The sequence below is a fragment of the Mus musculus genome, chromosome 9 (assembly GCF_000001635.26).
Source record: "Mus musculus strain C57BL/6J chromosome 9, GRCm38.p6 C57BL/6J".
NCBI classification, from domain to species: Eukaryota; Metazoa; Chordata; class Mammalia; order Rodentia; family Muridae; genus Mus; species Mus musculus.
In genome coordinates this window covers 77,911,032-78,055,210 of record NC_000075.6, presented here as the reverse complement: position 1 = coordinate 78,055,210, position 144,179 = coordinate 77,911,032, and the positions used below count along the sequence as shown (strand labels likewise).

Genomic DNA, 144,179 nt, shown 5'->3' with positions numbered 1-144,179 from the left:
TATCTCCAGCTCACATTCTGGGGGCGGGGAGGGGGGAGGATACAAGCATGAAATTAAAAATAGGAAGAAATACAGACCACTGAGCCAACAGCAATTAAAATTTACTCTCAAGTTTTCCTAAGACAGCTGCAGCAATGGTGGCACAAGTCAACGGCAACTTCCAAAACAAGCCCTGAAAATGGATGTTTGCCCAGCATGGTGGCGGTTTATTTGCCCTCTTGATGAATGGGCATATTTTTCTGTCTTCCAGCTTTCTCACACCCACCAAAGGAGAACTCAAGGAGAAATTGAAGGAAACCAATGAGAAACAGAAGAGAGGGTCCATTACTGTGAGAACCCAGAAAGGTGGTGAGCTGAGACTGGAGTCCCCAACCCCTCTGCCCTGCCCAGGACAGACTGGAGGATCAATTGTTTCAGTATTTGGTATTAGTGGACTCCAGGCTTACTAGTCACAGCCACATGCCCAGTAAAACCATCTTTAGACACCAGGAAGAGAGGACAAGATAGGAGTGATAGACACAGAAACTTGGTCTTAATTAATGCTTTCCATTGAATTAGAGTTCAAAGGTTATTTGCTAGTTGGGCTTGTGATTGGGAGACAGAAGCAAAAGGATTGTGAGTTCAAGACAAGCTTGCGCTCCTTTGGGGATTTAAGACCAGCTTGGGCTGTTGAGTAAGACCTTGTCTCCCTCCTCCCCCCAGTTCTTTCATATGCACACACAGCACAGCTATTTGCATAGAGGAGGCCACAGACCGTGTGACAAGCAAAGCAAGCGCTCTTGGGTAGAGTGGGGACCAGCCAATGAACCCATGGATGGTAGTTCCTTAAGTCCCTCAAGAGCAGGCTGTGACCCCAAGGGCACCACTGTTCAGATAGTCCAGGGTCAGGGTTAACTGTTAAAAGTGTCACAGTAAAGAAGTCGCTATGGAGTTGTATGCCTTAAGAGGAGTCACTCTGCTTGCAAGTACTGAGTGTGTAAACTGAGTGAGCCAGCTTCGAAAGGGAGGAAGCAGTGCTTTCTTTGGCTCTGTCTGTTCTTGTGGGTTTCAAATCCTAGGCCTTACTTCTCCCCTTGCAATCCCTCAGTTTAGCTGTACGGTTGAAGCTCTAAAGGCGTTCACCTGGCTAGGATCTGACAGATTCCCTTCTAGAGCCTAGGGGGGGAGTTGAGCATCAGGCCTCACCGCCACATGCTGGGCCAGTCCTCCAAGCGCATACCTGAGGCAGTTTCACATCGTTAATGTCCCAGCTCAGTATCTCTTTGTCTTCAGGATCAAAGTCGTCCAGTTCCATGATAAGGTCTGCTCAACACAGGCTCTTCTCTACTCCAGTTGTCAGAGCTATTTGGAGTCTCAGAACTCGGGCCACAAGAGCAGCTGAAGGGCTTGTTTTTCAAAGCTAAGTAAATAAATGATAATAACACAGATGATTTAAGAGATTAGAAACTACAAAGCCAGATGTGGTGGCTCAGACCCTAGAGACCGAGGCAGGAAGATTGCCGATTGCCGTGAGTTCAGGACCAGCCTGGGTTACAATATGAGACTGTCTCAAAAGAGGGTGGTGGGGGGCTTAGGAGATAAATGGGTTTGCTACTAAGCCTGAAGATCTGAATTCAGTTCCTGGAACCCAAATGGTAGGAGAAACCCCACAAGCTGTCTTCTGACCTCTGACCTCTGTGTGTGTGTGAATGTGTGTGTATGCATTCACACATGTTAATAATTTTTCTGGTGATCATTAGCTCAGTCCCATGTGCACATTAAAGCTTAAGACTTGGAAACAAGGGGCTGCTGGGGAGATAGATGGCTCAGCAGTTAAGAACACTGACTGTTCTTCCAGAGGTCCAGAGTTCAATTCCCAGCAACCACATGGTGGCTCACAACCATCTGTAATGGGATCTGATGCCCTCTTCTGGTGTGCCTGAAGATAGCAACAATGTACATATATATACATAAAATAAATAAATCTTTTTTTTTTCTAAAGAAGCAACAAAGTAATACAATACAGAAAGAATCCATCTATTACCTGTCTGCTGGAAATAGCAATTTCATTGACATTTTTGCAAGTACCAACTGCCAATAAAAAAATCTGCAGAAGCCACTAGCACTTGCTACAGTAGACTTTAGGGTTTCAATACTCTGGTCCCTACTTTTATCCTCAGGTATATTTCCATCCTCATTGCTAGATCTGGGTTATAAGAGCCTTAGGAGCCATTATTACCTGGAACCACCTAGTTCTACCAAAAATATGTAAATTTGCATAAAAAGACACAGCTAGCTTAGGACTATGCCCATAGCACTTTAGATTAACTAATATTTTTATAGATAAATCCCATGAACTGTTCATCACCTTTGTAAGATCAGCCCCCTTCCCCCAAACCACGAAGTCCAGTCCCCTCCGCAAACACTGCCATTCAAGACTAAATGTGCGAGAGGCTCTTCTCAGTCTGTCTTAGCTTTGTTTCTGGGCTGAGGTGTTTGTGGCGCTGAGGATGGACGCCGGGGCTTGCACTGAACCACCGAGGTGCTACCACCGGCCCCTCATCGGTAACTTCTAAGTAAATCTCTATGTTTAGGAAACAATTATTGAGCTGCTTGGAAAAAGATGGTTGCCACCTCAGTTCAGAGACCGCTCACATGACAAGTAGAGAAGTAGTGAATAGTAAAAGTCATCGTCTGTCACAGCCCTAACTCTGCTAGCCCAAACTTGTAATTAGAATGGTTATGACCCACAGCGCACTTCACACAAAACAGAACAGATTAAAAAAAAAAAAAGTTGGAAAACAAGATTTATACTGTCTAAACCTAAAAATGCTGTTCTTAGACAAGGCTAGATACTTGATTTTAAATTAAGAGCAGAGGAATAAAGATTTTACTCCCCAAAAGTACAATAATTTTAAAAACTTTAAAGAGACTTTTCTCCAACACATACTTTTATGAAGTGAGGATTAATTTAGTATTTCCCTAAAAACTAAGAACAAGACATTGGGGAAAACCTGCTTTATCCCGTCAGTAAGTAAACTCAATCTTTCCCCAGGATTAAAATAAAGGTCTAAATTTTTCAAGACTTCCTTTTATTTCAGAGTTGTGACCAAGGCGTGTTCAGCTTCCATCATTTTTACAGACCATGACCTAGAACAAATAAAGCCTGTGGCCATGGCTACACAACTCACCCTGTCCGCCTTCAGTGCTCCCGAGTCTGTCCTTCTTGTCAGCTTCTTGTCCAGGTGTCATACAAGTGTCAGCTCTGGCTCAGGTCCTGCAAGTTCTGTTCATTTCTAAGTGGTCGCTGTTCCCTAACCCAGGTCAGGGTACACTATGCTAATGACTCTGGCAACTGTCCAATCAAAATCAAGATGCTTTCAGCCAGGGACAGGTAGGAGCAGCCCAGCTCTTCTCAGGGTGCTAGCCATGTGATGAATATTCTATGGTGTGCCTCTGAACTTTCCCCTCCTTAATGCTAAGAGGACATCTAACTTAAAAGGATATTGAGGGAAAAACAAAACAAAACAAAACTCTGAAAAGAAATACAGATTTTTTTTTCCTGATAGTTTTATAGATTGAATCCAAGAGCGACTGTTTTACAGTAGATGCGTTTTATCCTCTGTGTGTGTGAGCGAGAAGGCAGACAGGGAGACTCATGGCAGTGCAAACACCGAGGGGGGGGGGGGATGGAAATTACTGAGATAGTTTTTAGACAGCTAGCAGCCCTAAACCAGAAACACTGAAAGCCATCTCTAATTCTAAGTGTATCAAACCTGACAACGAATGCAATTCTTCAAGCCCAGCTCCTCTGCGGAATCCCAGGTAGTCTGCTGGGCTTCGGAGATATAACGGAGAATCAAAGACATCAAGAAGTTCTGTGTAGTTCAGGGTGGCAGGGCAGAGCTCTAACTCCAGGGAGTGTCTCTGCAAATTCAAGGCTAGCCTGAGCTAAACAGCAAACCCCCCCCCACCTCCCCCAAGGTCTTTTTTCATTTCCATATCTAAATCTGACCCATCTTTTAGGAATTCTAACAGACCCATCCAATATCTTCCAATACTGTTCTGAAACACGTGACTTCTCTTTTCGATGATATTTCAGAACCCTTAACCGTATCACTAACAGTAACTGTTTTTCTAATCACAAAATAAAATCAAAATCTGTTGTCTTGTTTATCATTGTGGCTAATCCATAGTGCAATCTTTCAGTAGATATCTAAGACTGTATTTTGGTCACATAGCTTCAAACTCTTGCTTTTTTTTTTTTCTGCATGTACCAAATGTAGATATTTTTTGCTTAATTTGTGGGATTGCCTCCTCTCGTTGATGTGGATCTGACCTGGCTTGCCAGCTGCTCTGAGTCGAAGGGTTTTTTTTTTCCCCCTCCTTTCCTTCACAGGAAACTCCTGCTGGGTTCCAGCTGCAGCACCAGGGCTATGCCTGTCCCAAGGACAGGTTCTACCCAGTGAGCTCCATGCCCTAAGGCTGAGGTCTCAACTTGCCAAATCCTCACTTCTGCTACTGGCTCTGTGAATTCTTTGCTTTTGTTTATTGATTGGTTTCTTAGTTTTTTGAGATGGGAGTGACCTCCTATAGACCAGGCTGACCTCAGAATTACTATGTAGCAGAAGGTCACTTGAAATTCCTGGTCTTCCTTCCTCTTTCTCCCAACTGTTATCAACTTCCTTTGACTGAATTCTTACAATGAATCAGAGGCCACGCTGGGCATTTCCCTAAATTACGCTTGATGCGCATAGTCTTTCTGTCACTCCTACTCCTTCTCCCCAGGCATGCCCACCACACTCAGCTAGGAACGATTCTAACATGAGAAATAAAACTGTACAGTCAAGCATCACAGACAACCGATGCTGGATTGGGTCTGTGGTCTTTGTCTCCGCCTCCGTGCAAGTAGAAGTCTCTGTGTCCTTTTTCCATTTGTTGCTTCCTCCCTGGACAAGGACCCTGCCTAGGAAATGTGGATAGAACCACCTGTGGAGTAGCTGACCTTACCTGCTAATGCTTCTCTTACCCACCCCCGAATTCCCTTCAGTCTGCCACCAGTCTGTTGGGATCTTTCTGGCTGATTTCATGAGTATAATAGTAATGCTTTAGGCATTGGAGGTGAGATAACTTTTATTGGTGTGGGACCGTCTCATGTACTGACTCCCTAGATATTACATTCTGGCAACATCCCCTCTCTGTGGCATTCATAACCCAGGCATCGGTCATGTTTGAAACTGTCAAAGAAAGCAAACAGGAGAGTCATATTATACTGCCCTTTTCTGGTCCAGGACCTCTCTGTCATCTCGGTACGGAGGGTTCGGCCTAGCTATGACCTCTGATTCCTACCTAACGGGTGGACTTCTTCCACGCATAAAACTTTCCTTCCAGAATCTATTTCAACTAGTGTTCCAGAGTCCAATCCCCCAGTTCTGCCATGCCTCATCTCTTAATCAAGAAGTCTTTCTAACTTTCATTGTGTGTTAGACACCATATCAATCATTTAATCCTCACCACTGCCTCAGGAAATGGGCATTATTAAATTATATTAGTTGAAATTATAAAGAAGGTATTTAAAGTAAGGCCCAACACTGGTCCAAGGATGAATATCCACTGGAGAAGGATGATGTTAGAAATCACTTTTTGGGCTATGGAGCTAAGCTGCCCCTCATTCTGGTTCCTTCTGGAGTCAGCTTTACCCCTGCCTCCTTCCTCCATCATCTTTGAGAAAGCCACCTTTCCCCCCAAAGGCTATCGCTTAGAACTTTCTGTCCCATCTGGCATGGGACCCAGCCTGACCCAGCTTTTCTCTGGAATTTTCCAAATTAGAGGTGGAGAAAATGAGTCTTTCATCTCAGATGCCGAATGGAAGGTTGACCTGAGACCTGCAGATGTACATCTTTGTCACACGGCAGCATCTAAAAGGCAGGAGAAAAGAATGGCCTAGCAGGGGAGCAGAAAGCCTGGACGCCAGCCTGAGGCCAGCTCCAGCCCTCAGGCATGCTATGGGTGACACAATAGATGTTTTGCATGCCTTCAACCCTTAGAACTGGGTTTTTCAACATACACCAGAGAGGGGAGTCTATGAACACACCCTCAGCTCCTAGTCCAAGAGTCTGAAGCTCACCCACCCTTCTAAACAAACCACTCTCCTTGGTCACTGTGAGTCTAAAGGTGAGACTGGAAGGGCTTATACAGCATCCTTTAATATTAGGAAAGGTTTTGGGAAGTCTCACCCAACTCAGAGTGAAGAACACAGAGATGGATCACATTGCCAGACTCCTAGGCACCCAGCTCCTGCTCAGTCCAGAGAGAATCAAGGGATGGCCCAGAGGTCCATTCTCTGACCTGTGAAAAGCTGAACTTGAGGGCTTTCCTCTAGGGTTTCTAAATATTAAGCTTGTAGCTTTAGGTGGTTTCTTCATGTACTACAAAAGCCCCACAGTTTCCAAAGCCAAGCCTGGGCATCTTAGCTCCAGTCTGCGCCCATCTCTGTTCTAAGGAGAGTCTCTAGCAGATGACAAATCTGGCTGCCTATTGAGATTCCAAGCTTTCTAAGGGAAGTCCTTGGGTGTCATGATGTTCTGTGTTGTAACACCTTAAATACTATCAGGTTGGACTGTTTTGCCAGTAGAAACTATAATTAAGACACGTATATCTTCCGCGTGGTCTAAACAGAACCATGAACCCAACTTCTCGCCCATAAAATTGTAAACTGAAAGTTAAACAAAACAAGAACAAAAATCCCAGCCTGGGTATAGTGGCGACCACCCGCACTCCGGGAGACAGAAGCAGGGGGAATCACCTTTGACCTCATGTCAAGTTAGAGGTTAGCCTGGACTATGTGAGATGCTGCCTCCAAAAAGCCAAAAAAAACAAAACAAAACAAAACAAAATGTTAAGGCCCATTCTCATGCTATAGATGAATAAACATTTCAAAGTAATTAGTTATAACTTAAGACCCTACCTACAAAGTGACTGTTTGGAGACAATAGACTGACTTTTTTTTTTTTTATTTTTATTTTTAGTCAACCACTTTGAAATTTCCTTAAATTATATTCTAATATAACAGAAAAGCTAGGCTGTCTTGTGTATCGAACTGCTTCTATCTGAAAAGTTATCACAAGCCCTTGGGGGCTTTTATCTTGTTGGAGAATCCTTAGCAGTAAGATTCTCTCAAGGAACCAGTTGTTTCTCAAACGTCAGCCTTCAAAGGTTGATGACATGTAGTTTTCTTTGGTCAGACCTATTCAGCTGGGTAGTGGTGCCAGGTCAGGATTTTCAGGTAATAGTGCCACATTGGACACCAGCTGTCTTCATACAACATAACTAGCCAAAACCCATGTAATGACACAGAGTATATATAGCCTTTGCGTCTACATTTTACCCGAGGGATTCTTCACTACCCTATAATCCACTCTACCAAAGCTGAAGAGAAATCCGTACAGATTCATTTGTCTTAAAAAGGGAAAGGCAGAACCTATGAGAATGTTTGGTGACTAAAGGTGCTTGCTGTTGACCTTAATGACCTAAATTTAACCCCACCCCCACCCCGAACATGGTACATGAAAAGAACTGACTCTTCCCGTTTTTCCTCTGCCCCAACCTCCCCACACCCCACACCCCAATAGAAGCATTTTTTTTTTAAAGAAAGGCTGATATTTTCAGGTTAAAAAATCGTTAAATCTACAGAAGATAAAGCCCTTCGTTTGCCTTGTTAGGTTGTTAGGTTGTCATTTGTGGCTATTTCTGGGGTTGTTGACTAGAAGTAGCCAGCTACAAATCATTCGTTGGTTGGTTGTTTTTTGAGCCTGGGGCTTGAGTAGTGTAGCCCTGGAACTCACAGAGATCCACGTTCCTCGTCTCCCAAGAGCTAAGATTAAAGGTGTGGCAAGCTAGTCAGTTTAAGCCTTCAGATTCATATACTTCCTAAATTAAAACCAAACCAAACCAGAAAACAGTAGTGTCCGTGAATTGACTTTCAGGCAAAGGAGAAACTGCCCTGAGTATTGTTTGTAAAAGGCGGTCTATCCTAGCCATTTCTTTGGAACCAAAGGGAGGGGCAGCTGCCGTGTACCGTGAGCCGCGTGCGTGGCTTCATTTGAGATGGTCTCGTTTCATTTGATGTGGCAATCTTGACATAATTTTAGGAATATCAAATACAACTGGGAGCGAAGGCCTAGGCTCCCAGCATCTTCAAAGCAGAGGCGGGTATGAGACCTGAGGCCATGCTCTGTCGCAAAACTAAAACGAAACAAAGTGAACAAGCAAGCGGCAGATTTGCTGATACGGGGTTTGAACTGCTGATAGAGGGCGCTGCCGTAGTAAACAAAAGAACTTTGATGCTCTCAGGAATCTCTAGGAGTAAAAACTGGTGAGGAATCCAAAGCATTTGCAAACGGTGGCTGTGCAGGACAGCGCGGTTCGCGGTTCAGGGGCGAAGTGGCCGGCTGTGGCTGCTACCCCTCTCCAGGGCTCTGCCCCAGCCCCTTCCCCACTGCTCGCATTCGCCGTTCTATAGGAACTCAACCTTCCTGATGCTGCAACCTTTAATATAGTTCCTCATGATGTAGTGACCCCCGACCACAAAGTTTATTTTGTCGCTACTTCATGACTGTAATTTTGCTACTGTTCTGAATGGTAAATATCATGGTGTTTTCCGATGGTCTTAGGTGACCCCTGTGAATGGGCGGATTCAATCCCCTCTGGGGTCGTGACCCACAGGTTGAGAACTGCTGTGTTACCATCATGTGGTCAAGGCTCCTTCGTGTAGCGCGTCAGAATTCCTTCCTTTCTGAGGCTGGCAAAACATCAAATTGCGTGCGCGAGCCACACAGTCTTTATCCAAACGTAAATTGTTCAGTTGTGGTTAAGTACAGAGCTCTGGTCAGAAGAGGGAGGACCGTTATGGAGGACCTTCACGACTCAGGCGGTGCTCACCTTCAAGTGCCCTCAGTTCTCGCCACAGGACTGGGTTCCAAGGAGAAGAGGGAGGAAAGGAGAGAGGCACTTCCACTGGGCCTGGTAGGCCATGCCTATAATATCAGTCTCCTGGAGGAGACTGGAAGACGGTCAATCCGCATTTGCACCCAGCCTGGACTGCAAAGTGCCCAGGCCAACTACTGGCCAAGGCCCTGTCTTAATCCAGCAGGCAGGATAGCTAAGCAGGTCAAATGCTTGCAGCACAAACTGGACCATTGAATTGGATTCCCAGAACCCATACATGATGGGAGGAAAAAAATGCCTCCATAACACTGTCCTATGACATCCACACACGTGCTATATGTGTTAGAGCGCAGGAACACTTGTCACACACACACACACACACATATACACACACATATAGCCATATATATTACATATAATGTTATATAATATATATGATATAGCACACATATTTTATATATTTAATGTCTATTTATATTATATATGACATATTTTTATATAATGATAAATAACTATATGTCTTTAAATCCATACAAAATCTATGTAGGCCATCAAGGCTACATAGAAAGACTATGGGTAGGGTGGTGGTGGAGCAGGGTGTGGTGGGAACTTTATTATTTTCAGGATTTGGGCAAGGCCTTGCCTACAGCAGGACTTTGGGGCATCTAAGACTGACTCCCCCCACCACTTCAGTCATCCAACAGCCCTTCCTCTTCCTCGGTGCACATTCCAGCAAGGCCTGGGAGAGACAGTACGGTGGGCAACAGGCCACCGAATTGTTTATTTCTTTGTGTCTTGCTTTACTTTTAAGATAGTTTCTACTTAGGTAGCCCTGGATGGCCTGAAGCTAGTTGTGCTCGCTTCAGAGTTACTGGGCTCCTCCGGCCTCTGCCTCTGGCTCTCCTCTTGTGTTGGAATTTCTGGTATGCAACAGTATGGAGCCAATAGTAACAAAGAAAGCTAGAGCAGAAGAAAGTGGCTTGTGCTGTTATGAATCAGAACACTCGCTGATGAGCAAGCACACTTAGAATACTGGCTAAAGAAAATACAGCCAGGAAGAAGCTGGAGGAGAGCTGAGGTCTCACAGTGGGTCCAAAGGCCAGAAACCACAGCCTCATGTCCTCATGCCTCCTAAAGGTAGAACCCCAGCGGCAGCGGCTCCCTGCATACAGCATTGCTGTTATTCTCTTCTTCTTCTTTTTTTTTTTAATTAGGTATTTTCCTCGTTTACATTTCCAATGCTATCCCAAAAGTCCCCCATACCCACCCTCCCCAATCCCCTACCCACCCACTCCCCCTTTTTGGCCCTGGCGTTCCCCTGTACTGGGGCATATAAAGTTTGCAAGTCCAAAGGGCCTCTCTTTCCAGTGATGGCCGACTAGGCCATCTTTTGATACATATGCAGCTAGAGACAAGAGCTCCGGGGTACTGGTTAGTTCATATTGTTGTTCCACATATAGGGTTGCAGTTCCCTTTAGCTCCTTGGGTACTTTCTCTAGCTCCTCCATTGGGGGCCTGCTATTCTCTTCTATGTGTTCCTTCAAGAGCTGAGTTTTTAAAGAGCTGTGTGTCCTTTGTAACTGTGGAATAGTTTCCTTTTGAGCCAGTGGTTCTCAACCTGTGGGTTATGACACCTTTAGGGGCTCAAATGACCCTTTCATGAAGTCACACATCAGCTATCCCTCATACCAGACACTTACATTATGATTCATAACAGTAGCAAAATTACAGTTATAAAGTAGCAACAACAATAATTCTGGCTGGGGCTCATCACAACACGAGGAACTGTTTTAAAGGGTCACAACATTCCGATGGTTGAGAGCTACTATTTTAAGTGACTATAAAGTCATTACCTAATTTTTTTTTCCTGGTTTTTCAAGACAGGGTTTCTCTGTATAGCCCTGGCTGTCCTGGAACTCACTTTGTAGACCAGGCTGGCCTCGAACTCAGAAATCCGCCTGCCTCTGCCTCCCCAGTGCTGAGATTAAAGGTGTGCGACACCACACCCGGCTCTACCTAACTTTTTATAACTACTTTATTTCTGTGTTTTTCAAACTTTTTGGCCACAGAACCAGTTTATTATCTAAACTTCCTATAACTCCCCAAGAGCTTTGCCTTATGGTTATATATGATAATATTTACCATTTCAGCAGATGGAAGTGAACTCTTTTTTTTTTTGTATAGCCCTGGTTGGCTTAGAATTTCCTATGTAGACCAGGCTAGACTCAAACTCAGGACATAGATCTCCTCTGCCCCCCAAGAGCTAAAATTAAAGGTGTGAACATGACTATGTTCACCCAAAGTGAACATTTTTTTAAAAAAAAATTGTAATCTAAATTAACACTGCAACTCAACTACATTTGACAAAAATTCTCATGAGGTGTGTGAGGGAGACACAACCATATCCTTTCACTTTATTTCCTGTTTTCGTACCCCCTCCTCCCAATCCCACCCTTACACATCCTTTCTCCCATGACCCACTACCCTTCTCCTCAAAGAACGGGAGGCCCCACTTGGGTACCCCAACCCTGGAACATTCAGTCGCAGTAGGTCTAAGGGCATCATCCTCTCGCACTGAGGCTCAACCAGGCAGTCCAGGTAGGGATAGGGGATCCAGCGGTAGGCAACTGAGTCAGAGACAGCCCTGCTCCAATTGTTAGGGGACCCACATGAAGACCAAGCTGCACATCAGCTACAATGTGGGGGGCGGGGGGAGCCTAGGTCCATCCCGAAGAGTAATATTTTTGAACATCTTCACAAATGACTTCAATAACTGACCCATCAGAAGGCGATCTGATGTCTCACATGGGTCTTTGCTTCCAGCATGCTACGATTTTCATGTCTCATAGTCTCTGGAGGCTCCCCTGCCCTCACAAGACTTGCAGTGAAAAAAAGGTAAACAACATCTTGTTGTATCATGAAAACAGCTCCGATCTTAAAACATCTCCTCCTACAAGGGCAAAAGAACCGTTCGCTAAAGAAAACCGGGGCAGCGTCGCCACTTTGTGCTATAGAAACGTCCGTCGTACCACTCACAGGCAAGTCCCCACTTGAACCCTCACAAAAACCCTTGGAGGTCGGCACGTTTCTGACAGAAGGACCGGAGCCCCTAAGGGGCCAGCCTGAAAGATCACACACTCAGATGCCTGTTTAGACCATGCAGATAACCGCACAGCCGCCGCAGAACCTTTCATCATGTGCCTTTATCCAGGTAAACAGCTGCCTAGAACGCTCAAAGGAGTTTCTAGCCAGTGATTACGATAGCTAACCTTCTGCCTCTAGAATGTGGTAGAAAGATGGAGACCCAGAGAAATCCATGGAACGACGCATGATGTAAAGCGCAGCCCTCGGAGGCAGGGCACATCCCACTTACTGACAAAAGCTTTTCATTCTAGGGCTTGGGGCGCCAGGATGGCCTCATCTGCAGCAAATGGATGAGACGATGGATGCTATTTGAACTACCTGAGGCACGAAGTGAGCCCAATGATTGCCCAAGATGTTGGCTAGTGGGATGCTTTCATCTAACAAACCCCCTGGCATCCAAAAGGCCAGGCACGTGACTGAACCCAGAAGGCTCTTCTCCTGACTCTGTTTTGTTTTTATGTTGGGGACGCCGCGGACCGGGACCTGGAGCCTGTTAGGACAAGGCTCTTTCCAGCTGCATCCTCACCTGGACTTTCCTTTTAAGAACACGAGCCTAGTTTTTATTGAAAGCTATTGTAGCCATCTGTCTTCTAACCGCTTCGGTTTTGTCAGAACACATGGATCCAGGGAAATCCACAAGGGTATTGACCACTTACTGACATAAAACCTATATGGAAAACTCTGTGAAAGCAAGAACTTTCTGAGCAAACTGCTTGTTTACTTATTTACTTATTTACTTCATGTGTGTGTATTTTAGTTTTTTTGGGTTGTTTTGTTGTTGTTGGTTTTGTTTTGAGAGAGAGAGAGGTCTCCTGTAGCTGGAGTTGACCTCAAACTCTTCTCCTGATTTTTCTTCTGCTACTGTTTCTCAAGTGCTGGGATCTCAGGTCTGCACTACAGCTGGCTTAGTTACCCCCTACCCCTTTCTCATACACACACACAGTGGGAAAATACATACAATATAGCAGATATGGTGGCAAGAGGGTTGTCAAGAGTTTCAGGCCAGTCTAGGTTACAGAGTGAGACCTTGTCTCAAAAATAAAATAAAATAAAAGTGTTGGGTTTTTTTGTTTGTTTGTTTTTTGTTTTTTGTTTTTTTTTATGTAGGGGCTTCTGACATGCTTCACAGTCAAAAGTGCTTGCAGCTAAAGCATGAGGACCAGAGTTCTGATCCCGGCACCCACATAACAAGCTGGGCATCTTGCATATGTCTGTAACTCCAACTTGGAGGGATCTGATGCTCTCTTTCTGGCCTCCATGTGTGAAGGAGCATATAACTGCTCTCTGTCTCTGTCTGTCTGTCTGTCCACACAGACACAGAGGATTTTGAAAATCTTTTAGAAATATATACCTATTCACAAAATATCTCCTTAGAGCCACCTTAAATGTACTGCTCAGCATCAATCAGCATTGTCACTGATGTATGACTGTCACCACCACTATCCCACCCCCAGACCCTTGTAAAGCTACAGCATCCCACAGCTCCATCAACCACCGTTTTGGTTCCTGATTCACAGATTTGACTCTTCTGGGTGTTTGGTGTAATAGAATTGAACAACACGTGTCCCTCTGTGGCTTGTTGATATCCCTGGTCATAATGCTGTCCAGTCTCACCCATAGTGTAGGACTTCCTGTCTTAGAGGATGTCCACTGTACACACAGGCCTCATCTGGCTGATCCACCGGTCCATTGATGGAGATAGGAGTTGTCTCCCCTGCATCCTTCATATGCAGATTTGCTCTTCAAGGGGAGGTGGTGCCAAGAGTGGACCCAGGGAGTTTCCATATTAAACATTTGTTTGACCACCAAGCTACATTCCCAGATACATGACCAACCCTTGAATACTGCTGTCTTTGCAAGCTAGTATACGACCTACAAAGCAGAGGGGGCAGTACACAGGGGTCAAAGAAATGATGAGCTGAGTGCTGTCAAATGTGAGAAAATTCCTGTTGCAGAAGAGGGGCACATTTTTGTCTTTGTGCTCTTTTCTTTCCAGAGGTGTTACTAAACTGTTCGTTTCATAATATCAGGGACGTCACTCCTTTTAACGTCACATTCCATTTAATACCAGTCCAGCCCACCCCACCCTACATTGCAAGGCAAGCCCGCTTCTCAGGGCAGAGTAGGCTGCATGAGATTCTGTACGAGAGAGAGAGAGAGAGAGAGAGAGAGAGAGAGAGAGAGAGAGAGAGAGAGAGAGAGAGAGAGATGGGGGTGGCATTTAGAATAATGTACAATTCAAAAATGTTTTATCTGATCCACAACAGTCTTAAAAGAAAGAAAATGCAAATATTTATTTACTTATATACTTTGGGGACTGAAATCAGGCCCTTTGGCTACCACTAAGCTAAATCCCCAGCCTCCTGTGCAGTTGCACAGACACAGCTGTGTAGGACCTCAGGCAATGTGGGACATCAGGCCTTTGACGGCCTCTCCATCTCTGTCCCCGACATCTCGGGAGCTGTGATTAAGCAGCGAAGTCACCTCACTACAATGATGCTGGGTCCTCTAGAAGAGCAGCCATTACTTGGAACTCTGCCCCATCTTTCCAGTTCCCACCAGCCAGATGTTTTAAATCGCTTCCTTTTTCCTCTCTTTTCTATTTCTCCCTGCCCCCGTCTTTCAACACTGAATCTCACATAGCCCATACTGCCACTGAACCCCCTATGTAGTCAAAGCTAGCCTTGCCTTGAACTCCTGACTTTGCTGCTCTTCTAGAGGACCCAGGTTTTGTCCCCAGCCCCCACATAGCAGCTCACATCTTTCCGTAATTCCAGTCCTAGGAGATCTAATGCTCACTTCTGGCCTCCTCAGGCACCACACACACACACACACACACACACACACACACACACACACACAGAGAGAGAGAGAGAGAGAGAGAGAGAGAGAGAGAGAGAGAGAGAGAATACATATACATGCATGTAGACAAAACACTCATACAGATAAAATAATAAACACATTTAAGAACCTGTGGATGGTCTGTCTGTGCAGACTCGCTTCCCTACCCCAAACACTGCTAGGCAACCTCAGAGGCGTTAAAAGCAGTGCTAGGTGTGGCAGGAGGGTGCGGAGGAGACCTGGATAGAAGAAATTCGAGTGCAGAAAGACAAAGCAGACATCCAAGAAACAACTTGGCTAAGGAGATTGTTACAGCCTGGACCGAAGCAGACATGGAAGGAAGGGAAGCCTGCTGGCTCAGACTTGGTGGTGGGCATACTGAATGCCAGGAAGGTCAGCTTTGGATGAGACAAAGACACCATGGAAGGCTAAGCGACTGGGTTTTACTCCTGTGTTTGCGGATCAAGTAAAGATCCCGTCCCCAGCCCACGTTTTCTCTTTGGGAAATAAACAAGCTTTAGATGTGAAAATGTTTGGAATTTGAGGCCATAGGAAAGACTGGGATGGAAACACACTGAAATTAACGAATTAACTGTGTCTAGTTAATGAGACTTGGGGACCTCAGCCATTTCTATCATCCTATCCTTGGGATGGCTGTGTCTGTGTCTTGGTACTTCCAGCTTTCTGAATATACTGTGGCCCTAGAAAGAAGCAAGGGTGGCCAAGCGATTATTTGACAAATGTTTTTATTTCCTTGGCTCTTGAGGGTTTTTGATACTGAGCTGTCTGCTATAGTGATACCTTCTCTTGAGAGGGTCACCCCCAGCAGGGAAGGAGAGTGGAAGGTGTGAAAAGGGAGAGTTACTGGAGAGAAGGGTGGGGGGGGATGGGACAGGGACAGAGAAAGGAAGACTTGGCCTGATCCGGGTTTCTACTAGTTGCGACCCAGGGTCTTAAAAACCCAGTCATGGGTATGAGAAGTCGTCGTCTGCTGCTGCAGTCACTGACCACACGGTGGCGCCCGCGTTTTGTGTGGTGCCTAATCTGCAATTCCTCCTGTGGCCATCGGGGACGTGGAAGAGCAGGCTGGGTTTTCTCTGGTGCAGCAGTTCCTTAGCAACTCTGCCTACAAATAGTTCCTCTGGAATGAGAAAAGGCAGGAAGCAAGTGTTTGAGCCAAGCATTAGCATTAAGATCTCTCTCTCTCTCTCTCTCTCTCTCTCTCTCTCTCTCTCTCTCTCTCTCTCTCTCTCTCTCTCCTCTCTCGGGGAGTAGGGGTGGAGCCTGTCACAGAGCATGATGAAGACAGAGGATAACTTGTCCGCGTTAGTTCTCCCCTACTATATAGCAAGGATGGAGTCCAGGTTTGACTGCAAGGGTCTTCAAACGGTGCTGAGCCATCTCAGTGGGTCAAGACAGCCTCACTCACTGAACCCAGAGCTAACCAGCTAGCTAGGCTGGGGGGCAGCGAACTGTAGGACTCGCCGTGTCCACTCAACTCTACCGGAGCTGCATCTCCAAGGAGATGAACTCAGGTCCTCATGCTTGCACAGAGGACAGGTTACCAGTTGATATTAGCCTCAGGACATGCACCACAGCCTTGGGCCATCGCCTTAAAACCATGTCCACAAGGACCAGCCCAGCTTCCTAGCCCAGTCATTCTGATACTACTAGTTAAATAACACACATCTCCAATACATCTCCAAACCATCACCCTGTGGGCAGTCTTAACGTCCTACCTCATTGAATAAAAGAAGCCACCAGGCAATACACTTCCTCCAATACACTGTCACATCACACCTACATGGCCAGCCTTCCTGTCCCTTGTAGTACGTAAACAGTCATGGATCCAGAGGGCACTCCTTTGTAAGCCTTGGATTTAAAAAAAAAATCCCCTCATCACCATGGGAACATAACTCCTCTAATTTCTATCTTTTCCCCATGTGGATGGTCTCATCTCTGCTGGGTTATCCCCACTAGTACACAAACCTACCTACAATTTCTCCTTCTTTCTTCTTCTTCTTCTTCTTCTTCTTCTTCTTCTTCTTCTTCTTCTTCTTCTTCTTCTTCTTCTTCTTCTTCTTCTTCTCCTTCTCCCTCTCCCTCTCCCTCTCCCTCTCTTTCTCTTTCTCCTCCTCCTCTTCCTCCTCTTCCTCCTCCTCCTCCTTCTTCTATTATTATTATTAGTGGGCCCCAACTTTTCTGTTGGTTCCATCCCTTTCTTCCTCTTTTGCCATTCCTGGGAATTTTCATATTCTCTGCTGATGGCAAAGTTTTTGTCATTCTCTTGGTTTCATCCCTACAGTTGAGTTTTTGCTCAGACCATTTCAAAGAGCCTGCTTGGGATTGCCACATCCATGAAGCCTGCTGTCAGCATGGTCCAGCATTGTCCTGGCCTTACGTATAGAGGGCTCAGACTTCCCTTGTGGACTCCCAGGGACCATCATCTGCCTCCTCCTCCTCTGATTGGCTCTATGATTCCCCCTTTCTCCCCATTTATGAACGCCACTAAAGACTCAGTCCTCGCACTTCTTTCTGAATGTAAGCCCCGTCCTCTGATGAGTTCCTTTGTCTCTTGAATACCAGTTGGTGCCACAATTCCCAGATTCATTTCTTGAGCTCAAACTTCTTTCTTCTTCTCCGAACTTTGTGACTTGACATGTCACCACTCACATCTCCACGTCCTTGCTTAGCTGATGCTAGAACCGACACCTCCTAACCCACTGCTTTGCCCACCGTCATGCTGCAGTCAGGGGCAGCCTGGTCACACCTAATCCCAGGAGAAATCTTGTCAGCTCCACCTGCAGAACAGCCCCTGCACCTGTGCACCTGGAGGACTTCACCCGGATCCTACAATCCAGCATCCAGCGTGATCTTACAAAAGCCAGAGCAGTCGTGTTTGCTCAGGACGCACTCTATCCTACACTTCCACCAGAAAAGAAGCCTAATTTCTCAGAAAACCATTCAAGATCGTTTCAGGGTCATCCAATAAAAAGATAACGTGACCTCCCCTCCCCTCCCCTGTTGCCATATCTTACATTTCTTAGAAGCTGTGATTACAAAGTCAGAAGAAATAGGTGAAATCTGGCTTTAGTGATGGAGGAAGAGGTCTCCAGAACCACTGTGCTAGGAACTAACCATCAAGTTACCCCGTGAAGAGAAACCAGAGACCACGGTGGATCATTGATACATAGACACTTACACATGGAGATCAAGTAACACGTGGGTTTCAAAAGAAAAGAGAAGTAAGTGAAGTGAGTTTTAGTAGTATGACTTTAAGGTCTTAAAGTTTTTGTTTTTATTTATTTATTTGTTTGTTTATTTATTTATTGTACATGGACTAGCATGGCCTCTCTTCACTGGGTGGTCTGGAATACTCAATTCAAGAGTGCACTTAGTCCAACATAGTGACACCTGTGTCCTTTGCACACTGATGGGAACATGGGCCCCACATGTTCAACTTGTATTTCTGGATCAGGTAGTGTGACAGTTTGAGTAGATGCATCAGGGGTGAGAACTCTGGCATGACTTTCCTGGGTGACTCCGGTCCAGCTGCTGGTGACCCATCTTACCTTCAGATGGCCGACGAGGGAAAAGGCAAGAATATGCTTTAACCCCATACCTCACAAACATTCTTGTCGCCACATGAAACCCATACAAATAAAAACGCATTCTCTGTTTGCATTTATTTAGCCTTTTCAAATGCCGTCAGTCTGGACCAGCCACACTTCCAGGTAGTTGGAGTCACATCTGGCTAGAGGTCTCCACGTTGTGTGGCGGGTCTGGAACCCACAGTCTTCTGTCCATCTCTCAGGCTGCACCTCCCACTGCCCCCAACCTTGCTCACTGCTCTAACCTCGGGCTTCAGCTGAGGAATAACACAGCCTGGTCCCTTGCTCTGCATGGCCCTCTCATGGATGCCCACACAACTAGTAGTCACCTTCCCCTCTCTCCTGCCTGTTCACGTGACTGACTACCATTTAGATGGCAGCCATGGCATTTCCCACCTGACCCTGAAGGTTCTCTCTGTCATTCACCTCCTCCCCTCCCTCCACTCTTATCCCCTCTGCTGATCTGATCTTCTGTCGCTCATCCTCTGCTCTGGTAGTGAGATGGTCCTAAAACCTACAACACTCTCCGGTACACAGCAGACCCCGTTCCCCTCCCCGCTCCCCCCTGAACACTTCAAGAGCGAATGGATTCATGAGGAAGCCAGTCCATCTTCCCAGAGGGTTTTCAGGTCAGGGCTTGGAGCCAGGGCAGCAGCAGTGACCTTGAAGTGGTGACATAGGAGCTACTCAGTCTGCTGTCAATCACTGAGGAAGGGGCCAGCTAGAGTCAAGGCAGAAGGCGTTGGCTAAGTGTCTAGTGTATCCAGAGGGCTGCGTAGACAGAGCTATCACGAGGACATAGCTGCTTAAAGGTTGGGGGTTTGTCAAGAAGGACACTGAGGAGGATTATAGGGGAAAGAGGGTCAACAGCATGAGAAAGGCCCAGCTCAGGGGCCAGGTGTCATGGTGGAGTCTCTGAAGGGAGTATATAGGGCCCAATGACAGAAGTGGGTCCCTTCATATACTCGTGAGCATGGGGCTCATTCCACAGCTGTGGGAAAAGATTACATTTTATGATGTGAAACTGTCGTTTACAATTTTTATTTATTTGTATGTGTTTGTGTGTTTGTGCGTGTACACATGTGAACATATATACATGTGTGAGTACAGATACACATGGAGGCCAGAGGACAACTCTTGGGATGTGGCTCTCTCCTGCCACCTTGTGGGATCCAGAGATTTAAAAAAGGGACCCACTGTGTCACATACCACCTGTTCAAGGATCCGGTAAGATCAAGAATGGCCACTGGGCTGAGGAATGATGTCAGTCACTGCTAACTTGGACCCGAGCAGAAGAGGTAGAGAAGTGGGAGTGGCTTCAGAGATTTAAAGGAGAAGAACCCATAGCTGCAGGTCTCCCTTTGTAACCCAGGTCGGCTTAGAACCCACTCCTACTAACTCAGCCTCACCAAATCTGGGATCACAGGCATGCACTGACATGTCCAGCAAGATGGTGGACTTCACTGGAGAGGAGAGTACTGTCTGGTGGTGGTGACGGTCGAGGAGGAAGGTTTCGGGTTTTCCTCTTCTTCTTTTCTCTTCCTGCTCCCAGCCCCAGCTGCGGCTGCTCCCTTCTTCACCATCACCCCTATCGTTCCCCTAAAAATCAGATAAATCAGAGTAGTCTGATGCGCGAGTGGGAGCAACTTTATAGGACAAAAGGTGATGATGCAGGACAAGGTAAAAGATAAGATGATATCCTTGAATAGGGGTGCTGGAGGCTTGGAGTATGGAGAAACTGTGGCAGAGGGCAGCAGGACTTCCCTAAAGGGTCACAGAGTGGAGAGATTTGGAATATGTGGGTCATAGGCTTCTGTACCACCACGTGACATAAATCTAAAGCAGTCATAGACAGTGCGTGCAAGACTGAGTGCTAATAAAGGATTATGAGGGACCAGCAAGATGGCATAGTGGTTAGAGGTGCTCACACACAGACCTCACAACCTGCCTTAAATTATTTTGCTGACACTCTACACCTTAACTTTCCTTAGATCCCACTCTCTCTGGGTTTTTCTCCTGCCTGCTAAATGCTTCCTCTTAGTCGCCTTTCCTTGCTCCCTTTCCCATCTCTGAGAGCTGGAGAACACTCCAGGACCTTTTCTCTTGGCTGACTCTTGCCCTCTCCTCTGCTGGGTCCTTCTTCCGAACAGCCTTTGAACCCAGCTCTCTCGGTGATGAGTCCCGGTCTATACCTCTGTCTCCGTCAGTGTTACTATTGCTGTGGTGAAGCACCATGACCAAAAGCAACTTGAGGAGGAGAGGGTTTATTTGGTTTACCTATCCTGAATCCATCGAGGGAAGCCAAGGCAGGAACTCCATCTGAGCAGGAACCTGCAGGCAGGAGCGGATGCAGAGGTTGTGGAGGGATGCTACTTACTGGCTTGTTCCTCATGGCTTGCTCAGACTTCTTTCTTATAGAACCCAGGACCACCAGCCCATGTGGTTCCCACTCAAAATGGGAAGGGCCCTTCAACATTAGTCATTAATTAAGAAAATGCCTATAGGCTGCCTTACAGCCTGTCTAACGGAGGCATTTTCTCAACTGAGGATCCTCTTCCCAGACAATTATAGAACTGTCCAGAACAACTTCTATCTCTGTCCCTCTACAGAGGTTCCCAATTCACTGTCCAGCTGCTCTTCAGGCCTCTCCGCATCTAGTAATCAACACAAACCCAACATTCCAGGAGAGCCACGCCCAGAATTTGATTACTACACTGCCTGCCCTCTTGGACAACCTCTTCTCTGTCTGCTAAAAGAATCATGTCCCTCCCTGGACGAGTATATTTTAACAGGAGACCCTTCACTAGATCCCCTAGGGTGGCGAGAGTCTGAAGGTCTGTTTGGAAGGGTGAGAAGTTATGGATTAGAAGACAGGTTGGAGAAGTGACTTGGGAGTGAAGGGCCCTGGCTGCTCTTACGGAGGACCCAAATTTGGTTTCTAGTACCCAAGTTGTTTTAAAGATGGAGAGAGTTCTTAGAATTAGAAAATGTGCAGGACCCGGTCATCCTAGAATGGGTCCACACTAGAGGATGTTTGTGGAGGGGAAAGAACCAGGTAGGAAGGTTGAGTAGAACAAAGACAGAAGCACAAAGGGCAGACGAGGGAAGCCTGGGGGAACTGCTCTCTAAAGAAAGAACTCTATTGTCAAAGTGTAGAAGGTCTGGATATGTTATCTATATTATCTATGTTGTTATCTATCTATCTATCTATCTGTCTGTCTGTCTGTCTGTCTGTCTGTCTATCTATCTATCTATCTATCTATCTATCTATCTATCTATCTATCTATCTATCTATCTACCTACCTACCTACCTACCTATCTACCTACCTATCTATCTGGTGCTGAACATGAATGGAACCTCACCCACTCTCAGCATGTCTTCTACAGGGTGCATCTCTGACTCCCATTGAAACTTCTTACCTACTTTCTTGGGGCAAGAAAACCATATGCAGCTCATAAATGAAGAGTGTGACCTGATTCAACAAAAAATTCTTTGTGGGCACTTAAACTTGAATGCCACATATTTTCTGTGTGTCCTGAAATAGTCTTACTTTGAGTTTGGCAGCGGTTTGAAAAATGTAAATATTATCCTAACACAAGAGCTGGCAACAGATTTTCTTTGTCACTGTGGGAACTTTCTATAGACAGTTCTGGATCACCTGTCCCTTCCTGGGCTCTGTACCACACACAGTTACCACAGTTCACGCTTCAGACCGCTTTCCTTTCTGTCTATTTGCACAAGCGGCTAGAGCCTTGGTACGATTTGACAAATGGACCCTCATTGTGGATGCTGCAGGGTGGAAAATATTGGTCAGCTGTGGGCTTGGGATCAGGCTGACCAGTAGGCACCCCCGTCTGGTCCAGGGTCAGGCAGGAACAGAATGGGGTCTCTCCTGACTGACCCAGTTCCTGTGGGAGGAACTGGAGCATGGTGCATCTTTGCTGGCGGTGGCTAGCACACTTGACTCAGGAGAGGTCAATATGGAAGTTCCACTGAGTTCAAGTGGGGGACCTGTGAGCACCCAGTCTCTGTCAGCAGTGCCCAAGGCTTCTGGATCCAGACCCTGGTTGGTGGGGTGGTTACACGGAGGACGTTGTCTCTCTTGGGAAGGCCATACACCTAAAATGAAGGTTGTGGCACAGAGGTGGAGGGCTCAGGTCTGACCTTACGTCCTGGTGATGGGATGTGAAATTCTCATCGATCAAACTTTTAAATGGTCTCCTAGGGTTATTTCTGTACCTAAACTGTCTTGTGGCACGGGGTGGAGCATGCCTGCAACCTTGGGACTCAAGAGATAGATGATTGTTGCAAGTTCCAGGCCACATTAGTCTACATGATGAGTCCCAGGCCAGTCAGGGCTACAGAAAGAGGGTCTGTCTCAAATAAAACAAAATAAAAGATAATCGAATAGAAATCCTAAGTATACCTTTAAAATATAGTAAAAGCAGAGATCCAAGCACCTCTGCTCCCCATCGGGACTCTAGTGGAAAACACTCATTCCATATTGACAATCCTAGTTCCCCTCTTCCACCTCAGCTTCCAGAGACCAGAGCCTCTTTCAGGCTCCCTGTAGGCAGGCGCCTTTCTTCCCAGGTCTCTTTCCTGTCAGGTCTCTTCTCTGAACAATTTCTCCAGCAGGCATCCACTTCTTACCCACCTCACCCCATCAAGCTGCAGACATTACTGCATAAATTCTCTCTTACAGCTTCCCCCTGGCTGGCTAGTCATCTCTCAAACAGCAGCTATAAAAACCCCTTTAAATGGAAACCAGGTTAAAGGCCTCCATCTCCTTCACTTGGAGCAAAGTTTCACTAAAGCAGTGGGGTCTAAACCTCCTTACGCCGCCACCCTTTAGTACAGCTCCTCATGTAGCGGTGGCCCCCCCCCCCCAAGCCATAAAATTATTTTCATTGCTACTTTGTAACTGATTTTTGCAACGGTTGGGAATCATAGTGTAAATATCTAAGATTGGACCTTTGGGAGGTTCGAGACCCACAGATTGAGAACCATTTGCTCTAATGGCTTCGGCAGCTCTACTTGATCCTGCCAATGCCCTCTACACTTGTCATCTTCGACCCTATCTCTGGCCGTGCTCTATCTCAGTAGCGCTCACTGGCTTGCACTCTGCCTCGAGACTCAAACAGGCCTGCCATGTCCCGAGCCTTTGGGCTGGTTGTTCCCTTCACCTAGAACGCTTTTCCTTAGACAGCTGATAGCTAGGTGGTTCACCTTTAGACTGCTATCCTGTCTCCCTTCCATGACCTTCCTTAGTCTCCTGATTCCTCGACCTTGTGTGATTGGCATTGCTCTGCCAGTGCCTGACAAACTGAATCCAGTTTGCTGATCAATCAGTGTAATACGAAGGTGACTTTGATAAGCCAATGTTTATGCCTGTCTGTTCATCTTCACCTCTGAGTTTCCACCTCATTCCCAGTAGCTGACCATCTGTTCGCTCCATGTTGCCTATCGGTCATCAACCCTTAGAAAGCCAGACTCACACGCATCATATTATTAATAAGTTGAAAACTGAAACCGGGGCTCTAGGTATACATGGGAAGATAAGACGATTTGTTATTTGCTAATCAATTAGTTTTAGCAGATGCACTTTGATCCGCAAAGGACAACTCAACAAGGGGACTGTGCTCCAGGGTGAAATAAACAGGCCACGGTTAGGTAACTGCCCTAAATTTGATGGGTGACCTGGAGAGTTCAGGGTCCCAGCCTCTTGGGGGAGGATGACACAATTTGCTAAAATGGAAATCTGAAGAGAATTCTCACAAGCTAGGGTGCTAGCAGGGAAGGGCTTAGTTGCCCATTAACCCACGCAGTGTGTTTCCCCATCAATCTTACCAGATTGCAAGCAAGTCTTACCACTTGCTGTTCCTCTCCTTTGGTAAAATCGGATGCTATATCAAAACTCAAAGAGCTCTAGCCTGCTTTGTCCTAGAACAGACCGTCCTGGTTAAACCAGTATTGCGATTCCAGAATGAAGGCTGTCTTTCCAAGGGCAGATGATACAAAAGGGCAGGGAGGACCCAGCTCAGGAACACTACTGCAGCAGGGGTGCACAACAGAGCCACACCAAGGAAAGAGGACAACTGAGCTTCAGGGTCACAGGCTTTCCCGCATGCGCTGAAGGGTCCCCCACCCCCCACCCAAACTGTAATCCTTCCTTAGCTCTGGGCTTCCTTCTAGTTGTAAAATGTCAAGGTGATTTCATTTTGGGTCTTTGATGTTGTTTTGCCTTTTTGTTTGTTTGTTTGTTTGTTTGTTTGTTTGTTTTTTGAGACAAGGTTGTACCTTGTCATCCAGGTTGGCCTTTGAACTCATGGCAATTCTCCTGCCTTAGCCACCCCAGCTCTGAGATGAGAGAGAGAGGTGGGAGTCATCACCATCAGTTGCAAAGTCAGACTTATTAAGATATAATTCATTGGGCTGAAGAGATGGCTTAGTGAGTCACAGGGCTTGCTCTGCAGGCACGAGGACCCGAGGGCCCAATACCCATGCACAAAGCAGTACCTTCTGACCACCCAGGTGCTTTGAGGGTCAGAGACGAGAGGATCACTGGGGTTTCCTGGTCCTCAGCCTAGATCCAGGTTCAGTGAGATACTCTCTCTCTAAAGAATAAGGCAGAAAAAGATAGAGCAGAACAGCCTGTATTCTCCTTGGCTCCCGTGAGCATGCATGCACGCACACACATGTTTATAAACTACATATACAAAAATATGATTCACATAGTGAAAGCCAAGTCATCTCTCTAGCCCTCTTGTTTTTTGAGACAAGGTCTTACTATGTATTCCAGGTTAACCTTAGATTTACTATGAAGCCCAGGTTGACCTCAGATTTACTATGAAGCCCAGGTTGGTTTCAAACTCAAGGCATTCCTCCTGCTTCAGCTTCCTGGGTGCTAAGACTATATAGGTCTGTGCCACTAGGTCTGGCAATACTCTACATTTTGGAAAATATGTGTGATTGTGTGCATATGTGTGTGTGTGTGTGTGTGTGTGTGTGTGTGTGTGTGTGTGTGTGTGTGTGTAGGCTGCACCTTTACCAATGGCTTCCCATGGCTTCTAACAGTGCCAAGCCTCAGATGCTCTTCATGAGGCCTTCATGCCTTCAAAACCAATACCACCTGGGTGACTCTTACACATTACCAAGTACAGTTGCAGCACAAGTTACAACCTTGGCTATCTCTGGAACACAGCTTCTTTGTGCTCTCAGAAAACTTTCCAGATTTCACCACAGTGATGCTGGTCTCTTCTCAATCACCACTAAGTTCTTCGCTCCAGCTAACCAGCATCAATTGTCCCACTAGTCCCTTCTATTTTTCACTCTACAGCCAGAGCCACATGGCTGAAGCTACTGTGTTCTGCTGCTTTCTGGGGCTGGAACATGATCCTCCTTATTATCTTACCAGCTTTCTGTTTTCTGACTCCCTCTCGGCCTAAGCTTGGCTTTCCTTGGATCTTGCTCTGTAGATTGACCTTGATCTCAGAGATCTGCATGGCTCTGTCTCCTGTAATGCTAGGATTAAAGGTGTTACCATCATGCCTAGATTTAAGCTTTTTTCTTCATCTTGAACCTGCTTTGTCCCAGGCTGGCTTTGAACTCAGAGATCTGTTTGGCTTTGTCTCCTGGGATTAAAGGTGTGTACCACAATGCCTGGATGTAAATTTAGCTGGGTACGATCTTGCCCCAAAGTGCCTTAATCTGTTCTCTCTTAGAACATAGGATTCAGTTCCATTTCCCTTCCTGGGGCCCCTTTGGTACTTGAACCATATGTTTTATATTTTTCCTTTCTAAGCTTGCTACACTTGTTCAAAACACTCTTCATGAGACTTAATCAGAGAACAAAGTCTGTGATGGGCTCTTTTGAGACTTCCTTTGTTAATGCAACTAATAGAAATCTCTTTACCTTGGTCTCAGGTAGATTCTCTTCAGACAAGGGTGAAAAGCAGTCACATTCTTCACCAAAATACCACAAAAACAGTCTCTAGACCACATTCTGAAATTCTTCTCCACTGAAACCTGTTGGGCCAGGTCAGCACAATTCAAATCACTTACAGCCACGAAGTCTTCCATATTCCGTCTAGGATAGCCCATTAAGCCCCACTTAAAGCATTCCATTGCTCTCAAATCCAAAGTCCCAAACAAAAGCATGGTCAGGCCCATCACAGCCACACCCCAGTCCCTGGTACCGGCTTCTGTCTTAGTTAGGGTTTTACTGATGTGAACAGACACCATGACCAAGGCAACTCTTATAAGGACAACATTTAATTGGGGCTGGCTTACAGGTTCAGAGGTTCAGTCCATTATCATCAAGGCAAGAACATGGCAGCATCCAGGAAGGCATGGTGCAGGAGGAGCTGAGAGTTCTCCATCTTCATCTCAAGGCTGATAGCAGAATACTGGCTTCCAGGCAGCTTGGATGAGGGTGTTTGTTTGTTTGTTTTTGAAAGGTTCTAATTTTTATTACTGGAAAAACACCCCAATTTAGACACGAGCAAGCCTCCAGGTTAAAAATGTTGAAATCTATCTGGTATACTGATCAATGAGCATGGTTCAGTATAAACCTTCAGTCTTGCCATTGTGTGAATCTTTACAGACTCAGCTTCGTTCTCCTCCAGTGTCTTCTCCTAGAGCTGTACCTGATTTCGTTACCAGTTCTCATCCAGATCCATTGAGGAATAGGACGATTTTGCTTTTAGGAATCACTTGATTCTGAAAATCTTGTGAGAAAACATGGCGAGAAGCCGAATCAGGCATAGTGCTCATTCATGATGGTGGAGGAAAGGAGAAGAGTAGGATGAGTCTTATAGTCCACAGTGACACACCTACTCCAACAGGGCCACACTTACTAATAGTGCAACTCCCTGGGTCAACCATATATCACAATCATGATCATGATCACCATCATCATGATCACCATCATCATCTTATGCTCCCAGGCAACAGGTAGGGAAAAATCTTAGACACAGCAGACAATCAACTGGTTAAAAAAAAAAAGACTTTATTAGGGGTGAGGAAGCACACATACACATACATGAGAGAGACAGACAGGGCGACAGAGACAGACAGACAGACAGACAGACAGACACACACACACACACACACACACACACACACACACACACACACACAGATCCCCTGTAAAGCAAGAGAAGGAAACTCAGGAACCCCAAGTATAGTTTCATCTTAAGGGCTTTCAGGGAATCTTCTTCCCCTAATTTAGTGTTAGCTACTTTGAACACAGCATATCCTGGTCTAACCTTGACCATGGTACGCTGGTCCTCCTCGAGGGACAGGGAAGAAGGCCAGTAGCTGCAGAATAAGTGACCAGACTTTGTCCTAAGTTGCCAAGGCCTTGTTTCAGGTCAGGAGGGTAAAGAAGCTGGAAGTGTGCCACCACGTAATTTTCCATCCTTGTCATCTAGCTGGCCTCTCCTATCTGCCTACCAGACATCCTGGTCCCTCATTAAGGAAGCCAGACACATGGTGGACAAGCAGCCTTATGGGAAATAGGGGAACTTTAGAGAAAGAATGAAGCCCAGAGTGTTAGGGACCAGAGACCAGAGAGAGACCCAACAGAAGCCCATGGAGGTTCTAAAACAACTGCACCAAAGTGGAGACTCTGGGAAGGAAGCAAATGTACATTGTCGTAATTATTCCCCCATCTTCTTAGCATGGCTTAAATGTGAACCCACCTTCTTGAGGGGTAGTCCCTTGGTCATGTGACTGATGGCACAGCTGGATTAACTCTTAAGGGAGGAGACAACAGCCCGTTTCTATCCAAACAAGGATTCCATTCCCCTTCTTTATTGTAACACAGGTACTAGATACATGTGATAGTCACGGGGCAGCCTCAGATGGCAGTCCTCAGGTACCTTAGAATTTTTTTTGTTTGTTTGAGACAATGTCTCTCATTGTCTTACAACTTTGACATGTAGTTCAAGCTAGCTGACCGGTGAGCTTTCAGGGATGTGTCTGTCTCCAGGTTCCATCCTACCTTTGATGGGATTACAGGTGAGCATCATCTAACCTTGCTCTTGATGTAGCTTCTGGAGATTTGAACTCAGGTACCTGAGCTTGCCAGGCAAGTGCTTTACTAATTGAGTCATCTCCCAGTCTGGAATATATATCTGGAATATATATATATATATATCTGGAATATATATATATATCTGGAATATATATATATATATGTATATATATATACACATATATATATACACACACACTATTTTATATATAATGTATATGTAATATATGTTGCATATATGTATGTATACACACATGTATGTATGTATATATGTATAGATATTCATTTGTTAATATTTTAGGTGTATGGGTATTTTGCCTGCATGTACGGCTGTGTACCACCATGCATGCCTGGTACCCACAGAGACCAGAAGAGGGGTTTAGATGCCCTGGAACTGGAGTTGAAGTTGTGAGCCTCCATGTAGTTGCTAGGAGTCAAACTTATTAGCAAGTGCTCTTAACTGTTGAGCCATCTCTCCAGACCTTTCAATATATTTTTATTAGTTCTTTGGAAATTTCAGTCAGTGTATTTTGATCTCATGTTCACTCCCCCTAACTCCTCTCAGATCCACCACCATCATTTTCCTGCATTTTAAAAGTGAATTTAGCCCGAGAAGTATAGCTTAATGGTGACGCCTAGGCTGTAATTCAGTCATTACTATAGGACAGAGGCAGAGCCCTACTCTATCCCGCACAGTAGCTTGAAGGTCCCCTTTTGCCTCAGGGGTCTCCATTTATGTAACACTCAGATTCTGTGGCCTCTACAAAGAAAGACTTTCATGCTGAACTCATATAAATCAGAGGAGGAGATTTAGTCTAGGGCATTTTCACACGTTACAAAAGGTCGCCTTGGGAAAGAAAGAGACATGGCCAAACAGGTTTCAGCTTCTCCGGTAGAAGTGCCAGGCAGGTTTCCTTATGATGGACTTCTGCTGGCATTCAAGTTATGTCTAAGGAATCTAAAAACCACCACCCTTTAACACCGTTCAGAATGTCGCCTCCAATGAGGTTTGAGAGTAAGGATTCCCTCTGTGAGCCAAGTTGAATGGTGGATGTAAGGGGTACCGTTTAGATTCAGGAATAAGGGAATTGGTAGAAACTCAAGATTACCTCATTTGGGCCCTAAGTAAGCACAATGTTAGTTGCTGTCCTTAATCTCTTTTGGAAAATTTGTATTGACTCTGTGAGCAATTTGGGCTTCATCAGTGGAACCTGAAGCTTACTGCCTTTCGCAGAAAAACAAGCAAACAAGCAAACAAACAAACGAAACTAAGAAACAACTAAAACAAAACAACTCACCACTACCACCAACAAAAACCAGATCAGATTAGCGGCTCTTCCCTCATCCAGGCCACTGTAATTCCCATCTGTCCTGCCTTAGTACTTCAGAACTACCACCAACCTTGACGTACACACACACACGTGCACACACACACACCTTTTCATCTTCTCTTCTAATTTCTCTTCTTTAGCTAAGTTATGGCCTCTGTATGACTTCATTAAAGAGCAAATGGACTAGAGAGCTGAGACTTATTGTACTAAAGTAACAGTGGTCCAGACTGCATCTTCAGCCACCCTGATGCAGTCCAGGAGACTAACAGTTGCCTGCTGTACACCGGACCCTCCAGCAGACGGCAGTATTAAACCAGGATTAAAAGATGATGATAAGGTATGCCTGAGGGGCAGAGCCCTCACCTGCCACTGACTAGGTCAGAAGGCTCCTCCTCACCCACATAAAAAGAAACAAAGAGATGAAACTAAATGCCGTTTTACTTGTGGCAAATAGTTTTCCATTCTCTGAGGTCATATAAGTTCCTTTTCCAGGGGAGAAGAGAATGGTGAGTTTCACATGCTTTCTCTCATATGCTGAATCTAGATTTATACACACATACACACGCAAGCACATACACACACACATGCACAAACACACGACATGTTCACTCTCACACATACTTCCACACACATGACACATTCATTCATGTAAACATTCACACTTTCCCTTACACAAACACACATACAAAATGGACACACACACACACACACACACACACACACACGGCAATTTTGGAGAAAGAAGGAAGCTGAAGGGGTGCAGATAGTAAGTCAACTAAGAGCAAAGTAAGGACATATGTGCATAATGATGTCATGGTGTGCATAATGATGTCATCAGGAAACCCATACATTTTTGCTTTGCTTTTTTAAAAAAGATGTCCCTAAAGCCAGGCACAGTGTCACATGACTGTAATCTCAGCACTGGGGAGGCAGAAGAATTGTGGTTTCGATGCCAGCCTGGACTACATAGCAAAACTCTATCTAAAAACCAAAAACCAAAAACAAACCCTCACTAATACAAGAGAAATGAGATGGATTTTTGTTTTGGTTTTTGGTTTTTGGTTTTTTGAGACAGGGTTTCTCTGTATAGCCCTGGCTGTCCTGGAACTCACTCTGTAGACCAGGCTGGCCTTGAACTCAGATATCCGCCTGCCTCTGCCTCCCAAGTGCTGGGATTAAAGACGTGTGCCACCACGCCCGGCTGAGATGGATTTTTAATATCATAAGCTCAAGTCAAGCTTTCTGAGTAGTGTAATCGCTAACACAATGCTTTTGCCTGCAGGCCTTGTCACCATGTTTGAAACTCCTGCCTCCTGAGAGTGCAGAGGAGGGAGTGAGTGAGTGGGCTGAAGGACAAGGAAGAAAAAGGAGGCAGGGGTCTGGGTAACACAGCTTGTGCACCCACAGAAGCTGCGGGAGCAGAGGTGAGGGGGCCGGAGGCTGAGGCACAGGTCCGAGTCTTAAATTAGTTAGTGAGTTGCGTCACTGGCTCTGAACCTGACCACCATCTTATCATAGAAAGCACCCCAAGAGGCCACCTTGCTCACAACCAAAACAGTCCCCGTTAGCCTCTACCCCAGACCTATGGTGGCCTTACCGCTTCTGATCTCCCTTGTAGTCAAATAAATTATCTCATTTGCTGTCTTTTCTGAAGAATTTTCAAAAAAAAAAAAAACCCACTAACAATGCATTCATTAGTTGTCTGAACCACATTTCAATTATCTCCCAATCATGTGCAGCTAATGTCTATGGCCTTGGTAAATGGAAACATGTTAACACAGAGAACTTGTGAATGAAAAACAGCCTGTCGCGGTGGGAAACATGGTGAGATGGCTTGCTGACAGCGGTGCTTGCTACCAAGGCTGCCACTCTGAGTTTGATTCCCCGAGTCCTACACGTGGAAGGAAGGAGTCAACTAGTGCAAATTGTCTTTTGACCTTTATATGTATACCTACACATGAATAAAAGTTTTTAATGTTAATGGGATTTTTAAAAAAATGTTTTGATAACAGTGAGTGGTGCTCTGGATGGTCTAAACACCCGTGACAGTCCTCAAGGGGTAAGGTGGACATCGGCTCCTAACGTGCACATACGTTCCAGGGTGTGTAACCGCAACCTAGAATGAGGAGGGGAAGTTGAAAAGAACAGAAAACCCTTACTGAGCAGGTAATCTGGACGTGATTTATCGTGGGAGGGAACAACATTGGCGAGTGATGGTTTGGGCAATTAGGAGAAGCTGTAATAGAAAGATTAGCTAAGGGCTGGAGAGATGGCTCAGTGGGTAAGAGTACCCGATTGGTCTTCCGAAGGTCCAGAGTTCAAATCCCAGCAACCACATGGTGGCTCACAACCATCCGTAACAAGATCTGACTCCCTCTTCTGGTGTGTCTGAAGACAGCTACAGTGTATTTACATATAATAATAAATAAATCTTAAAAAAAAAAGAAAGATTACCTAAGGTCCAAGTTAATAAGTCAACTATCCTTTGAATGTCATAGCCATGGCTGGCTGGCGTAAACTCCTGAAAGGGTCACTTTCATTTCCAGATGCCCTGACCTGGACCATCTCTGATCTGGCACACTGGGGACTCATCAGGATATCCAGTGATGTGGTGGGGGTAGAGGGGGCAAGGAGCTGTCAGAAGTTTTCAGAACAGCCCTAGGGCAGAAAAGCTAATCACACCAGGTCGAACATAAAGTTGTAAAGAGAAATAAAAGCATTCTTGATCCTACAGACTGGACTTTGTCTCCCACCCCACCCCATTAGCCAAATGTAAACCTTATTACATCAGAGCGGTCCTCAACCTTATCTGTGGTTTCAGTTCCCTGCTTAAATATGCTCTGAAATTGTTCAGTGGAAAGTTCTGAGCATAACCGATGCCTGTGCTGGAAACTACATTTTATTCTGAGCAGTATGATGAAATCTGTGTCCTGCCCTGCCCTGCATGGGGTATGAATCACTCCTGCTTCCTGTACACCCGGCTGTGTACACTCTGTGCCCATCAGTCAGCTGGCAGCACCGCCACAGCATCACGGTGCCTCTGTCTGGGTCTGGTGTCCACCTCAGCTTCAAGCATCCACTGAGGCCTTAGAGCCTACCCCTGGAGGAGAGTGGTCGGCAGACAGGAGCCCCAGACCTTTAGACAGCAAAATAACTTAGAGTCAGCCTGCAAGTCGATTCAGTGAGCTGTCACAGGTCCTCCGGACACTGTAACAGATGATATCTCTGGATCTTAATGGGCCAGCCAGGAGGGTCGAGGAGGCAGAAGCACAAAGCCAAAGAGTTTGAGAGACAGAAAGAGGCCACTGCAGCTGGAACATGGGAGATTGGCTCTTAATTTTCCCTTCATGCTTGAGTCTCAGCCAAATATCAGCGGGAGAAGACTCCCCCACCACAGAAGCCAAGCACCCCCACCTCCAGCAAGCCACTTTCCTTCACGGTCTGTCTTCACAGCTCACAATACCTAAGGAGGTTCTAGTGTGTGTGTTCATGGAAAGCGCATCCATCCGCCACCGATGGTCTAGGCCAGGAAGGTAGAGTCCAGAGCTTGCTAAAGGTTTGGATGTTACCTAAGATCCATGGAGGCTGCTGACAGGGAAGTGACTGGTTATTCTCGTTAGGATAGAATACAAGAAACTCTGGAGTTTATGGGCCAAGAGGCTTATTTAACACATAGTTCGGGAGGGTGGAAATCCCAGGCTGGTCAGCCACACGTGGCAAGAGCCTCATGTTCTGTTTTAATAGGTGGAAAAACAAGACCCGTGATATAGAGGACAAAGAACGAGGGTCAGCCTGACCTTACAACAACCTGCTGTCATGGTAACTGACTGGCCCAACAGAGGCATTCATTCCCGCATGGGGAGTGGGATGCCAGAGGAGGCTTTTCTTCCTTCGGACTGTTTGCCTGAGCTGTGGGGTGGTCGGGTTGGGGTGTGGAGAGCAGGAGAGAAGGCAGAGCCTGCAGCTGGGAGCAATTGCACTGAGGCGGAACGAAATTCCCTGTATAAGGAAGAAACCACAAGCTTATCTCTTTGGCAAGAAAAGCCTGAGAGATTTCTGCCACACTCGAGGATCAGACTGCTCCTCTCTGAAAATGTGAGGTCACTGGCTTAGACCTGGAGACCAAAGAAGCCCCCAGACAAGGCTGTGGATTTCAGCAGCTGAGCAGCTATGGGGAGAGAGATAGGCCTGAAGGACTTGTGGAAAAGGTGACCCAGCCTGCAGAAGAGTCTACGCAGACCTAAGTTGCTGACAAATGACCTCATCTTGCCAGAGTAGAAGAGTTTGTTTATTTTAATTTTATTTGTAAAATAAATAATAAAGAGTTTTTGCCTGCATGTATGTCTGTGTACCACTTATATGTCCGAGGAGTCACTGAATTCTCTGGAACTGAAGTTTTAAACAGTTGTGAGCCACCATGTGACTTCTGGGAATCAAATCTGGGTCTTCTTGCAAGAGCAGTCAGTGCTTTTAAATGCTGAACTATCTCTCCAACCTGGCATAGAACACTTTAAATAAGGTTTCTTTCCTGTGGCTGGAACAGCAGAGGAGCTATGAGCTCCCAGAGAAGGAAACATTAAGACACAGAAGTATTTTAAGCTTGTTTTTCAAGCCTGCACAAGAGCTACGTTTGGGGAGGAGACTGAGACACCATTGAGGGAATCTAGCTGTTGAAGCTGAAGTGTCCTTTCTCTGGGCCTGTCAGAGAGAAGGCCTGGCCTGCAGGAGCTGCCACTGTCAACCTACCCAAAAGATTAAATATTTAGGGCACTTTGGAGAGAGAAGTTGCCTATGCTTTGAAAAGATAAGTCTAAATCTAGCACCTTAGACCACCCCTACATGCTACCTTCCATGAGAGCCCACATTGATGCCCATGACCTGTGCTGCCACCAAAGGCCATGATCAAGTTCAGAGAACTATGTGGATGCCCGTGGTCTGTGTTCCTGTAGGAGGCCATCTTGATGTCTGTAGTCCATGTTATCATCAAAAGTCAAGTGGATGCCCTTGGTCTGTTCAACCGCCAGGGGCCATGTTGGTGTCCATGGCCTGTGCCCACATCATGATGGTGTTTGTGGTCCGGGCTGTGGCCAAGGAGATGTTGATGTCCTTGTTCTGTGCTATCACCGAAGAGCATGCTGAGGTCCTTGGTCTGTGTTGACACTAGAGGCCATGTGGATGTTCACGATTCGTGCTGTCACCCGATTCCACACAGAAGTCCATGGTCCATGTGCTGCTGCTGATAAAGGACAAAGAGGCTTCTCTTACAGGACTATTGATGTCTGCAGACTCACATTTGAGGAGGAGAGGCATAGACAGCTTCTGAGACAGCCTATCCCACCCCCACTAGCACTCCCATCCTCAGAAAAGAAAGAGTCTAGACAGGAAGCCATTAAAAGCAACTCTTAAAAAATGCTGAAGTGTAGCTCTTCATAGCTGATAGCTTATGATGGGGGTGGGGTGGGGAGGGACTCAGTTTAGTGGAAATTTGACCACGTTCCAGTGAGTATATGGGCAACACAAATGGACTTGGTATTATTTTCTCTCTTCTTTTTTCTTCTGGGAGGAGGTTACAAGGATGGGAGGGTTGTCCTAGGAGGACTGGGAAGTGAGTAGGATTGGGATGCACTAGGTAAAATTCCTAAATAATCAATAAAAATATTTGTCGGGGAGCAAAAGAACCATACAAGATCCTCCCCACTAGATATTTTGGAGGCATATACCCGATGCCTACATGAGTTAACCTATTATGCTGTAGAGTATTAAAAGTTATCCTTCCAAAAATAAGAACAAAGAAAAAAGATTAGTCAGGCTGGAGAGATGGCTCAGCAGTTATGAGCACTGACTGCTCTTCTAGAGGTCCTGAGCTCAATTCCCAGCAACCACATGGTGGCTCACAACCATCTGTAATGGAATCTGATGCCCTCTTCTGGTGTGTCTGAAGATAGCTATAGTGGTACTCATATCCAAAAATAAATAAATAATTCTTTAAAAAGAAAAATAAACAACAAGAATACTAAAGGCGAGGAAGTAGTAATTATTACTGATCCCAAAGCAGGTTATTAAGGCTGGAATATAATCACTTCTGAGGATTTCCCATTGCTAATTCAGATATCCCGTTATTATCAGACACCCGATGTTCCAGTCCCTTGATGCAGTGTGCCCCTCCTTCTGCTGTAGAACACAAACCACAGAGAGAGAAACAGGACAAATGGTCCGTTCTGGTTTCAGCCATGTGAATATTCCCTGCAAATGGAGGAAGACTAGAAAGGAATGTAGACAAATAAAAACCATTTGCGTTGAGACTGTAGGTTTCTATGCATTTTTAAAAGTCTAAATGAATCTTTTTATTTAAATGGAAGGTCAGAAAGGTTGTGTTGTTTTGAAACAGGGAATCACGTAGGCCAGGCAAAGTGTTCAGGAGGGCTGTGAAAACTGACCAGTGGGGTTAGGTCATATGAGAAGAGTTCTTTATGCTGCTTCTACAATTCAGGGGATGCTGTCACAGCATGCTCTCTCAGACCCTCAGGAACTCAGCAGGGAAAGGCCACAAGGACAGCTAAGTGGCCTTTGAGCCAGAGAGAAAGCCATTCACAGAAGGCATGGCTGCAGGTCCTGTGAAAATAGAAGAAACAAACAGTACAGAACCAAAGAACAAAGGGGAGTTCCAATTCAACACATATGTGTGTGTGTGCGCGCATGGGTGTGTGCGTGTGTGTGTGTGTGTGTGTGTGTGTGTGCGCATGGGCGTGTGTGCGTGGGTGTGTGCTCGTGTGCATGTGTGCCCATGTGTGGTGGTGTGTGTGTGTGTGTGTGTGCGTGTGGGTGTGTGTGGTGTGTGGTGTGTGTGTGTGCGTGGGTGTGTGCTCGTGTGCATGTGTGTGCATGTGTGGTGGTGTGTGTGTGTGCGTGTGGGTGTGTGTGTATGCATACAGGCACACAGGTGCACATGCACCCCCCCATACAATGTCCTAAGACCAAACCTCTTAATTCATGAGCTAACGTATGAGTAAATGACTTGAAAGCAAAGACGGTCAGTGTTGAGACCACACCCCAAGTTGTGTCTTTTTAACTTCATTTTTATTTTTGTCTTTTGAGAAAGGAGCTAAGGCAGACCAGGCTGACTCGTGATCCCCACCCCTACTCCCATCTCCCAAATGATGGGATTGTATGTGTGCCCTGCTGTATTCCCCTCTCTCATTTTAAATAAGGTCTTTTGTTTTCATGTGGTTGGTTTCAATATTTTTGAGATCGGGTGTCCTTAAGCCTAGCTAACCCTTGAACTTAGTAGATGAGGCCTATGAACTCCTAATCCTTGGTCTCTGCCTCCCATCACATCTAGGTTCAAGATGTGCTTGAAACAGATATTCCTCACAGTCTGGAAGAACAAAAGCCTTGTAACCCAGAGGAAATATAGAGATTGAACTAATGAATAAAAGCAATAAGTTACTCTGAAGATGGATCTAAGGGGCCACCCATGTGAATAGCGACTGCTTGATGTAAGACTCAGTCAACATACTGTCATAACATCCTCAGCCGACTGTGAAAAACACCTATGGAAGCCAGGCATTTGAGCTTCAACCCCAAATCCTGATCAAGCTGGGGACAGGTGTTTCCAGACAGTCAAGAGTCATAGGCTGTCACTCACAGGTAGCTTGGAGACCTCCCATCTAGTCACAAAGAAACGGGAACAGAAGTTTAAAGTAAAGGTTTATTTCACAATGGCATGAGGTCAGAAGGGTAATGATGCAGTCCTGGGAAGGCATAATTTAAAACTGAAAGAGGTATATTCAGATAGAAATGAGGGAGCCAGGTCGTAGGAAAGCCCATAATGGCCAAGAGCAGGAAGCGGGTAACCAGCTTTTAAACCCTCGTGTTGAGTCATGTTGGAGGGAGCAAGTGGGCAAATTTTGCTTTCACACAGTGGGAGATAGTAGCAACAAAAGGGTTCTGAATATATCATTTTAGTGGGAGAAATAAACATTTATCTAAGAAAAACTGCTATTTTATATTCACAGAGTACTAAAGAAATAAAAATTGTAAAGAAAGTAGAAAGTAACCAATTGTGTAATAAGAATTGCAGAAAATGATCAATGGGGGGCTGAGCCCAGCTCTCAGTGGGACTTACTGCCTCCCCTGAGTGCCCTCCTGTGTGGAGCTGAGCATGGAGACCTTAGAATCAAGGCCGAGTGTGCTGCCTGCGGAGCCCCTACAGCTTTCTCAAGAACTTCAGAGCCTGGTTTCTGTCTCTTTCTGACAGAGACTAGTTAGTATCCCATTCAGGATCCTAAAGTGCTGAGGACAGGAAGACAGGCAAGGAAGAGAAGAAAGGAGGGAAAAAGGAAAGAAAGGCTCCACCGTGTGACCTGCGACGCTGGGTTGGCAATGTAGGTAGCAAGCTTTTGAAAGAGATGAATCTGAGTCGGGCACTCTTCTGAACAAAGGGCACAGAAAACCGAAGGGAAGCGCACAAGCTACCGGACTACGGGCTTTTTCTAGTCTCCTCCATCCTCTCAAAGCCCGTGACATTACAAATGACAATGGCTCAGAAAAGGAAGGCTGTCAACAAAGACTACATCTCTTCTACATCTTTGCCATCGGCAGTCAGAGCTGCCCGTGAAGCCCTGTGGAGCTGCCCGTGAAGCCCCGTGGAGCTGCCACTTCCCTTTGTGGCCCCAAACTTGTCTGACGCGTGTCCTTCGGCATCCTCGATTCTTTTTCCCTTTACCGAGCTAGCCCCGGTTTAGGATTGTTCCGGGCTTTGGATGACAATGTCAGCTGCAGAGGGCAAAGGAGTCAAGCTAACGAGCGCTCCAATCCTGCTTCTTGCAGACGGCTTCAGTTTTGGAGAAGGCATTATTTTTAGAATTCCTACTGGCTTTCACCCCGTGCCCGGAATGATTAACTCTTAGCTGTCTCCTTCAAGTTTAACTCTCTGCTCCTCCAGTTGCTCCCGAGGAAGCAAGGCCCCTTTTCCACCCAAAGACTGAAATAAAAAATAAATTCCAACCCCCTACCTTCCACCCACCCCTCTCAAATTAATCATCTCCGTGATCCTCCAGGTTATTAGAGGCACCATGACAAATAGTTTGTCTAGAAGTTGAACTAGACTCAAACCTTAAATACGGTTTAAAGCCCACTTTAACTCTTTTGTGTGTTTAAAATGGGTGACTTTGGTTGACTCTCCAGATGATGGAAGTCATTAAATACTGAGGCTGTGGTGGGATGCGGCTCTGTAGAGCAGAGATCAGGGGGTGAGGTGTATTAGGGTCAACAGTTGCAGGCTAGCTCCGAGGTTCAGTGATCAGGGATCAGAGTCCATGGTAAATTAACCTCGACTGACTTCATTTCAGGGACGTACGTGTGTGTGTGTGTGTGTGTGTGTGTGTGTGTGTGTGTGTGTTGTATGAGCACGCATGTGCAAGTTAGGCATGCATAGAGGCCAGAGGAGGATGCTTGGTGTCCAGCTTTGTCACCATCCTTGAGACAGGGGCCCAGAGTGAACCTGAGATAGGGTTTCTTGTTATTTTGTTGCGGATTCCCACACTGGGCTGGTTGTCCAGTTAGTTCCCAGAGTCTCTTGTTGTCACCTCCCATCTCCCCTCTGTAACACCGGGATGACATCATGCCCAACTTTACATGGGTTCTGGGGTTTCAAACCCTGGTCCTCATGCTTGCGCAGCAGCACATCACCCATCCCTGGGCCTACCTTAAAAAAAAAAAAAGTATTTATTTGTATTGTGTGTGTGTGTGTGTGTGCACTCGTGCCATGGCCTATGGAAGCTAGATGTCTCCTTCCACTGACCCTCATCTTAGCTTTTGAGACAAGAGTGCTCGCTAATCGTGGAGCTCACTGATTGGCTACACGGCCTATCAGTAAGCTACGGGGCTGAGTTGAACCTGAAATCCTCCTGCCCCTGCTTCTTGACTACTGGGATCACAGGCAGTGCCACACCTAACTGGACTCCGGAAGCACCACTCAGGGGTACTACAGTTCTCCCTCCACCCCAGACTCATCTCTTACTTCTTTACTCTCCTGCCATCCACCAAAGCCACCTTACCAGATTTTGCCACATTTCCAAAGGTCTAACAGATATTTGAAGGGAAAGCTGCTGTCGGACAGAGCTCCACCAAATCAGCATCTTTTCATTTTTGTTTTTTTTTGTTTTTGGCTTTGCACAGCAGTCCAGTCTGGTCTCGAGCTTTTGACAATCCTCCTGCCTCAGCCTTCTGACCGTGGGATTTATAGGCATAGGCTACCATACTCAGCTTCAGTTGATAGCTGAGATTGACTTTTGATACCTTCAAATGGACAAACAAACAAACAACAACAAAATATTTAAGCTGAGCATGATGGAGCACACCTTTAATCCCAGCATTCAAGAGGCAGAGCCAGCTGGACCTCTGTGAGTTCAAGGTCAGCCGATCAGCCAGAGCTACACCCTATTGAAAAAGGGGGTCGGGGAGGGAAATAGCCTGCTGAGGTTGCTCAAACCACCACCTCCTACCACCCTTCATCTCACCCCTGCATAGCTAGCTTGTCATGCAGACCTGAATCTGACAGAGTTAGGTCTGCAAGTCAGCTGGGAGAGAGAAAGAGCTATTTTAGAAAGATCCTCTCAGGAAATTTAAGCAAGCTCCCTTTAAAGTAATGGGTCCACTGAACTCTTGAACTGGAGAGCAGACATCCTGATTTCTGCTGTCATTTGGAAAGGACTGTCTGTCTTGACAGTGTTTGTGTAACTCACTTGGGAGTGACAAGCGAGGTGAAGATATTGTTAGCTGCAATCTGGATCTGTCCTGGTAAAGAGCAGGTGAATGTCTGCTTTGATCCTCATGTAATTCCCATGTAATAAGTGGACACACATCTCACAGTGTGAGATTTCAGCAGACAAAAGCAGAGAGCAGAGGTCAGACAGGATAGCCGGCGAGTCCACCACCTCAATTTTCAAAAATCGTTTTTTGTGTGTTGGGAATTTTCAGAACTCTTTCTTCCCTGAGTGTGGCAGCCCAGACCTTTAAATTCCAGAACTTAGGAGGCAGAGACAGGAGGATCATGAGTTTGAGGCCAGCATAGGTAGACCCTGTCTCAAAATAGAACAAAACCCTTCTTTTTTCTACTGGTTTTGGAATATATAGTAAGTTATTGCTAACTATACACAGACAGAAAGTGTTGCACCATCCCAGAATATCAAGTTTGATGCCAATAAAAACAAATGTTTCTCTGTCCCTAGAGGTGTTCCAGGTGTGCTGCTATGTCACATGTGTGTCAGTAGGTGGCAGAGAGGAGAGATGCTACGTCTACACTCAGTGTTCTGACCTGTGAACATCTGATTAGTAGCCTGACTCTCTCTGGAAAAGGTGAACCTGAGATGACCTCCCAGTCCAGTGCCATGGTACAGGCCTGGGGCAAGGGCAGACTATGTTCCAGATGATCTCTGCCCAGTTGATAATGCAGAATTTGGGCATAGCCCTCCTGAGATGACCCCAGATACTCAGAGACCCAAGCAATCAGCGGTGGAGAAATGGAAGAGAAAGAGAAACAGAAGGATGTGAGTATAAGGGAGAGAGGCAGATGTAGAGACTTGAGGGTAGTGAGGAACAGCTTGATGTGAGTGGCCACATCTGTGATGTGATGCCACTAGGATCATGGTGGGGTCCTGGCCTATGCTCCATTGAGGGTCATGTCTGGGTCAGTGGCTCTGGAGTAGCAGGGGTCTGTTACCACCAAAAGCCAGGCAGAGGTCCCTGATCTGTGCTGCTGCCTGGGGACATGTTGATGTCTGAAGGTTGTGCAGAACTGCCCCACCACTCACCTGGGCATCATGGGAGAACTGGTCCTGGGGGTATGAGAGCAAAAGAGCTGACCCCCATGCTAGCCAGCTGCAGCACTCAGGAGAGTAGCCTGCACATTGTAGGAGTTGCAGCTGAGGATGATACGAAAGTGTGAGAGCTGGTCCTACCACCAGTTTCCTTGTAGTGGCATGGGTGAGGGAGAGATACCCTCTTCCCTGTTCACTCCCACTGCCTATGGCAGTCAGGAGACCTGGTGCTGGGGTCATGAGAGTGGGAGAGCTGCTCTTGCCCCTCACCTGCTGCAGCATTTGGGGGATCAGGCCCTGTACCTCATCTGGGCAGCAGGATAGAGCTGGATCTGGTCTGGGGGCATTGCTAGTGAGCCATCCCTGAGGGTGTGATAGCAGGGGATCGGGTGGGGTGACCAGCTCAGATACCTCTCAGGCAGAGATCAGGGCTTTAAACTGGTACACCCCAACATCTACCCCGTGGATGAACTGCTGGAGTGCATGAAGGAGCCACTCTTATAGATCCAAAACCACGGGATCTCCATGACACAAGGCAACATCAGGACATCCATGAAGAGTCCCAGTTTGGTTATAGTACTGATAGAGTAGCAGAAGCCAGAGGCCTCGTACCAGACCAACGACTCATTGCAATGAACTTTTGCAAGCAAAGAAGTATATACCACAAAAGGGCGTACTGTGGAACACACTACAGCTTCCATAACTGTGACACACTACAGCTTCCACAGTGAGATTTTTTTTTTTCTGTTGGGGAGAGGCTGCAGGGATGGAGGGTAGGAATGAGGGGGAGATGTAAGGGATTGAAGTACATGATGTGAAATTCACAAAGAATCAAAAAAGAAAAAACCAAAAATGGCTCTGTTGTATCAAGCATAATTGGTATTTACAATTGAACACAAAGAATTAGAACATGTTACCTAAAGGCATCAATTCTGTTTCAGACAACCAAGGCTGCAGATCTTGTGTAGTATTCGGTAGAGATTTTTCCGAAACTGTGTAGTGGATCACGTGTTGTGAACCAGTGGTAGTTCAGTTGGCCCTTGTCGCCTTGGCCAAGTTACTTCACTGTGAACTTGGCTTTCCATGTCTACAAAGATCCATCTATTGCTCCAAATTAATCCATATCCAGATAAAGGAGACATGTTTTTTTTTTTTTGGTCACACTAAATGCCATTTAAATAGGCTTCCCATTGGGCTGGCGAGATGACTCAATGTGAAGAAGGTGTTGGCTGCCAAGCCTAGAGGCATGACCTCGAGCCCACAGAACCCACGTGGTGAGAGGAGAGAAAAGAATGATGGAAGTTGTCCTCAAATCTACACACACACACACACACACACACACACACACACACACACACACACACAAACAAACACCACCCATGAAACTCAAACACACACACCACATCCATAAAACCTATACAAAATATATTTAAATTAAAAAAAAAATGGGCCTTTAGCATCCCACCCTAGAAAGTGCAGAATTCCAATTAGCAGCCTCCAGCTGGCAGACCTGTCTGCAGCCTGAATACCCCCACTACTTGGAGGCCCGTGGAAGCATCAGGGCTGGACCACTTTGACCATACTGAAGCACAATAGTGAGTGGTCAGATGTGCCAGCCTTCACCTAGCCCATTCGCAGGAAGGAGGATGGGCTGAGAGCGTCAGTCTAAGGAAAGACTCCTGCAGGTTCTTAGCTCTTCACAGCGAGCCCAACCCTTGCCCTGGCTCTCCCATTCTCTGGTAACTTTTACGTGAGTACTGACTTCCCTCCTTACTAACACAGCCAGCTTCTTGGTGGTTCCTGTAGAAGATGATATACCTTAAGTCATTCACCACCCCAAACCTTCTTCATCTTCTTTTTTTTTTTTAAATTATTTATACAGGTACACTGTAGCCATCTTCAGACACTCCAGAAGAGGGCATCAGATCTCATTACAGATGGTTGTCAGCCACCATGTGGTTGCCAGGATTTGAACTCAGGACCTTTGGAAGAGCAGTCAGTGCACTTAATCAGCCTATCCCTGGGCAGAGGAGATAGGAAGGCTGGACTTCTGATTCCAGCAGGGGTCCCAGGGGAGAGAGAGGAAGTTGAGAAGGACGGTGAGGGAGGAAGAGGTGGAGGAGTGGTGACAAGCAGGTCACCAAGGGATTCACTATGAGGACACACGTGGGTCAGAGTAAGCCGGGATGAGGCTCAAACTGCAAGCCACATTGGGGCCTGTAGCTGGGAAATAGCATAGAGGGTTAGAATAGATACTATCTGTCCAGTCATAGTGCTTAGAGCTGATTAATAAATGTAATGGGTCTCTGTGTCAATTATTTGAGAGCTAGAATGGGAACAGATAAGGCTACCATTCTTAGATTGCAGCCTATAGCCGAGCAGGGGCAGGAGGAGACTGCTGAAGGCAAAGGACTAAAGGCTTCCTGCAAAATCATCGGTCTGTGGCTCCTGGGTACCCAACATGAGCCACAGTGAACCTCACTCTCCAAGTGACTAAGGCTTTGTTTGTGCTGTTATTGCTTTTACTTTTATCTGGTTTGAACAGCCAAGATGTGGCAGCCCCTTTCTTACCGGAAAGCGGGGAGCTTTGTTGGCTGTGAGCAGGGTGCATGGGTTAAATTGAGCTGTTTCGTTCTGTCGCACCTCTGTGGGTTCTGCACGCCCGAGGCTGACATGTGACTTGGGCTCATGGTTCTGCAACTGTAGTATGCTCGAGGCTCCGAACTACGGTGTTTGGATTTGCAATCTTTTGACTTTTTTTTCTGATGTGAGCATAGTACCTGATCTGGAAAAGCACACTTTGAAATTTTTTTTAATTTTGAATTTTTTTCCAGTTATGGTTCCATCTTGCCACATAAGGCCCCTACTTGGACTAGTAATCCCCAAACAAGGTAATTTGCTTACTTGCTGTCTTGCTAACATCTGGTATTTTGTGTGTTAAGGGCATTAAATGAATTTGCAACTCACCTGCTTTCTAGATATTTATAGCAAGATGTAGTGGTGCATGTATATAATTCTAGCATTTTGGAGGCAGAGGCAAAAAGACCAAGAATTTAAGCTCGACAAATTTCGACACCAGCCTGGGCTACAGGAAACCTGTCAAAAACAAAAGGAAAACCACAAATCAGTACATGGTGGGTTTATTGCAGGAAGCCCTGCTGTAAATCAAACACCATCTATCTGTATGTGACGATCATCAAGTGGCCTCGCAAAAACACACACATAGCTTGGACCCCTTCAGAATCTGGGTGCAGAGGGTGTGGGGCGGGGCAGGGCCTGGCAGATGCTCATCCTTCTAATTGGTCCCTCTGTACTGCTGAAAGCTGTTGGTCTATCCTCACTTAGAGACCACTGACTCAGGTAACTCCCTGTATTCTGCTTCCGGGCTGTCCTGCAAAGTTCTCCTGACTCAGGAATGACTTCCCATGAAGAAAGCTGGTCAAGTGCGGAGGTGTGTGCCTGCCATCCCAACACGCAGGAGGCTAAAGCAGGATAGCCTAGGCTACATAGGAAGACACTATCTCAATGTCCTCCCTCCAAAGACCATGATTACAGAGTAAAATTTTATGATAGTCACATAAACATTAAAATTGTATTGTGGTTAAAAGGATATTTGGCTACACAAAACAAATTTAGATATGATAGTTTAACCAGACAATTGTTTTTTCCACAATCTCAAGGTGACCAAAAGCTGTCTAAGTTTGTGAGATGACATCACCTGAGCTCAGACTTTTCCTATGCTTACACTCAACACCCTTGAAAAAGGACTAATACCCTCCGAGTTACAAGATGGCCGCTGCCCCTCCACAGGTAACCTCTGCCCCAGGCAGGAAGATGCAAGACGCAGAAGAGGTGCATGTGTGGCCTTTCCAGGAAGCTGCTCTACAGACTAGTATTCTCAAGTTGGACAACATAGGCATGTGCCAGCTTCAAGAGTGCTTGAGAGATGGGGACACTTCCGTTTCGCAACTCAAATGAAATGAGATTCCATAACGAGGCGTGGTGGCCCCTGCTTATAATTCCAGCACTTGGAAGGAGGGAAAGGAAGATCAGGAATTTAAGGTCCAACTTAGCTACAGCAATAGCTACCACCTGGTCTCAAAGGAGGGCATGGACAGGCTTCATTCTCTTCTGGCGGCTGCAGAGGACCAGCCCTTGCCCTGTGCAGCTCTTCAAGGATGCTGTGTTCCTTTAGCTCCTCGGGTGGGATGGAGTTTCTCCTCTGGGTTGAATGTTGGAGCCTTGGTCTCCAGGGCAGTGCACTGGCAAATAGTGGGATCCAAACACTGGAGGCCAATAGGATGCTCTTGAATCTTTGGAGGGATGTCCTCAAAAGGACACTAAGGTATCCTCTCATGGCCCCCTTGTTTTCACAGAGTTTATTTAAGCCAGCCCGGCCCACTGGTCTCTCCCTGCCCCTCATTGCTTCCTGTATGCGCCTTGCCATCTACCACAGCCCCTCATCAACGGGAGTCAAGCCACCTGGATTTTCAGCCTCCACAGGTATAACTTAGTCAGACCTCTTATTTATAAGCTAGGCTCCTTTGTTACAGACATGACAAGTTGACCGGTCAAGCATGGTGGGACATGTCACTAATCCTAGCACTCAAGAGGCTAGAGCAAGAGAAGCAGGACTTCAAGGGCCATCTTCAACTGTATAGGGAGCTGGAGGCCAGCCTGGGCTACATGAAATCTTGTCTTTTAAAAAAGCTGCCTAATGCAGTTCCTTCCGCCATTGCAAAGCCAGCAGCACAATTAGAATCCTTCCAGCTTCAAGTCTTTCTCTGCTGTAGTGGGATACACTCTCCCCTTTAAGCCATGTAAGGGGCTGGAGAGATGCCTCAGTGACTAAGAGCACATTTTGCTCTCAAGAGGGACCTGGGTCTAATTCCTAGCACCTACAGGATGGTTTGCAACCACCCATAACTCCAGTCCCAAGGGATCCATTGTCCACTTCTGATCTCCTTGGGGGCCAGGTACTCACATGGTGCACATTCATACATGCAGGCAAACAAAACAAAACAAAACAAAACAAAACAAAACAAACCCTCGTACCTGAGATGAAATGAATGATGATAACTCCCACAAACCCACATTCCTGCTGGACTAGGTCCACCGGAATTAACATCCCCATCTCAGGACAGCTTCCCAGTCGCCTTTCCATGGACGACACCGTATCTACATCTTGTGGGTATAGGACAGAGGTGAGGCACGTTATTCAGCCTACTGCATGGACGAGCTCAAAATTTCAAAGAACAATTCAGGTGTTGGGAATGGATGTCACAAATATTGAAATTAGGATTATGTAAAGCACACAGTAAAAAGAGGGTTGACAGAAAAAAATAAAATAAAATAAACCCAAACAACAACAAAAACCCAAGCTGAACCAACCAACCAATCAACCAACCAACCAACCAACCAACCAACCAACCAACCAACCAACCAAAACCAACCAAACAAGAGGGCTGGAGAGATGGCTCTGAGGGTAAGATCACTGGCTGCTCTGGCCGAGGAGCCAGGTTCAGTTCTCAGCACCCACATGGCGGCTTACAGAGTCTGTAACTTCAATTCCAAGAGATGAAACACTCTCTTCTGGCCTCCGCAGGCAATGCACACACAGTGCCCAGTCATCTACGCAGGCAAAACGCACCTAGACACGCAGAGAAACAAAAATCCTAAGCAAAGAGCTAAACTGCAACAGGCATACACACCCTAGTTACCAGAGGCAGCACTGCTTAGCCAGGTGAAGGAGCCAGAGCAAGCAGTAAAGTATTATGGGATAGTCATAGTCTTTTTCTCTCAGAACTAAAACACTTAAACCACAGTGTGAAAAACAATATATTAGCATTCCTTAAACTGGTTTAAAGACTTGGTTTAATGATTTTTAACAAGAAAGATTCATGTTTATTATTATTATTATTATTATTATTATTATTATTATTATTATGCATGTGTGAACCCAGAACTTCTTCAAGAACTTGACCATTGAAACTTTCCAGCCTCATCTGCTTGATTTTCATGAAGGGCTGGGGCAGAGCATACAAAAAGCTCCACACAGAGATGTGGCCACACAGAGAATCTGGAGTTTAAGTTGAGGAAAAAGGAACACGACATCTACATCCAAGGAAGAATAGATCTGGTCTACAGAGTGAGTTCCAGGACAGCCAGAGCTATACAGAGAAACCCTGTCTCAAAAAACAAACAAACAAACAAACAAAAACACAACAAAAAACAAAACAAAACAAAACAAAAAAACAAACAACAACAACAAAAAAAACCCAAACAAACAACCAAACAAAAACAAGCAAACAATCAAAAGAATAGATTTGGGACCGTGATTTTATTGACCATTTGAGGATCGATACAAGAGGCAAGAACCAGATGCTAGGGGAAGGTCCCAAGTGAGCATGCTTCCAGGACTTCACCGTCTTGGCTGACCAGCGTCCTTGGGTGGATATGCTGTTTACCTAGAGGGTTCTCGGCGTCTCTGGACACCACCCACCTAGCCCTGGGAAGCATCTTGTGTCCAGGCTGTGCCATTCCAAACTGTCCCGGGCTAGCAGAGGAATTCAGCAAAATTGCTGCCCTTAAGAGTCTCCTGTACCGTCAACGAACAGGCCAGGCCAGGCCAGGGGAACACTGGCCAGAAGGTGGAGCCCACGAGCCTGGTGAAGTGCGGAGGTGGCAGTAGCTAAGGCTCAGTTCCAAGGCCTTTGCTGGGGGATTGGCAAGGCGCCATTAGGAATATAGCGTTGGTTTGCTCTCTTGGGTATCCAGGGCAGCTCAAGGTCGGGAGTATTCCAGGACAGTGTGTTGAGGCTTGCGCTGTGGGTGGCTGCTATCTGTTCCACCAGCACAGATTTCCAAAGGCAGGGTCACTTGGGCAGGTGATAAGCTTGTTTGTGGTTTAAACAGTTTGGGACCTATTCGCTTACATGGTTGTTGTGCTTCATCTAGGTTAACTGCCTTAACTGCCTGTCCTCCTAACCCTTGAGTTGCAAAGAATGGAAAGAGGACAGCGGAGAGACAGGGAAGCAAGCGGACCGTCTCCAGCCTGTGCGCCTGACTCAGTAGACTGCGGCGCTGGCTCATCCTGGGAGCGCAGAGGGAATGTCAGCCTCACACAGCCTGGCACCTTGTGCAGTGACACCTTCAGGGTTTGTGGGGACAAGCCGCCTGCCAGACACACGGCTTATTATAAGTCAGATGATACAAGTTTACATATGAATATGAACACAGGCAGCTTGAACAAGCCCAGTGAGGCTAATGAACTTCCTGATTGGCAAAATTAGAACTCTGATGCAAAGCATGGTTAGGATATGAAGGTCTTGGGTTCTGAAGGGAGGAAAGTCACTCTGGTAGGTAAGAGAGGTGAAACTCGGTGGCCTCGGTGGCTGACAAATTTAGGGTGCAGACGGAGGGAATTCGAAGAGCCATGCTCATACTGCGTTTGTGGTCACAATAAACAAAAACCAGTAAGCTAAAGAAATAACTGGACTATATGATGTTTATTAGACTATCTCAAACCCAGAAATGAATACACTATCTATCTATCTATCTATCTATCTATCTATCTATCTATCTATCATCTATCTATCTATCTATCTATCTATCTATCTATCTATCAGTTTGCATATGATATGGTGTCATTAAGACAAACTATTACCAAATAATATCTTGGGCTACAAAGATAGCTCAGTGGTTAAGAGCACTGGCTGCTCTTGCAGGGACCCAGATTCAAGTTCCCCAGCATCTTCGGGGCAGCTTGCAACCGTCCATAACTGTAGTTCCAAAGGGTCTAATGCCCTCTTCTGGCCCCCGCAGGTACTGCACACATGTCCCTCTAGAGTGGTCCAGCTTTTCTTAAGCTTTTGTTACTTATGTGTGTGTGCATGTGCTGGTGTGTGCATGTCACAGCACACATGCAGAAGTCAGAGCACAACCCACAGGAGTAAGTCCTATTCCTCCACCATGGGGGCCTAGGGTTCAAAATCAGGTTGTCTGAGCTGGTGACAAGCACCCTGATCCACTGAGTCACCCTAGCCAGTCCAAGATCTAGTCTTTTAAACCCCTCTTCTCTGGCCCTCGGTCACATGAGATATGAAGCATAAATGATAATCAATCACCTATTTAGTTCTGTGGACCACAGGAAAATGGTTTTCTTGCTATAAAGTGGTTTTGCTTTTTGATTTGAGATGGAGTTTCCCATATCCCAGGCTGGACTCCAACTCACACTGGGCATAGCTTGAACACATGTGACCTCAAAGCCAGCCTCCACAGTGACACACCTCCTTCAACAGGCCACACCTCATGGTGTCACCCTCCATAGCCAAGCATTCAAACACACCGGTCTATAGGGGTCATCCCTATTCAAGCCACCACATTCTCCTGACTGTAGAAATGTATTTTCTGCAGGCACATAAACTTCTTTGCTTCTCCTTGGCCTCTAGGTCATATGGGCTTATCTTCAGATGCAGCCAAGGTGAATCAGAAATCTGGGGGAACAAGCTGACTTTGTGAAGGACAACGGGAAGGTGGCTTTGGCTGGTAACTGGTTTTTGCTGATTTTGAATTTGCGTGAGGATGTCTCACTGGCACAGGGGAAATAGGGGGAAAAAAAACCCAGCCTTTTTTCTTAAGATGTGAAATGTTCTCTGAGCTTTGGAACCTCCCAGAATGTTAACCCTGGCTGACAGCATGATTTAGAGTGTAATCATTTCTTTCCTTTCTAGTTTCACTCTGTCCTTTTGGGCAGAAGAGATTGTTCTCTTCATTGACAAGCTCAGATTCTCCCTCCCTCCCTCTCCCTCCCTCTCCCTCCCTCTCCTTCCCTCTCCCTCTGTGCCCTAGATAAGATGGTAAGTTTTGTTAATCTTTCTTTTTCCTACAAAACCCACAGCATCATTTTGTAGGCGGAAACACGGCATCTCAGCGAATCTAAAGGATTTTCTCTAAGATGAACCAATCAGATACACTAAATAGAAATACATTATATGCGCCCTTATAAAAGCCCAGTCATTCTATTTAGTGAAACCCAGAACTGTTACACAATGAAATATGAGGCTAATTTTAAAGCAAGTCATGTGCCCTTCCCATTGATCAGACCCACATACAAGGCAGGGATTCCACCTTGTATGCAAAAGCCCAGGTTAATCAGAAAGCTCTGCATGGGCGATGTGGCTGATTGCAGGAACACAAGCCTCATTTTCCAGCCAGTCCAGTGCTTCCTATGCGGAGTGCCCCGAGTGAGACCCATGGGCAGGAAGCACAGTCCTCAGCCAGGACCGGCTTTTTGTCACCTGATGTCTAGGACCCAGGCTTCCAGGGTAGTGAGATGCTAATAACCTCTCACTGAGGTGCCTGATCTGCACTAACCAACTTCTGTGAAGAAGGCCGCTGAAGCCATGGTTCAGTGTTCTTTGGACAATGGGTAGGGAAGGGAGCAGACAGCAGCGGGGCTACCAATCATCCACGAGGTAGCCTAGGGTGGAGGGACACTCACACTGATGGAAGGCAGCCACCTAAGCAAAATGTTAGTTCTCCAGTTCCATTCTGGTGAACTCTTTTTTTTTTTTTTTTCTGTCCCATGTTGTTTTATACCAGCTGTTCTCAACCTGTTAGTTGTGACCCCTTTGGGATTGAATGACCCTTCCACAGGGGTTGCCTAAGACCATGGGAAAACCACAAATATTTACATTATGATTCAAAACAGTAGCAAACTTAACAGTTATGAAGCATCAACAAAAATAATCTTATGGTTAGGGGTCACCACAACATGAGGAACTGTATTTAAGGGTTGCGGCACCAGGGAGGTTGAGAACAAGTGAAAGGATGTTCCTCCTCCTCTCTCTCTCTCTCTCTCTCTCTCTCTCTCTCTCTCTCTCTCTCTCTCTCTCCCTCTCTCTCTCTCTTTTTCTAAATTAAAACCTACTCTGAAGAGATGATCTGAGTTCAGCTGTACTGTGGAGAACAGCTGCTTTCAGGCAACAGCTCCAATGACAATCTGCACCTGAAGCCAGAAACCAGAGTCATGGCCACCTGCCACGTCAGGGGCCAGAGAAGTTGGGCAAGAGTTCGGACTTGCTCTGGGAGGCAGGAGTTCTGGCCAGTGAAAAAGCCAGTGGCTCAGCAGGACAAGAAAGAGAAGGAAAGGAAGTGGGCAGGGGGCAAGGGAGAGAGTAGACATGGAGGCAAAGGGCAACTGCAAGAGCTCATACTGGAAGCTGCCGGAATCTTCCTTCACAAGAGGCTGGAGAAAATATGTAGGCAAAGTACATTTATTTACAATTCTACTCATCCATCTGTCCTTGCCTCCCTCCCACCATCTATCCATCCATCCACCCACCCACCCATCCATCCATCTACTTATCTATCCCTCCATCTATCCATCTATCCACTCATCCATGCATTCATCCACCTACCCACTCATCCATCTATCTATCCACCACCCACCCATCTATCCACACATCTACCTACCCACCTATCCATCATCTACTTATCTATCCACCCATCCATCCATTTATCTACTTATCTATCCATCCACTCATCTACTTATCCATCCACCTATCTATCTATCCATCATCTATCCATCCATCCATCAATCCACCCACCCATCCATCCAATTATCCATCCATCCATCCATCCATCCATCCATCCACCCATCTACCAACTTATCCATCTGTACTGGCTAGTTTTGTGTCAACTTGACACAGGCTGGAGTTACCACAGAGAAAGGAGCTTCAATTGGGAAATGCCTCCATGAGATCCAGTTGCAAGGCATTTTCTAAATTAGTGATCAAGGGGGGAGGTCCCCTTGTGGGTGGTGTCATCTCTGGGCTGGTAGTCTTGGTTCTATAAAAGAGCATGCTAGCCAGTAAAGAACATCCCTCCATGGCCTCTGCATCAGCTCCTGCTTCCTGACCTGTTTGAGTTCCAGTCCTGACTTCCTTTGGTGATGAACAGAAATGTGGAAGAGTAAGCTGAATAAACCCTTTCCTCCCCAAGTTGCTTCTTGGTCATGATGTTTGTGCAGGAATAAAAACCCTGACTAAGACACCATATATCCATCCATTTATCTAGTTATCCATCCATCCATCCATCCATCCATCCATCCATCCATCCACGCATCCATCCACCATCCATCCACCCACCCACCCACCCACCAACATCCACCATCCATCCACCCACCCACCCACCAACATCCATCCATCCACCATCCATCCAACCACCATCCATCCACCCACCTATCCACCTATGCCTCCATCCATCTATCCATGTGTCTTACTTTTCTATCGCTGTGATAAAACACCATAAACTTCTTTTAAAGTCTGTATGATCATACTGTATAATAACACACTTGTTTTATGTGACTCAGTGGGATTCTGAAATTGTTATGAGCTCTTTAATATAAACATGAGTACATGTGCACCCACTGTTGTTTTTAAAAACCTAATTTCGTTTTCAACTAGTCAGTGATTTGCTTGGGCTTGATGTGAGGATATTGAAAATAGAGAGAAAAGCAAGCTAACAGACATGAACTCAATTTCTGCCGGTGAAGAAGGAAGAGCTAGGTTGTCGGTTGGTTTCCTGTTCTCTGAGAGGGCTGTCTCCTGGTTGCTGTCAACTCTGTCCTCTCCTAGCTCAGCTCTTGTGCTGCTTCTCTCTCACATTTCTACTGTCACCTCCCAGCCTCCACCATGCCCAGCTTTCCCTCTGAACATACCTTCCTTCTCCTTGAAGCTCTGATGGAATGCTTTGCATCTTCACCCAGTGACTAAGAGAGTGTTTCCAAGGACAGTAAATGAAGGCTCAGTGTCTCAGTATCTGAAGCTGTGCCCAGGAACTCTGTACCATTTTGCCTATGGGTACTTTTCTACAACTCAGCTATAAGAAGCGGCTCCCCGTCAATCATCAGGAAGATGATTAACAATGACAGGACCTTTGGAGTTCTTTCAGCTGTCTCTCAATAGGGTCTCATGTAGCCCAGGCTGGCCTCTCATGTAGCCCAGGCTGGCTTATTATGTAGTTGAAGATAATTCTGAGCTCCTGCTGATCCTCTGGCCTCTGCCTAAGGGATGGGTTGCAGGGATGTACCATCATTTCATCTTATGTGATGTGGGGGAGAGAGTTTGTGCACGCTAGGCAAGCACTGTACCCACAGCCACATAGCTCAGCCCTTGGCATTTCTTGCTGGGTCAAGTTACCATCCTCCAAGTCTCTCTTCTTATCAGGGGTTGTTCTGTGATTCTACCAACTGAAAAAAAACAAAAAACAAAAAACCAGGGGTGAAAACCATTATCAAACTGCAATTGGAGAAACAGATAAGGTACTAGAAGCCAATAGACCTCAAGTGTCTGACACCAGCATCAACCTGCCCCTCCCTCCCTCCCCCCAGCCATCTCATTTGCTGCAGGGTCTAAAAATAGCCTCCCAATGCTGTCCTTCACCTTCACAATTCTTTTTGTCTTCAGTTCCAAATGTGAATGGCCCAGAGCAGCAGAACCTGTGCATTGTTTAGAGAAAAACAGAAAACTCATTACTCGGAACACGGGCCAGCTCTGGCTTGTCACTGTCATGTGCTCATTCCGAAATAAACCTGGGTGCACTTTTTTTGTAGATGATTAAGTTGTTTTACTGACAACCCCTGGGCTATTAAAAGCACAACACCCTTCATATCTGAGACAAGGTGAATGTCCCCGTGGCGGGGTGTAGGTGACATATACATAGACCATCTCTGCCCATTCATCCGTAAGTTACTCAAGTGGTTAAGACTCATGTGCAGCAGGCCAGAGAATTAGAGGTGGAAAACAAAGAAAGGCTCAGGAAAAAGTCTCACAGAACAGGAATCCAGGGAGAAAGAAGCAGGGGAAGGAGATGGGAAAGAGGAAGCTTTTAGATTTGGTCACTAGGGAAGGCCTCATTGGGCAGGTGGCATTTCAGGACAGGGACAGGCCACCCAAGTATCTGCAGAGGAGCAGAGCATCAGCCTTGCAGGTAACTCCTCTGGACAGCCAGCAGCTGAGTGTAGTTGAATGTGTCAAGGAGAAGAAGGCAGATCTGAGAAGGGATAGCATATAGGGAGGGAGGAAGGGAGGGAGGAAGGGAGGGAGGGAGGGAGGGAGGGAGGGAGGGAGGAAGGGAGGGAGGGACGGAGGGAGGGAGGGAGGGAAGGATCAATAACTATTTCCCCACAAAGGAATGATCCAAGGTGGCTTTGAGGCAAAGGAAGATCTGTCAGGAACAGCAAGGAAAAGTTCCAGGCTTTGTTCAATGATGCTCCCTGCCTCGCCCATCCCCCACCCGACCCCTGCTCCCCTGCCCACAGCCTTGGAGGTGAGCTGCTCAGACACCTGGTCAGCCAGAAGCAGACTGAATCTTCACCCAGTGCCCCCGACTCCTTTGCAGCTATTTCTTGTGACCACCTACTGCCGCACGGAACCACCAATCTTGAGTCTGCTCACGTGAACCATGTGATGGCTGCCTATCTTCTCAATTATGCCAGAGATCTTTATCAAGGAGGTTAAATAGGTAGACAAGGAAGGTCTCACAGCTGCTGAGGGATGGAAGCATGTAAACTCAGCCCTGATTGGCTAGACTCTTCCTCAGTGTGCATGATGGTGTCTGTGATGGTCCCAAATGCCTCTAGCCATTCCTCAGAACAGTTTTTCTTTTTTTTTTTTTGAAGCCAGCGTGGTGATTCAAAGCCTGTGAATTCCAGAAGTTAGGAGGCCAGCTGGACAACCCTGCGTCAAGATGTTCTTATTGAACATCTGCTTCGTGTTGGGTATAGGAAGTATGTCAAGGACACAGGAAGTATGTCAAGGACACAGGAAGTATGTCAAGGACACAGGAAGCACTTCTACAGGTGATAGCTTTGTGGGTAGAAGCTCAAAGTACTGAAAAGGAAGCCAAAAGCAGACAAATAGGATTTATTTCACTAAGAAGCTTATACGCAGTAAAGGAAATAGAGTCAACTGACAACATAAGGAATGGAGGAAAATTATTTGCCAACTATTCATCTTTTAGGAAGGTGAACATCCCAGATGTATAATAAGAACCCACAAAACTGGCCAAAACAAAGCCTAGAAACCCCAAAGAATCCCACTCTAAACAGAGCCCAACGGGCTTAATGGCTAATGTAACATGAGGCAATGCTAAGCTTCAGTAATGACCAGGGAAAGAGAGGCCAAGGCCACAACTGTGAAAAGGTTAAAACGGGTGGTGGTGGTGGCCGCCGCTGCAGCGGTGGCGACAGGATGGCTCAGTAGGCAGCGGTAACTGCCTCTAAGTTCAGAAGACCCGAGTTCAGTTTCCATGGTGGGAGGAGTGACTTGACTTTTTTTATTACAAGTCATCCTCTGTTCTCCACACAAATAAAGACATGTAATCCAAACAAAATTTAATGTAAAAAAAAAAATGCAGGCTAAAGATGAGAAAGGGGGTTTCTTGTCCACTGTGAATGCGAGTGTAAAGCAGTATGGCGCAGGATGGGGAATCCTCCACAGACTGTAAAGAGACATACTAAAGGGCTGGAGAGATGGCTCAGTGGGTAAGAGCACTGACTGTGCTCCCACAGGTCCTGAGTTCAAATCCCATCAACCACATGGTGGCTCAAAACCATCTGTAATGGGATCCGATGCCCTCTTCTGGGGTGTCTGAAGACCGCTACAGTGTACTCATATAAAATAAATAAATCTTTTTTTTTTTTTTTTGGTTCGAGACAGGGTTTCTCTGTATAGCCCTGGCTGTCCTGGAACTCACTCTGTAGACCAGGCTGGCCTCGAACTCAGAAATCCACCTGCCTCTGCCTCCTGAGTGCTGGGATTAAAGATGTGCACCACGCCCGGCTTAAAATAAATAAATCTTAAAAAGAAGACATACTAGATGCCCCACTGCTGCCAATCCTGAGCTCCCCTGCCCAGGGGATGAAGTGTAGCAGAGAGAGAGATAGCACATCACTCTAGGGCAGTTCTGTTCGAAACAGCTAAGCTGTAAATGGGGTCCTTCAGCAAATAATGGGGAAGGAAAGTGTAGAACATACACACACACAGACACAATGGAACACAAAGGAATGTCTCAGCCATTATTAAACGAAATAAAACTTGCAATCCTCTTGCCTCTGGCTTGCCAGAGCTAGAGTTTAGACATGTATCAGTATGCCCATATAATACATGATATTTATGCAGGTCTGGAATTCTGTAGCACAGTAGGGCAACTTTTGGTTGTAGTAGTCCACTGTACTCAGAATACAAAATCCCAAAAAATTTGATTTGCATTTCCCTGATGATTAAGGATGTTGAACATTTTTTCAGGTGCTTCTCAGCCAGCCATTCGGTATTCCTCAGTTGAGAATTCTTTGTTTAGCTCTGTACCCCATTTTTTAATGGGTTTATTTGAATTTCTGGAGTCCAGCTTCTTGAGCTCTTTGTATATTCTGGATATTAGTTCCCTATCAGATTTAGGATTGGTAAAAATCCTTTCCCAATCTGTTGGTGGCCTTTTGTCTTATTGACAGTGTCTTTTGCCTTACAGAAGCTTTGCAGTTTCATGAGGTCCCATTTGTCAAATCTTGATCTTACAGCACAAGCCATTGCTGTTCTGTTTAGGAATTTTTCCCCTGTGCCATATCTTCGAGTCTTTTCCCCACTTTCTCCTCTACTAATTTCAGTGTCTCTGGTTTTATGTAGAGGTCTTTGATCCACTTGGACTTGAGCTTTGTACAAGGAGATAAGAATGGATTAATTTGCATTCTTCTACATGATAGCCGCCAGATGTGCCAGCACCATTTGTTGAAAATGCTGTCTTTTTTCCACTGGATGGTTTTAGCTCCCTTGTCAAAGATCAAATGACCATACGTGTGTGGATTCATATCTGGGTCTTCAATTCTATTCCATTGATCTACCTGTCTGTCACTGTACCAGTACCATGCAGTTTTTATCACAATTGCTCTGTAGTACAGCTTAATGTCAGGCATGGTGATTCCAGCAGAGGTTCTTTTATTGTTGAGAATAGTTTTTGCTATCCTAGGTTTTTTATTATTCCAGATGAATTTGCAAATTGCCCTTTCTAACTCAGTGAAGAATTGAGTTGGAATTTTGATGGGGATTGCAATCTGTAGTCAGAATGGCTAAGATAAAAAATTTAGGTGACAGCAGATGCTGTGAGAATATGAAGAAAGAGGAACACTCCTCCATTGCTGGTGGGATTGCAAGCTTGTACAATCACTCTGGAAGTCAGTCTGGCGGTTCCTCAGTAAATTGGACATAATACTACCGAAAGATCCAGCAATACCTCTCCTGGGCATATACCCAGAAGAAGTTCCAACTGGTAATAAGAACACATGCTCCACTATGTTCGTAGCAGCCTTATTTATAATAGCCAGAATCTGGAAAGAACCCAGATGCCCCTCAACAGAGGAATGGATACAGAAAATGTGGTACATTTACACAATAGAGTACTACTTAGCTATTAAAAACAATAAATTTATGAAATTCTTGGACAAATGGATGTATCTGGAGGATATCATCCTTAGTGAGGTAACCTAATCACAAAAGTAGTCATTAGATATGCACTCACTGATAAGTGGATATTAGCCCAGAAACTTAGAATACCCAAGATACAATTTGCAAAACACAAGAAAATCAAGAAGAGGGAAGACCAATGGGTGGATACTTCATTCCTCCTTAGAATAGGGAACAAAATACACATGAAAGGAGTTACAGAGACAAAGTTTGGAGCTAAGACAAAAGGATAGACTATCCAGAGACTACCCCACCCAGGGATCCATCCCATAATCAGCCACCAAACCCAGACACTATTGCATATGCCAGCAAGATTTTGCTGAAGGGACCCTGGTATAGCTGTCTCTTATGAGGCTATGCCAGTGCCTGGCAAATACAGAAGTGGATGCTCACAGTCATTTATAAGATTGAACACAGAGTCCCCAATGGAAAAGCTAGAGAAAACACCCAAGGAGTTGAAGGGATCTGCAACCCTATAGGTGGAACAACAATATGAACTAACCAGTAACCCCAGAGCTCGTATCTCTAGCTGCATATGTAGTAGAAGATGGCCTAGTCAGCCATCACTGGGAAGAGAGGCCCCTTGGTATTGCAAACTTTATATGCCCCAGTACAGGAGAATACCAGGGCCAAAAAGTGGGAGTGGGTGGGTAGGGGAGCAGGGCGGGAGGGAGGGTATAGGGGACTTTTGGGATAGCATTTGAAATGTATATAAAGAAAATATCTAAGAAAAAATTTCAATCCTCATTTAAAAAAAAAGCAAAAACAAAAGCAAAAAAAAAAACCAAACAAACAAACCAAAACAACAACAACAACAACAACAACAACAAAAAACAAAAAAACAACCAACTCCCCAAAACATAAGAATGACTGAAATCGGATGAGACTGAAGTGCTTATTAGGATTTGGTCGGCTTATTTTATATACATTTATCAAAATACAGCATGGCTTATTAGATGTCAAAGCTGAAATCAGGGATAATAATATTTGGGCATCTGTGTGATTCTCCTGTCATTTCTCTCATCAGTGGAACAGGCATGCTCATTTGGTAATGGGGACTTTCTTTGGCTAGAACGGACACTGTCAGGAAGCCCGGAGCAAGTGCAGCTCTAATGTGACCTGAGGCACCGGCCGGCCGGCTGCTTTCTTTCTCTTACCACCACTGGAGCAGGAAGTACTTCAGGATTACCTCCAGCAGCCATCTCCACATCCACAGTGGGAAAGCACCGGTACCCAGAGCAGTGGTTCTCAGCTTTCCTGTGACCCTTTCATACAGTTCCTCGTGCTGTGGTGACCCCCAACTATACAATTATTTTCATCGATATCTTTTAGCTGTAATTTTGCTACTGTTATGAATCCTAATGTAAGCCCTTTGACATGTGACCCCTGGGAAAAGGTAGTTCAATCCCATGGAAGGGCCGAGACCCCCCAGGTTGAGAAACGCTTGTGTAGACAGTAGCCATGGGAGGGAGAGCTTTGTTCACCCTCAGCAGGAACTTGTGCGTCCTTCTCTTCTAATAGCTTCCTGTCTGGGTCAGTGAGTCCTGCCGGTGACTTGGCAGGTCTCCGGGAGCACCACTGCTGAATGCAGATCTGAGAGAAGTTCCCTCCTCATGTCTGGACTCTTTCAGCTCTGAACTCCAACTCTGAATTTTTCTCTATACTATTCTATCCCCACCCCTGCGTCAGGAACCTCGTGGCGAATCCCACCACCACAGGTGCTGGGGCCCCGTCTATATTCTCTTGCTCTGTAGCCCTTCTTGATCCCATTTCCAAAAGGACCACAATGACAACCCACAGGCAGGGCACCCGAGCAATCTTAGCAATTAAGAGTCCAAGGCAGGAAGGTCACAAGTTTGAGCCCAGACTGAGACTAAATGGCCTTGACTTGGTGACACAAGAGACCAGCAGAGGCAAAAGGGTCAGGAGATACTGTGAGGGTTAAGACTAAGGCAAGAAAATTAATGACTGAAAGCAGCAACATAGAGCAAAGCACACAGACAGACAGACAGACAGACAGACAGACAGACTCCCAAATAGAAGAGGACCTGGGGCCACAATCCTGACTTTACATGTTTGGGAACGAGTTTTCTTTCTACCTCTGAAGGGGCTGTTTGGGCTATTTGAACAGCATAATCCAGACCAAAGGGAAGTTAATTGGTTTCTATCACAAGAGCCCCCCCCCCCGCCCCCAAACATCCAACTTGAATATCCTATTGAATACTTGCCTCCAGAGGGAGAAGCCCACCAAGTCTATGCCAGGGAGGAAGAAGCATCGGAAAGTGGGCTATATAAAATACCTAAGAAGCAGCCAGGCGTGGTGGCGCACACCTTTAATCCCAGCACTTGGGAGGCAGAGGCAGGCGGATTTCTGAGTTCGAGGCCAGCCTGGTCTACAGAGTGAGTTCCAGGACAGCCAGGGCTACACAGAGAAACCCTGTCTTGAAAGACAAAACAAAACAAAACAAAACAAAAAAACCAACCAAAAAAATCCCCCCCAAAACTAAGAAGCTTAAGACCCTCAAAAAGTTCAAGGCCCTCTGTTCAGTTTTCAATACACAAATGCAAAGCTACCTGGGCTGCATTACATGAGACTCTCTTAAAAACCAAAACCAGAACCAAAAGTTCAAACATGCTGTAACAGAGTTATATAAGATTCCCCATAAAACATAGTCTATAAAATATTGAAAATGAATTGAAAATAGAACAATTAACAAAAAGGCATAGGCCTGGGACATGAGTCAGTGGTTGGAGTGCTTGCCAGCGAGCCAAGCTTAGATCTCAGTACCTGTACTGGCCGGTTTTGTGTGTCAACTTGACACAAGCTGGAGTTATCACAGAGAAAGGAGCTTCAGATGAGGAAATGCCTCCATGAGATCCAGCTATGGGGCATTTTCTCAGTTAGTGATGAAGGGAGTAGGGCCCCTTGTGGGTGGTGCCAGTCTTGGGTTCTATAAGAAAGCAAACTGAGCAAGCCAGGGGAAGCAAGCCAGTAAGTAACATCCCTCCATAGCCTCTTCATCAGCTCCTGCTTCCTGACCTGCTTGAGTTCTAGTCCTGACTTCCTTTGGTGATGAACAGCAATGTGGAAAGTGTAAGCTGAATAAATTCTTTCCTCCCAAACTTGCTTCTTGGTCATGATGTTTGTGCAGGAATAGAAGCTCTAAGACAGCACCCATTCCAGGCAGACATGGTGTAATTATGATAACCTGTAATTTTAGATCTGGGCAGGTAGAGATAGGAGAACCCCAGAGCAAACTAGCACTCCAGGCTAACCAGATAAGGAAACTATGGTTCAAAGGAGAGACCATTGCTAACCAAATATGGTAGACAGCAACAGAGGGAGATGTCCAATGTCACCTTCAGGCCTTGATACACACAGGTACATATATGTACATATATCTGCACACACAAGCTCCTCCACACAGGAACCTGCATACAAATGTACATGTAAGAGATTTTTAAAAGTTATTTTAAAATTTGATTTTATTTTCATTATATTTTAAATTATTTAATACAAATGAGGTGATTGATTTTTCAGTTAGTTGTCCAGGCAGCTTTCCTGGAAGTACTCTGTTAACTCCAGAAGGGACTGCTGACCAGTGAGGCCAGGAACTCTGCCCCTTATCTCTTGCTGCCTGGAGTCTGATGTCAGAAGCTTGTGCATGCATGATCTCTTCTGACTTTCATGTAAAGGCACTAGAAAGAAGTTGATGGAAAGAACTGGAACATGCCTGCAACCCCGTTGCTCACACAGTAGACCCCAGAGTTCTGATTCACCTTTACAATTATGTAGCATGCCTGTACTGTAAGAACAGCCTGTTTCCCAGAATCCATCCATGACTAGACAATGCTCACATCCACAGATTGTGAGTCATCTAAGTTTAAGGTATCTAAAAAAAAACTTTTTTCTTTCTTTCTTTTTTTTTAGAAATACAAACTCCTTTAGGAAAAAAAGTTGATATTAACTAAATTTCAATGATAATTTAGGCTAATAATTTGCTTTGGGCAAAAGCAACTAAAGCCTATCTTCCCGGCAAACTTTGTATTTGATAAGAAATGACCTGTGATAGCTACCGTAAGGGTGTGTTAAAAGTTTTCTGTCTCCTGCCTTAACCTCAGCCATCTGGGCTACAGAATTCAGATCTCTTTCACAGCTGAATAAAAAAGCAAGGCAAGTCTCCCGACATCCCCACAGGGATGAGAAGCAAGGCCTTTACCCTCAGGGATGGACCCTGAGTCCAAACCTGACTGGATAGCCCTGTCTAGTACGTGTCCTTTCAACCCAGTTCTAAACTAAGGATACAATCCCACATCTCACCTGGGCCATCCCGATTTCTCTCATCCACTCCTCAAGGAAGCAGCTTTGTATTCAGGATTTGGCTTCTGACTATTTCCTTGTAAGGGCATGCAGTGACTTTTGGGCCTTGTTCTTAAAATACATCAACGCCAAGTAGCACAGGGCAGAGAGCCAGCGCTTCACAGTTGGCCAACCCAACCACACAGCTTCCTCAGGACTCGGAAGTGATGCTGAGGGAGCAGAGTAGGCCCAGATGTGTTGGTGTTGACGCACCCTTACCCATGAGAACCAACTTCATTGGAAAGACTCACAGTGGAAGGCATGAAGCTTGCTGAGAAGTGCTAGCTAGCTTGGCTAAACCTTTGTCAAACTCATGAATGGAAAGCCAAATCTGGGTCCGCTGTTTCAACCAGTAATGGCAGCAATGTGTTGACAGAATCACTGAACAAATCCTTGCTTAAGTCAACATGGGGACTGGCTTATTTACACGCGGTACAAACCACCTATCCTCTACCCTTTTGGGTGCCCTGAATACCATCTCTTGCTTTAGGAGGAATTTTCTGTCTCTGACAAACCTTCTGTCAGTTTACTGCTGATGGACAAGCCATTGCAATTCTCAGCCTAACTGTACACTCCTCCTTAGATGGTGAGGACAGAAACTGTGGGCAGAATGATTCCTTTAGAGCATAGTTATTCCCACCCCCAAGGCTGAGTAAGACACACCTCTCTCTCTCATCTACGAGAACACCCAAATTCCATGTTCCTCTCACTTTCCCCTCTTAATTTTAAAAACTAGCAGTTTCACCCCCACGCACACTAATTCAGTGCAATGTGTTGTCTCTGCCTTCTACGCTTTTGCTAATGTAGGTTCCTGGACTTGAAATGCTGGCTCCCAGACAACCTCCAGCCTCCATCTCCATACAGAAACCCAGACTGTCTGAAGGCTCATCTGAAAACCCACTCATCATCACCGTCTCTGGAAGAGCCCTCCCTCCCTGTACTTTCAGGAGCTGGCAGGAGCCACAAGCAGTCTTACACTTAGTGCATCAGTGTATACACTCTCAATCCTAACCCAACAAAAGTTCCACTGGGGACTGAAGGAAGTTCTCACAGACCCTCTCCCAGTAAACAACCACGGAAGTCTGGTCCACACAGCAATGGAGCTGGACAACATGGCAGAGTCCAGGTCATCTGAGAAAAGACCAACTGTGGCCACATCACTGGCTCTCTGCCTCCATGACTTGTTCCTACAACTTCTATCCTGGGTGTCTTCTATGACCTCAGCCCAAAGCCAAGTCCAGATGTCCTACATGGACTGTGGCAAAGATAGCATAATAAATAAATAAATTAAATTAGCATAAGAAATAAATAAATAAATTAGCATAAGAAATGCAAAACCAAAACAACAACAACTATCTACAAATACCTTAATTAATTAAGGATGACAAACGTGGGCTTTACATTTTCCAGGAAGAGGTGGTAGCCAGAGAAATGGTGTAAAGAGCAGAGAGCAGCGGCTGATGCTGCAACTCTCTCCACTGGAACCATCACTCAAACCACCAAGTGTAAAGGATAAACTGGTTAGGTAGGTCCAAGAGGACAGTGGGACATATCAGAGTTTCTGTCAAAGACATCTCAGGCATTGAAGAAATCTGACCAGAGTGTTGCTGTCAGATTGGAGCGATTGTGATCAATGGATCAGACTTATCTTCATCAACCCTGTTTGCCAAAGATCAAAGGAGACGTTAGGAACATCAAGAATGTTTTGAGACTTAAGAGAGGGCTCAGTGCTTTAAGAGCACTTTCTCATGTCCTGGGTTTGATTTCCAGCACCCACGTGGAAGCTTATAACCATTTATAACTCCAGTCCAGAGGTTCAGATTCCCTCTTCTGGCCTCTGTGGGCTCCTGTATGCATGCGATGCATGTGAATTCACAAAGGCAAAGCACAAATGCACATAAAAAACAAAGAAAAAGCTAAAAAAGAACAGAGACCGCAGAAGCAGGACACACAGGCAGGGTCTGCTCCGGTCTCAGGAAATAAACTAGACAAAATAAGGTAACAGCTTTTAGAAGAGGCAGGTATCTCCGGATTTTTAAACCAAGGCAAAAATAAGAGAATTTAAAAAAGCAAGTCCAGAATGTGTCCCTAGGGGCTGCATCAGTTGGGGAATGCCCCACTCCCAGAGGGCGGGCGTGCCAAGCACAGACCGTGGGAACTGTGGCTAGAGATGAGAGGCTCAGAGAATCTGTTCTTCCAGTAAGGGACGTCTTACAGATGAGAAAAAGAAGGGGAACAGGAAAGACAGCAACAGCGGTACAGTCAGAGGGAAGAGAGATGTCAGCAAACCCCTTTCTCAGCTCTTGACGGGGCTGCCATGCTGCACCATCTTAAAAAGCCCCTTGCAGAGTCAGCAGCGGGGTGTCTGGAGAGCCTGTGACCTGTAAGCCCTCTCAGCAAATTCAAAGTGTCGAGGATGATACACCAAACCCTGCCCAGCAGAAAGGCCCAAGTCGGCTGGGAAGAAAACCTGAACAAAAACCACGTAGCGTGCGAGAAGGTAGAAGTCTGGTTGAAGCCAGAATCTGCAGGGGCGTAAAGACTTGGTTGGGTTGCATGTTGTACACCTCAAAGCAGGAATGACTCCCCGGGGCAGGGTCAACACTGACTGGTGAATGATGAAGATAGGAACACGGGTTTGTGAAGCCAACCTTGCCCTGACCTGCCTGGGGCTGTGCCAGTATTCCCAACAAGACTCCTGAAGAAGTACCCCTGGAGGCCTGGCCAGCATCAGTGCAGGACCATACAAAGCCGGACAGCCCAGAGGTGAAAACACTGTAACTTGCCTCCTGAATGCTGAGACTCAGGCTTACAGAGGAGCATGAAAGGGCATGGAGGCATCGGGAAGCAAGCGGGGAAGGAATGCCGAAGCTCCGACAGGAGCCAGCTGACGGGTCAGATGTGTTCAGTCTACAGCCCCAGGCAGCCCTCTGCTTTTACATTTATTTCTCCCTTATGTAACACCATTTAACATCCAATGTCAACGTGGGAGGGCTCTGTTCCTGTTCTCTTCTCCCCGTCCTCATTGAAATAGCTTTCCCAAAGAACAGAGGCCTGTGCAGTTTGAGGGGCTTGTAGCTCAACAGACGCTTCCTCACCACTTTTCATTCTACCTTGAGCCCAAATGGCCTCATCTCCTCTGCCTACTGCTCCTCCTGCTATCCCTACTTCCTTTTTCTCCTTTTCTGTGTAAACCCAGGATTAGTCATTAGTCTGATTCGGTGTCCCCCCTTACCATCATGCCTGCAGCAACTAAAATGGCACACACAATGTTATCGGTGTTCTTTATATCATAAAATCACTAGTCAGTAAGGGCTGACTGTGTTCTAGTCGACTGTATTTTTAGTGGGTCTACCCTCTGATAAGTGATCCCTCCCACCCCCAGACAGTATTCCATTTTCAGAGTACCGGGGATTGAACCTAGTGCTTTGATTACCAGTCTAGCAGAGAAAAATGACACCAAGAAAGTCTATATATAAAAAACAATCATTTTTTAACTCTTGGGAGTTTCATGTAAATTACTTTCATTGAAGGTCATTTCTCTGGGATCGAGATACTTTTTGGAGACGCCACAGTGTCTTAGATTTTACTGTTTCTTGTGTTCTTGCATTGCATTTGTGCATAGACGGTTAGGTCAGTGGTTAGATTTTGTTTGTTTTTATTTATTGTCAATTTCGTTTAAAAGTACTATTAGATGATAAGTCACAGATAACCCTAACATATAAAAGTATTTCCACTACCCCAATTTTACTAACGGACAAACATCTGTATTAAATGATCAAATAGATCTATAAAAATGGACCATAGGTCAAATGCTGCAGAATACACAATGTTTCGCAGCAAAATCCAAAAGCAGTAAGTGCATGGAAAGAAATAAGATCAGGGTAGAAATTCAATGAAACAAATAAAACAAAACAAAACAAAACAAAAATCATGATTGTTTGTTGGAAAGATAAACAGATCAATGAACCCTTATCTAAAGCAACCCAGAGAAGAGTCCAATTAATAGCGACAAAAAGGGTGACATTACAACAGATACCAATGAAATTTAAAAAAAACTAAAAAACACTTAAGCTAGAAATAATAGCAGGAAAACCTGAAAGAAACAGCTTAATTTCCAGATGGATGCCAGCCTACCAAAGCTAAGTCAAGAGATCTGTGACAGGCAGTGAGGCTAAACTAGAAGGAAAAATCTCCCAAGAAAAAAGTCCAGAAGCTGAGAGACCCACTGCTCATTTCTTTCAGACCTTTAAGGAAGAGACACCACCACCACTTCTTAAAGTACTGCATGTGACAGAAAACAGGGGAGTGTGACAAATGCCCAATGCCAAAACCAGGACAACACACATCAAGAAGATTACAGACTAATCTCTGGGCTGAAAATAAAGTCAAAGAGTCTCAAGACTTGCAAACTGAATTCAAGAACAAATAAAAAAGATCATTTGGTCATGATCACACTGGCTTCATTCTGAAGATGTAGAAATAATTCAAAATATTCAAACTGTCAAACATAACACACCACAGAAATGCACGCAAGGATCATTTCAGTAAATGCAGAAAAGGCTTTTATCCAATATTCTCTTCATGCTAATGCCTGGAGAGCTGAGGGCAAGAGAAACTTATCTCAATATCATAAAGATTTTATACGGCAAACCTACAGCCACCATTATATTAAATGGGGGGAAAGTCGATGCACTTTTAGTAAAATGGATCAAGACAGAGGCATGTGCTTTCTCCATTCTATCTATTTTATGTATATGAGTACACTGTAGCTGTACAGATGGTTGTGAGCCACCAACGTGGTTGCTGGGATTTGAACTCAGGACCTTTGGAAGAGCAGTCAGTGTTCTTACCTGCTGAGCCAACTCTCCAGCCCCAATATAGTGATTTATGATAAGAAAGAAAATAAAATCAACAGCCTTCCTAAAGCAAAGCACACTGAGAAAGAATTCAGGATAACAATCTCACTCACAAAACACCCACCTTAAAATATAAAGATCCAGCCAGGCGTGGCACATGCCTTTAATCCCAGCACTCGGGAAGCAGAGGCAGGCGGATTTCTGAGTTCGAGGCCAGCCTGGTCTACAGAGTGAGTTCCAGGACAGCCAGGGCTATACAGAGAAACCCTGGCTCGAAAAAACCAAAACCAACCAATCAACCAACCAATCAATCAACCAACCAACCAACCAACCAACCAACCAACCAAATATGTATGTGTGTATATACACACACACACACACAAACACACACACACACACACACACACATATATATATATGTATGTATGTATGTATAAAGATCCAAAGAAGTGAAAGTTGAAAACACTGAAGAAAGAAATAGTGGCTGTACTACCTACCAAAAGCCCTGTGCACATCCAATGCACCTCCAATGTGTTTACCCAAAAGATGCCAAGTCAACGTCTGACAGAGATTATGGGCATCCCATGCTGCCCCATTCACACAGATGTGTTACAAAGCCAACCTGGGTGTTAAAAATGTAGTATATACACAAAATGGAATTTTGTGGGGTGGCATAAGGAATAACGAAGTCATGTCACTTATAGAGGAAATGGATGTAACTGGAAATAATTGTATTACCTTCCTCTCATTTGTTTCTTAGTTCCCTGCATAGATACATAAAGTCATGACTATGGTATGCAACAAGAATCACACTGTCTAGGAAACAAAGCAGACTAAAGGGAAGGGGGCATAAAGGAGTGGAAAGATGAGGGTGTACGGCCAATGTGTAATGCATACGTGTATGAAAACTTTAAATTAATCAAGGGAAACCTGGCAAAATTAGGAATGCAGATTTCGAACATTGAGATTGTAAGTCTCTGCACTCTGATTCAACAGAATGGCCGTACTTTTGTGACAGGGTAATTGGGGCAGCCAATCGGGGCTTGAATGGCCAAGCAGCAGCTTGAGCTTGGCAGAAATGAATTGGGTACTTGGAGGAGATCCCAGTCTTAGAGGCTAAGAGGCCCTGTGGTCCCCAAGTTGGGTTTCTCAGATTAGGCTACACCACCTTCCACAGTAGGAAGGCTGCCAGGGAGGTGCTCCTGTCTCCACACGCAGGAGAACTCAGAAAACAGGAAAGGCACATGCCTGGCCTTGTTCTCTTCCCTCACCCACTCATTCCTCCCAGGGGAGGAGAGAGACTGACAGCTAACACCAGGAGAGGAAACTGAACAGTGTTGGTGAGGTTAAGGTCAGCAGGTGAGAATCTGCATTAACGGGGGAGCCTACGAAAGCACCAGGACCTGCCTTCCCAAATGTTGTAGTGGCAGTTCAGCCAAGGCCCAAGAAACCTGTCACCACTCCCGTGGTGATGCCAACCCTAAGTTCAGCCCAGGACACTCGTTAGCTAGGGAGAGCTCCTGACTGTGGCTCAACAATTGGTCTTTTCAGTGAGCGGTGTTACTCCAACCTCTCTTCTCTGTCTTCTCCTCACTTTCCCCTTTTGATGAAAGCTGTTTTCTATACAATCCTGGTTGGCCTGTAACTCTAGGCTGGCCCTATTTGCCATCATCTTCCTGACCCTGTCTCCTGATTGCCTACGTACTCGGCTATTTTGATTTTTATTACTCTGATTTCTGTGTCTTATGTTTTTCTTTTGTTCTGGACTTAAGGGAAAAATACTGATTTGATTCTATCACCATTAGCCAATCTCCAATGATCCCCTTGGTCATCCTTTAACGTGCCATTTACTAGTGTTAAGTGTTTTCCAGGAGATCTTGTAAGCTGTTATTTACATACACAAAAGCTCCAGCTTGTACTTCCAGCTGTGGTGGGAAGGGGGGGGGGGAGGAGGATGGGGCACTTAAGCCGTAAGCCATCAGTGTCACTGTGAGAGATGAAGCATTCAAGATCACCTGCTTCCCAGAGGCGTGGATAGGACATAAAAGCCTCAGGTAGGTTGGGAGGGGCAGGATTTGGAAAAGCAACCATTTGTGTGTGTGTGTGTGTGTGTGTGTGTGTGTGTGTGTGTGTGTGAATGATGAGACTTTGGGATGAAGGAGGGAACGCACTTGTCTCCGGCGTGTGTGTGTGTGTGTGTGTGTGTGTGTGTGTGTGTGTGTGAATGATGAGACTTTGGGATGAAGGAGGGAACGCACTTGTCTCCGGCAGACTCAGCAACTCATGACACGGGTCTTCTGTTTTTTTTTCACACAGAGTTCCAAGGCAGCCACACCCATTTACCTTCGTGCCTGTGGCTGTTTTGTACTCTACAATGGCTCAGATGAGTAGCTTCCACGGAAACTGGAGTGCTCCCTCTCTTGCTCTTCACAGAAAAATGTGCAGACCTACTGCCTACAACGAGAAGTTACTCTAACAGTCTGCAGATGAGGGAAGAGCATGGGATGCCAGGAAGGAAAGGAGGATGCAGGAGCGTGCTCAGAGGTGAACCCTCTAGCAGGGGTGCAGGGGAGGAGCTAGGGTTGTTGGAAGACACTGAGATTTATGCTCTGGGGTCCTCTGCCATGGGAGGTGATAGCAATTCTTGGTTGCCAGCTTGACCACATGCAGAACTGACTACAACTCAAACTGACTACGCCAGTGCTGGATTTTGTTCCTTAATCATCTGAAGTGGGAAGACCCACTTGAGATCTGGATCTCTGAGGTAGAAACCCACCTTTAATCCAGGCCCTACCTGCTGCTGGCAGCCTCTCTCTAAACAGGACAGAGAAGAAGGAAGCCCTCTTCTCTTTGCCTGCTTGTTCTCACTCTTGCTAGTGAGTCCACTCAAGCAAATCCTTCGCTGGCATTCGACGCGACTGCTCTGGAACCCGTGTTTCCTGAAGAGCAGCTGAGACATTTAGCCTCGTGGACTAAACAGCTACTGGATCCTTGGATCCTCTGTCTGTAGATAGCCTTGTTGGACTAGCTGGACCACAACCTGTAAGCCATTCTAATAAATCCTCCCCCCACCCCCACACTCATTCTATGAGTTCTGTTTCTCTAGAGAGCCCCCAACTGATACAACCACTTTCCACGCTACATTACTCATGTCCACTCCCTAAGCTCCTACAAGGTGACAGAGTTGACCATCCTGCAGTCTTTCAGAACTGTCAGCACATCAAACAACAGAAGACACAGCACGGGTAATCAAAAAGGTTTTAATGATTAATGTTTAGACATTATTTAACAGTGTGGGTATATCCAGATGAGCTAAGCACACTTTGACAGCACACTATCAAATGTTATAATTTTTGTATTGAGATATGTAAAGACACCTGCAGACGGGTACCTAGGGAGAAGACACACACATACACACATTCTAGATCTGACAAGGGAAATGTAAACAGATGCCGCAACTCCTTCCAAACAGAAAACCCACAAGGCTAATTAGGACCAACTGGCTCCTTGTAATATGAATGTGCAAAATTAAAGCATGGTAAACTGGTATTTACATAAATATCAAACCCACAATTAGTTTATACATTGTCAATCATCTCCTAAGATGTGCCATGAGTGGTTCCATGGATTTTTTACCAATGCAGAAGGTATTCAAAGGCTAAGCTTTCAACACTTTAAAAATGACACACATGAAAAGAGTCCCCATTTGTATGACCGATGCCTCGAGCGCACTAGACACGATTTTAGGATAAGCAGTCCAAGCACTTTAAACCGATCTTTAGGTGCTAATCAGAAAAAAATTACAGATGCCACCATGATTCACACTGAAAAAAGCGGTTGCTCCCAAACACCCAGTTCCTGCGCGCTCCAGCTCTTAAATTTTACCTCAAAATGCTTATGGTGCTTCCTGGTCTCTTGGTAAATTAGGCACATTTTAAAAGGAAGTGTATGTCAAAGTAGCACTACAGAAAAGAATAAAAAAAAATGTGGACCCAGGTAACCAGTCCCTTATCACTGTGTGTGTGTGTGTGTGTGTCTGTCAGATAATAAATGTCTCGTCACCTTTCCTGAAAGGTAGTTCTCTCTCTCCAAGTGGTGGGAAGTCGAATGGCCTTTTTATCTCCTGTATAAAAACACTAAGCACTTCAGAAGTGAAAAGTGACCTACTCTTATAGTCACCCTAGCCTCTGGGGGACCAGGGACAGGTACGTAAGTGTCTCCAGACGCTTTGGACCCTTTCCCCACCTCTTTAAACACATTAATAGTGGCACTCAAAATAAAAAAATAAGATCTGTTAAAAAGTTAAACTGACTGTTCCACTAGACTTGAACCTGCTTATTTAAAGCCATCGTTATAAAACCAAGGGTGCCATCAGATTTCGCATCTCCAAGTCACTTGAAGTTACACATCACACACTTGTTTCATAAATCATACATTTGATTTTTCTAAACAGAGCTAATACAAATGAATAATACAAAGTTGAAACATACCCTAATTAAACTAACAAGCTCTGGGCCCTGCTTTTTTAAGTCTTAAGGCATGTGTGTTTTTCTACTGTTAACAACATTGTACAAATTTACAATCACATGCATGGTCTACAGTTAAAAAAAAAAAGTTTGGATTACAGTGTTTTAAATTGTGAACCACAATTCAGCACCTATCGTGTTACAACTAATAAGGCAACAGCAGTGTTGTATACTACAAGAACATTCCCTTTCCACAGTCTAGCGCGGGGGTCGATGAGAGCCCAGAAATGTGAGAAAATCGTATGCCTACTTTGTATAATCTGTATACATATTCTAGGGGTTTTGAACTGATGAAGAAGGTCCTACATGAGTCACACTGCAGATAGTAGGGCCAGACTAGTGACAGCAGCTGCTATGAGCGTCAGGGCACAAGTCACGCTGTGCTTACAATCACACGCCGCGGTCTGGAGGCTTCGGCTCGGCTTGTCAATCCTTTCGCTGCTTCCTGGGCTTCACGCTGTTTTCCAGGGAAGGGAAGCTGTTGGTGTGTCCGTTGACGGCGGCCACAGACCCGTTCTGGTGGCCCTTCAGGTGGTCTTTCCTCCGAGAGGCCCCTTTCTTGTTGTAAGTCTGAAATGTACAAGGCGAATCAGTGCCTGCTAACCAGATGAACTGTACCGGTCTGTATCTCACTAGGCCTGGTTTCCTGGTCTGATCAGTCTCACCACGTATTTCCTGTGCTCAAATAACCACTTTATGTTCAATCACCCTTGCGACTTTTTGAGGCTTAGCTCAGAGGTTCTGACCCCCTAGACCACAACAGAAACACTTAGAACACCGAGTTTCTGTTCATTCGGCTTTGCCTCTTCAGGATGTGGATGGTGGAGCAATGGCCTAGGGGACCAAACTGGCTTCTCCTCCTGGCTAGTAGCCACTCTACATCACAAGCCATTACTTATCTTTATGTTTTTCTTATTGCCTCAGTAACCATCATGTACAGTACAATGGGCACCAGGAGCAATTGGAAGAAGGTCCTATTATCAGGCCCCGGCAAAGCAGGAGTCAACAAGTCACACAAAGCTACGTCGGGGGCACAGAAGACAAACAGCAGCTGAGTCTCCTCCTGGTGGCTGTCCACACTACTGGACTTTTCTTGGGACCCGTTACCTTTGCTCTTGCTCCTGCCCAGGGGACAGTGGGGACAGAAGCCACTTGGCACTGGCCACAAAAGCAGGAGACTCATCAGTGTCTGCCTGGTGACCAGGCGCCACCAGATAGACAAACCTCTATCAAGCCCCAAACTTGAGCAATGGCCATCTAAGAAAAACGGGACAAAACAGTAGGTTCCAATTACATCAGAGAATGTGATGGAAATTTCCTAGCTATGGTAGGCAGGGCAGTGGGGCTGAGACTTCCGATTGGAAATCAGCTCTTTATGTCTCTGCACTGCCCAAAGAAAGGGAACAAAGCACCCACGAAACATGGCATCATTTCCCACCCGGGTCTCAAGACGCCTAGGACCCGATGGCAAAGCAAGCTGTGGACCCACCCTCCATCCCTACAAAGGCTCTTTCAAAGCACAGTGCCAGCACCCAGCAGTGCTCCCAGCAGTGCACCAGCAGTGCTCCACACAGCCCCACTGAGTGAAAGGACGAAGGTCAGAGGCCAGCGGAGGGTGAGATTTACCTGAATGTAGAAGTTTGTGAAGAGAGCAATCAGGGAAATCATGTATCCAATCTGGAAGAACAGCCACCCGAGAGGGAAGGAGCATGGCCAGAAGACCCCGCAGGTCGTCTGGATGATTGTCAGCACAAACTGGACCTAGGGGGAAAGGCCAGGGTTGAGCGGTGGCAGCACATGGTTCCAACCATGGGGCTATGTATCAGTGTTCCCACCCAAGTTTCTGAACCAGCACTTCCTAGCTTTTTATATGACGTTTATTTCTGTCCTCTCTGTGTATGCCTCTACTATAGGTTCGCCCTTTCTCCTCATACCTACTTAAACCACCTTTCTCTAACAGTCTAGAACTCAGCATAGAGAGGTAAGAGAGAGGAGTGAGGTACTTGTTTAAAGGGGCCAGTGACGTCACTCATGACGCATAGGCCAAAATAACTAGGTCCACGAATGACTTCTGATGAGCGACCCTTGGAAAGCAGGTGGACCTGTATGATCCACTCAAAGGTGTTAAAGGCCCCTGACTCCTCAAGCACCTTCAGAAGCCCAGTGAGGACTCAAGAGGCTCGCACGGGCTCCGTTCCCCTCATTTCTTCAGTCTGGAGTTCTAATCTAAGAGCTAGGCAGACAGCACACAGCCCAGCAGGATGTCAATGCCTACGGTGTCTTCCAGAGCCCATGATTACAGCATAAATCCATCCATCTCTGCATCCTTGCTCCTCTGTATCAGAGGAGGCTAGAGAACAATTATCCTTCCCCACAGGTGAGAAAAAGATTAACAAGGACTGCAGAGCAGCCGGCAGAGGTGATAATGAAACACCAGACACAGAAGGAGCTCCAACGTTTCAAAATGTTATTTTTAAATTTTGAAAAAAAAAAAAATCAAGGTTGATTCAGGGGATCTCAATTAGATTCATCGGGAACAAATGCCCATGGCAAGGCTGGGTGGTGGTCTGTCCCTCAGCCTTTATGTGTTCACCTACAACATGGAGGGAATATTCCAGACATCTCATGCAGAAATCATATCCTCAGCATGGGTGCCTGACATACAGAACAAAGCAGGCCGGTGTTTATCAAGAGTACTACTAACTGCTCAGGAAGGCTTCACGAGGGGAAAGGAGCAGCCACACAATGGGAGAGTGGCAAGAATCATCATCAAGACAGACAGTTGTCAGTCTGCCTCTGCCAAGGGCCACTAGGGTCTGAAGCAGCAGGCAGCAGGAGCTTCGACCCAGTACTCTGATACAGGGGTCAGAATAAAGTAGTCACCTGGCACTCACCTTACCCGAGAGGGCCCACTGTCTAGTAAATACAAGGGCTCTGGACTCAGCACCAGAAAGTTCTACCTGAAACTCCTGGGAACAAAGGTGAGCAGTTTTCATCTTCAGTTTGGAAGTGAGAGCACACATACAGGTACATGTGTGCACACTATGTGGGCACTTATACACACAAAGAAAGAACAAAACTGGACCTGAAGTTGAGAGCTTAAGACTTGAGGCACCCCCCCCCCCCCAGTCCAGAGCAGATTCTCCATCTACTAGAAACAAGAGCATTGCCTACCTGCCCACAAGTTTAACTGGATCAACTGGATTCAATTAAACAACAGGACGGCCTGGAAGAGGACTGGATCTGGCAGGGAACAAGTTCTGGGCACAGGGACCAAGCACTCACCAGCTGCCCTTGAGTGATGTACTTTTTCCACCAGAGGTAGGGACGCATGGACGGGATGGAGGACAGACCATAGTACGAGTACATGAGGACATGGATGAAGCTGTTGAGTGTCGCACCAAAATATGCTGCGGGAACAAAGGGACCGAGGGAGATGCATTAGAGTTTTCTAAGGAACAGGTGTGGGAAAATCCAAGACCACTTTGGAACTAGAGTGACTCTTCTGAACCAAGAGGGTGACAAACACAGCAGCTCTAAGTGCTACTTGGCTGTGTAGTGAAAAGTCAGTTTCCACTGGGTGGGCAGGGCAGGCAGCCATAGGACACCTTACACCCAGTGGTCCACAGACCTGCCATATGACTAGCTTGTGCCCCAGACCTGGCACCTGCAGGTGTGGCCGGCAGACTGGGAGGAGTCCTCCTCCCAAATGCCTAAGATGGGCTGCCATTTTAGAGGCAGTTCTTTAGAGACGAAAGATCCGTTTTACCATACCTCTTTTAATTTCCAGTAGAATATCATTTTTTAAATACTTTCATCCTCAACAGTAACTAACGAAGCGAAGCGAAGCCATCAGCTTTTCAGGTTGTGTTAGGAGTGTCTAGTGGCTATGACAGAAACTGGTCCTGCAGCCCTCACAGAGGTCGTGTACACTCTCCAGCTCTGCGAAGGCCAGCTGGGCCTAGTTGTCTCATGAGGTATCTTGAAATTTAAAATACTCCTCAGACGCAATCAGGTGGAGGGCGGTCCCTACCAGAATCTGGGCCAGCTTACCCATAGGTGACAAGGGATGAACACCAGACACTAGTTCAAGAGTGTTGGAACTCAGCCAACTTCTGGGGTATTTAGAAAATCTTTTTCAGTTATGAACCTGATAGAGCTCTGAATCTCAGAGGGCAGAGACAGTCTGCAGCTACGTTGGGAGCAGACCCAGAGATTCCCAGGCAAACTCTTCAGGTGAGGAGAAAACACTAGTGACCGAGAGAGATACTTGCTGGACCCTAAGTAGAACCCAACCATGCCCAACTTTTAAAAACTAGCAAATTTTGGCAAAAGTTATGAAAAAACACCTGGTAACTTCACACCATCAGATTGGATGGGGACTTCCTAATGTGTAGCCACAAATGCCTAACCCCGTGACACACACCTTGCCCACTAGACAGTACACGGACTGTGAGGGTTGGTTCTCTCCTTCCACCGTACAGGTTCCAGGGATTGGACGCAGGTCATCAGGATTGGCAGTAAGCACCTTTACCTGCCTGCTCCCTTCCTACTTCTCAATGTGCCCAAGGTGGCATCTCCTTCATCTTAATCAGAGTAGGACAATAACCAGAGAAAGGCTCTATGCCCTTAGGTAACACAAACTATTACTAAAAGCAACCCTAGGTCCTCTTCACAAAGTCCCTGCCCATAAAGGCCTGTACCTCGAAGTCATTGGTTTCCTCTGGCAGGTTCAGAATTTCTGGTCTTTCTTTAAAGTCTCTGACCTATTTAGAATGGATTTTGTGCTGAGTGAGAGGTCTGAGTTTTGTTTTACTGTTTTGCACATGGATATGTAATTTTTCCAGAACTATCTATTGAAGGGGTTTGGCTTATTTAACTCTTAAATTAGCATCCAAAGTAATGGGTTTCATCACGGAGTCTCCGTACATTCCTGTTGCTGCTCGGATATCACTTGCTGCCCTCCCCACAGTGTCCTTCCCTGTAAAGTCCTCCCCTCCCCCGTGAGCAGTCCCCTCCGCTCTTACACACACTCCATTGCCCACACAATCTCCTACCTCCCTTAAGATCTCTTCCTCCCCTCTCACCAGACTTTTTCTAGTTTTGTGACCTACATATAAATATCATGCACATATACAATTTTATATTTAGGTTTACATATATGCAGTATGTGAGTTTGGCTAATTTCACTTAACATGATATCCAGCGGCCTCCATTTTCCTGCACATTTACACTTGCATAAAATGCCACTGTGCAACGTACATTATCATCTGTGCTTGGCCACCCAGGCTGCTTCCGTTTGTTGGCCATTGGGAAGAGAACAGCCACAACCATGAATGTGCTTGTATCTCTGTGGTATGTGATTTGGAGTCCTCGGCTATTTAGCCAACAGCAAGGTCAAATGGTAGTTTTCGGTTCAGTTTCTGAGGAGTCTCCACATGGACTTCCACAGCAGCACCTGGCATATGGAGCAGCACCAGGCGTATGGAGCAGCACCAGGCGTATGGAGCAGCACCAGGGATGAGTATGAATCCTGGATCCTTGCTAGCATTCTGCCTCTACTGATACTGGATCTAGCATCTCACTGATACGGCCAAGTCACTGAGCTACATCCCCTGATGGTTTGCTTTCTGGATGATAACCTATCTGATTGAAGTGAGACGGGAATCTCATTTTTCCTGACAGCTAAAAAATGCTGAGCACTTTTAAAGTATTCATTGGGCATTTGGGTTTCTTTTCATGAACTGTGTATTGAGTTCAATCGTCCATTGACTTATGAATAATTTGTGATTTTCTGTTTTAAAACGATGAACATATCTGCTGACACCTTTGTCAATGGTTATGTGGTAGATGTGTGACTTTCTCTCTGGTCTTCTACTCCACCCCTTTTAGTCTACACATCCCTCTTTGTGCCTGTGCCCTACTGTCCTCATTACGATGGCTCTGTGGATAATCTTGGGCTGGGCCTTATGAAGTCTTCAGCCTTGCTCTTTCTGGTTAGGATTACTTTGCTACTAACATTACTAACATATGTGACATGAAAAGCAGAAGGAAGGAGACCATGAGAAGGTGGGGAGAGGGACAAATGAGAGAAAAGTGTGACTGACAGGGAAAATGCCACAATGAAATCTTTACAGTGTATGCTAACTGAAATAATAGTAATAATAATAATAATAATAATACATAGAAAAAGAAAAACTTGAAAACAAACTCAAAAGCTTATTAACCTGAGGATTTACAGAGAGGACGTTTTTCCCGAGGACTAAGTTTCCAGTCTGTCTCTGTCACATGTTCCCCAAACATCCCATTACTCACAATGGCCGCAGGGAACCCAGTTCATCACAAACCACCAGATGTTGAGCATGGTAGCGTGGTGGTAGACATGGAGCACGGTGATCTGGTGGTTGTTCTTGCGAAGGATGAAGAAAAAGGTGTCCATGAATTCGATGAGTTTGGAGAAGTAGTACCACCAGAGGACGCGGATGATCTAAGAGCAAAGGGCTCATGGTTTATCTCCAGTACTTTGCTGGAATGTCACCCTGGATGTAAACCTGGGAGAGTCCCACTGGCCCCCGCTGCCGTCCAGGGACAGCTCCAGCCACGGTGAGAGCCTGGGAGAACTGAAATGTCTTCAAAGCTCCTGACACTCTTGCACCCCCCAGGACTCAAGAGGTAGAAGCCCAAGGATCGAGGGTTCAGGGTCATCTTCAGCTACATAGAATCTGAGGCTACAAAGGACTCTGTCTCAAAGCAAAACTAACTCAAAACCACAAGCCCCGGCAGGCAGCTCCGGGCTCAGCAGTGCTCTTCTGAAGTCTGCGGAGCTGCCGGGAGGGAGAAGGATGCTGGGAGAAGGATGCTGGGAGAAGGATGCTGGGGCTTGAGGGCCAGCGGAAGCACGAGTCAGGAAGGAAATGGAACCAGAGTGTGTAGTACCTGTTTCTGGTCCAACTGATATGCTCAAAGGAAACGCTGGCCATGCTGAGCCTTGACCGCCAGCCTTCTGTTTAACAAACTCCAATTCTCAGACTGGACTGAGGCAGGGTTTTTCCTTTAATATCAATACTCGGAGGGCACTTACAAGAGTGACTTTAAATCAGATGGTCTTTTATGTAACTATGAAACCTGTCAACGGTCCACAGGAGTTTCTTTTACAGAGGGGAGGATTTAGTTTTCATTTTATTTATGCCTTTCATGTTCAAATTACCATACCGCATACCCAGCGCCTCTCTCTCTTTTGAAAAACGACAACAGGGATTATCAGGATTGAGAGGCCGCTGTCTCTTTCGCCTTTTATATATGTTCTTTATCAAAAACAAAACAAGCAAATACACACAGACACCCTCACCCCCACACAACCCTCAAACAATACCTTCATATCGGATTCTCCCGCGCTGCGTGTTCCCTGGCAGAAAAAGTTGTATTTGCCTTCCCACACACCTGTCACCAACTGAAAAAAAGGGGAGAAAAATTAGTTGCTACATCAGAGCCCCGTTCCACAGAACTTTATTAGTCTAGAGTATGAGAAGATTAACTTGGGGCTCTACAGAGTGAGGTTCATCGTCAGAGTGAACAGTGAAGAGAAGTCTTCAACGCCACATGCGTTCATCCAGTCACCATACTGGAAGGGTGAAGAGGGAGCCTGAAGACGTTCCCAGGCTGCTGCCTTGAGAACTCCTTCACCTGCTGTTTCAGGTAAAGCTCCATCCAACTCCAAGATGTCATCCCATCTCCTCATGTCACTTTCCCTAAGCCTGGGCTCCTGAAACCTGACTGTACAGTTTGGAGCCATGTGTGTAAGTCAGTCATGGACTCCCCAAGGGTGGGTGGGGGCTCAAGGATCTGTAGTTCTAACAAGTCCTTCGATGGCCACCAACACCATTGGACTGGAGACACACTTTTAACACTAGGACAGATATAGTCCATCTTCTTATTCCTTTTCATTTCCTGATGCTGCATCTACCCTGTGATGGTTAGTATATCCTTGGACCTGGGAGTGGCACCATCTGGAGATGTGGCCTTTTTGGAATATGTGTGACCTGGTTGGAATGGGTGTGTCACTGTGGGTGTGGGTATAAGATCCTCACCCTAGTTGCCTGGAAGTCAATCTTCCACTAGCAGCCTTTGGATGAAGACATAGAACTCTCAGCTCCTCCTGCGCCATGCCTGCCTGGATACTGCCATGCTTCCACCTTGATGATAAAGGACTGAACCTCTGAACCTGTAAGCCAGCCTCAATTAAATGTTGTGTTTTATAAGATTTGCCTTGGTCATGGTGTCTGTTCACAGCAGTAAAACCCTAACTAATATAGAAGTTGGTAATGGGAGTGGGGTATTGCTGTGATAGGCCTGACCATGCTTTTATTTGAAAGAATGTGGATTTTGGGACTTTGTATTTGGAAAGCAGTGGAATGCTTTAAATGGGGCTTAATGGGCCATCCTAGTAGGAATATGGAAGACTTAGTTGCTGGGAGTAATTTGAACTGTGTTGACCTGGCCCAAGAGATTTCAAAGGAGAAGAATTTCAGTATGTGGCATAAAGACTGTTTTTGTGGTATTTTGGTGAAGAAGATGGCTACTTTTTGCCTTTGTCTGGAAAGTCTGCCTGAGGCTAAGGTGAAGCTACTTGGATTAATTGCATTGACAAAAGAAGTTTCTAAAAAGCCCAGCAGAGACTTTGTTCTCTGGTTAAGTCTTATGAAGAGAAGTTTGAACAAGCATAGCAAGCTTAGAAAGAAAAAATATAAAATATATGGTTCGAGTATTAAAGGGGTACCAGGAAGTGAAATGGTGCAAAATCTTGTGTTCTAGGAGATAACAGATTAAGGGAGTGGGACCTTGGGGCAAGATTCTACCCAGCTAGATTAAATCCATGCATGGTGGTACACACCTTTAATCTCAGGAGACAAGCATGCTGATCTCTGCATTCAAGGTCAATCTACAGAGCAAGATCCAGGATAGCCAAGCTTGGGCAGTGAAGGATTTAGAAAACATAAAGCTAGTGATAATATAATAGTACAAGGTGATCATGTTCTAGTTCCTGTAAGCAGCAGAACTCGGCAGCTTCAGCCATGTAGCTCTGGCTCTAGAGTTAAGAATGGAAGGAACTACTGGGTAAGTTGATGCTAGTTAGCCGGAGCTAAGGAATTAGCAGTGATTAAGAAGAGACCAGCATCACTGAGGTGAAATCTTCTGGAAATTGTTTTCTGGGAGCACAAAGAAGCTGTGTTCCAGAGATACCGAAGGTTGTACCTCATGCTGCGGATGGACTTGGTAATGTGTAAGAGTCACTCAGGTGGTACCTGCTTGTGAAGGAATGAAGGGATCGTGGAGAGAAGCTGAGGCTTAGCACTGTGAGAGGCCAGGGAAGGCCACTGGAGAAGGTGAAGCCTCAGCTGTAGTTGATGGCCCAGGACTGAAGGGGTCATGCAAAGGATTTGAGGCTTGGCACCCTGAAGAGAGCCTATGAGAGGCTATTGGTGAAGCCTAGTTGGAGTGGAATACCCCAGTGTATTGGAGATGTCAGTACCATGGGATGAACACCAAGAACAGCAGCCGTAGTAGAGTGGATCAACCTGAGCTTAGAGTGCTACAGAGGGCAGAGCTGGAGAAGTGATGCCAGCTCTTAGGAGGAGTCCAAAAGATCAAGTGGAATCCCAGACACTGAAACAAGAAGCTGTAACATTGAAATTGCCTTGGAGACTCAAAGATGTTAAAGATGCCAGAGCCATGGGATACATGCTGAGGAAAGCTGCTAACAGGGAGTGGAACCAGCCCAGGAGAAAGCAGTTTGTTGCAGTCAACAAAGATGAAAAAGGAGTGGAGATCTGAAGACTGCTTTGACATCAGCCATGGAGATGCAGAGTTTGGAGTTTGCCCAGCTGGTTTCCTGCCTTGCTTTGGAGATTACAGTTAATTAAGTTGAATGAATCTCAGAAGAGACCTTGAACTTTGGACTTTTAACATTGTTGTGACTGCTATAGACTATGAGGACTTTGAAAGTTGGACTGAATGCATTTTGCATTATGCTATGCTTAAGTATGGCCCCCATAGACTCATGTTTTTGAACAAGTCTATGAGGGCCAGGGAGTGGAATGTGATGGTTTGTATATCCTTGGACCTGGGAGTGGCACCATCTGGAGGTGTGGCTTTGTTGGAATAGGTGTGACCTGGTTGGAATGGGTGTGTCACTGTGGGTGTGGGCATAAGATCCTCACCCTATTTGCCTGGAAGTCAGTCTTCCACTAGCAGCCTTTGGATGAAGACAGAACTCTCAGCTCCTCCTGTGCCATGCCTGCCTGGATACTGCCATGCTCCTACCTTGATGATAATGGACTGAACCTCTGAACCTGTAAGCCAGCCCCAATTAAATGTTGTGTTTTATAAGACTTGCCTTGGTCATGGTGTCTGTTCACAGCAGTAAAACCCTAACTAATACATACCCCTAGGCTTACGGATTAGCCATCTGCAGAATCCATCTGCAGATATAGAAAGGACCCCAAAACAGGCATGAAAGCTGTAGTTTTCACTGGCTCAGTGACACAGCCTGTTTCCTCATTGGCCCATGGTAAGATGCATAGCCTATGATGAGACCTTAGAACATACTCTAACGGACAGGCTAGAAAGTTTAATTATTCTACTTCAATCATGTTCCTACCACCTATTGTGTGCTATTTATCTCTGAAAACCACAGCTCCCGGCTTGCTTGCTTTCTTCTATACTCGAGAACAATCTTGAGTGCTCTTGATGGCCACAGAATGCCAGGGGATGCCTGAGATGGTATACTTTGAGCTTCATGCCATCCACATATGAAGCACACACAAGGACCCAGTCACAGTTATCAAAGTGTGTGCACCTGTCCATCCTGCCAGCAGCACCCAGGACCCCTGGCAAGATGCAATCTTGAACTATCACAAACCTTCAGGATCTAAAACCCTGGGGTCGATCACCAGGGCTGGCATTCAAGAGTCCCTGGTCACAAATTCTTGAGAATCTAATGATGTTGCTTCAAAGTCTTGTCTCCGATCCCAGATCTGACACCACCCAGAACTTGTTGGCCACAGCTTTAGGCCTTACCCTAGATCCTGTGACCCTGAAATTTATGAGCGAGAAGCCTACATGGGATGTGTGTGTCAGAGAGACCTCAGGTAGCCTAGGTTAAAATTCTCATTCTCCTGCCTCCGGCCTCTGAGGGCTGTGATTTTGCCAGCCGGCCAGTGTTTTAACAGCTGATTCTGATCATATGAAATTTGGAAAACAACTGCGGGTCCCGTTGAAGCTGCAGACCACCATAACCCCGGGAGCTCTAAAGGATTACTAATGCCTGGCCTCACCCAGACCAGGAAACAAACCTCCCGGGACTCACAAAGTTCTCAAGAGAATTCAGTGTGCGGCTCAGACTGTAAACCAGTAACTTCACCTACTGACCTCAGTAAGAAAGTTGTTCAAGGGAAGGGGTAACTGAGAACCCTGTTGTAGATTTGGTCTAATGCCACTTTAATTATGTTAATCCCCCCCCCCAATTGCACAAGAATCCTCAGTGTGCATGTAAAATTCGGAGGGACCCTGCCCCCAGTTAGTTTTGATTGGTAAATAAAGTTGCTGACAGCCAATGGCTGGTCAGGGAGACAGAGGTGGGACTTTAGGATTCCTGGGCAAGAGACTGAGGAAGGGGAGAAAAAGATAGCCACCATGCCACGGAAGGAGTAGATGCCACGCCTGAGGTGCTGGACAGAGAACACAGCTGTCATGCAGGTGCTGGGGAAACTCAGTCTGAGAGGGCAGCCAAGGTGGAACACAGGTAAGTGACGAGTTGGAAGGTCCATCAGCCAAGTGGAGGTTAGAAGTGGCCCAGCCATTGAGCTGTTTAAGGCATATTAAAACATAAGGACACTGGGGCGGATATCGAGGAGTGCCGCCCCCTCTGCCGGGTCAATGTGAATATCGATAATTGGAAACTGAAACAGAGCCAGGATCTAGGAGGCTCAGGTTGCTCCCCCACTGCCCTCCGACAACTACTCAGCCTGGTAAACGGTACAGATGCCCCACAGCAAGCAGAACGTTTTGGACAAGGACTGGAAAGCAAAACGTTACATTTTTAGCCAAGCAAACGTCAGAAATAAATGCCAGCCTCGGCACAGTGCATGAATGCGGGGGTGGGGTGGGGTGTGTGTGTGGGAGCATCTGATGTTTCCTGTAACTTCCCTTCCAGTGTTTTCCTTCTCTTCTGTTACTTTCTCTACCTGAAAACATTCTGAGTTTACATATTTTTCATGGCCAGAGAGCAGCATTAAGAGTCTGGTATACCATCAGATGTGGAGGCTGTGGGTTGGAAGGTTTGACAGGGAGGAGTGTGAGACCTGTGGGTTTCACTGTCAAAAGTGAGGTTGGACTAAATCCTCTCCAGCGGCTTTCTGTCCAAGTTTTCAACGATCTCTCAGCTACACTGCATAACAGGCCATGCACGCTGCTGCTTTCTTTCTAGACTGGCACCATGAGGCATATATATCCTTTGGGTCTTATGTCCTCTTTCAAGGCCAGTTAAGTCTGTCACTCACAGGCCTATGAGAACTTTGAAGACTCAAGATGCAAACCCAGAATGAACAAGGAACGGAGGGAGAGGAGGTGGGCTTGGGCCTTTGGAGACCAGACTGGAGAGAGGGTTGTGACACCAGAGTTCTTCCTCCGTCCCATGACAGAAATGCAAAATATCTCGAGATACCAAAAGGAACCGCTTCTTGTCAAAATGTCACAGATAATGCAGTAAGGGTTCCACGAGGACAAATGTGTACAGTGAATATTTGCTGAAACGGTTATCTTTGTTATATCTTTTACCATATTAAAAATGTCACATTTTAGCAGGGTGTGGTGGCGCACACTTTTAATTTCCTTTGGGAGACAGAGGCAGGCAGAGCTAAGTGAGTTTGTGGCCAGCCTGGTCTATATAACAAGTTCAACACCAGACAAGGTAAATAGTGAGACTCTGTCTCAAAACTACGGAAGCAACAATACAAGTCACATTCTGGACCCTACCATCACTGTTTTCTTTAGCTACCATCTTGGGGTCCTGGACCAGAGGACCATGTGTATGTCGCTTCAGACGACTCTGGTAGGAAAGCGGGCAGATGCCCCCTTTACAGTCAGTCCTGCAGGTGCCTCTTAATAAGGAAGGCTCTGGTTCCCTCCTGACATGTGACTCATTTTTGTTTCTAAAGGAATCTAGGTAGAACTCTCCTCTATAAGCAAATTAACTCAAAATCCTACTTGCCCTTTCCTCTAGCCTGGGACAGGAGTAGAAAAATCTCTATGTTAACACCACCTTTGGAGGACAGAAATCAGGCCTGGGCCCTGGGTGGTGAGCTGCCAGCACCAACAAGCCACATACAGGGGATGCTGTTCACTGGTGGCCATGCTCCTGGCCTGTGCCTACCACACCTCCTCCACTCTGAGGTCCTTGTGGAGGCAGCCTTCAGGGTCACATTCTCTCCACTGGGACTGCCACTCACCGCTTCTACTAGGGCCAGCTAGGGAGCCTCTCAATGCAATACATTCCACACTTAAAACCTTTCAAAGACTTGCTGTTGCCTCCATAACAAACCTTCTGAGGTATTCCAGTTCTACAGTGAGCCTCCAAGTTTCCCCTTCACTTCTATACCTACAAGCTACTTATCCAGATACAGTTTTCCAGATCCGTATTTCCTTAACCCCCGAGGTCAGAGGGCTGCATTAGCCTCTAACGTCTATGCTGAGATAGGGACACTGGCTTTAGTGTCTCCATCTGCTTAAGCCTTAGGTCCCACAACTCAAGCGGCACAGACATGGTCTTGCATCAGAAAGGTTATCTTGAAAGGTTGGTGATATGAACTGTGAATAGTTTATCTCATCCAATAAGGCTCCTAACAAGAGCATAATAAATATTCACAATGACTGTTTTATTCCTACTATCTAGAATTCTGTCCCAGGCACCCCAGGTCTCCAGATCTCCTATCTTCCGAAGCTCAGTTAGAATTCTATTTTCTCCATGACTGGAAGCCCAACCTCTCATGGCTTCTCTTAATTTTCTCAGCTGATCACTGTCCTTCCTCCGTCCCACGACAGAAATGCAAAGTGTCTCGAGATACCAAACGGAACCGCTTCTTGTCAAACGTCACAGATAGTGTAGTGAGGGCCCCATGAGGAAACTTTAAACCATGAGGGTCTCATGCCCCTCAGTAAGCTCTGGGGAGGCCTTGGTCTTACATCAACAGACTGGTAAAGAGGAGCGGGCTGACCAACGATACGAAACTAAGACAGAAGCTCAAAGTCCTCTAAAGCAGTGTTTCTCAGCCTTCCCAATGCTGCCACCATTCAATACACTTCCTCACGCTATGGTGACCCCAACCAAAAAATGATCTCATCGTTACTTCATAACTGTAATTTTGCTACTGTTATGAATAATAGAAGCATCTGATATGCAGAATACCTGGTATGTGACTCTGCTGGGGGTCACAACTCATAGGAACTAGGTATCAAGTTACATTTGTAGGAGACAGAGACATCAGTTCTGTCTGGAGGGAGGGAGGTGGGTTCATTTTTTGCTTTGCAGACAGAGAAATTAAAAAATATCCAAAAGTATTCCAAAGAGGCTCAAATTTTATGACAGGCTTCTGAATTCTGTTTATAAGAAGAAAACCATTTACCAAATTTTATAGGGGTGTGTGTGTGTGTGTGTGTGTGTGGAAAATGTCAGAAAGGCCAGAATAATTTAATACCCCAAGCTATGGACCTGGGCTAGCATTTATTTGTCTGGGTCTCTACCAAGTCTCCACAAATGGGCCAGTACTTGAAGCTTCTCCAGCCTCCGTTACTGTCAGAGGAACAGGGGATGCCATGAGCAGTGGCCCCAGAGACTCTCAATGCAAAGGACCGAGAGCCCCTCCCAGCCCTACAAAGAGCACACAGGAGAAGACGCTCCTAGAAAGTTCCTGTAGCTGCTGCTTCTCTGCAGGGCCCAGGTTCAAGTTTTCTCTGGCAACCTGGTCTGTCACAATGCTGCAGGACCTCAGACGAGGTAGAAGAAGGCTCAAGAGGATGGACGGGGTGAGGTACTGAGAAGAGGGCCGCCATCTACCTTGGGCTTCCGAGAGGCAGCGGAGAGACTGTTCCAGAGTGGAAAAGTAGGCCACAACAAACAGCCTGCTTCTATCTTCACACTCGCTGTACCACTAACTGGCCCAAGGACAACAAAGAGAGAGTTATTTATGTGGCTGTCCCCAAGTAACCAAGATACGGGCAGTGCCACTGTAAAGCCATATGTGCTTCCTCCTTCCTTGGAGTAAAGCAAACCTTAATTAGGCCAGGAACATGTGAAGAGCTATAATTAAGCGCAGCAAGCAGCCTTCTTCTCTCCTTGGGAGACAGCTCAGCAGCCAATGCAGGTTTTGTGCATCTTTTCATCTTAAGAGAACATAGCTGTGCATCACAGTGAGGTCCTGGGGACGCAGCTCAGGGAGCTGATGACGTCAGTGGTGAGAACTGACTGCTAACCACAAATGAAGGAGAACCTTCACCATAGTACTTTCTGGATCGCTACCAAAGCCTTCCAGAAACAAGGTCATCAAAAACACTTGAGTCTGATTGGAAAAGCTCTATCCTCATGGTCCGATCACCCCGTCACATCACCCCAAAGCCCTAAAACGACAGAAGGGCTGGCTGGTTTTGGTCATAAGAGGTAGATAAGTTATGTGGACATCATGCCCTGAACAGAGACAAACCAAAGGCAATGAAAACAGACTCCGATGCGATGCTTAAAGACAACGGCATCCCAGATGAGGAATGTTCCAAAGAGCCATTAAGACATTTCACAGATTTGCTGGCCTGTGTATGTTTTTATATCTGGTAGAAGTGAGCACTTTAAGTGAGGAAACAGAGACAAAGAAAAGGCCTGGCTAAGCCCAAGCATGTGTCACACAGCAGTTCTAGGCTCTGCTGCCTACCATGCCTGTTTCTGAATTGTTGGCAAGTCTTTTCAGGAAGGATGCTGAGAAAAAGACCTTTACCTGTAGCGATCTCCTTGTCTGACTTACAGCCAACCATAAGCTATTCCGAAGTGAAAAGCACCCACCTCCCCTACAGTGTAAGGCCACTTTGGAACGAGGAAGGCACCTCCCTTGCTTAAGTCATAAGGACCGCTCCCGCACACTTGACAAAACTCTAGCACAGAGCAAACAGGCTAACCTGAAACAGGTATGCCTGGAATCCTAAGTACTGGCCCCTTCCCTCTTGTGCTGAAGGTTTTTTGTTTTGTTTTTACTGTTAATACTTCCTCCACAGAAAGGGACAGGGACATTGAGAAGGGGACCATTAAATGAGGACACGACAGGTGCACGACATTTAGTAGGTACCATGTAAGTCTGATATTGTAGCTAAAACTCTGGCATTTCTGCTCCCAATACTTGAGAATCTACAACTGGGGCAAAACCAGGAGCCCCTGCCAGGGTCCTTTGCATGAGTTTAAACTCTACAGCCAACCTACTGCAGCCTTGCTTTGCGAAGCCTGGCTTTAACTAAGAACCTGTAAGATGGGGTGGTGGGTGGAGCTGCAGACCTTTTAGTCCCTGTCCTTGGGAGGCAGAGGCAGGAGGATATCTGTTCCAGGTCAACCAGGAACATAGAGGTATTCTATCTCAAAGTGAGCCAGGAACACGGAGGTATCTTGAGGGAGAGAGGGAAAGAGGGGGAGAGGGAGAGGGAGTAGGTGGGGGGGGGAGCTTGTGGTCTTCCCACATCCTTCATTACTTCAGTAGGAAGTTAAGTTCTCAGAGGTCTGAGGAGTCTGCAGAATGAGATCCGAGGCTTCCTCTTTGGCCAAGGTATTCTTTCCCTTCCTCCCTCTGGAGGTGGGTGAGGGGTAGGGAGGGGGTGCTTGGACTGTACTCCCCACTTCTCCTCTCCACTGTGTGTAATCCCCAAGAGGAGCTCCAGCCACACCAGGGGCAAATGCTATCTCCTTCAGATCGCCCAGGGGAGTTCTTCTAAGCAAGGAACTTCAGTTGTGAGGGAACAAAGTATCACCTATTCTGGGCAATGACCCAGGAATGTCCAACCTACAACTGTGCACCCCAAGATAGCTATGAAACCCCAACATAAAACCACAAACTTAAAAACGTTCAAACGTTCTCTCACTGCAGGGGTGGGGTGGGGGGTGTGGGGGTGGGGTAATGATGTCAATATTGTGAACTTTGTAGGTGACAATGTCTTGTTACGATGTCAAGAGGCTAGACACACCTAGCAGAGCTTGCCTACAAATACTGGTCTCTCCAGTTGAGTCAACTTCTCTGCACCCTCCTTAAGCAGGAAGGCAAAGAGCAAAAACCCTTTCCAAAGTGTTCTAAAAACAAAATACTTTCTCCAAAGCCCATTTTCCCACAAGAACATTATCTATTTTGGAAAGCCTGAACCAAAAGAAAAAGGAGACAGTTTGGAATATAATCCTTCCAGAGGAGCTAACTGCTCTGGGGCTTGAGCAAGGCAGAGCCCAGAGGTACCGTGGGAGGCGCTTACCTACCCCTAATTACAGAGGACAGGAGGCTCCGGCTCAGGGAGCAGCCTTTCAAAGGCCACATCACCCATCTTCCCAATAAAACACCATGATTTTCAAAGCACAATTCAAGAAAGCAGCAGTGTGAGCTCTTGGCAACCTGAACAAAGGCAGGAGCTGGCCAGGTGGAGCACACATCCACACCACGCACACCCAACTCCACAGCACTCAGCGCCAACCAGGAAGGCCGAGCTTGTTTTGCCCTACCCCATTCTTGTTCTTTAGAAGTCTGTGCTCAAGTTTTTCTATAACCTCTCAGACGCTTGGGGGAAGACAGGCACATCAACATAACCCCAGAAATGCTAATATGGGATCCTTATCTGGGACACTCAACAAACACTTCTGTTTTAAAGTAAAAAAAAAAAAATTAGCATAGGCTAAATCATTATTTCAAAAGCAGGACCTCAGAGGGGCAGTCGCAGGGCTTTTTTTTTTTTTTTTAAGTTTTGTTCTGAGACAGGGTCTCATTGTCTCAGGCTGACCCCACACTTGCTAGCTAGCCAAGGACAACTGCTAGGCCACGCATACTTCTTCATGCTCAGCTCTGAGTATAATCAGTTCCTTAAGAAGCCAATTCAGGAGATGAGGAGATGGCTTTGCTGGTAAAGAGAGCTGCATAAGCTCCAGGACCTGAGTTAGGATCCCTGGAGCCCATGAGCAAGCCAGGCATAGCCGCATGCGTATGTAAACCCAGCACAGCAAGAGAGAAATGGATAAGTTCGGATTTATGCCAAACCAGGTCTGTCTTCTTGGGAATACATTTTTTTTTTTTTTTTACATACAATTTTAAATGTTCTGAATGATTGAAAGACAATTTGGTCGTATTTTTCACAACATATGGTTCTATGTACCAGAGAAAAAAACACACTCAAAAAGTAATAATTTGTAACCTATAACTTATGTCTGATTGTTAAATAGTATAAAAATGTGACTCTCATGTTTACCCTTTTCCTATTCCTATACAAGGACAGCTTCGGTGGTGCAAACAACTGAAATAACAATGAGGAGATGTAGAGGGGACCTTTGCATTGCAGGCATTTGTCTGTCTGTGAGTGTGGCCTGGGCTGGAGTGGGGTGCTGATGGAATACCACAAAGGCACTTCACTTGGGAACAGAGATACCGAAGAAAGAGGCTGGGGATGGTGTCAGGGAGGAAGACTCAAAGAGCTGGTGTCTGTGGGTTTAGGCAGAGCTGAGCCAGAGAGCCTGGGGGAGCACAGAGCGTATCTCCCCATAGGAGCAGCCCTAGGGTGACCAAAGCAAAGGCACTGTACAGCCCTGAGCCTGCCTCCGACAGCTGCTGCAGAGTCCAGGATCAGCGTGAGAGGCCTAGACTGAGCAGGACTAGCGTGCCCTTTGGACTACATCAAAGCAGACAATTAGATTCTCTCCATGCAGGGCCTCGGAGGTCAGAGGCAGAACGGGAAAGGAGCAGACACATCAAAACAGCTCCAGGTCGGAGCGGAGCAGCCGCCTGAGAGGGACACCGTGCGTAGCACAGTAACGAAGGATCAGAAGCAGCTGGGGACAGGGAACGCGGGGCCAGCTGGTGCAGAAATGGAGAATAAGGGCAAGTCACTCCAGAACTTGAAGGCCCGGGTTTGTATTGGTTCCTTTTACCTTGTAAAATGCAACTTGAGGGGCGGAAGGGTTTATTCTGGCTCAGTTCAGAGAATTTTTGTTCCCCTGTGGTGGTCAGAAGGGCTTGCTTCACTCTGGAGTCAGAGAAAGGAAGGCCATGACTCCTCCGACCTTCTCCTGCCCTATTTCTATTTCAGGTCAGGGATGGATGCTGCCACCCAGAAGGACCTCTCTGTGAACAAACCCTAAAGTATGCCTCATCAATGCCCCAGAACCCAGGGCCTCGGTGCTTCCTAATTCAATCAAGCAAACTGATGATCAGAATTCATCATCGCGGGCTCCTCACCAAGACAGACAGATATTTGGACAGACAGCGTCAGTAGTCAGGTGACACGCTCTCTGAGGGTGTAGCTTCCTGAGCTTCTGTCAGAGCAGCCGGAGTCACTAAGGGCTAACACCTAACTAAGTCACAGTACCTACATCAACAAGGGAAGCCTCACACACCCGATACTGTCAAACTAATGCATCTCACATCTCAAATACACTGAAAACCCAGGATTGCCTGGCCTTTGCCGGGAGATAAACCTAAGGTCAATGAGGTATCTACACACACAGCCTCCTTTCCCTACCTAAGGCACCAACTATAAATATACCTGTACTCCCGTTACATTTTGGCCTTGTGTCATTTTCAGAATTGCTTCAGTTGTTTTTACCCCGCTCCCTTCCTGCCTCTGCGGCTCCCCTCCTTTCCTGGTCCCCCTCGTTTAAGAAGACTTCTGTGTTTCCTTTTTGTGGCCATTACTTTTCCTTGTATTGATTCAGAACATGTCAAGGCATATCTGTAGTTAATAAACCAAAATACCAATGACTATATATTTGCTTAAAAGAAACAATTCCTTACAGCCTCGGAAGCAGGAAGGTAACTAGAGACTGGCGTGCGTGACACTGCACCCCAAGGGCCTCACAACCTCCTCAGCGTAGCCGGTAAGGCTTCATGGCTGCCCTACTGTGTCTTCTTAGTTCACAGAATACAAATGCTAGTTCTAGAAAAAGGAACTGAAATGAAGTCCCAGACTTGACAAGGACACACTACAGTCACTACTATAGTGTGGTGGACCCTTTTAGTCCATGGAAGGACAGAACCAATGTTGTGTATGGTGACCGTGCTGAAGGGCTTGGGGCTGCTCCCGCAGCAGGAGCGATCCGAATGCTGGTGTGTTGCCCTTTATGTCCTGCAAGCTTAAGGGTCATGGGTGGGATTTCCTCTGTATACCTGAAAGTACTCATCTGGGCCATACTGCTAGAAAGAAATCTATGCTTTCAATACAGGCTGCCTGGAAGTCCCTAAATCAGATGCACAAACTGCCAGTTTATACAGCAATTTTCTTCTCGTGACTTCGGAGATATCTATATACAAAGTTAAATGACACTATAACTATCTCATCTGGGCTTGTGAAACATGCAACACTGAAGGCACACACTGAGGCTCTCCAAAAGTCAATCAACTTAAATGAACTGTTTCTAGAATATACTATGTACAATATTAAAGTCTATAAGCTCTACATAAGCTTCGTTAAAGAAATGGTATTATCACTGTTCCATTAGTGAGAGAAAAGTTCGCTCTGGAACCCGACGGCTGCTGCAGTCTGTCCCTGGAGCAGGAGAGCAGCTCCCAGCACTGGGCCAGGTGTCATGCACACACTCGGCTCCTGCCTCCAGGCCTGCACTCTCCATCTTAGAGCAGAGAGGGCCTTCATTCTAGAGAGGAACAGAAAAAAAAAAAAAAAAAAAAGAAAGAAAAGAAAAGAAAAACAAAACAAAACAACAACAAAACAGAAAACAAAAAAGAAAAATAAAAAAATAGGAAACCAAACTGGTTGTAAGCACTTCTCTAAGAGTTAAACATAAAAGCGATGGCAGAGCTGTTCTCACAGGCGAGCATCTCTACCCAGGGAGAGGGTACGGGCAGGACCGGACGAGCACATCCTTCTGCTGGAGGGGATCCTCCAGTGGTCATGGCAATTTCTACTAGCTCCCATCCCTGAGCAGTATGAGCCTGGAAGCCACCACGACAGGCCCCTCCTCCCCTCCCCTATTCTTTTCTCTACCACCTCCCCGGAGAACTGAAGCTGCCGGAACACCTAAGAATATCGGAATACGTCCATTTTGTGGGTAGATCGGAATTCTCTGTATGGAGGGGATTTAGCAAAAGGCTAATGTGAGCCTGGAAAATAGAGTCCTTCCAAGAGACACAGATGAACCATGCTGACCAATGAGGGACAACATTCCCTGTCTTCCTGGCTTTACGGACTGTATCATTATCCCTTGCAAAATAGGGAGGAGAACTGAAGTGTTGACTCTGATTATTTGCCTTTTAGCCAAAACATTCTAGCCACGTGAAAGAATGACTGGGCCCAAACTCACACACACCCATCTAAGATTCCAAATGAGGATCTTACCACTCACGTGACCTAGCTTCTAAAATCAGCTTATACACAACACAGTGTCCCACACAAGAGTGCCATGCGCAATGAATATGGACAGCGACACTTTAAAAACAGAACTTGTGAGATCTGACAAGTTACCAGATCAAAACAAAAGCTGAATTGCCACAGAATTTCCCACTGTCCCACCCACTTCCTCCTCCACACGAGAAGCAAGCATTTATTAATAATAAAATGTACCCAGATCCGCTCTTCAACCTTCCTTTGTTTTCCAGCCTATCTGTTACGCGAATAAGAATGTTTTTGAAGCTATTTAGCTTAGTTCTCAGTGTGCCACACAAAACACGAGCGACAAAAACTCAGCAACCAAAGCTTCTCCTTTGAGGTATTCCAGGGGACATCTGTACAGACATCTGGTTTATAAAGATCCACTTCAAAACCTACTTAAAATGCATTAACGGACTCGCTGTCCCTCTTTCTCCCGAGTGAAACAGATGCCTTTCTTCACGTAGGGACACACCTCAGGCGGCCACAGCAGCACAGCTCCGTGGAAGGAAGCCCTAGAGCCACTGACCTACCTCATAGAACATGTAGAGAGACAGCAGGGTGAGTCCAAGGTTATACAACTGCAGGATGCCTCGGCAAGAGAACGGCTGCCGGTTCTTCATGTATTTTGGTCCCAGCCATACAATGAGTAAGTAAATAACAGAACAGACAAACGTAGGGATGTAATTGTCCAGGAGGAACCATCCTTTGACTCTTGTATCTGAAAACCAACAGAAGGAAAACATTTAGTCGTCAACACATAAGGGAGACCACTTCCAAAGCCACCTGACACTCATGTTGCCTTTAGTCTGGGCAATACAATAAAAGCAAACCACATACAAATATACATCAAATAAAGCAAAGCTCTTTTGATACAGGTTTAGAATAATTTATTACTTGTGTTTACGCTAAGTAAAATAATATAAACATGCTTTCAAAGAATCTGAAAGAAAATAGAAAGTCAAACTACCCACTAAGTTTATTATGCTTACTGAATTAATGTGGAATTGGAAAACTTAAGAGATGGTAGTTTGCATTCAAAAGCCTTCCAGCTCAGTGAGTGCCCGGCACGTGCAGGCACAAGCAGTGTGCCCTTCAGCCAGGTGAGGGACACTGGGTCTGACTGGGGAGCCAGCAATAGAGGCCAGTGAGTAAAAAGAATGGACCACTATTGGCTCGGCCATGATCAGACTCGGGACTATGCAAGGCAGTGGTCCTCAACCTTCCCAGTGCTTCGACCTTTTAATACAATTCCTCATGTTGTGGTGACCCCCTACCATAAAATAATTTTCATTGCTACTTCATATCTGTAATTTTGCTATTGTTATGAATTGTAAGTATCTGATAATGCAGGATATCTAATATATGACCCCTGTGAAAAAGTCATTTGGTCCCAAAGGGTCCTGACCCACAGGCTGAGAACCCCTGAGCTCATGTTTTTAGGGTAGAGACCCACCCTGACTCAGAGGACACCCCACTCTTACCCCGTCTCCTAGGCAGGACAAAGAAAGGGAAGAAACCCAAGCGCATGCTAGAAGCAGCCTCCAGCCACTGCTCTACTGGACGGCCTCGCTCTCGCCCTCATCTCCTCCCCTGGCCTCGCAGGGAAGAGGAACACGCTCCCTTTGGGGAACTACATGCCAGTCTTCCTTCTATGCAGACACTTGACCCCGTCCAGCCAGTCCGCCGCACCTTGCTTTCACTTGTTTCAGTCAGAGCTGCTGCCTCTACTCCCCACGCCACCAGTTATGATACAGTAGTGGCGGATGGCAATGTTGGTCCTTCAGGGAAGTGGCTGGCCCCAGAGACCACAAGGAAGGGGCCCCTAACACCTTTTGATCTCAGCTCTGGGCCTTAGCAGTATATGCTGAGAAAGTAACGTTTTCACTTACCAGCTAGCGAAGCTAAGTATTTACCTATAAAATTTCCATATCCTTTACTTAAAGGTTCAGCTCAGCACCTTATTCTTTTGTATTGTGTATTTCCAAGAGCACCCATAGCAGCTGGTCACAACCCTAGCCCCAGGGCAAGCGTTCCTAAGGATCCAGGTAACCATGGCGGATCACTGCTCTGTGTGGTTTCTCGTGCAGAAATGGAATGTTGGGGTAATTGTGACCACTAAGCTTTCTTTTTTCTCCAGCTTATGCAATGAACAACCATCTTCTTCCTGTGGTGGGTGAACAGCCTGAGCTACTGGAATCATGAAGGTGGTCATCTTGAGGACGGATGAGAATGGCAAAGTGGAAAAATACAAAGAACAGGGTTCTTGGTTACGGCCACAGTGCCCTTGCAATGGGCTCCTCTACCTTGCAAAGTAGAGCACTTATCACTTTTATTACTTCAGACAACTAAAGGCTGAATTTTCTGACTCTTTATAACCAAGTATGAAGGCACCGTTTCAACACAGGCAGATGCAAAGGCATTTCATTGTTCTTTTTCTGTCTCTCACAGTATAGCTCGGAATGGCCTGGAACTTGTTACATGATTTGTGCTACTCTCAAACCCATGGTTTTCCTGCTTCCGCTTCCTGGGTGCTAGGATGACAGGTCTGAGCCAGCACTGCCAATGTAACCTGTTCTTTCAACAGAGTACCCTCTAGTCTAACCTGCTCCTTCTCCATGGGCAACTACCTGATGCCTGATCTTAACAATTCTCAGAAGGGCATTCTTCATGTATCTTTGCAAAATGATCAAGTATCACTGTAGGATGACACTGTAGGATGACAGTTTAAAGACCGCGCATTTTACCTGCCACAGAGGCAGAGAGGCTGTACCAGGTTAGACGCCCCACACCCTTATTCTTACGGCAGATGGTATCAAACACCTTTCATCTTTCACCCACTGATGAAGCTCTTTTGGTGTTGTTTTTTTTTCGTTTTTTTTTTCCTGTATCTTAAAAATGAGTGAACCTGAGAGTCCTCTGTTCTGATAAGAAGCAGTTTACAAGCAGCTGCCTAGTTAGGGCTTTGGGGGAAGGGACCATGAGATCCCTGACAGCACTAATGGGTGAATCTGTCACTTGTTCATCCTTGACTGGACTACTGAGACATTGAAAACCGTAGAAGGCGGGGCCTGGCGGGAGAGGACAGATCAACACGGCTTCCCTTTGAAGGGAATATCTTATCCTGTCTCTGTCCTTATACACTCTGCCTGCATCCAGAAGCACGGTTCTACTCTGCCATGCTCTTCCAACAATGGCCAGCCTTGTCTCCGGCCCAGAAAGGTAAGGATGGACCCCTCTGAACCCAGAAGCCAAAATAAAGCTTTCCTCCTTTAAGTTGGTTTTCCAGGTTATTTTGTTGGTGATGGAAACCTTATACATTTCTGTGAACCCCTTGAAAAGTTCTTTTGTAAAGAAAGTATTATAGAGAATACTAAAAGGCCATGCATAGCTACTTCAAAAAAAAAAATTAAAAGAACAAATAATGAAAAGCAGCAGTATAGCAAGGGATTTGAAGAATATATGGCATGATGTGAAATGATTTGTTAATTAAAAAAAAAAAAGGCAGTGGTGGTACACAGCTTTAATCCTAGCACTTGGGAGGCAGAGGCAGGCAGGTCAGCCTGGTCTTAAAAAAACAAAAAAAATCCTTAAAGCACTATTAGAGATATGGAAACTGACGGGTGATGGGAGGGGCAAAGGAGAGGGTAATGGAGGGAAAAGAACTTCATACATTCTGTAGACGTGGAAATGCCAAAACGAAGCTCAACTGTGTGTACAATTCACACATGTCAAAATAAACGATAATTCTTTGAAACTTAAATTTAAAAATAAGAGTAAAGTCCTGTGGGCTTATTGCATTACAGCACAACAACAGCGCACGTCCCCTCACACATGACGCTGTGGGTTTCATGGCCAGCACTGTATGCATATACTTCTGTCTGGCTGTGGTGCCTCACAGACACTTAGAGTCTAGCACTTGGGAGAGCTGAGGCATGAGGATCTAAGGGGTTCGGGGCTGGCCTGGGCAATAGGTCAAGACCCAGTTTGTAGAGAACAGCAGCCCTCAGAACTTTGCAAGGGAGAGAGCATTTTGTCCTCACACTGGGCGTGTTCAGAATGCACCGGCTTGGTCTCCTCTAGAGAGTCAAGATCTCAGGAAATCGTACCACCATCAACCACTGTGAAATCACTGGCGTTCACGGGCTGCACTATGGAAGCTGAGCCGGCAGAAGGATGGCACAGCCATAAGGTCTCCACCTCGAGAGCCAGGGGACAGCATTCAACTAACAGAGAACTTCACAAGGTCCTTAGGACTGGAGATAAAGTTTTGATCTCATCTTAGAAAACAATTTCCAAGACCTCATGCAATATTTACGAGAGGCTATAAAGAGATGGGAGGGGAGCCGCAGATGAGAGCTAAACCAGAAGCCAGCTTACCTCGGGGGCCCAGGAAGGCCTTGAAATAGGTACTGAGTGACGCATCGAAATGTTCCATTTTAAAACCTATTAAAGAGAAAGGAGACATTGATTACTGTCTACTCAAAATACTTCTTACACGCATTTTCCTGAAAGAACAAGAACAAGCCATTTTCAACGGTGCAAAGGCAAAGGCTGAATTCCTCATGCGAAACCAAAGCTGCTCCCCACCCCTCCACGCATGCAACTGTGCGCACTGAAAACCACAGCGGTGCAGCCTATGAAGTCACATAAAAACCAAAACAACAAAAAACAAACAAACAAAACCCAAAAAACCCAACCAAGTCCCAGTTTCCTAAACTTCTCTTCTCAGTTCCAGAGCAGCCTTCCCTGTGGTGCTAGACCTCGGTGTGAAAGAAGAACTGGATTGAAAGGTGGCAGACATCCATCCCACAGGGGAAGGACACTGAAAACAGCAGGAGAGGAACTGTCCTTGCTTGTCACCAGATATATTGTCTATATTAAATACACTTAGGCTATACATAGTATATATTATATACAATATAATTTAAAATATTCTGTGTGTGTGTGTGGGGGGTATGTATGTGGAAGTCTGAGGATGAGTTTGGGAATTGGTTCTTTCCTCCTATCACGTGGGTCCACAGGGCTCAAACTCAGATTGTCACACTTGACGGCAAGTGCCTTTTCCTGCAGAGCCATCTTGTTAGCCTAAGCCACCCCCTGATGCCATTATTAAGGTATTTACACACACACACACACACACACACACACACACACACACACACGCATGCACATACACCCTTCCCCGCTGCCTCTCGTCTTGCTAGTCCTCTTACCCTCCCCCAGTCACCTGTACTCCCCAATACCCTGTCTGACTCTGCTCCCTGCTTAAAATTACTTGTCACCTTCGTTTTTTACTTTAAATACTTCATGCCCACAGTAAAAAATTAAAATATTAAACATCATGTCCTCCAACCAATCAAGTCAGCTCTAAACGGAAGGAAGCCAGTGGAAGTGCTTGAATAAACTGTTCCAGAAAGGTCTCTCCTTTGGAGCACACACACAAAGGCCACGATAAACACATTTTTGTAAATTTGGATCGTAATCCAATAGCAAATGACCGAGTCAATTTAGCACTGATCACAGTCGTGAGTCAAGGTGTCCAACCTTAGGACTCTGATACTGCGCCGGGTGTGGGAAATGCATACATCTGAGGCAAGACAAACTGACTTGAGGCTAGCCTGGGCTAGCCATAGTTCCAGGTCAGCGGGGGCTACAAAATAAAACCTTGTCTCAAAACAAACACACACACACACAAACAATTCAGTTAAATTTAATGTAACTTTAATTTATGGTTATCAAATTCACAATCGTGTGTTTAGTTATGCTGCAAATATAGTTGCACTGTTTTACACAGAATCAGTCACTGAGCCTCCAGTTCTTCTGAAAACCTTCAAAACCATTTCTAAGTATTGCCAAACCTCTAGGGAAAGGGCGGGGCATGGGGGATGGGTAATACTTCAAGAGAGAAGCTTGGAAGATTTAAGAGACTATCTAAAACATCAACAGCTAAATGAAAACATTAACTAAATATCAAGGATCTATTGCCTCCCATGTCCAGGAGAGTGCAAACAGGGACAGATGTTCAGCAGCATCACCTAGAACAAATGATGTGCCCAAAGGGCACAAGGACCCAGGTCTGAAGCACAGCAGATGTTGGAACACACTTCCTAGTAGCTGTACACACCCATTTAATGCTACACAGTAGGAAGAAAATTCAAGTCACAGCGTTCTGGATTCTAACATCAGGAACAGTTCCCGGAGAGGGAACAATACAAGAATCGTTCAATCTCCTTGTTAACTAAGGCTTTTCAGTTTTCTAAGCAGAAGCCACAGGAAAGCTGGAAACAAGAGCATAGAAAGGCTTTAAAATATACAAGGCTAACCGACTGGGTGGGGGTGGACAGCGGAGGAGAGCCATTAGTGGATTGGGAAAAAAAGTAAGTTCCTGGAACTGCTCTGAATGACCTAAGATTCCAAGGACAGCAGCCTAGGACAGAATCCAGTTTGAGAATCTAGGCTAACATGGCCAGAGAAAAGCAGAAAAACCTAAGGTCAAATTTCAGTCAAGAGTACTGAATCCAGCAGTGGGCTTCAGGAAAGACTTGTGGGTTTAGTATCTGGAGACAACTGAAGACAGTGTCTGGCCTGGATAACCTGTCTAAACTGCTCTGCCGTGGAGGCCTGCAGGAGCTGCCTCACATGGGGGTCCCTCTTCAAACGCACACCCAGGAGGAGACTTTGCCAGAGGGCCACATTTGTTCTTTCGGTGCCTTCCTTCTCAGCTGCACCACTCTCCTCCTGGGTTTGCAGAACTTTTCTCAATCAAACTTAGGAACAGTGGAAAAAGCCAACAGTCTTTGGAGAGCAGACATGGCGAGAGTCAAGAGGGATCTATGCCACGGATGGGCTCGCTGCCCCAGTGATGAAGTGGGGGTTGAGCCATGACTCACCAGGCTGATTCTGACAAGGCAGGTATCTTCCCCCACGCCCACACCCACAACTGAGTGTGTCTATACACTCTTTACAGCTACGGCTGCTGCTCCTCTAAGGTACAAAGACAGGCTGTCACCAAAGGCTTGTATCACTCACAACCACAATGCCACGCTTCTGCCCAGCTATCACCCATCCACACCATTCATTTTTCTTTTTCATTTACACCTGGACACTTGCTGTCTGCATCAGGTGCCAGGCACGGAGGACTTAAAACCCAAAGAGATACAACAGCTCAGAAGACAGAATTTAAGGTCCGGGAGAAAAAACATTCTACACACAAACAGGATCTAAACGGTTTCAATGACCTGCAGTTGACTGCAGCTCGAGAATATTAGACTGAAAACAGCAGAAACGTTTTAGGCTGGTGTTAGACTGTACAGCACTCCGAGGAAAGAGGTGCAACCCACACAACCCTGCCTGGAGCACAAACTGCTTTGTCCAGCGTATCCCCATTATGCTACATGCTACCAATGGGACGAACAGTTAGTGACATCTACTTATCAGCCTGGCTGTTCACACAGCCTTTACTAATGATCTTAAAAAACACTGATGCTGGTGATTTGGAGATGTCACAGTAAGCCTCTTAAAGTGTGCTTTATGTGAGAAGGTGAAAATTTGTGTGTGTGTGTATGAAAGAGACAGTGATAGAGAGACAGACAGACAGACAGACAGACAGACAGACCTTAGTGTGTACAAGCTTTTATATAACCTCTGGCTTCAGGCATTCAGTTTGAGGTGGGTCCTGAGTACATCCACGTGGCTAAGAGAAACAACTGTATTAATGACAGGTACATATATGAAACCTGAGACACTGTTACACAAGAAGAAAGCCGGGTGAAGGGATGGAATGAACCTCCATATGGACCTTGTTTTCAGAAATGGAGTTCTGACCCAAAGACAGCAGGTGTACATGCACGAGCCAGCCTGTGTCCATCACGAGAAAGGGCACTGCACCCCTTTCAGAGAAGCACAATGACTCCCAGGCTTGGGTGCATCTGGCCGGGCTCCACAGAGGGCAATCAAATGGCACACCTTGCAGGGAGCATGTGGCTAATGCCTTGGGAAAGACGAGGGGTGCCCATCCTTAGCTGCTCACACCCCCTCTATCCCCGACGCTGGCCGTGGACGGCCTGCAGCACTACGCCCTTTCCAGTCTCATCTCCCTCACAGCCTCATCTGCCCTGCCACAGCAGCAGTATAAGGGGTGTCTTCCCAGCCACGCTGGACTGACCCACTGCTGAAGTAGCCTTTGGGATATACTCTCACATAGGTACAGAACCCCGGAGAACCCTTGACACTTTGCCTAGTCATCTGGAATTATGGGAACGCCATGACCCAATTTACAAGAATGTTCAATCATGCTGTCAGGTCTGCAGCCGGCCCGCCTGCCTGCCTACCCCTGCCTGCCTACCGCAGTTTCCAGCCTCCAAGCTGTGAAGGCCACAGACACGATTCTCAAGCGTGCTGGGCCAAGTGGGAACACAGCCACTCTGAACCATGGTGCTAGTGGGGACCAGGCCAGGCCTCCTCTCTGGGGGAGGCTTTGATCCTCTGGAGCAAGCAACAGGCCTCTCTTTGATCTGCCCAGCTCCCAAAACATAGACAAGAAATACATGACGAGAATGGATTTCTCTCCCCAGAAGCTAGACCCTGCAGACACTACACCTAAGTAACAGCCTTTTAACTTGGGGTCTCTGACCTTCACTCAACCTGGAGGGCCTCACGGAAACTGCAGGCCACAGCCAGGCGTATCAGAATCCATTTTTTGAAATTCCAACCATCAGAGTACCCTAAAGCTATCCAGGAGTTCAAGATCACACATAAAACACACGAACAAAGATTAAACAACTGAGCAGGGGCTGGTAAATTAGAACAGATTTCAGACAATCTCCTTTTTAACAGACAAAAAAGCCTAGGTTGGCCTCAAACTGGTCACCTCCCTGCCTCAGCCTTCCAAGTGCTGGGATAACCGGTGTGTACCACGAGGCAATGTAAGAATTCCACTTTAATACTTCGAGGTGTGCCAGCAGACAGTCTCAGTTGTGTCTCTTCCCACTATAAAATTCTAGACCACTTTTGGCAACTCTGCTACTATATTATTGTGTCACATTTTAAACATCACACCATGGAAAACTGACTGGTGCTGGCATTCTGTTTAGAAACTCCCCTGTATTTACCTCCAGTTCAATTCTCAGCCCCTCACCCCCAACCCCCACCTAACAGCTCACAATTGTCTGTAGCTCCAATTCCAGGGGAGCTGGCACCCTCACAGACATACATGCAGGCAAAACACCAAAATGAATGAATGAGTGAATGAACGAAACAAACTCCCTTATATTTATGAAGACAGCTGAGGAGAGCATGAGGGGAGGAGAGAGTCCAGCAGCACACCCTCTACATCACTTCCAGAAACTACTTAGAATTTAGAATCCTTATGCCTGAGTCCAAAGAAAGATCAGAACCACCGCAGCGTGAAATACTGTGAACTTTGAACCCAAAAGGGCAAACAAATCCCACGCCCAAAGACGGCCCAGCCCTGCTCCTGCAGAAAACCTACCCCCAATTTATCTCACTAGCTCCCTTCGAATGTAGTGCAAGCCCAGGTGAATTAAATCACAGTTACACGAAGCATCTTCAAAGAATGAAAGATTATATTGAAAGGACCCAGATGTAGCTGTCTCTTGTGAGACTATGCCGGGGCCTAGCAAACACAGAAGTGGATGCTCACAGTCAGCTAATGGATGGATCATAGGGCTCCCAATGGAGGAGCTAGAGAAAGTAGCCAAGGAGCTAAAGGGATCTGCAACCCTATAGGTGGAACAACATTATGAACTAACCAGTACCCCGGAGCTCTTGACTCTAGCTGCATATATATCAAAAGATGGCCTAGTCGGCCATCACTGGAAAGAGAGGCCCATTGGACTTGCAAACTTTATATGCCCCAGTACAGGGGAACACCAGGGCCAAAAAGGGGGAGTGGGTGGGTGGATATGGGGGACTTTTGGTATAGCATTGGAAATGTAAATGAGTTAAATACCTAATAAAAAATGGAAAAAAAAAAAAGAAAGATTATGCAGGACAGGTTTCCCAGCAAGTCGGTTCCCCCCTGCTGCTTCCCCCCCCCCCCACCCCTGGGGTGCCAAGAAGGGCGAGAGAAGCTTGACAATGGGCCTGGTATGACAGTGACAGGCAAGAACTGCTAAGGTTCCTTAGGCTATGGAACCAGAGCTCTCCCAGGCACAGTCTACCTGCTGAAGGAAGCAAGAAAGCGGCCATGCAGGGAAAGGGGCTCGGGCCATACAGCCATCTGTCTGGACAGGCCAGACTGTGTAAAACTACATCACAGCTAGGAGAGCTGATGCCCTAAACCCACAGCCAGGCCGCCTGGTGACCCATCTGTGCCAGGGGCATTCTGGAAATCCTGTTTCTGGCTGCAAAGGTGACAGGAGCAGGCTGGCAGTCTCCTTTTCTGTGAAATCAGTCCAGTCAAATTTCTTTTGGCTTAAAAATATATCATGGAAGTTTAGCTGTCTACCATCTCACCCCATCCACTGTTTTTGAACTGTCAAAGTTCATCTAAAACAGCCAACTAGCTGGGCTAACAAACCTATGACCTGGGATGCCAGGCTGGCACTCAAAGCCTGCACTCGGGCTCATCCATGACTTTTGATGGTCAACATAGGGTGAGCAGGCGGGGGACACTCTATGTTGGCTGCCAACACACACACAGACAGACAGACACATGCACACATAACCATAGCTACTACACGCGCCCCCTGAATTTTAGTGTTCTATGCTGAGAACATTGGCTCCCAAAGAGAGAATAAGCAACAATTCTTTTCAGCAATGTTAAAATACAGCTTTAGGGCACTGGGCTGCTCTGTGAATTCCCAGCCAGCACACTGTACATAGTAAGACCCCCATCTCAAAAACAAAAGCAGAAATGTGAAAAATACACAAGGACACAAGGAGGAAAACAGTCTAATAAGCTTCAGGATACGAAGGTCACCCAATAATGAAATAAATCTCTCAAAACTTCTGGCATTTAAATAAATAATAAAGTTGGGTTAACAAAAATAATTCACATTAGCTTAGTGCCTCCATTCCCACATATATAGCTAACCTCACACAAAGAACATAACTCCCATCACTACCCTGACCGCACCCCCCCCCCCCCCCCGAGAAACTTGAAGAAAAGCAGCCCAGCCAGCCCATTCCGGCACTCAGATCAGTAACTAAGAGCAAAGCATGGATGTGCTGTCCTTCCAAGTCACAGATCAGGCCGCTGAGAAGGTAAAGCCGTCCTACTGTTTGGATATAACAGGAGTGTTTGGGGACAAACATGTTTAAAATGTTGCCACCACCAGAATTCCTTTGCACTAAATAAGATTAGATGTTTCAAATGTGAAGCCTCCATCTCAACTCCTGAGGCTGCTGGTTAGTGGAGGGAGGAGGGGAGGCAGTATTTTAGGGCTGGAGGGCATTTTGCACTGGTTAGCATGCACTTGGCAAGCGGGGAGCCCTGAACGAGTGGGTCCTCGGGACTCAGGCACATACTGGCCTACAGAGGGGACCTGGTAGGAGACTGCACACGGCTGGAGAACACTTTCTAAACCGGCAGCTGGCTTTTTGTTGTGATATGTGGTACTAGCGTTGCAGTGTGGTTTGTTCGTTTGAGGCAAGGTCTGTATGTAACCCATACTGGCCTCAAACCTCATCAGCCTCCAGGGAACCAGGATTGTTTACCCACATGCCCAGTTGTTCTGTTCTAAAAGGGGTTGTCTGCAAGCCCCCTCCCTACTCTCTCTCTTCATTCCCAGCCCTTGCTCCTTCCCCCCAGCCCCACAGCAGGGGCCTCCCTGTAGTTTCTATCTGCTCTGCTATCTGGGCTCCCTCAGCATACAGCAACCTCTAAGCAACAGAACCTGGCTATTTCAAGTTAGGTATTAAACACACACTGTACCACCTTAAAGTGGGAGTACACAACCACGATACTACAGACGGTCAGACACGCACTCCAAAGGAAAGTGGGAGGAAGACCCACACCCCACAACAGTAGCTTCCTAAAATCCTAGTTACAGAGGCGTTTTTTCCCAGGGAGCCCCTTCCTCAATGCTCTGCTCCCCTCTTAGCAACGTGCTCAGCAAAAACATTCTGTGAGGTACGACACAACTTTAAAAATACAAACACACATGCACATATGTGCACACCTTTCAACACTGAAAGGAACTTCCTTTCTACTCAGAACAAAGACACGGGCTTTTCTGGTCCTTAAAAACAATATATAGCCAGGCATGGTGGCACACGCCTTTAATCCCAGCACTCGGGAGGCAGAGGCAGGCAGATTTCTGAGTTCGAGGCCAGCCTGATCTATGTGAGTTCCAGGACAGCCAGGGCTACACAGAGAAACCCTATCTCGAAAAAACAAACAGACAAGCAAAAAAAAAAAAAAAAATATATATATATACATATATATATATGTATATATATAATATATATATATATAGATTCTAAGAAAAATCAGTTTGAAAGGGCAATTAAAATGGTCCTAGAATTCAATTCTAGGGGAATTCTTAACAATCTCTAACACAGACTCCACATAACAACTTAGTTATCAGAGATGGGTACATTGTCATAGAAATTTATCATTAACAGTACCAATTTCATTTCCACTTTAAATCCGAGAACTGGTGATAACTTTTGCTTTATCAAAACGCACTCTGTTGCTTGGAACGAGACAGTATCTGATGCACAGACTCCTCACTGATAAGTGAGCATCATCGGTCTGCTGCAGGTGGACTCAGAACTCCCTCTCACAATTACCCATTAACTGTAGCCCACGAAGCTACAGTGCAGCAATGTGAAAACCTTGCATTGGTGTGGGGATCTGGCCACACGGAGACTGGTTTTACTTCTGTGCTCCATGGCTGCTTCTCATGCTACCAGGCTTTTGAAATGGAGCTGACTCACGCTAACATATTTCTTGAATTTCTGTGTGCAAAGCTGCAGATTGCTTTATTAGTAACAGGACAGAGGCAGACAGGATTCCACCCTTCTTAAAACAGAGTTGAAAGTGATATGTAAAGATACCTGCTGGCCAATGGGAATTGAACAATAGTAGTGAGGGGCACACACTCTGAAGCAAGCCAGCAGGAGTTCAAGTGCCTGTCTTGCCAACAGATGACCTTGGGAAAGTTACTCTTTCAGTCTTAGATCTCCAGTCTGTGAAATGAGGATAATTACACCTTCACGTGACCCAGTAAGTCAACACAGGTAAAATATTATTACCATCATTACAAACTCAACACTGATCAAACACACACCTGATGTTTATGGACTCAGCTAGCCCAAAAACTGAAATTCTCTATGAGGTAGTGGGGCAGTGAAACTTGGTATCAGGGCTGTTATTCACTATTGTAGACGGAGTCACAGGCAATAGTAATATTTGAATCATAGACCTGCAAGAAAACTCTAGAAGAATGTCTCTGGAATGCTAAGAGGATGCTGGTTGTTAATTTCTCTGTGAAAAACGCAGATCAGGGTCCATTTCCTCCTTAGTAAAGAGCAGATGTAAGTCAGAGGTGTCTGACCTGCCTCTTATCACTCACAACCAGAAAATGGTGGAGGCACCGACAATTTTGCTTTTGCATGTTTGTGTACCTGGCATGAGTTTATGCACAGACGTCCTCTCACACCAGATGGTGTGGGAACTAGAATTACAGGGCAGCTGTTAGCTTTCTGATGTAGGTGCTGAGAACCGAACCTGGGTCCTCTAAAAGAACAGTAAGTGCTTTTAACCTTTCTGGCCAAAAAGATTCAAGTTCTTTGATACTGGTGGTGTGAGAACAATCCTCAGAAGAAACTGTTTTTTGACTTTAATCTTTTCCTGGCCTGGTGACAGTCAGTGTGACATACTGGGTAATAGCAGTGAGCCACAGCTACCAGCCAGCCATGTGATCACATGGGAGAGCACTAGCGGACTGGGTTGCTAAGCTACAAATGGATGGATCTGGATATCACTGTCCCAAGCCAAGATCCATTTTACCTAGAGAGGTGGTGATGAGCTGCCAGGGGTCATGCACGCAAAAACTGAACTCGGGTCTTCCGTTCTACACCCGACTGCTCTTAAAACATTCCAGACAGCCTTCCACGGGCCCTGTGATGCAAACATTACCATTGCCTGTGACTCCGTCCGTCTACAACACAGAATAACAGAGCCCTAATATCAAGCAAGTTTCACAGCCCATGACCTCATTGGGAATTTCAATCCAACTTCTTGATTATACTAAGATAATGAAGACAGCAGGTACCAGAACTGACTGTGAGAATATACAGGATTAACGTAATTTTAAATGATAACACATTACAATACAACCACATGTACACTGCCCCCCAAACAGCTGTGCTCCCCTAAAATCAATGGTACTACAGGCCTCAGAGCCCTCTGCAATGCATTACCGGAGAGGAGACCGAAGCCATGATCCTCTCTTGGCCTTACCTACCAACTCCATCATCATTTCCACCTCCCCCAAACCCTGCCCCAAGACAGGGTTTCTCTGTGCAGCCCTGGCTGTCCTGCAATTTGCTCTGTAGACCAGGCTGGCCCTGCCTCCTGAGTGCTAGGATTTATGTCATGTGCTACCACTGCCCAGCCATTTCCACTGTACTTCAATCTGGGATAAAATGGTTTGTTTGGTTTTGTTGTTGTTGTTGTTGTTTTTGTTTTTTTTTTTTGATAAAATGTAATTATTAGTTAAAATACAACTATCTGTTCATTTGTCCACAATTCTGATTAGGTCTAAGCTCTTCAAGAGTGACACCTCTGGAGTTCACACCTGTACCTTTAGAGAGAACCTGGATGTGAATGTGACTGCCCGTGTTAAGCTTGGACAAGTGAGGACACACTTGTCCTCCTGGAGTCACACAGTTTCCTAGCAATAACTTTTCAAACCTGGCTGTACTCACAATCACCCAGAACCTTCAAGCACAGATGTCTGGAAGCCATCCCTAGAAGTTCAGGATCATTCCTCTGGTAAAAGCTCTCTAAATGGGCCTCTGAATCTAACAAATAAATGTCCACGTCCTAGCTTACAGTTACAGCTGCTGATGCTTATACACCCATCCCATCCATGTATCATATTACACTGACAAAGCCTAGACAGCAGGCGCAAGGACACGCTGGTTTTTATCCCAACAGATTCTGGCACATTTCCTTGTTTGCTGTAATTTTACCAGCCAAGAGGAAGGAGGACCACTTCTGTTCCAACCATCTCTCCAAATGAAACCAAACTCTACCACCACAGACATTAATTCTTAGGTGTCCTAATACTGCCCCGCCCCACATTTATGGCACATACCCAGCATGCATTGCACAGCACAGCCATCTCTCCTGCAGACTCCCCTAGTTGATGTGAAGTTCTATGAGAAGCCCCTGGCTGTTAGTTCTTTAAGCCAAAAAGCAGGGTCTGAACTATTTTTAAAACAGAAGACTTTTCCATCTTAAATTTTAAAAGTTTTCAATGCTATTCTATGTCACAACAGCAGCAATTCTTCTTGGGGGGGGGGACACCCACAATTCTCCCCCCTTCTTACACAGCAAGCCTGAGGCAGTCAATTGGGTTCACAGGGAACTCTGAACAAAAGCAGAGTCACTGTGGTTGTTAGCACCAAGGAGGCCAGCCAAGCATTGTTGCTGCAACAGCTCAGGCCCATGTAAGAGCCACCATGGTAAGTTATACTGAAGGCAGGTAGTAACGGGTATTGGCACTGGGATATTTGTTGTTGTTGGGGAACCTGGGATATTTGTGAGGTTTTGTGGTTGTTCGGTTTGTTGTTCTGTTGTTTGAGACAGGGTCTTACTATGCAACCCTGACTGGCCTGGAGCTCACTATATAGACCAGGCTGGCTCAAATGTCCAGAGATATACCTGCCTCTGGTTAAATGCTTCAACTTTTTTTGGTATTTATGTAAACGCCTAGAAACCAATACTAAAGAAATAAAAGCAGATGCGTATTACAAGTTCTCTAAAGACCATCATCTAGGAAATATTTAGAAGTGCAGAAATACTGAGAAGAGCTATTAACATTTTATCTGGAAATAATTCTATCTGGAAATTCTACCTATAGAAACTATGGGCTGCCGGACTCAGACCCTCCAGTCCAGTGCCGCTGTGTAATGGTGTATGTGCTATGGAAAACAGTTTAAGAAGTCCTTGGAACAACACAGAACTTCACGTTGCCCGGCAATTTTAGACATTCACTTGAGAGGATGAAAATCTATGATATCTTATTCTATCAGCCCAAAGTTAAAGCAACTCAAGAGTCAAACAACAAATCAACAAAGTGTGCTGTGACAAGATGGGACAGAAAAACATGGCATGTGTTACTTAGCCCAACACACAAAAAGCTATCCCATTCCATTCAATGCCCAGAACCTGACTGAAGAAACACAAAGTACAAACGTGGCTGCCAGGGGCAGGGGGTGGGTGGGGGTGGGGCGGGATGTGAGAGGAATGGAGGTAGAATGGAAAGTGCCTACTGTGTGTGTGGAGTTTCTTTTCAGGACGTGAAACACTTCAAAATTATATCTACTTAGATAAATAACTCTAAAAAAATTTAAAGGAAATGCTTAAACTGTATTTGGTACTTACGTAAATGTCTAGAAATCAATACTGAAAAAATATAATTTCCCTAAAGACCATCATCTAGGTAATATTTAAAACTATAGAAATACTGAGAAGACCTATTAAAATTCTATCTAGAAACTATGACCTACAGAAACTGTGGTAGAGGCCCCACAGTGACATACTATTTTATCACCAAAATGACTTTATTGAACATTTGGAGAAGTGAAAAAGTATGTTCACATAAACACGAACATACAGTTTTTATCATGGTAAGCTTTGAACTCAAATAACTATGATGTTCTTTAATGGGTGGACAGGCAGTTTAACAGCAATATTGACTATTCTGTGGAATATTACCCAGGAATTATTAAAAACAAAACACACACACACACACCCTGGCATGAGATACTTGCCATGATTTGTTAGTCAGGGAGGCCCCCAAACAATGCAAGCAAGTCAAGTCATTAGTTGCCCAAGAGCTAGACTGTAAGACTACTGCTGAAACGACAGCACACTTTGGTTGGACATTAGAGAAATCAAGATGGAATTGATTCAAAATTTCTCCTCTGCTGGCTAGCTTTCATAACACCATAGAGTGCTTTGGACCATTGGAGGAGAAACGTCATCAATGGTTTTATCCAGCAGCGAATCTTGAACAAGAGTACCAACCAGCTTGACAAGGTATGTCTACTGGAACAACAGCCCATGAAGGTTATGATGTCAACCAACCACTTTCTGGTTGAACAGAGCAGGTCAAAGGCTTGAGGCTCTGGGCAGAGGATGGGAGAGTGGTCAGGGATGAGCAGTGGTCACTAAGGCCTTGGGAGTGACAGGAGAAGAACCTGGCACTGCTGTTCTGCTAGATGGACAAACTGCCTTCTGAATTAGTCATGCTTATAGCCACAGGTAAGTGCTGCTTTCAACCTTGACCAGGGAAGTCTCTTTCTGCAGTCAATGCAGCACCCAGTTAGGTGCTGAGAAAGGGACTGTGAGTGCTCTGCCCTAAAGAAGACACACCACTCTCTAAAGCTCAGGAGACATGACTATGGAAGAGGGAAAGAAAAGAATGTAAAGGCCAAAGGAGGGTACTGTGAGATGACTTCCAGACATGGCAGGCAGCAGCAACTGCGCTTTCTGGGTTAAAAAAAGAGAAGGAAGGGTGGGGGGAATGAATACAGGAAGGAAAGAAGGAAATAAAGAAGAGAAATCTGAGAGGAAAGGAAGGTAGGAGAGGGACATGTTGGGGACAGCCAGGGGTAGTGGGAGAGGAGAGAATCAAGATACTCAGTATTCATGTTTGAAACCTGGAAGGAGAAAAGACTTAAAAAAAAAAATCACTATTGATATACCAACAATCTACTTGATTGTCCAGAGATTTAAATGGAGTCAAAGAAGTCAATCCATTTATATAATATTTCTGCAATAACCAACTTCCTGAGCTGAAGAGGAGCTTAGTGGCTGCCAAGGGTGAGAGGTGAAGGAGAAAAGATGTGGCAATCAAAGCAAACTTGCGTGATGGCACCACGTCATGCCAGATTGAACCAGGTCAGTGTCTCCAGGGCACTTCCCCTGGGAAACCAGGTGAAGGGGACTTAGGATCTCTATGCTAGCTCTTTTATTTATTTTAAATTAAAATATAATTCCACAGTTCCCCTATTCCCTTCATCCTTACCCACCAGCCCCTGCCTTAGCTCTCTCTGTGTGTATTTTTACTCTCTTATAGCTACATTCGAATCTACAACTCTCTCAAAACACTCAATTCTTAAATATTCATAACTGTTACAAGAAAATCTAACCAATAAGCAGGGCTAAACATTTATTAAATAAAAACAAACACTCAGCCAGATCCTCCATCTACATGGTGGTGGTTCTGGGGGTGCAACTAAAAATGAATAAGGGTGTGTGCTGAAAAAGGGGGGTGCTTTGCCTTTTGCCCCAGAGCTTATACCATCACCAAACACTGGTGTCTCCGCTGCTCTCGGGTCCACGGCTGTCCGGCTGTCCGTTGGAGCTTCATTTATTTAACCCTCAGCTCTGCAGACCAGGTGGGGTGGATGGGGAGTGGGTGGGATGGATGGGGAGGGGGTGGGGTGGATGGGGAGTGGGTGGGATGGATGGGGAGCGGGTGGGACGGATGGGGAGGGGGTGGGGTGGATGGGGAGTGGGTTTTCATCCTCCTGCTTCACTTCAGGGAGCCCTGCACTGCACAAAAGCACCCTGAATAAAATGTCTTTGAGATTCAAAGACACGGTGGTCTGAACTACCTCAGCCATAATGACAAATGTAAAAAATCTCGTCCTACGGGCCGTAAGAGGCAGGCAAAGACACCAGGGATAAACCCGTAAGCGTTCCAGGGCTTTTTTCCTAACAGTGAGTGCAAGGTACGTGTCCTTGTCCCTAGTAAGTGGGTCACCTTCCCTCATCTCAGCTCCTACTGCAGATTCAATCTGGGTTTCGCAACCGAGAATATTGTTCTTCAGTGGAGTTAGTCTCGGGCCCCTGTGACAAAAATCCTCAGTATTTTTATGTTGACACATCCTAGGTGTTTCTGGCAACAAAATATGAAAGTTGGTTGCATTATAAAAAATAAAAAAGTTTTTTTTTTCCTATTCTCTGGCTAATTTCTTATCAACTCCACTGACAGTGACAAGGAAGAGGTATTTCTGAAATGCTACATGGGGCTCCTCACCCTTAACCCCAGCACTCAGGGGAAGTAGAGACAAGTGGGGAGTTCCAGGCCAACCACAGGCTACATAGAGACTCTGTCTCATAAATAAATAGAGGCAGTTTTACATGTGGAGGGGATCCTGTCACTCTGTGACCCCCTTCCTGATGCCACTTGACTCTGCATGGGGTCTTCTGTATGCAGGAGCCACAGACTGGCGCAGCCCCCACAACAGACTGAGGCGGTGTCAGCCTCTGGAAGCCCCAGCCTCTTTCAGGAATGCGGTTCCTCTGCAGCCAGGTGCTCATGGTGCTTAAGTCCCGACCAGTGTAAAGGGCAGAATCCTGACATCAGGCCGCAGGGCCGTATCTGCAGCCACTTCTGCATGGAACTGCCTCCGTTCTCCAGGCCCCAGCAATATCTACAGTGCTCTCACGCGAGCCCTTCCCTCCAACTCTCCCCAGACAGCAAGATTCAACCCAAGCTCTCAGAAAAACCATTCCCTGTAACAATGAAGGAAAGCCAGTGGTGACATTAACATGAAGTCCACCAAGGCATAACCAATGGGTCCCCATGGGAAAATGAAGGAGATTTAGAGGGGACCCTACCTGTGTACAGAAGTTGTAAGTAGCCTTTCCTAGAGAAGTCAGGGAATAAAAGAAGCTGTAAAGTGGTCTTAGAAGATGCTTTTCCTGGGCATCCGGTTCTTTTTTAGGGAGTACAGAATAAGATGCCCAAGAGTGACCTTCTCTCCCTGCAGCTCAAAGAGCTAGTTGTACAAATGGGATTCCTTATTACTTTATCAAAACCATCCATGCTCAGCAGAAATTCACAAAGTCCAACACAGTATAGACAGACAGACAGACAGACACACACACACACACACTGAAAGACAAGACTGACTACCTGGCAGGTGACAGAAATGAAATGGTCCAGAATAGCTTACCTGATCTGGAAAAGCTATCACATATTTCCTTGTGCACAAAAAGCAGAAGAGCTGAACCTGTTAAAGCACAGCAGCAGCCGTCTAAGAAAGCTTGCCACTTCCTCCCGAGGCTTCTGTCATACACACGAGCCGTCTAAAGCATTCCCTCCATCTGGAGATCAGCTGCAGCCAGCCTGGGCTGCCGTTAACAAACACTCAAGACAAAATGGCTCAGGAAACTATTTCTTCCGCATAGTGATGGAGGACAGAATGTCCAGAGCTTTTTGTATTTCTTTCTTGTTGTTTTGGTTTGTTGAGACAGAGTCTCACTCTGTACCTCTGACTGGCCTGGAACTCACTATGCAGACCAAGCTGGCCTTGAACTCAGAGATCTGTCTCTGCCTTTGGAGTACTGGGATTAAAGGTGTGCTCCATCACATCTACTGCTTTTTTTTTTTAAGACGTATTTTATTTTTAATTATAAGTCTGTGTGTGTGCTTATGCCTGGCAACGACACATGGGTATAGGTGTCCACAGAGGCCAGAGACACGAGATCCCCTGGAGCTGGAACTGGGGGGGATTGTGAAGCACCTGGGATGGGCTATGCAAACTGAGCCTGGCTTCTCTGGAAGAGCAACGAAGGCTCTCAACAACTGAGCATTTCTAAACCTCCATATTTTTTTTTCTCTTCAATATCCACAATATCTCCTATGTAAAGGTATATTGCAATACTCTTTGGTCATCTGGCTTTTGAAATGTGGACTGTTGATTTTTAAAGATCTTCAAAAAGAGGAATTCTCTGAAGCAACTGTAAATCTGGTCTGAGAGAGAGAAGAGAGAAGAGAGAGACAGGGTCTAAGATCTTTTGAAGTCAAATGTGTTCTGTGTTTAAGAGGACAGCACTCTCCTGGTTGGTTTCCTAACTGTGTACATAGCATCCTGCAGGAGAGAGGCCCTGGTGATCAACAGCAGAGTCAGCCACATTCTGTTTATGTCCTTCGTTATCAGAGGAGCTACAGCAATAGAAAACAGCTTGACTTTTTCCAATCCTTGTGCGGGTGCAGAAGAACAGGAAAATATTTTGACTTGACCACAGAGAAACTTTATACCCATGTCAGAGGACACACCCTGAGTGTTCTCTATCTGCTACGCATAGAATAACTAAGTGCCTTGGGACACAATGGCTTCAATTTATAACCAACTAACTTAACTTCTACATGGATCACAATGGCCTCATGGTGACAAGTGGCCCTCTGTCTGGGCACTATCTAGCACGTAAGGAGAGTAGCTGCTCTGTTCTGGGTTTAATAGGACAAGGTGTGGCATTAACTCTGGCCTAATGTGTCCTAGCATCAAACACATTCTGCATCATTATGGGCTGTAATGCTTTGCTAACGAGTTAAAAGATTTCATTATGAAGCCTGGATGGTCTCCCTTGGATGATGCTGGCTTTGAGATGGGATCATCAATAACAGAAACATATCAATAACAATCTCAGAACACGAACAGTCAGGACCAAGCACCTACCACACAAGCTGTTCAATTTAATCTTCTCGATAATGCTAGAAAGGGTTATTTTTCTTATTTACAGAAGCAGAGACTCACACGTTAGAAAAGGCAGAGCCTGTACCGGGCGGGAAACAGATCCAACTCTGGCTGCCCAGCTCTTAACTGGCACTAAAATTAGAACAGGTTTAATCTTCCCATCTTGCTGCTTATAAACCTCATTGGTGTACTTTGGCAAAAAGTTGGGGTGACCCCATTGAGCTGAACTTATAATTCCACAGACACTCTCACTCAGGATTCCACTATGCATCCTGAAACTGGACACCCCTCTCTCTTTAAACACAAGTTCCTAGCCAGCCCTGCTCCCGGAGCCCTCCAGAGAATCCAGTCTGCTTTGGGGACCGTCTCCACAAGACCCACAACTGGGGCTCCACCCACGAAGCTCTGCTTTTCTGGTCAGGCTGGATCCCAGCAAGTCACTCCAGGAACACTCCTGGCACCACACCCGCGGAGCCTGACTTCCAGGAAAAATAACCAGCAGAACCAGACTTCTGCCAAACTCAGACTCCAAGTGAACAGCACTCTATCTGCAAACACCACCCTGACACAACAGCGTAGACGAGCCACAGCCACTGCCCATGTGCCACATCAAAGTGTCAGCAGGCCAGCCTGCAGAGGTCCCCAAGGAGGCAAGCAAGGTTGTCACCAGTGGTATGGAGATGGGAAAGGGGGAGGGGGGACGGGACTGAGAACACACAAACCCTACTGTATGTACTAAAACCTTAAAGCCATCAATCGTGTACTGTGTAAACCAGTAGAAATTCACCTTTTCCCACTCACTGTCTATTTTAACACAACCTTTTTATTTTTAACTCACACTTTTTATTTTAACTATACACTTACAAGGTACAGTGTGACAGCCTGCAAGTATATACAACACGTGATGATTGTCATGGTAACCACACACATCATCTCAGACATAGCACTGCTTCGCACTAAGAACACCCAAAACCGCCTCTAGTAGCTACGCTACATACTTCACTGCTGTCAGCCATGGCTGTTTTGTGCCACAGAGCATGGCAAGTTATCCCCCACCCCCACCCCCTTACTGCACCATGGTCCTCCCCCTCCCCCTTCCCAGCCCTGGATCGCTCCAGGAGCTCTTCTATGAGATTCGCCTTTCAGCTTCCTTGTCTACATGAGAAGATGTAGTGACTGTCTTTCTGTGCACGACTTATTCCTCCTGGCGTGACCACGCTCTCCAGTTCTATCCATGTTACAAAGAAGCTCAACAGAATCACACTGTGTGTGCACATCCTGTTTTCTTTACTCAACTCACCTGACAGACAGGCTGGTTGGTTCCATTTTCTGGCTTTTACGGATAGAACAGCAATAAACCCCCAAGTATGGGGTCTTAACAGTCTGCTTTCCTTCCTCTGCACAGAACCAGTGTGGGATCACTAACCTGCTCCATAAGGTCCCTATTCACCCTCTACTTCCTCTGCACTCTCCCCCTTCTGAGAATCCATCCCTTCATATCCCATTTCCCATGTTACCTTTACTGCCTCTCTCCAAAGACTGGGTCGATCCTACACAACCTGAAAACAATCGGCCCCTAGACTGTTTGTCCACAAGGCTCACTTTCAATGTCCATCACCAGACTTGCTTTTCATTCCTGTCTCTCCAGTTTCCTTCTCAGTGACGAAGCACACTAGACAGTAAAGTATACCTGCACTGACAGGCGCGTGGGCAGGGTAAGCCTTCAGGAAACCGAGGAGGTCAGGAACGAGGCAGGGATGCAGCACAAGGAAGAGCTGTCGTTAGGGACAACCAGCCAACTGAAGGAAACACTTCACGAGGGACTGTCCCGAACTCAGTCACTCAACAGTGAAAGCAAGATTTCTCAATGTTAAAAGGTGGCAACATTCACTTCAGCACACACAACCCTGGGATGAAACAGACCGGCGAGGCCCCTGTGCAAGGACAACACGCATTTGTGAAACAGCCCTTATTTTTATTAATCCTTTTTTTCAAAAAGTGGGCAAGCAATCCAACCAGATATTTCTCAAAAGGAAGTGGCAAAGAAGTACATGAAAAATACTTGGTGTCACCAAGGAGACCGAGAAATCACCACCTGCCAATGATAATGCTATGATAAAAAAAAGATGAAAGCAAACACTGGTGGGACAGGAAAACAAATGCCAAAAACATCCCAGCTATGAGTGTAGATAACGCTGTCGCTGACAGGAAACTGCAAGGAAAGGGTTCCTCAAAAATCCACACTCAGAAGCCAGCAGGTCCCGTCCTAAGTGCATCTCCAAGGGTGTCGAGATAGTGATGCCAAAGACCTAGGACTCAGCTGGTCATTTACGCTCTATGTGTAGATGGCTTAGGCTGCACCCTCAGCAACACAGGCATGCGCACAAGCAAGAGCCAAGATGGAGAAGCAAGTGAAATGGGGCACATAAACAAGTCAGGCACATATAAACAAGTCAGGACACATACTCAAGTCAGGCACGGCAAGAAGACAGGTACTTAGTGTTTTCACTCGTGGGAGTTTAAATGTTGATTTCATAGAAAAAGAAAGGTAGAAAGATAGAGGGTGGGGCGGGGGTGAACTCCTAAGGATACCCTATTGACATGAGCATGAACCACAGGCCTCAGGGATGACGGCAGCCTGTGACTACTCTCCTCCAGCGACCTGCTAAGTTTCAGGACTTCCGACAGTCTCCATCAGAATGCTTGTCCCATCTGATCCCAGACTCTGTGTGTGTGTGTACGTGTGTGTGTGTGTGTGTGTGTGTGTGTGTGTGTGTGTGCGTGCGCACACGTGCGCTCATCAGGTCAACCCAAGCCCTCCAGGTAGCAGCAAGGGGATGGAGAGGGGACAGAAACAGATCAGAAACTAGGTATGAAAGCACTGGTGGGGTGAACAGCTTCCAGGGTTCTGTAGCATAGCAGAATGCCTGTGATTTACAATAGTTTATCCACATTTTAAAGTAACTAGAAGAGTCTGAAGGATCTCAATGCTATTTGATCATAATATATATGTATGCATGTATCAAATGTCTATAGTATACTCTCTAAATATGTATAATAATTGTTAATTAAAACTTTAGAAAAGAAATAATCAAATACTCTTTAGCTGCTAAAATTCATTTAAAAAGAAAAAAACCAGCACAACAAAACAGGCTTGGCGGGTATTGGGGGGCAGGGGGGGGAGGATGCCTAAGGACCGGAGTGTTAAATAATAGCACTTTCCTTGCTATTGAAACATTCCCTCCTACAAGAAAGCTTAAGACAGAAAATAACTCAAAACCATCTGCAGGAAGTCCCTGAAACTGACAGGATTCATTAAATCCTTCTCTGTCCACGAAGCAATTGGACTTTAAGACAAGCCCAATCACTTTGAATAGGCAGAGATAAGTGAGCTGCCTGAAAGGGCTCAGATCAGCCCAGCCACCTAGAAAGGACACTCTACTGGTTAAGCTACAGGCTGCGCAGTGTGCTCCAGTTTGTTAGCTGTACTGCCCCTATCACAGTAAAACTTACTGGTTCACCAAGTTGGACTTTAGAAGTAACTGTACTTTGGTCTGTCCTGGTCTCCCTAACTAGGCTGAGTAGTAGATTTTGTGGGGTTGGGGGGGGGGGGGAGAGGAGAGATGGAGGGAGGGAAGAAAGGAAGGAGGAAGAGAAGGAGGAGGAGGAAAGACATCTTCCCCAGGAAAAGTCTGTTACACAACAAAGGCAGGCAGGTCTCTGTGTCAAAAGTAAAAAAAAATCATTCAAAGTAAAAATAACAATGCATTCAGTTCCTCAATTACATGAGTCACTTTCAGGTCTTGGGGAGAACACGTACGTAGCTGGTAAACACTAGACTAGTCGGCGCAAAGAGAACCAACAGAGCCTCTCAGTAGCTCACTGCCCTGGAGCAGACTCAGCGCAGAACCAGGCAGACTGGCAAGACTTGTCTTCCAGAGAGTTAAGGGTTAAATGGTTACAGAAAGCAAGATCAAGGGGATACCAGCAGCAGTTTAGTATTAAAACGAAGGCACTCTCCTTCGTCAACAGTAAATAAGCCTGAATAAAAATGAGATTATGTAATTTAAGCGAGTTTTAGCCAACTTTAAGGTCCAAGGACCACAAAGCAAAGATATTCCATGAGAAGGGATAAATTCAAAAATAAAAATGAGTACTTAAAAATAACTTTACTGCTACAATGACATTAATCTTTCTCTGGTTTCTCTCTCTCTCTCTCTCTCTCTCTCTCTCTTTCTTTCTTTCTTTCTCTGTTTTTTAAACAGGGTTTCTCTAACCCTAGTTGGCCTCAGACTGACAGAGATCCACCCCAAGACACACACAAAGGTGTGAAGAAAGTAGCAGTAACTATTGTAGAAATTAGCATCATTAAAAAAAAAAAATTAGTGTCCAAACCTGATAGAAATAAACAAGAGATAAAATTAGAGACCCATGTAAATATAATAGATGTTAAAAATAGAAATGATCAAATTGTTTGAAGACAATGCAATACGGAATAAAGGTGCACGTATACAAAAAAAAAAAAAAAAAGCAATACAGAGGAGCTTTGGTACAGGGGTCCTCAGCATGCAGTCATCACCCCAGCTCTGGGCCCTTTCCAGCAAGGAAAAACTGTTTTCATGATACTTTCCCATCTCCCTCTCATCAGAGACTACACATGCAAGATCGAAGTCTACTGACTGCAGCAAACTGAGAGGGTCCAGGCGTCCTTCACTGAGGTAGGCGTGTAAGACTCTGGCAAAAAAACAAGCGTTCTGTGTGCATTAGTTTTCTGCTGTTTTATAAAGCACATTTTCCGTGAAAGACATTATTCATGGTGTCAGATGAGAAAAATATCTAAAAATCCAATTTTAACGTCATTTAAAATTAACTCCTGGCAGGTTAAACATAACAGATATAATCTGCATAAGCTAAAGGTGAGGCGCAATTTTTAAAAGAAAATGTAAATGAAACAAAATGCCTGACAATCGTCGTATTAGGAGCTATGCTGATATCCCTTCCCCCAAGGTTTTATTTCCAAATGATATTGAAAATTTAGTTTTTAAACTTAAATATCCATCACCACCACCCCTCCCCCCAAAAGAGGAAAATCAAAAAGAGAACAAGGTTGTTTGGGATTTGTTGTTGTTTTGGTTTTTTAATGTGCATTGGTGTTTTGTCTGCATATATGTCTGTCTGTGTGAGGATGCCAGATCCCCTGGAACTATAATTTTCGTCTGTTGTGAGCTGCCATGTGGGTGCTGGGAATTGAACCCAGGTCCTCTGAAAGAACAGCCAGTGCTTTTAACAGTTGAGCCATCCATCTCTCCAGCCTCCAGATCAGGGTTCTCTTAGGCTGCCCTTGACGTGGTTGTGAGCTGCCTGACATAGGTACTGGGAACTAACTCTAGTACCCTGCAGGAACAGCGTGTGATCATAACTGCTCAGCCATCTTTTAAGCCCCAAGAATAATTTCTTTAACACCTGTATTCAGTAGTTAAAAGTACACATTAAAAACTGAACACTCAAATACTTTTAAATTTACTGAACTGATCATTTTGAAAGTAAAGCTAGCAATAATAGAAGTTAAATATGTTATAATTAAAGGTACTTGTGAGAGAGTCACATTACCACTTCCCTGCTGGCTCGAGCCACATAGACAGAACTGAGGAAAATCCAACAGGATCAACTTAACAATATCAAGCTGGTTTTCACATGACTATGTGGGCACAAAATCTCAAAGTTCTTTTTCGTCAAAACACCACTAGCTCTGGTGGGAGCTCCGGTGCGTTAGGACACTCTCGGACGGTTCCCTGAGCTAAGTCGCATGAGCTAATGTGCTCTTGCTGCACAAAGAGCACATTCAAAGGACAGTGAGGAAGAGCACAGTACAGCAACACACACTTAAGAACACGCTTTATTGCCAGGTATGGTCGTGCACACCATTAATCCCAGCACTAAGGGGGCAGAGGCAGGTGGGTCTCTGAGTTTGAGACCAGCCTGGTCTACAAATGGCTAGGGCTACACAGAGAAACCCTGTCTTGGAAAAACAAAAAAGAAAGAAGATGCTTTATTAATATATATGTATATATACATATATATATACACATACATATACATATGTATAGATATATACACACATACATATACATATATACAAATATCTATACATATACATATGTATAGATATAGATATATACACACATACATATACATATATATAGATATAGACATATACACACATACATATATAGGGAGACAAAAGAGGGGGGATGTAGGGGAGAGGAGAGAAGGACTAGAAATGGGGACAAGGAAGGGAGAGGAGGGGAGAGGAGGGAGGGGTAGAAGGGAGAAAGCAGGAGTGAATAGAAAGGCAAGGCAGAGCACGTGGCATCTTTTCCCCAAAATAAGAATTTGCAAGTGACCTTTTCATCTCCCCGGGCACGCGCTCCTGGCTTGGGAATGTATTCCTTTGCAGTGTCATGAGAGCGAAACACTGTGCATCCACGTGCACACACGCCCTGCTGTGCTGGGCACACACATCCCCTGTGCTATGAGTAAGAGCTCAGAAGGTCTGCACTAGTGCACAGCCTCAGAACAGACGTCTGTGAGTTTCAGAAGGTGTGCACTAGTGCACAGCCTCAGAACAGACGTCTGTGAGTTTCAGAAGGTTTGCACTAGTGCACAGCCTCAGAACAGATGTCTGTGAGTTTCAGAAGGTTTGCACTAGTGCACAGCCTCAGAACAGACGTCTGTGAGTTTCAGAAGGTTTGCACTAGTGCACAGCCTCAGAACAGATGTCTGTGAGTTTCAGAAGGTTTGCACTAGTGCACAGCCTCAGAACAGACGTCTGTGAGTTTCAGAAGGTTTGCACTAGTGCACAGCCTCAGAACAGATGTCTGTGAGTTTCTCCAACACAAAACACTTTCTCCTTGCTTTCTCAGTTTGGAGAACATCATAGAGTGATGCCTGTGAGCCAGGTACACGAGCTTACTGAGGGAAAACAGTGATTTGAAGATCGAAAAAAAAAATCTTGACAGTTGATACAGAACAATACAGCTGACATCTTGGCAGTGAAGGGCAGGCGCTCTTGGCATCCTAACCCAGCCTGGCTGTGCTCAGTCTATGCTTGCAGCATGGCTGGGGGGTGGGGTGGGGTGGGACAGGAGGGGTTCTGTCTCATGGGGGTACTGATCACTGTAAATGACAGCCCACTGTCTGCAACACAGAACGTATATGTAAGCAAACCAAAAGGCAAAAGACAGAACGGACAATCTGCCTCCTCACCTAAGTGCACTGGCTCTCACTTCAATCCTGTTTCCCTTTCTGGAGATGAAAGACAAGCAGAGACGATTGCAATTAAAGTGATTTTCATGGTGGCACATGCAACTACTTTATCAATACCATCTCCAGACAGGTAGAAAGGCAACGTGGTGCCAGAGGAAATAAGTTCTAATGCCAAAACACTCCATAGCCGTTGTAAAACAGTTTCCACTCCTATTCCTTGGGAAACACTAGTTTTAATCACTACATCAATTTAATTATGAAAAACAAATTGATTTAGAAACTAATAATTTTAAAACGTGAAAATATAACAAGCAGCATCCACGTCCCTTCTAGTATGCCATCAGCAAGCTATGATTCCTTCTCTCCCTGACTCACTGGTAAGGTAAGATGCCCAACCCAGAGGGCAGAACATGTGACCTTGAGCTACTCAGAGAAGGAAAGGGACCACTAGTGTCAAGAGTGGCTTCTGGGAAAACCCTGCATCGACCTGAACAAAGTAAGCAGCGAGCCGCAGAACCATCTTTACTCTACCTTACTAATTTGATTGCACTTACTTACTCTCCTATTAAAATCAGGGTTACTGTTATCAGAAGTGAGGCCACAGATGTGGCCTGGTATCTAAGCAACACAGGCTTTTGCCTCTGACCCCAGTGGCCTTGGCAGGCCCACTGCAGCAGCTGCATTTATAGGCTCAACATTGGAGGGAAGGGCCGCAGGACCAGGGTCTTCCTATGCAGGGCTGAGTACAAAGGCAGGCACCCAGCTCCTGCTGCCAGGCTTAGGGAAGCTGCCACAGAATACAAGCCTAGCTAGGCCTTTCAGGGAATGGAGACAGGCAGGGTGACCGAGAAAGGCAAAACTGTGCAGGTGCAGGAGTCGGTGGTGAGAACCTGCAAGGGACCTGGAGCCTCTGGATGAGGCGAGGACGGAAGCAGAAACACACAGAGGTAGCATCGGAAACAGAGCAGGGTCAGCTCCTTCACCAGCAAGGACACGTTTTCTTCCATCACTTGAGAGGCACAAGCATGAGCAAAACCCATCACTGACAGGGGTGTGAGGCCAGCCTTCAAATGGAGGCATTAGATTTCACAGACCACAGACAAAGCCACGCAGCCTGCAAAACTACTGACTAAAAGGCCCGTAACATCAGTGATTGGTCTGTGCACGGACAGTCTGTTCACCACACATGCTAAGCTGTAACCTTATTTTTTCTAGTGATTTCTGGTCTCTGTGAAAGGACTAGGCGGTTTGTCTCTAGCTGGAGGTAGTGTAAGAAGGCAGGAGCTAGATCAGTGAGTGATTCTCAACCTGTGGGTAGTGACCCCTATGGGGTGGGAGGTGTCAAATACCAGATATCCTGCACATCAGATATTTACATGACAATTCATAATAGTAGCAGAATTACAGTTATGAAGTTGCAACAAAATGAATTTTTTGGTTGGTTGTCACAACATGAGGAACTATATTAAAATGGTCACAGCATTTGGAAAGTTGAAAACCACTGCACTAGATGGTAGTGAGGATGCATCTGGCTTATGAGACAGAGAGAAAGGGAAGTGTTTTGAGGTCAGAGGTCTGCTGTCACGTGGTAGGGACAGCTCTGCTCCTGTGGGACCTGATGTCTATGTGATGAGCTAACTCAAGAATACAGTCTGGTGGACTGAGAGTGAGTGTCATGTACAGGAGATGGGGGAGGGGGGAAGGCTTCCGAGAGAATGGCATTCTACCCTGAGAGCTCGGGTAGGCTGGACAGTAGCCAAAACGTGGAAGACAGTGGTCCAGGCATGGGCTGAAGGCATAACCAACAGAGACTACAGGAAGTAAATGTCCAGGCTGACTCCAAATAGAAGGGGAGCAATTGTACAAAGTGAGAGAGACTCAGGCATGATTGTGCACACCATTAACCCCAGCAGCTGGGAGACACGGGCAAGGACATCTCTGTGAAGTTCAAGGCCAGGCTGGTCTAGAGTTCCAGGAAAGCCACCAAGGTTACATAGTGAGACCTTGCAGGGTAGGAGGGGACGGATCAAGGAGGGAGGAAGGAAAACTCCTCCCAAAACACACACACACACACACACACACACACACACACACACACAACCCCAGGCAGAAAAGCCAAGGCCCTTAACATAGATGAGCCAGTGAACACATTCTCCTAGATAACAAACTGAGCTCCAAACTGGAAAGATGGGTGGGGAGTCAGTGTGGCAGAACAGAGGAACAAAGACTGGAGCTCTTCCGGGCACAGACCTTCTTCAGTGGATGCTTCCATCCCTCAAGAGTCATGGGCAATGGGGAATCAGACAGGCTGGTGGAGGGGTGAAGCCGACTCAGGACTGAACGAGTCAAGCTACTGAACACTCAGCGAAACCCAACCCAGCGGCTCCAGCTTCTACTCCCTAGAGAGACCGTGGCTGAAGCTGCTGCAGGAGGCAGACAAGACACGGTTTTCTAGCTGAGTCAGTAGGCACTGCTGTGTGTGCGACCAGGCTTGGTAAAGTCTTCAAATGAATCATTGAGATCTCATAAAGATGGTGGTATTTATGGCCTTGATACTGTTTTTTGCTTTTAGTTTAGCCTGGCCCAAAGTTTTGGGTTTAATGAGGAATCAATAAAACATTGGTTCAAAGACTTGGAAGAGGGGGCACTATATTGTAAATTACAACAAAAAATAATTTAGGGTAAAAACACTAGGAAGAAAGGGAGGGGCAGCGATCACAATATGCAATCACTTATTCTATAAACATTTACGTGAAACTACATGTCACACGATGTCACACGACATCACACGATGCCACAGACAATGGCAACTGCCCCACACATTTCATGCTAACCGCATCTCTACTGTAGTCAAGACACGTCAAGGGACTGACGCATACCAAGGTTTTTCTATGGTTTTCCTTAAGGTTTTTCCATGACCCAACTTTTTAAACTAGAGGTCACGTTACTGGAAATCATGAAAAAAGCAACATGCAAAGCTGGGAACAGTAAAAGAGTCTTGAATGCACAATGACCAAAAATTAATTCCACATCAAACACGTAATGAACCCAAGGCATGTCTGCCTGAGCCCCTGCCCCCTGCCCCCTCACGTATGAACACTGCACTGCCTACGGCAACCTGCCTTACCCCAGCCAATGCCGGCTGAAACACCTCAGAGCTCAGCCTAAGTGCTGCTGTCCACTACAGACTGCATTTCTGCTCTGCATTTCTGCTCTGCCTTGAGAGAAGCATAGTAGTTCACTTATGGAAAACAAAGACACTTAATATTTTCCTACTGACATTCCTTGGCATGTAAGGACCAAACTAGTGTATTTTGATACTATATGGTTTTAAGTATATTCAATTTTAAAAACTGCCGTTGAAGCTGCAAGCTTGGATTTCACTAAAAAATAAAGCAAAACCAACCAAACAAAACAAAATCAGGATGAAGTTTAGCTTGGGATTAGGAAGGATTTCCAAAGTGGTCCTAAATTAACTTCTGCCAATTTGTACCACATATTTATGCAAAGCAGAATCCTCAATACTGATAATTACATAATCAAATCAATCAACTCTGAAAAAAACACTGAGGCTGCTTACAGCTGGAGCTGTTACAGCTCTCCAGGATTTCTGAGTATGACTGCTACTTCCTGGGGGCACCCAGTTTCACTCACATCATACAACTTAGGGCTCACGTGCCGCTCTACCCAGTAGGTGCTCCACACAGTAGGCCCCCCACACAGCAGGCCCTCACTACTCTTCTCGTAGCTAGTCTCAGCTCTTAAGATTCAACTCAAAAGCCACCCACCCACCTCCTATGTCTAACTCTCCAGGCCAGAAACAAGTCTACTTCTCTAAGATCCCCGACTCTCCCAGAAGCTGTAATGTGGTGGCTCACTCCTACAAATCCCAGGCCAGCCTGGACTACAGAGAGAAACCCAACTGCAAAGACACCAAGTGAGTGACCAAGAAGAGTTTCGTGTGTAACGTGACAACCTGAGACCAAGCCCTGAAACCCTCCCTGTGCCCCTTTCTCAACCAATATAAAAATAATAACTTATTTTAAAACAGAATAGCCTGAGACCCTGCTCGGGCAGCTAGTACCACTTTTGGCCAGCTAGGGTTAGTGCAGTCCTTAGCCCTCACTGGAGAAGTCTCTTTTTGCAGAGAGTGGAGGTTAAACAGAGCCCCACAACTGATCAAAGAACAGAGCAAGTGACTGTACGCTGTACGGCCCTAAACAGAACAGCTAAACCACCTCTCCCTCAGAGGCCTGGCAAACACAGCAGGTGAAGAAACAAACAGAACAATTCTTCGAGTCAGAGGCTGGGTTACTGTAAAAAGGTGTTTTCCTGACCTAAGGCCATCGTGTTCTTGAACTCAGGGCTGTGGCTGCCATACAAGATCAAGCCAGTCAGCCAGTCAGCATTCCAGCACTAGTAGAAGGAGAGACCCTGAGGCCCAACCCCTAACTGGGAAGGAAAAGCCCATTTTCAGAGATGTGGCCCCTCGCAAGGTACCCATTCAGTGGAAGGCCCTACATCTGTGCGCATCCTGTGGCCACTGAGTGGACTCGGGTGTAGTGAGGGTGTTCTGGAAGATGATCAAAACATACATATATGAAAAGTTCAAAGAAGAAAAATAAAACTAAAATACCAATGTCCACAATGCCCTAGCCTCTGAAAACAGCACATCAGAGACATAAAGAGGTTTAGAGAAAGTTTCTTGTATTGCTCTGTTTGAATTTCTCTGCAAACCCCAGAGCAAGTATAACAGGCCAGATGATTTCTAAATTCCTCCCCAATCCCTAAAGTCTATTGATTGATAAGACCTATTTGCTCCTACCAGAGCTACCGTCCAACTGAAGCTAGCATCATGCCTCTACTGTCCTTACACAGCCCCTCTCAAATGGAGCTACTCTGTCTTTAAGACTTGCACCGTTATTCACTGCTCAAAACCAGAGGAAAGTTCAGACTCCTCTGAGTAGCCCCAGGGCCGACACTGGTAGCTTCCTTTCTCACAGGTTTCCTGACTCTCATTCCTCACATACCTGTCTATCCCCGGCAGCATGTCTATTTCCTCTTTCTCCCCGACTGCTTCCTGCTTCCTCCTGGCTTTCCAATCTGATCAAAGTCTCCATGACTGTCCCCTGGTACTCCATACGATCTTACCACAGGCCTCACCACTAAGTTAATGTGTTCACTCTGTCAATGGCCTCCATCAGAGTCTGGCTGGCCTACAACTCACTTTGTAAACCAGGCTGGCCTTCAATTCAATAGATCCGCCTTCCTCTGCCTCCCAATGCTGGGATTCGGAATGCTAGGGCCCGCGTTCCTCAGATCCTCAGAGGGCAGCACTGTGCTCTACAGCAAGTGAGTATGCATAATCAATGAATCAGGTAGCCTTGTGGCTACTTAACCCAGCTTTGCCCATCCTCACCCTGGGCATGGTGCACAACAAAATAAGGTTCCAAAGGGCGGCTAGTCGATATCATTTAATAATGGACACCTTCAGTATTTACACATCGGCTTGACCTTATGGCTTTTTTGGGAATAGTGCCATCAGACTGTTCTATCTTGGGCACATTCAACCCCCAAAACTTACAATGTGATATGCAAATAAACACCACCTTTAAAATAGCACTCATCACCCCTGGGGGGTGGGGGGTGGGATGAGTGTCTAGCGGATGGACTGAGCTGCTGAGGTTTACTCGGCTTAGCCTGGAGACCTGGCCCAGTTCCCTGATCAGGTGGGCTCCTCGTCTGCGAAGCCTCACGTAGCTCAGGGTTCTCAGGGGTCCCATCAGCTTCACACGGCCATGTGTAAAGGAAAGCACATAGCTCAAGGACACATCAGATACCCACACTACAGCCGGAAAAGCTCACGTTCTGCAACAGAGAAAGTCTTCCCAGGAGGAGCCTGAGAAACTGTGAGAAGAAAGATACTGGCCATTCTCATTTTTTTTTTTTTAAAAAGAGAAAACTGAGGCACACGATGGTTAGCATGCCAAGCTAAACAGTCAAGGAGTCAGAGTACCCAGAGTTCAGCCAGAGTCAGAATCAAGGAGAAGGTGAGGTTAGCCTTGGCCTTTCACTTAGCCGTTCCGCTTAGCTTTTTAAATAGTGGGAATAGACACAGATATAAATGAGGAAGCTATCTAAATAAAACATGACACGGAGACAGGAGTAAGGGAACACAGGGGGAAAACAAGTCTTAAATGTCCAGATTAAGAGGCACACACAGGCCACGGGGTCAAAGGATGACGGGCCTGAGGAGACCTTTAGGCTGGACCAAAATGATCCTATCGACATGCCGGAAAGCCACTTTGGCAACAGACTACAAGGGAGACAGAAAGGAGACAGAGTGAAGCTGTAGTCACTAACTAAATGTGCTGAGAACGTTCAAGCAGCAGACAGGGACAGGACAGGCCTGGGTGGACCACACCTGGTGACTGACAGGTAGACAAGAGTGACTGGCTGAGATGAGGGTTGTTCTAGCTTAATAATGGCTTAGGCAAACTAGTATAGACTAATGCGCCCTATCACGCAGCAAACACAATAGCAGGATTCTTGGTGACAGCCCACGTAGACTTAGATATGAGAAGTCAGCAGCCCGGAGCTCAGAGGTGGGCTAGAAATAAACAGCAGAGAGGGGCCATCGGTGAGTGAAGAGCTTTGCAATCCCACCAGCAGATCAGCTGTGAGCTATGACAGTGTCTGCAAATGTTTACCACCATCTTAGAGTCCAGATCCCCGTTTCTCAAAACTATGAGAAATTCAACTTCTGTTCTACAATTCAATGAAAATCAAGTGTCCGGGCTATGGTGCGATACATCCGTGCCTGGAACCTCAGCCCCTGGGGAGTTACAGGATGAGTTCCAGGGGAGCCTGGGCTCTGTATGAGACTCTGTGTCAAAAACACCACCACCACCAAACAAACAAACAAACAAACAACAAACACACACACACACACACACACACACACCAACAACAGCTACTTTATCTGGGAGTGCAGCTCAGTGACAGTGCATTTACATACATGGTTTAAGTCCTGGGTTCAAAATGGAAGGGAGGGAGTGAGGGAGGCAGAAGAAAGGGATGCATGGTCTCAATGTTCTCTGGTCACAGCCAACCTCCTTTGGGGTCACTAGGTCCATTCCAAACTCTACTTGTCTTGACAATGAAGCCACTGCAGTATTCATAGCCTGTCTAGGGACATGGAGGTCCTGACAGATCTTAGGGACATTTGAAATGTAAACAAGTAATTAATTTTTTTAAAAAAAGTCTCAATGGAGAAGCTCCCACCCGTTCAGAGCAACTACCTTCTTGTGTGAAATGCACTTGTACAAAAGACAGCAGCCAAGACATCAAGACAACTCTAGCTGCTTCCTTTCCCACAGCTGCCTTAGAGGCCGGGCTCAGATGGACAGTGCTCTGCCTCAGTGGTGCAGTGAACAACTAACTCAACAGGCCGCGAGTGCAAATAGCTGCGAGAGGAATATTCACAAGGTTTTTAAGCAGTATTTTCTTTTTTGGGTAGCTACTTAAAATTCCTATCTGATTGCAGTCTCATGGCTGATGTGAGCACTTGAATATTCAAAATAAATTCTAATGTTCTCTAAGCTAATTTGTACAAAGCGTACAAAGGCTGTATTATAGTCCAAGTTAAAATTAAAAGAGAGGAGAGGCATAACAGAATTATACAATCCCTCAGCAGAAAATGACTTAAAAGGTTTCCATTCGAGCCCGTGTAACCTTAAGCAAGCAATATGAAAACACACTTCTTTGTTAAAGTTCGACCAAACATCTGTATCTTATAACTACTTCCAGTGTGTGGAGGTGACTGCAGGGCTCCCAGAACCAAAACGTGCAGGCTATTTTTCAAAGCCGGTTTGCAATGTTGTAGTTTTTAAAAAGCAAACATAATAATAGTATTTATGTATTCATCTCTTCTACAGATTGTGGCCCAAGGTCACGATGGTTTTATTATCAGATTCCTTGCTAATATATAAGCCGTCATATGACTAGTGGTTTTATTTTAGGAACAAAGGTACTTTCAAGTCGTCTCAGTCGTGTCAGACAAACCTAGTGACTATGCTCACCTAGAAGGAAGATTCAGTGCGGAGAAGCCGGAGGGATCCCAAGAGAACAGAAGGGGCAGCAGGTGCCTCCGGCTGAAACACCAGCCCAGCGCACCAGCTCTAACAGAGCAGAATGACCTCGTGTCCTCAAACCACTAACGACTGACACGTCCATTCTCAGGGCATAGAGGATGCTCCTTATGGAACCTGGGTGCCTTTCCTACCCAGTGCAGCATACACCTCGCAGACCTCACACCATGTAGAGAAAACCCACTGGGGCCAAGTCCACATCAGGACAGCAACTCGGGCTTCCCTAGGCCAGTCAGGAGGCTTCTCAACACTGGCTTCTTAGACCAGCAGAGTCCTGTGTCTGCACTTTTTGTTTTCGCAGTACTGAGAACAGAATTGGGGCCTTGGGCAACCTTAAGCAAGCGTTCTGCCTGAGATGCTCCACCAGCGCCATTGTTCAAACAGACAAGCCTTATGTTCAGACTATCTAAAGGTAAGAAATAGAAAGTTCCCCTCTTAAGCCCTGACCACAAGGGTCATTAGTCCCTGTTCACTTCCTCTAAAGCTCTGCTTAGTTACAGTCAACAAAGCATTTATGCTGTCACCAACCTCCCAGAATGGGATGGACATGAACTGCGCTTGCCTCCTGTGCCTTCTGACGAAGGGCTGCCCATGCAGGTGCCCTTAGGGGTTAGAGCACTGCAAGGGCCTAGGAGACTCCGAGGCGGCACTCGCCTGGCTCTGCACAGAACTCTGAACACCGAGGTACCATTCCTAAACCCGGTTTCTCATCTGTAAAACTCAGGCTCTTACCTTATAAGGTCCAGTGAGCTACTGGAAATGAAATAGTTTATGCCGAGCACTTAACCAAAGTGGCTCGTGGTAAAAACAAAACAAAACAAAGACCAGCTCCATTTTGCACACACCAGTGGGTGTATGCCTGCCCTTGCCAAGCTATGGCCCAGTTTATTCTGTGGTAGAACATCTTCTAACCTACCTTGAAACATTAAACAATGCTTCAAGTGGCATCCTGTACAGAGGGAATTCTTACCTGCAATAACCAGTCGATCCCCCCACTTAACTTTCACACATAATATTGATGGATCCAGCACCACTCAAAGTGGACGCACTTGGTATCGGAACTGTCAACACATGCTGGGATCTTGGGGAGGTGACATAACTTACCCATGACAGCCCACACTTCAGTAAGTGTGGAAGCCTACTTGGGTGTGTGGCTGCTAACTCGGAAGGCACTGACTCTTAACACGTGCCCTTCAGCCTGCCTTCCTTAGATGCATGCATGATGTTCCTTTAAATGCATCTCAGATCCTAAAGTGCATTTAAATTCCCAAGACATTCGCCAGTTCTGTCAGAATTGAATGCTAATTTTCAATTGTGCAAATCAACTAACAAAACAGCTGACTGGGGTTCAGTAACCTCTGTAAATATTAATTTGTTTCTTCTCCAAAGAAGCAGGTGTGCCTTGAACACTACCCCTGGGGACTCACCATACTGCTGAAACCCCAGAGAAGCAAATGAGTAATTACTGAATTTGGTATCCTGAGAATATTCTTTAAGGGAGGAGAATTCATAACAATCACTTTGTCACAGCATTTACTGGGTCAAGACAAAGGGGGAACAGAACTCCTGGCCTTGGAAACACAAAACACATCCCTGAGAGGCCAACTCCCCAGGTCTGGTTCCAATAAAGCCCATTCAAGACGGCTTCCTAGAAGTAGCAAGAAGTAACTGTTAACCAGGAGAAGAAAAGAGCAGGGGGGAGATCAGCCAGCAGAAAGCATCCCGAGCATGAGGGGACATTTCTAGCCTCATATAGGAACTAAGAACGCACTTAAAAGTCACAAGTGTTTTTCAAGAAAATGGTTATTCGAGTTAGAAAAAGCAAGCCAGAATCAACACTGAAAAATCGTAAACCTCAAACAATGTAAGATGTGAAGCCAAAAGCACTAAAGTCTCTCTGGCAATAAGGAGTCCTGGGGTACCCCTTACTACCTGACTACAATTACAACTGAATGTCATACACAACAGGTGGGGAGAGAAGGGACAGGAAGGGTAGGAATCTAGTCTCTGTGTAGTTGTGTACCTGTGGGCTTGGGGAAGCCAGAGGGCATCCTCATGCCATTATACCTCAGGCGCTGTCCTTTGGGGTTGGGGACACAACAGGGTGTCTCATCGGTCTGTAACTTTCTGAGGTGTCAAGTCTGGATGGTCAGGGACCTCCAGGAATCTGCCTACCAATGTCTCCTAGTGCTGTGACTACAAATGGATGCCATCGCTCCCAGCTCCCACCCAGACCCCACCCTCAGCTTTGGGTTCTGAGTACCTAACAAGTCCTCAGGCTTGCCAAGCCAAGTCACCTCTCTATGCTGCAATTTAAACGTCTAAAAACGCACCAAGTCGGACTGTTTTAAGCCCGGGGTCACAGAGTTTGGTACAGTAACATTTATGGGTTGAAATCAGGGCATGGGAGGGAGGCCCTATCACAGAAACTTACATTGGGTCAGATGTGTTACCTTAACAAGTTGCTTCCCTAGGCTGAAACATCTCCTAGATCCAAGCTCCGAAAGTCAGAAGAGCAGCAGTTTGCTTCCACTGCTTCAATCCCCCCACCAGTTGTCCTGCTGAGACCTAAGAGATCTCAACTTTCATTCTCAATCCACTGCCAAACAGAAACAAAGGGTTTATTCTTGGCAAAACTGAAACTAAGAAATGTTAACCTTTCATCTTTAATGGGGGAGGAAGGGGTAGAGAGAGAGACAAACAGACAGACAGACACCAGGGCTCAAAACTAATTTCTCATGTTGATAGCAGGTGAAGATAAGGGACAACGCAGCCAGTTTTACCCACCAATGCCCATGCCTTTCCAAACGTCAACACTAGCTAGTACACGTGTGCTTTACTCGAACCGCGAATCCCGAGCCTGTGCTTTTTCAGTCTGTCACATGCATTTATTGTGGGAGGTAAGCCAGACTGTTACCGCTCCATAATCTCAGGCTCTCTCCACAATCCGAGCCTCCATCCTAGCCAAGCCATCCTATATGCCGACAAGACTCCTATTTCCCTATTTCCTAAGCACAGCACCCAGTGTACTCCGGGGCGGGGGGGGGGGGGGGGGGTGGGGGGGGAGCTCTACTTGTAGTATTCTGTTACGAGACATCTCAGGAAAGAAGACAGGATTTGGCACCAGCACCGTCTAGGCTGCATGAGTTGTGACCTTGGGCAAGTATCTAAACTGAGCATCTTCTTATAAAGTAAGAATCCTCTGGTATCAATTAATAGAGTCTGAGTGAGGTCCGATCTCAGGAAGTGATCTAGTACTCGGACACCACCACCTTAATAACTTAGCCGTTATTACAGCACAACCAGGCTAAAGTCGGACTTCTGCTGTCTCTACCAGCTTCAGTCACCTGCACTTCCTTCTTGTTCAGTGATTCCATACTTGTTCACACTCCAAACTTCCCCTTATTTTCAACAACCTGGTGTTAATGCAAGCCCTCCCTAACAGCCAGTATAGCAGCCAGTTAGGTGAGGTTGAGAGTCAACCCACCGGTGGGATGAATACCAGGTTATCGGATCCTTCTGCCTGGCCGTGCTTAAAGGGGCCGAGGCTTAAAGCAAAGCACCTCAGGGGGAATCCAGACAGTTCCTAGGAGTCATCTTGTAAAATGAGCCTAAGGATCTATAACCAGCATGTCAGAGGACTGCAGTGCACTGGAGCAAAGGTCTTGCTTTCAAGGCCATTACAAAGGTGCGATGGTAAGCTTATTTAAACTGGGCTTTGCTTCGTGAATCAAAAGCACCCTGACCAATTCAGTCTTATTAGGCACTGCACTATCTGACGGACAGTTGTGCCATGTGTCCCAGAAACCTACCTCTGGCTCTCTTTTGGTGTAAAGTATAAAATAAGTATGCACAAAAGGGCTCCCAGTGTAAGCCAAACCAAGAAGCCTTTTGGAATCACAAACTGCTTCACTCATCTTTGGATCCAAACACCCCAGCCATGGACATATTTAACACATACCCACTAAGTCAGAAAGTTAATAAAAATGAATTGTGGATTGGGGACATACCTCAGTTGGTACACTGCTTGCCAGACCTGGGTCCCATGCCCAGCACAGCCCAGACCAAATGTTAACCTATACCTTATTATCCCTGTGCTTAAGAGATAGAAGTAGGAGGATCAGAAGTTGAGGGCTGACCTTTCAGAAACCCCTAAGATGAGGTCGGCCTAGACTACAATGAGACCCTGTCTTAAAACAAATGAATCAAGAATAGGATAAATACAGGAACATACTTCAGGCAGACTGAGAAGCAGCAAATTGTTAATCCTATGGTTTAGTGTGTGTGTATTCTACTTTTGCCTGCCAACTTACAATACCATAGACCACTTCCTCTCAGTTACCTGTCTTTTCCTGCATGCATTCCCATTCAGAGGCCATTCACATGGCTGCTTTCCCCCATGCCTCGTTTCTGTTTTTCCTGCCTCAGAGAGTTGAACCCAGAAGTTCACACGTGCTGAGTTTGGTTTAAGATGGTTCAGCACATGGTTAGAGTATTTTAAGTTAGCAAATAGCACAATTACATAAATGACATGTAGCTGACTAGACAAACAATCCAACAACAGACAGATGTAGTGAGAAGCTGGAATCCTGGAGATAAGGCTGTGTGTTTTTCAGAAAGTCAACATCTCTGGGCCTTAGCTCCAGGTTTGTTTGTTTGTTTGTTTGTTTGGGTGATTTGAGACAAGGTTTCTCTGTGCAGCCCTAGCCCTGGAACTAGCTCTGTAGATCATGCTGGCCTTGAACTCATAGAGATCTGCCTGCCTCTGCCTCCTGAGTGCTGGGACTAAAGGCAGGTGCTACTATCACCTGGCTGCTAGTTCCAGGTTTTTTAACAAAAAGATGGGTAATGGGACTCCCTAGAGGACCCTGGTTTGTGGAAAGAAACACTTAGCAAATCTGTTCTTAGCATCAGTTCATGACGCAGGATTGAAGGAGCTCAGTGGCAGTGTTTACTCAGCACGTGTGAACTTCTGGGTTCAGCTCTCTGCAGCAGGAAAAACAGAAACAAGGCATGGGGAAAGCAGCCATGTGAATGGCCTCTGAATGGGAACGCATGCAGGAAAAGACAGGCAACTGAGAGGAAGTGGTCTATGATATTGTGAATTGGCAGGCAAAAGTAGAATACACACACACACACCTCACACACACACACCCCTGGGAAGGTTAGTGTGTGTCAGAGTTTTTTTGTTAGGCAACAAATATGCTCTACTCTGCCATAGTTCCTGGAAGACAAGGCAATTTTGCCTCGATTTGTATGTAGACTTCAAGTTGGAAATCTAGCACAAAGGTGAGTACTTCCCCTCTAACAGCAGCACAAGCAGTAATTAGCGGAACTGCTGGGGGAAAGAATTCTGTGAACAACAGGCATCCAAAGGCTAAGGCTCTGGCCAAGAGAAACACTGTTAATCCCAGGGAAGGAAAAGGAAACATTTATCAAACCACTATTTAGCAGACCCCCTGTTGGGTTCTTCCATTTACAGTCTCTTGAAACCACCTAATAAATAAATCAGTTACATGGGACCCGGCTGGCTGACAAGGAAACCGAGTCAAGTAAGAACTACTTACTAGTTACCTATTTTGAAAAACCCAACACCCATGTTTCCTATTCATGGTTAAGTTTACCCTCCATTCTGTGAAAGTATATAACATTCCTCCTTTCTGTCTTCAGTTCCAAACTGAAAGACAAAAAGAGAATAGAAAAGGAGATGGCCTATGGTGGATGTTCCTGGCACTGACGTTATCAGGAGAAAAATCTCAAAGGAAAGTAGCCCCCCCCCCTTTTTTTTTTTCAAGGTCAGAGCTTTCGCAGAGAAACCCGGCAGTACTGGGACTGACTAGATAAACGATGCACCTGTGCCCAGCCATAGATAAAATCTACGGTGTGCATTCGCATTCATCTAATGCAAAGCTGACTGTATCTGTAGATTTTTGACCCAAATGCTGTGGCCTGAGACTTTGCAAAAGCACAAAGACTTGCAAGTACAAACCAACAGGTTATAACTGCCAAGCGGTTAGAGGAACGAATTACAAAACCAACAGACAACACTGGCCCTCCTGTACAACTGTACAAAACACTTCCTGCCACCAGCCCTGACATTAAAAAAACAGAAAGACAGTCGAGGCTTGGGAGGAGGGCTGCTCGCTCCCCCACAATTTCTTATCAGACTTCTCCCCGGGTATCCTCCAGCTAGGGAGTCATGCGTTGCATTCTTTCAATCGCCCCCTCCCCTTACGAAAATTCATCCAATGCATCCTTCAAATTTGCAATCAAGGCGCCTGGAGATAAGCATAATGTAATCTAGAGCAGGGACGCCAAGTTCAAAGGTGCCGAAGGCTTCAAGATCGTCTAAAAAGAACTCTCTCTGGACCTTACTATCTCCACCTCAAGGATAGGGGAAGGGGAAGGCTTGCTGGCAAGCAAACAATAAAGGACACTTTCCCTAAAACTCTGAGCAGCGCACTTTATGGATTCGCAGACTCCAGGCCGTTACCCGCAGCTATGCGTCCGCGTCTCCACCCTCCCGGGGCAGGCTGGGCTGCAGATACCCGCTGGAGTGGTCGCGGGAAAGCGGGCGTCCCTGGCAGCAGCAAAGGAGAGGAAAGCAGGGAAAGGCCAGCGCGCGGCCCCAAAGCCCGGTACTGCACGGACCCACGCGGACTCCTCCTCGGCAGCCCTTACGGTCGCTCAGAGAAAGCTCGGAGGAAGATCCAAGCGCGCCGCCATCCTTCCCTGCGATCTCCGCGCCTGTCAGTGCGCCAAAGTGGCTGCCACCCACGAACAGGTGCGAAAGCATCCATCCCGGCGGAGCTCCGCTCGGCCCGCGCCCCGCGCTCGCCGGGCCACGGTGCCTGCCGCCCCCCGCCCAACCCGGACCTCACGGCGCCAGCAGCCTGGCCGCACCCCAGTGCCTTGGCACCCGCCAAGTTCCTGAAGCAGGCGGCTCACCTCTCTGCCTGAGCGGCTACGGGGAGCACCGGACGGCAGCAGGACCGCGCGAGCAGGAGGATGTGCAAGCGGGCGCGGGAACAGAAGCAAGCTGCAGCCGCGATGCAAGAGGAAGGCGCCCGGCAGCTTCAACCCCGGCGTGGGCTGACCGTGACGTCACAATGGCGCGGCCAGCCAATCCGAGCCCGGAGGCAGGATCAAGCGCTATGATGTCATGCGGCCTTGGAACCAATCCTGGGGCGATAGAACTTTCGTGATTGTAAATTCCAGAATCAGATGCGGTGAGCAGAGGAAGCCAGGGTTGGTCTCCTGTGGTTCACGTGTCTCGGGGCAGTTTTCTTGCTTCTTCCTAATAAGCCTGCGTGGGACGCAGAGTCTGCGCAATAGCCACAGTGAAGTTCTGGATGCCCTGAACTCTTTCCAACAGCCGGGGGGCAGGGGCAGGCTTGGCGGTGGTTTTTTTGTTTTTGTTTTTGTTTTGGCAGGTGCCCACCCACCTAACGGGTTTCGCCACCATTGTGAAGGGGACCCTTTTCATGGTTTTAGCAAGGGTTCTAAAACCTAGGTGGAGCTGCTGTTGCGCAAATTGAAGCAACAGAAATCACTCAGAACTTTGCAACCGTAATTCTAGGATAGGTTGATCACACACTATTGGGAGTTTTGATATTTCTACTCTACGAAATTATCAGTCTTGTAATGAAATACTGTAATGTCTTTCAGCTGGGCAAATTCAAAGACTTAAAAGGGACGCAGGTACAAACATAAGAGCCTTTCTAGTTTTCGCTGCTGTTTGATAAATCAAGGCCTACAACTCTTACTTCAAACGTTAGAAATGTAACCTTTTGTTGTGCCCCCTTTGCTTTACACCCACTGACACAACACAGCCAAGCAGTCATTCAGTGTAGAAACATTTTTTTTAAATTATAGTAAAATGTTTATTGTATATTCAGCAATGTTCCAGGACCCAGACCACTGTCATAGGAATACGAATATACAAACTATAAACATTAGATAATTTAAACATTCACAAATTGCTGTAGCAATAACAATTAGTTGCCATTCATTTCTATAAACACTGAGTAAGGACCGCCTTCCCCGCAACAGTGCTGAGTGCTAACCATAAGTGCATGTCTGTCTGTCTATACAGGAAGTGTCGTTCAAGTGGCATGTGAGTGGTCATCTGTGCAACCTGGCCTCCTAGCATTCACCGTGTTCATTGTAATTGTCTCGTAGCTTTCACATACCAGGGACCGCTAAGATCTGTAGGCAAGTAATGCACTAAATCTAGCTTGTTTCTCCCCTCAATGGCATTTACAAGGCTCGAGGCATCATCTGCGACAGTTCTTTGTAATCTGGAGTATGACAAGAAGTCCTAACCATTTTTTTTTTTTTTTTGAATGGGTGAAGCATGAACTCAGCGGTGCCATGTTTGATCCCTGTTTCAGCTCCACTTGCCATCCGTGTTCCTCCTGTTCAGGATTCTTAACTCTTCTCTAGGCTATTTACTAGCAAGGCATACTCTTCTCTTCCTAGGGTTCCCAGTGTGTAATTTACATATGCAATCAGAGGCAGGCGGGACCTTCCCTGACACAGCAGCTAAATTTACTCCACTCCACAAGGTGTGAAATGACCAGCCTCATAGCTACCCCCATTTTAGTATCTTTGAATTCAAGTGTAAATCTGCAAGAAACGCACAGAACTTGTATAACCTCCCATCTTAGCTATTTTTTTCCCAAATAAAAAATCCCTATTCAGTGCCAGGCTTACTAAGTGATGGAATGGAAGAGAAGTGCTTTGGGTACCATGAGAACTGGATTCTTGGCCTCAGGAACTATAAGAACCATGAGAAGCTATCCCTGCCATTTTACCTAGCATATGTGATTTGAGATAGTTCTTTAGTAGTGTTCATGTGGTAATATAAAAAAATGTGTTTTTTCTATTAAATAATAATTTTATTCTCTATTTACTTTTAAATTATGGCAGCACCCCCCACCCCAGACACTTTGCTCTTCGTTTTTATCAGTGAGCCTACATCTCCTCTAATACACTTCCAAGTATGTAAGGACTGCTTCAGTATTACTTTTGAGGAAGGAATTATTTAATATCCTGGGCAATTTGTTTTATTGCAATAGCAGCTGCAGTTGAATTAAAAATGCAATTAACAGCTTCATTATAATACCGAATTCTAATGACTGAAGCTGCTACTGTTCGATTTGCATGGCATAATGAAACCTGTCTCTAAAGTGAAAAATCTATGTTAATCTCTGAACATCTCCAAGTTGAGTAGAATCTAGGATGACTGTGGTTTTATACTAAGAATGACACTGTACCATCTGTTGAGGTCTCTTGCTCCCCTTTCTTCTTTTCTTCTTCCTCTTTTTCTTCTTTTTCTCCTGTTTTTTCCAGTCAATGCAGTACTACCTATCAACTTCCCGTCTCAACAGAGTATTAAAGCCCAAATCCTAACAAAAGCCTTTGGACTTTAATTATTTAGCATGTTGCTATTTTTCTAATCTTCTAAAAGTATCCACCTCCTGTGGTGCAACAGAGGAAGCCTTGACTGAGTGCATGGTTGACAAAGGCCAATGCCTTAGACCCAAGGGAATTGGCAGCACCTTCACCTGGGTGAGGCTCAGAGACGTAGCAAAGCCTCCCTCTGGTCCAAGTGGGAGTATAGAAGAATGACTGGCCAGTATGCCAAGGCAACTTTAGCTTCCTTCCCTTGGAGCCTGAGACTGCTCCCCTATGGAGATCTGCTAAGACTAGCTAGCAGTTTCTTGAGGCTCCAGATTGTCCAGTCGTAGGTGCCATCCCATCAAAGTGACTTGTTCCACTTTTTGTAAGCATGTCTGTCCCGTTGTCATTCCCTCATCGCCCCAGTCAGGTTTCCACAACCAAGCCTTGCTGGACATTGTGGTCTTTTTAAAACAATAGCCTAATTGGATACAGTGAGCACTAGACCAGCTCAGAACCCTGGCTCTTACTGGTTCTCTAAGTCTGCAAGGATTTAACCTAGCAATGGCTTAAGGCTTGCAACTTTGTTTCATTATGATCTTTGCATAAACACCACCTCCTCAGGAAGCAAATGACATTTTTCTGTCACTCCATACCACCTTCCCCTTTGCCTCCTGTTTTCTGTATCCTCTTTACTATTTTTCTCCTTAGCACTCATTACTATTTAACATACCACATTTGCTTTTTAACAGTTATTACCTGATCCTCTAATAAGCTTACTGTTTAGGACTGTATCCCAGGACTCAGAGCAATACAATTAGGGTGAAGGCAAGACTGAGAAATGGCTCAGCCCTTAAGAGCATTTGTTGTTCTTACAGAACACTTGAACTCACATCAGGCAGCTCACAAACACCTGCAATTCCATTCCCAAGGGATCTGACACTCTCTGGCCTCCTCACATACATGCACAGACGTGACACACATAAACTCATGCGAGCACACACACAAGTATAAATCTCTTTTTAAAAAACTCAAGTTTGCATTAATTTGAATATCAAACACTTTCCCATTAGATAGAAATTATTATATTTATTACAACAATTAGTCAAATTTTGGGGGCCAGAGATATGGCTCAGCAGTTACAGGCACCCAGTTGGAAGCTCACAACTATCTGTAAGACCAGTTTCAGGAGACTGAATATTTTCTTCTGACCTCTGCAGACACCAGGCATGCACATGACGTGTGTGTGTGTGTGTGTGTGTGTGTGTGTGTGTGTGTGCGTGCATGCACACGTGTGCGAGTGCAAAACACTCATATACATTTTAAAAATAAAGTTAAAAACTGGTACCAGTTTCTCTTTTAATACTGATAAATTTCTAAGACCTTTCCCAGTAAAGCTTGATTGAAATCATTCTTATTATTTTATTGTACATATATATATATATATATATATATATATATACATATACATACATAAATGCTTTGCTCATGGGCATGTCTGTGTACCACATGTGTGCCTAGTGCCCCAAGAGATAAGAAGAGGGCACTTGATATCCTGTGCATAGTTGGGAGCCACTTGTGAGTTCTGGGAATTGAACCTCAGTCCTTGGTAAGAACAAGCGCTCTTAAACTCTCAGCCATCTCTCCAATCCCCTGGCTTTATTCTGTCAACAGCACAATGATTAAATATATATATAAAGCCATAGAATACTCAAGTGGTATATCTATGGCTGCAAAGCCAGTTGGTAAAATTAAAGTCTTGACCTGGCTTCAGGAAGTTCTTAACTGCTTCAAATGCTTGGAGTCTATACTTTACTTGGTTGAATTTCATGCTTTATAAATCATATCTCAATAAAGTTGTTATCTAAGTGGAAATAAAGGTTTTCAACCAAGTCAGATTATCATTGAGTCTTTTCTTTTGCTGGTTATCAAGATAAAATTTAAAACTAATTTATTTGATTCAATAATCTATTCAAGAGCTAAAGGTTAGATAAAAAGCTGTTGATAAGCTTACTGTTAGCCAAACATTAGCTGTGTAAACTGGTAGAGTGTAGTGATACGGCTTCTGAAGTTAGGGAATGAACCCTGGCTAAGGATACTTTCAAAGTAAGATATATTCTGTTAGAGCTGGCCATATGTACTCAATAGTCTTTGCCCCAGTTCTATAATTTATAAAAACAAGTTCTCTAACAATTAGCCTTAAAAGATGTAGTCACTCTAGGTCATTTGGTATTTTGGTTACAAGTCTATTGTGAAAAGCCTTGCTTTTGTGCGCCTGACCCAGGAGACATACTCTTTCATGCCAAAAGATGGTAGTACAATTTCTCACAGTTTCAAGTGCACTTTTCACCACGTAAGATTCAAGTGAAAATTTACAAGTTTTTGAGTCAGCTTAATTATATAAAATAAGTTCTTTTTACTTTATACTCACAAGTGTTTTACCTGTATAGTACACATATGCATCATGTGAGTACCTGGTGCCCAGGGAGTACAGAAGAAAGCATCAGATCTCCCTGGAACTGGAGTGAGGGATGGTTTTGAGCCACCATGGGGTTGTAGGGGACCAACCCCAGGTTCTCTCCAACGGCAACACATGCTATTAAACAGTGAACCATCTCTTCAGCACCGGCTTAATCAGTTTTTGAAGACTATTGCTTGCCATTCGATTGCATGGTATCTTTCCTTCCAAACGCACACATCCCCTTATGTCAAAGTGCTGCATTGACTTCTAATCTAAATGATTACATAGCGTGCTGCCCTTTGCAATCGTTAAACAAACACTTTCTGAGCATCTATTTGGGGCAGTTGAAAACTGATTAAAACCAGGACGTACAGGATACAATGTTATTACCATGCAGCTCATTGGTACAGAAGATTGAAGTCTTTAGAGTTCCAATGTGCATTTACTTCATCCTTTTCCTTTGTCTTCCTCTCTCACTAGGCTTTGTTTCTCAGAATGTAAAGCAGAACAAAATGTTTCTTTTCCCCTTTCCCCATAGCTAGAGCATTCTGCTCCCTTCGTCACTTCCTGTTTCTAATATCTCTCTTCCTCAAGATAAGGGCAGAAACTTCTAGTATAGTGTTGAGCCAGGTACATAAAAAGCAAAAAGAAATGGGTGTTTATTGAAGTAGACTTGTAGAAGACCATCAATTAAAACACACACAAACACACACACACACACACACCATTCCAAAACCATTTACTTTCTCCATGATCAAAAGAGCAAATTAGATTCAGTAGGTTGTTTCAAAATAAATACGACTTCGGGAGTCTCAAATTGATACTATACGTTTTTATTTGCTTGTTGTTCTCTTCACTTATTACTATGGACACATTGCAGGTAACTATAGTAACACAAAAATCTAACACAAACATCCTATGCGACTCTGTGTTTTCAGTAGCTTATGAGTCAGAGTAAGTTTCAGGGCATGAACGCTGTGGAAAGCTGTGTTGTAGATAGATATTCAAGAAAGGCTTCCAAAGGGCAGGGAGGAGGGGTGCTAATCTGGGTGAATGGGATAAGCATAAAGAGAACTGATTTTCAGCAAACACTCACGAATATGTTATTTGTTTTTTGTTTTTTTTTTTAAATTGCCCTCTGTACCCAGCCAGCAGTAACATCATGTACATATTTACTGACTGGTCTCTGGGGAAATGCTATACTCCCGGGAACTCAGATAACAAACAATAAGTTAGGGAAAGTGATGCACTTTTAGCAAATAAAAAAGTTAAAAGCTGTAAGAATTCAATGTTGAGAGAACGAGGAAAGAACACTGCAAAGCGAGGCTTCAAAGCCCGTGTACTCCCCCTCTTTAGCTCCTTTTCTAACCTCCTCATAGGCCCCACCAGGCTGGCACTACCCTGCCCAAACCCAGTCCCCGTCTAGTTTCCTTCTCTCCCAGCACGTCCACACTCTGTAATGGTCTTGCTTACTGATTCTCACCCTCTATACTTTACCACGGCAAGAGGCCCCCCCTTTACTGAGGTCTGCATGTGATCTGCTCGAAGCGGCTGAGTCCAAAAATCCTATGTTCAACAGG

The 144,179-nt window shown here is 45.8% G+C and overlaps 2 protein-coding genes, 3 long non-coding RNA genes and 1 other non-coding gene across 14 annotated transcripts in view; 2 read left to right on the top strand and 4 right to left on the bottom strand.

Annotated features, from left to right (window-relative positions):
• The window catches only part of Gcm1 (glial cells missing homolog 1), a 13,667-nt gene extending 10,414 nt beyond the window's left edge, over positions 1-3,253 (bottom strand). Inside the window, exons 1-2 of the mRNA NM_008103.3 lie at positions 3,171-3,253; positions 1,220-1,399 (exon numbers count right to left, since the gene is read on the bottom strand). Of these exons, the coding sequence (NP_032129.2) occupies positions 1,220-1,294 (75 nt within the window). The 5' untranslated portion in view covers positions 1,295-1,399; positions 3,171-3,253. The remainder of the gene's footprint in view (positions 1-1,219; positions 1,400-3,170) is intronic.
• A 31,254-nt stretch (positions 3,254-34,507) lies between these two features.
• On the bottom strand, positions 34,508-42,394 carry Gm39375. Its single transcript, XR_870937.1, has 4 exons — positions 41,706-42,394; positions 39,951-40,191; positions 36,330-36,504; positions 34,508-35,128 (listed from the first exon to the last, which is right to left on the bottom strand). It is a non-coding gene; the product is annotated as a predicted gene, 39375 (long non-coding RNA).
• Positions 41,113-41,239, top strand: Gm23609. The gene has a single exon (XR_003948498.1). It is a non-coding gene; the product is annotated as a small nucleolar RNA SNORA17 (small nucleolar RNA).
• Positions 42,395-47,272: 4,878 nt separating the features above from the next.
• Gm34829 lies at positions 47,273-67,365 on the bottom strand. 5 transcript variants are annotated; one of them, XR_870935.3, is made up of 4 exons: positions 61,020-61,044; positions 54,158-54,213; positions 53,434-53,964; positions 47,273-47,361 (listed from the first exon to the last, which is right to left on the bottom strand). It is a non-coding gene; the product is annotated as a predicted gene, 34829 (long non-coding RNA). The 5 variants fall into 5 exon arrangements; XR_870934.2 differs by lacking the exon at positions 47,273-47,361 and adding an exon at positions 50,561-51,960; XR_870936.1 differs by lacking the exon at positions 47,273-47,361 and adding an exon at positions 52,534-52,562.
• A 3,326-nt stretch (positions 67,366-70,691) lies between these two features.
• Positions 70,692-137,846, bottom strand: Elovl5 (ELOVL family member 5, elongation of long chain fatty acids (yeast)). 4 transcript variants are annotated; one of them, NM_134255.3, is made up of 8 exons: positions 137,685-137,846; positions 98,005-98,070; positions 94,158-94,345; positions 79,349-79,426; positions 78,292-78,463; positions 75,262-75,386; positions 73,603-73,737; positions 70,692-72,546 (listed from the first exon to the last, which is right to left on the bottom strand). In NM_134255.3, exons 2-8 carry the CDS (start codon positions 98,060-98,062, stop codon positions 72,403-72,405), a joined length of 900 nt encoding a protein of 299 aa, NP_599016.2. In that variant the 5' UTR covers positions 98,063-98,070; positions 137,685-137,846; the 3' UTR covers positions 70,692-72,402. The 4 variants fall into 4 exon arrangements, with proteins under 4 accessions (NP_599016.2, XP_030100414.1, XP_006511463.1 ...); XM_030244554.1 differs by lacking the exon at positions 137,685-137,846 and adding an exon at positions 137,418-137,545; XM_006511400.1 differs by lacking the exon at positions 137,685-137,846 and adding an exon at positions 113,797-113,915.
• Positions 86,675-92,008, top strand: Gm34771. Of its 2 annotated transcripts, XR_003948188.1 has the most exons (3): positions 86,675-90,293; positions 90,953-91,153; positions 91,333-92,008. It is a non-coding gene; the product is annotated as a predicted gene, 34771 (long non-coding RNA). The 2 variants fall into 2 exon arrangements; XR_379645.4 differs by lacking the exon at positions 86,675-90,293 and having other exon boundaries at positions 90,361-91,153.
• Positions 137,847-144,179: the final 6,333 nt, after the last annotated feature.

Excerpts from the sequence above, each read along its gene's own strand:
- Elovl5 (XM_030244554.1), bottom strand. The coding sequence starts at position 137,532 with ATGCTTTCGCACCTGTTCGTGGGTGGCAGCCACTTTGGCGCACTGACA. Across the intron at positions 98,071-137,417 it reads CGAGCTTTCTCTGAGCGACC|GTTTTAAAATGGAACATTTC; the intron begins GTAAGGGCTGCC and ends TCTCTTTAATAG. Across the intron at positions 94,346-98,004 it reads GGCCTTCCTGGGCCCCCGAG|ATACAAGAGTCAAAGGATGG; the intron begins GTAAGCTGGCTT and ends GTTGGTTTTCAG.